A 141,703-nucleotide genomic window follows, 5' to 3' on the forward strand; every position below is an offset into this window, starting at 1 on the left:
AATCGAAAGGTTTGAAGATTAGTGACTGCACCTATATTTAATCCGAGGGTACAAGGAAAGCCTCCTATATTAAGCAACTGACCTGAGAAGCACTTTAAAATTATGTCCCCCACTCTCAACTAAGATATTTGTGCGTACCAGTTTGACTACAGGCTGAAGTTGACGATGTACTCCTGGCGGAGCCATTGGGTTCTTCGCCTGCTCATTGATCGAGGCATGGTGACCTGGAGACAGTGACCAGATTAGCACTAGCTGGTTGAAGGACAATTCACAGGGCATTAATTCGCAACTTCTCATCATTTTTAAGGTGCTACCTATTCACGTGGACCAAGTCTTACCCAGAAACCTACTCCTTGCATAGCGTGGGGTACCAACCCACCGCAGATTCAGGAGATGTGTACTCCAGGACCTGTTGGGCTATGAATTGATTCAAGTATGCGTGGCAATAAATTTTGGGCACAACAATGAACAATTGCTGTCCCTCGGGATAAGATAAAGGGGTTGGATCTTGCCAGACGTGGCTGTGCCAAACCTGATTGTGACCTTGTCTCATCCAGCAAGACGCTACACATGCTGGTGCACAAAAAGTGCTATTTTGAAGACAGCATGTATTTGATGTAGTGTTTCAAAAAGTGGAGGTGCTCCACTTTTTTCAACCACACGCTTGATTGAGTACATACCTGGACCTTGCCTTCCAGGGGAAATGGACGAAAACAACTGAATTTTTCAGAATGCCACTTTCTGTTCAATCTCACATGAATAGTAGCGCCCCACCACTGGCAGATTACAGTATTTGTAGAAATTATAATCACGCACTTTTTGTGGACCACTCTGCATTTGAAAGATGTTTGGTCACATCCCAGGAATTGCCACCTACAAAGTCAACAGACTTACTTGGGCTAATTGATGACAAATACTGGCATGAAGATAGATACGAGTTTCGGGTCCGCTTCAAACACTACCGGTAGTTTCCTTCTGTGATGCCAGTTTGGTAATAGACTCGGATCCGAAATCCATAAGTGAGCACACATGAATGTTTTTGCTTGAACACGTACATGTACTGTCTTTATTTGGACCTACTCTCAACCACTCAGTTGGAGAAATAGCCATATTACATGTTCATGTCTAAAGACAGTTACAAAGTTTGCTAATTGTCCATTTATCTGAGGGGTGTAATGAAAAACGGAGGTCTTCTAGCATCAGGCTGGAAAGCTAAATCTCCATGAGGCCAGAATTAGCCGACTGAGATAGAAGATATGCTACCATCCAAATTCCTATCACTCACTTCACTGATCTACTGAACAAACACAGATTCAATGCAAAAGAAGATACAATAGCAACATAATGTATAATTTTTTAATATTTATTGGACAAAACTGCTTGAAAAGATCAACATTGGCTGTTTCAGTATTCCCAAGCATTGTAAGCACAACTTTATATACATCTGGACCAAAATTTCTGAAGAAAATTCCCAGCCCAGGTTTTATTGAGGACAGACTGATCCTAGGAGAATCAAGACTTGTCCTTATGACAAAACATTGTCCTTTGACTTAATTTTTTTTGGAATTTTCCAGGCAAATGGAAGGTATGCTAATGGCAGTAACTATGTGTTCGGACATATGTTACCATTGGTTGAGAGACAATTTTTTGCCAGCCCAACAAAATACATAATCCTGTACTCTCTTGAACTATTACCCACAGATTTACGAAAATTAATGTTTTGATCTTCAGAACTGATATAAAATTACATGTCTCGTGTTATATCGTGGTAGGTCACACTGTCATCTCAGAGAGTAACTATTTGCCAGCATACTGTAATGTCAATCAACATGGACACATTTATAATGTGACTTGTCAACAATGTCTCTCATACAATCATCTCTAATTCTCTGGCATATTCTATCGTTTGTTTGGCTAGCTCTGCCGCTGGTATAGAATCATCTGTGGTCTGCTCTACTCTGCCAAAGTGGAAGAAATTATCTGGTCCTACTTTCCATTTCAGCTGAAAGACAAAATACATCAAGTTGAGTTTTCTCAAGACCTAGAGACAAACGCAATTAGATCAGAGTTGTTATCCATAATCTCTCAGACCAGTAGATGTTCATGTAGGGAGATCAAACTCATGTCCTACATGATGTACATGTATGTACACAAGTTAAAACAGTGATCTTGCTATGAAAACCTACTCAAAAACCACTACAAATGAGCAAGCAGGCAAGCATGACTCAAACAATTTTTCCATGGCATTTCCTCACTCTGAAAAAATGATTCTCAATCTCATTCTGCCACAGCCCTTTTTGATAATTATTTTTTACATTTGTCCAATTTATAAATTACCTTTGCAGCATATTCCTTCATTGGCTTTTGAGACTCGAAGAAGAGCATTCTGGCTGCCTCCTGGAAAGCTATTTTCTCATAAGCTTTTTCTATGCAAGTTGAAATTTCATCCCTGAAAAAAAATTTCAGTGAGTTGAGAATTGATTTCAGCTTAATAACTGAAGACAAATCTAAATATTTAAGGTTTTTTCATGTAAATTCTATCGGTAAGCCAGAGTTTACATGATAAAGAGTAAAATTTTATTGAAATGGGGATTTCCTGAACTAAGGGCTTGATCCACTCTTGATGACTCAACTGGGTAATATTCAAAATGCTATGATAGTTTATCATTCCTCATGCAAACTAAACTTCATTCACAGAGTTCGCAATACTGGTACCTACCTAATTGTATTCAGGAGAATGTCTATGAAGAAGTTGTAACTCTCAGCAGGCACATTTCCTTTTGCTAAGAACACTTTATTATAGCTGCCTTCCATGAAGTACTGTTCCATGGATACTGGGTGCTTGATATAGATGTTTGTGTGCAGATCTTTCGGAGGCAAAAGTTCCAGTTCCTGTAAAAAGAGAAAAAAATGTTCACAATTTTTTTCGAGGAATTTGAAAATAGATTTGATTTTGCTGCAACAAGATTGCAATTTGCAATAATATTCCAATCTACTGTTATAAGAACTAGTTTTTATTAGAACAAGTTTGTAGAATATTTAGACTATTGGAGACGTTTCGATGGAAAGCGGACTTATTCATTGCAATAAAAATACTAACAGTATGGAATTCAGCAAGTCTGTTTTGAGCCAGCAGGCACAGGAGGTTGAGGCCAAGCAATTGATACTTGTAGGCAGACTCTGGCAGATCATCCCTGTAATTGAAGAAATTGGATTACATCGGCTGGATGGGGAAGCCCGCTTACATTGAATATTCACAAATCATGAAGACAACTGTCTATCTTTTCTGGGCAGTCTGGTGTGAATAATCAGAAGGTCCAGAGGCATTAAGGTTTTGTCCATTTTTAAGAAGCCTAGCCCTAGACATAATATTAGAAGCAGTACATCTAGCATCTTTTTATATTAATAGTGCGATAAGGTGAACAATTTGACCAGATTATGACAAGAGGTGAATTTTACAGCAGCCTTGTAAAGAACTATAAAATGATGTCTTCACTTTACTTACTTGTAATCAAGATAATAGCATTTCAACTGTGCCATGTATCTCTCAAATGCTGGAATATTCTTTTTTGCTACTGCCCATTGAGCTCCGATTTCCAAGATATCCCTGGCAACAAGCAATTCTTGCTTTGTTGCCTTCGTGTCAGTGGGTAAATACGCGAGTGTTGTAAGGGCAACCTGCAAAGAGAAACACACACACATGTTATAAACAGCTCTTTCTGTCTACACTTCTTTGGGAAATGCATGGTCTAAACTGGTGTAATATAAATATACTACCGTTTACGGCATGCCCTTGTGTCCAAACAGGCCATACCCTTGTTTTCAAACAAAGACTTGACTTCAGGTGGAATGATGAGAGTGCAAAAATGAACGTTGAAGTTACAAAATCAACAGACATAAAGTAGTCTAGAAAATGATTCAGTCTGTGGATTTTGATCGGATTTGTTTAAAGAAATGCCTGGTACCTTAAGCTTTCTCAGTAACTCGCCACATTTCTCAAGATTTGTGGGTTTTTTGTTCCATTCTTGAGTTAGAACTTGATAAGTCGTTACAACCGCCTTCAGAGAAGCCATGTTGAATTTATGTGCGATTTGGACCATTCCCAAAAATGCCTCGTATCGAGAGGCAGAGTATATTTAAAACCACTGATTACGTCAGGATGGCCTTCGGGGTCGAAGTAGTCGTCTAAATGTTGCAGGGGAATTCCAGAGCACATGCGCATTATATACCAAGGTTGTACCACGGAATGGGTGGACCAAATAATGATTCTCCAACAAGCAATTTTTCGACGTTTTCCAGTAGGCCTACTGTCTTGTTGTTCTCTGCCTCCTTTTTTCTTTGAATTTAGGCAACGCTACATTCATGGAGAATGACATTCTTGATTCTCTTGAAGACTTAGGGTAAATTTTTAAACCAGACATAAATAAATGGAGGCCACCTCTGAAACCTTATGCAGCAGTCAATCAGAACACTGTACCCCCCCCCCCTCCGTCAGTGGTCAGGGTTCGACGGCAATTCGACGTCGAATTCGTGTGTAACGTAGCAGTGTTCTTCTAGTGAAGTCCTGGAAACAGTGATTGAAGAAACATATTTACGGTGGAATCCTGTCGAATTGATTCACGACTAAGCATTTGAAAGCATGGCTGTAGATGGTAACTTCCCTGCCTGGATGTCCCGCAGTGTGTGACACCCGTTGGGTGTCTTTCAAACTTGCCACTTTTCGTCTTTTCCTGAAGGCGCAATGTCAGGTTTCGCTTCGGGCAGAACACCTTGGGATCTCAAGCAGGCCCTAACCATGGGCATGGCAGAGCAAAGCTGGGGGGGTGCGTAAGAAAGCAGGAACGGACCGAAACGGACCAAACGGGCCGGAACGGAGTTAAAATTTGCCGAAACGGAGCATCTTGTGGTTTTAAATGGCATCTGTAGGCAAGATAGGGCCCCTGAATTATAAATTATGTTCATATAATGAAGATTAGACTTCTTTTCCATGATAGCCCCTAAATATTTAATGAGGACTAAATTTACTTTCACACAGAGCTGAAGTGACGTCATCAGTTCTTGTGCAGTATAAGCGCTGTCTGCTATACTGGAATCGGCCTCGACCAAATCAGGCAATATCATCAATATCACGATGGAAAAGAAGTCTGATCTTCATTATATGAACATAATTTATAATTCAGGGGCCCTATCTTGCCAATAGATGCCATTTAAAACCACTAGAAGCTCTGTTTCGGCAAATTTTAACTCCGTTCCGGCCCGATCCGGCCCGTTTTGGTTCGTTTCGGTCCGTTCCTGCTTTCTTATGAACCGAGCTGGGGGAGGGGGGGGGGGGGGGGGGGGGGGTAAGAGGGTCAGCTAACCATGTAGCACTTGCAGCAGAAGTGAATTTCTGTCGAATTACTTGAAATCCTGGGGTGTAAAAATGTCGAATCCTGACCCTCCCGAATCTTACTGAGCATCGAATTGGTGACGAATGACTGACCTTGGTGGGGGGGGGGGGGGGGGCACAGGGTTCTGATTGACTGCTACATTAGACTAGAGACTAAAGATGAAACACTGTGGCTCATGGGCGGCTGGGGCACAACAACTAGCGTACTTTGAGTCTGGGTGGGACCGAGCCACAAGGGGCACAACAACTAGTGTACTTTGAGTCCGGGTGGGACCGAGCCGGGCAAAATGACACTTTTTGAATTCATGGTGACTCGTCTTCTGGCGCTCTGCACACATGCTTGCCCCTATACTGTACATAGGAGTGCTACACAGTACTGTAAAGTCATATTCTACTACCAGAAGATGTAATGTGAACATGGTGAATTGACATTGATGATGCACTGTCAGTGTCGTATTGTATTGGGGAACGGTCATATGCAAAAATTTCGGTGTCCATTGACGTTGCTCCAAACAAAAAAGTATCACAATTCTTCACTTGTAGGCCCCTGCAAACAACGACTCATGAGCCCCTTGTTATCACATGTATTTATTCATAATTCAGGTATTCGGGTCCATTGCTTGAAGATGGAGCACTTGCTGCTAGTTTGGAACAAGGTCCTGAGTCTGCATCATACACTGGTGTAGTCTCATGGATGGTGTCTGAGCTGGGAGGATTAGTTGGTTTGGAGGAAACTGTTTCTGCTGTGACATGTAAGTTTTCTTTATTATTTTCTAATGTATTTTTCAAAACCAATATTGTGACAACCTTTGCAACAAATTGATATCAAGACCAAGTAGTCTAATTCAAAGGTATGTGAGGTATTACCACTTTAGTGGTAGCCCTATACTCTAAGTTTTCATTATTCCTTACACAGGTCCAGAAGAGGCTCAAAATTTTCTTTTAGAGCTCAGTGGGTTCCTGAGAGAATATGGTAAGTTTCTTGTTTTGATATATGTGGTTCAGTTTTGCTGCTCACTTTGCAACTTGCATTCTAAGATACTGTAGATACATATCTTGTGAATCAAGTACCTGATGTGGTACAGAGATAAAAGGAGATAAGAGAAGAAGAAGAATACAATGACCATAACATAAGCCATAAGAAAATGTAAGAACCTAGAACATAATGACATCAACTCAACATTTACCTATCCAAAAGATTTGTTAGACTATATAAATGTTTGTGAGACACTCTGATCAGTTTGTGTGACATTCATTCTGAACCATGTCTGATCAGACGTAAACAACAATACTGTAATGGGGTCATTGGTTGTATGGATGTGGTGCCCTAGGTGGCACACGAGTAATGTGTGAACATTTCGCTGCTTTTTCAGGATGTCCGTATTCCACTCTTACGGAGGGGCCTATCAATCAGAGGCTGTTAGAGAAGCAACACAGACTTCAATTATTAGGTAAATATTTATTTATCATTGAGCTGGATTGATTTAATTGGTTCTGTCAGTGTTTCATTGTAATATAATCAAAGTGTGTACTCTATGTAATATCCACAGAATCGAATCATGTGATTTGACTTCATCTGATCTCCATAGATGGAAGGTTTGTCTCTGTTTTCTTTTTCTTTTTGATCTTAGAAAACTGAAATCTTAAATCATAAATGTAAAATAAGATTTGAGTTGTTAACTAAATTAAAAACATTTGGTATTAATCAAATGCAATCTCTTTCATTTAAGATTTCTTATGTACGGAATTATCTGCTGTTAGATTAACTGCAACACACAAACCACAATTGCTGTCCAATCAGGAAGCAGAGGTTATGGTGAGTCCAAAAACAATTCATTCATTGACATTTAGATTCTCAATGTTATGATAGAGCAGTTTGATTTTCCTGACACTGTTGATATCATTATAATGTTCACTTTTTGGGAGAGAAATCATCACTCTCAGTGATAGTGTATTTGCTGTTATTAACAATATGATATCACCAACTAATGTTTCTGAAGAATAATCAGGCTGGCGGGGCAGGTCCTACTTGCAACACATATTGACATGTATCGTGTTTGTTTGCCTTTTCAGGCTGAAACCGAAGTTGCTCTCAATCTGAAGATAGCATGTGTTTGCCTTGGTTTTCCAAAACCACCCTCAAACATCACTCCATTTCAACTCTTCTCTAAAATAGAATCCAAGGTAAATTTTGTGAATTAAGGAACAGATGCTAAGATTAATAGTATACAAGTAGTTCCTGGTAAATCAGTCAGGAAACCTTTCCACAACAAGGAATAAAGAATAATAAAGGATGAACCACTTTGACACCTAATAACTGACAGTCACACTAATTTGTGACTGTCACACTACTTTTTCAAGTAGAATATATTAAGTATTTATACATTTGTCAGGATGGGTCATTAGCTGCAAACTCTTTACTCTGTAAGACATATAGACAAAAACCTCAGATGGACTGGAATCAATAGAGTGCCCCGCCCATTTTATGATTGGTGTCAATTTCTACTTTCCAGATTAAGGAATTAATGGCCAAGTGTCCCCCAAGTCATCTTGGTAAACCTCTTTTAAACTGTCGACTGAGTGAGAAGCAGTGGGCCAATATAATGAGGATCAACGAAGCTTTATGTGACGAATATAAATTGCGTCGAGAGATGCTGTTGAAACGTCTTGATGTAACGATACAGTCATTTAAATGGTCGGACACTGCCAAAGTAAGTTGAAGAATCTGACTCCTTTGTAGTTGATCAGATTTTGAGAGTTCTTTTACAATCATGAATAAAGAGCTGTTCCCTATAGGTAGACAATATGCTTATACTGTCTATTATAAAAACAAAATGCAAGCCTGTCAGTGGCTGACAACATGGACAATAAAGGTGCAATACCCCTCCTGTTCAGTTGGTACCCTGCTGCTACTCTCTCAAAGCAATTGTGTACAATTGAAGATAAAATGTGTTTTGAAAAAAGCCCATTTGTAATATACCCTATTGTACTTTAGAAGTTTTGGCTCGACTCTTAAATTCTTACTGTAGTATGAACTGATCAGTTTATTTTGTCTTCAGCAAAAAGAGAATGCCATAGCTGCAGTTTATCAACCGTTACGAAAAATGCTACTCGCCAATCCTGGGGTAAATGTGCCATTGTTATTGGCCGCTCGGGAAGGTAAGACAAAATGTTCTTTTCAGATGGAGATTTGGCTCTTGAATCACCAAATTTGAAAAGCATTGGAGTAAATGATTTGTGTCGAGGCCTAAAGAAGATCCAAGGCTAGTATCACCTGTTCAAATATTTCGAATCTGGCCATCAAGCTGCAGTGACTTCCTGGTGATGTTCTCTCCACATCCTTCACGTCACAATGGACTTGCTAGAATTGTTCGAAAATTGTTGTTTTGTCTACATCTTTACCTCAGACAGTGACGACATAACTATGAAGTATTTCTTCCAAATACCCAGTACCATTCAACTGCTGTACCCAGACACTTCAAAATGTTTTGAAAACCTTTTCAGATCTGTTGAGGATTCAAAAGACAAGCAGTGGAGCTGTCAGAGAGAAGTCGAAATGTGCGATCAACAGAATCCTTATGGGCCGAGTACCCGACCGCGGAGGGCGCCCATGGGAGTCTGAGCCTCCACCACCGGAGATGCCATCCTTTATGAAGAGAGATTCTCAGCCGCAAAGACAAGGAGGTAAGAAAGTAGAAATGTTTGTTCAGGGATTACGGAGGAAGTATGTTTGGATGATGAGGTCCACCATAGATTAACTGTAACTTTGGGGTAATCAATTCACATCAATGGTCTTGCCCTTCGAACGAGCCTCAGTCGAGACCTACATGTAGATCATTGGTACAGAGAGTATCTTAACCGTGACAAACAAAAGATCACACATAGGGAAAATAAGGTAACCGACTGTAGTCTACTTAGGGCACATGTTAAATTACAGTTATATGCAAAAGCTTTTTACTTAATAGTGCTGGACATCTGTCTTTAATTTCTTTAGTACCAAAAAACATTTCTTTAAATCCATCATAGACAGTGCCTAATCTTTTGATCATTCAGTCTTTAAGGATGGATATTTTGTTGTTTATTATAGGTGGCAGAGGAGGTGGACGTGGTGGAGATCGAGGACGTGTCCAAGGTGGATGGTCAGGTGGTGGTGATCGAAGTGGCAGTGCTGGTGGGAACTGGCAACAAGGTGGTCGAGGGTACAACCAAAGGGGAGGAGGATACAACCAACAAAAAGGAGGTGGATATGAACAACAACAAAACCAAGGATATCAACAACAGGGAGGATACCAGCAACAAGGTGGTTATCAGCAAGGAGGCTATCAAAATGGGGGTAATCAAGGAGCCTATGGAGAGGATAGTTATCGAGGTGGGAGTGGTTATAGAGGGGGAGGTCGTGGCAGAGGTGGCCAACGGGGTCGTGGCCGGAGATAACAAACTTGAATCGCAGGAGCTGGATTTTGTTTTTGCATGTGCATTGAACTTGTGTTCATATAGATAATTACGATGTGGAACTGGAAGGTATTCTATATATTGCAACAAAACCAGCGTGTGAGACAAAATAATTTTCCCTCTTCTGAAATGTTCCATCTTTTAGAATGTTATCTTTCCTCTTTCTCAGCGAAAAATATTTCAGGCTTCAGAAGCAGTATTGAATCTCCCAATAAAACAACACTTTATTGTATGTGCTAATTGAGTTTTGCTCCAAGAAATCTCAGTCTTATTTATGTCAAGTACTTTAGAAAGTACTTGAAATGTATAAGAAAAATTTGATTGACTTTTACACACAATTTGCTCAATAATTTGGCTTGGACATTTAAGTTCAAATAATCATTACTTTGAAATAATGCAACATTACTTGACCTCTTTTATAGTTGACCATACACCATGTACACAGCGTACTCCTAAAATATGGTTTGTCTGTCCTGTGGCAAAGGGTATTTTAATTTGGTGTATCTACATCCTAGTACTGTTTATGATTGTATAACCCAAAGGGTTGCAAGGTTGAATAAAGACATTATGCATTTAAAATGACATTTATTGTTCTTTTATAAAATTTCAAAAATTTTCTTTGGTTCACACCACCACATGTGGATTCACATCATGAAATGTCACAACATGTGATCCATGGCTGTAGATTGTGACATCCCCTTAATCCTCAAATTTGTTGATTGTCATTGCTGACAGTTTCATTTTCTGACCACATTGTAACTGACTGTGTAAAGTTGTTCTGACCAGGGAAGTGTATTACAACTGTTCTTAACTTGGCCAGCAGAACGACATCCCTCCTCTTTGGCAGACCTTGTCTTAGGCCATAGGAATGATTAATCCTGTTTACCGTCTACCTCCTACATGCGTTCAGAGAGTACTTCAAATTTGGTTACTCTAAGGGTAAGGACACTGACGCCCTTTTGTTTGACATATCCTATGACCAAAGGTCCTGTTTCCTTCTAAAATCGTTCCCCCTTGACATGGTATATTGGTTGGTTGTGACCTGTGAAACGTTCTGTTTGATCAATGATGGTTTGTTTGAAAAAATTATTTTCATGCGCTTCTAATGGTTTTTTGCTGGGTTGAGGGATGCAACAATTAATTGAATTTTTTTAATTCAATTCTTTAGTTTTTGTCGTCTGCTATTTTTTCTCAGGGTTGCAATACAATATCGACAACGACAACGTTGTCAGATCAAATAATGCATACTGATGGATTCATTATTTGGTTCTTTACATTTACATCACTAAATAACAGCATGCTTTAATAATGGGAAGAAGTTGATATGAAACAATGTATCTCTTTATCAGATCCCAAGCCCCAGGGCAAAACATGTCTGCAGAGTACACCGTATTCGTGGCACGAGGCTAAAGGAGATACATCCGAAGTAAAATTCTAAAAATAGACATATCTAATTTTCATAAATTCATTATATTTGGATTTATGAACTTTGTTTTACATCAATACATTCATTTGAAAGATATATTACAAAATATACTTTGATTAAAATTAATATTTTGTTCCCTAATCGAAGTTTGCTGTAATTCTAAAAATAGAACTGGCTTCAGCGAATGCGATTTAGTCTGTGAATATTCATCGATTTGATCGTATTGCGTGTCGAAAAAAAACAGGTTTTTCCACAACCCCTGGTAAAATATGGATTCGCCTTCGGGTTTTCGTAACCGTAAGTGTACGTTCTTTGTAATCACTTCTTGGATGTCGTGGCGATTGCTTGGATTTGCATTGTTTTTAACTATAATGTTCGTCAGAAAGTTCCCTCTTTGACTCCATTTCCTGTAGTGTATCGTCCTGTACATTTCAGTGTACAAAAAGTCCTGAAGGACAGTAGTCGATATTCATACACATACACATTTTCATTCAATATGTCATATCTCATATCATGATAATGATATACAGTAAGGTAACAGGAGCCACTGTTTACGCCATTTTGACTGTCTTCCACCACTACACACAGTACAGGCTTTTTTCAAAAAGTCAGCGCTGTTTCAGTGTTGTTTCAACTGGTTTGTTTGATCAGTCATTCGATACAAGCACACTAGGGCCTACACTACAGTTACAGTACTACGGATATTGATTGTCTGTGTCATGTATCTGGTTATCAATACATTCAACAGTCAGCTCAGAGTCAAATAACGATGACCAAAGGAAAAGAACACCCATGCCATAGACTGAGTTTTTGAGAATGTTGCTTGCTCTGGTAGACCAACCAGACACTGCCTGGTGCCATCTTGCATGGCCAATACAAAAGGATATATTGGAGAGCAGAAAATGCATATATTTTTCCATAAGCAAATCACTCACCCAAGGTCTGCTGAGAAAGCCAGGCAAGTTTTGAGTGGATGTCATTTTAATTGAATTAGCTTGGGCAATAATATCTTCATGAATTACAGTGCATGTTCTTTTATTTGATTGATTGACAGCATGTTGTTTTAAATTGTGTCATTTATTTGTAAAATCACCGTTCGAACATGTCCAATTTTCATTGAGTAGCTGCTTATTTTAGGCCACTGCTTGTTCCAATGCAATCCCACTGGTCCATAAGTGATAAGTTACAGGTAGGAAATTTCGGATTCAATTTTGCCTATCCAGTTGATCTTGTGGATGTGAGAGGGCGAGAGATACACCAATAGTTACAAATAACCAATAGTTATAAATAACCCAAGCATGTTTAACTTTATTAAGCATGATATCAACTGTTTTGGTTCTAAAGCTTGATCCAAGAAGTAGAAGGAAAGTTTGTTGTGAAGGATGTTCATCCATCAGAGGATACACTGCTATGCTGAACCATTGCCTCACGCATTGTCTGCATAATCCACATACCCTTATGAAAATTGTAAAAATTCCTACAGAAGTACATCACCTGCTAATGCACTACTGCTTAGCTTTTTTTACAAAGTTAGAGAAGTCATATCACTTTTTAAGAAACTCCTATTTCAAAGTTTGTTTGATTTTAATCATCTTCATGATCTAGTGCTATAATTGTAACCATTCTCACTTTGCAGCTTCAAACACTCAGCAGAAGCGACAACGTCCAGCAAAAAGCCGATCGAAAAATCCGCAACTGTTTGATGATACCAGTTCACAACAACCTATGAATCCACAGGGCCCTTATGGACCAACACCAGGAATGACAGGTATGATTTCCTCGAGGCACAAGGCGTGTGGCTTGAGACTACTCAACTGCATTGTACTGAGAATGAGATGTTGAAAGGGTTTCTACAATGTCTATTTTTTGTTGGCTTAAGCTTGAGCTGGGTTTTTGTTGTAGTCATCTTATCAGTCAGATTGTGATAAGGTCTTTCAAATGAGTATAGCCCGCTGAATTGGCTAATAAGAGTTTCAAACTTGCAGATATTGAAAGTAGTATTAGCGAAGTCAATTTTGAAGGTAGGGTCCTGTATTTTGGTTGGCGTGGCTTTTAGTTTTGGTAGTAGTGTGATCTTCTTTTGTCTCAATTGCTGATGTACTACTTGATAAGCCACAGACATCTATTCAGTGGTGATCCGCTAGTAAGGTTTATGATTTGGTCTAAATTGCTTGCTACCAAGAGATTGGGTGTCAATTGGTGGTGGCCCCTTTAAATAATCAAACTTTCTGACTACGTGTTATTTTATCATGGTATGCCCGGATAATTAGTTTTAACAGTACCCAAACCATTGACTGGATACCAAAATTTGGGAATGATTAAAACAATATAGTAAACAAAGCGAATGTTAAAAGCGAACCAAATCGATCAAAGTAGCTTGGATGCTGTTGCATGAAATGATGAACAAGGAAACCATAAGTGATTTTTGCTTGCTTTGTTTCAATCCAGACCTGCCACCAGTAGATGCAAGTTATGCTCAAAGCCCATACTTTACCTCCTCCTCCGGAATGCCAGAGCATGGAATGCCTCATCCAGAAATGATGCCAGGCCCTGGTATGATTGTTCAACAAAATGAATCATAATTCTAACATGTAATAACAATAACATAAACAACTAACCATTATGACCCATTAAAGAAATCTGTTGATTGTTGTCTTTGCTGAAATTGAAAAGAAATTATACCAGCAAACAAGCGTAATTTGTTTTAAAACAGTACAGCAGCAACAAGCATAGTTCAAAGCACTAAACATAATGAATTTGTGCTTGTCCATCGATCGGCCTTTAGACATTGTAAACTTTTGATGTCAACTGGATTCAAAGTTTTGATTGTGCCGGGCAGGAAGCTGTAAACCCCTAAAACTCAAGTCGAACGGGGCCATTGGTATTCTAAACAGTATGTGAACTAACCAGATTGTGTAATAGGAATAAGTGAATGACACTTAGTAAGAAGTGATTTGCTTTACTAAACTATCCTCAAGTCTTGTTTAGCCACATAGAGCATGTACAGGATTGAACATCTGTACCAGATTGTATTGTCGAAAACTTTTTTTAAATGTCTAAAGCTTGCACTGCTTTCAATCAACATTTTAGGGCTACTTTCTTATAGGCATAGGGGTTGGCTTCTGAATTCTCTCTACCCATTGGTCATGTTGATCTTTCCTGTGATCTGCAAATGGTGGTGATCTAACATCATTGTCTGTCAAGTGCTTACTAGTTTTCTTCCCTTACTGGTTTAGTTTTAATGTTTTCTTTTCTTTCAGTTATTTCACTTTTATTTAGTTTTAACTACCTAATTTTTGTCATCAGGCAGTACACCAAACTTGCAAAAACATGTATAAGCTTAACCGAATTTCATAACAATGCCCTGTTCAACTAATCCACCTGGTCAGGTAGCATTACTATTTAACTAAAGTACATCTCTTCCTTATATCGGTATATCTCTTGGTTGATTTCAGGTTATGACCAAGGTCAGGGAATGCCCCCTTATGGCCAGCAGGGACAACAGCCATATATACCAGGGCAACAGATGTTCAATGACCCGATGGCTGGCATGGCCATGCAATATGGGACTAACTTAGCAGGAAAGGGGTCGGAAATTGTTCAAGAAAAGGTACATTGAGCTCGTGTCTGTAAAGCCACTACCCACTCTAGCAACTTAGTGGCAATAATGGGGTCAATGTCAAGAGTGCTCTCAGCATTTCATGGCTCGCACTCGCAGAAATGGCTTAGTTTCAATAGATACTCATTTAAGATTTAGCCTACATACTCTTTGCATGATAAATTTGTAGGACAAATTACCCATTGGACAACAACCCAGGGTAGGTAACCTTTTCACTAGTTCAGGGCACTCGTCATAAAATATACTCACCTGCCTATTTTAAAAAGTGCATTTCATTCTGTTTTCAGTTCGAGAAATACATGAGCAAGTCCAAATTAAAGTATTACTTTGCTGTGGACACAGCATATGTTGGGAAAAAATTGGGTCTTCTTCTATTTCCATATACACATCAGGTAAGTATAAGGAGGACTTCTTTCAAGGATTTAATTGTAAGTGGATATCACTTCATGGCATTTACATAGTCCAATTAACTGTCCCTGTACTTGGACCTTCCTGACAACTTCTTGTACCTAAGATATCCACACTTGACACCGTATGTAAACGAGATAAAGTTACCAATGGTCGAGCAGACCTTTCTTGCCTGCCATCGAATTTAAACTGTTGAAGATATTCTAGTAGCTGTTTTGTTCAACCTCTTATTTTCTTGACTTTTTTCAGGACTGGGCCATCCATTATAACCAAGATGAACCAGTTGCCCCAAGGCTTGAAATAAATGCACCGGACTTGTATATACCTGGTAAATATTTGATCTTAAACTTATGTCGAAGTAAATAGTAAAGAAGAGACAAAATTTTATAAGTTGTTCGTTTTTCAACATTTTGCCCTTAAAACCTGATCCAGAATTATTTGTCACATGATCTTTGTCTATGCTCCAGCAGTGAAATTATCCTGATTTGTCAGTGGCTCATTGGGACCCGTAATTTGAGAAGAGGTAAAATGTAAAAGCAAATCTCAAAATCTGCCTTTAATTTTCAGTGATGGCCTTTGTTACATATGTCCTTGTTGCGGGAGTGGTGCTTGGTACTCAAAATAGGTAAGATACTTCCACTGAGGCCAATGCACCTGTCCTAGGTAGTTATATTTGATTATCAGAATAAGCTGAAGATGTTAGTAAAAGGGTTCAGGGGCAAGATTCCTTAGTGAAAGGATCCTTCTTATAGCTCATGCTGGTTGATACCCATATAGTTGTTCTTGGGCATTGCTGCAGTTGATTGGCACAAAGAGTTACTCATCGAGTTGCTAACTACAATTGCTCCAGTCAAATTCATGTCTTCATTAGACTTCTGAGCCAAAAAACGCAGTCTGTGAAAATCATCGGGGAAAATCTGATGTCGAAAGCTACATTAGTGCCAGAAACTACAAGAAATTGCCTCTAAAAATGAATTACTGATTTAGTTTTTGCTAGTTCATACCATCCTCTTCTCTGTCTTTAGGTTTACCCCAGAACAATTAGGCATCCAAGCAAGCACAGCTCTAGTCTGGACGATCATAGAAATCCTTGCTGTTTTGATGACCCTGTACGTCATGAGTGTGGCTACAGACCTCAAGTATTTAGATCTGTTAGCATATTCAGGATATAAATATGTTGGGTGAGTTGATATACATGATAGTATTTTTTTACACCTGATCAGAGAAACTTTTTCACATGTGTTTTTAAACTGGTCTTTCTCATCTCAAGATGGAAAATAAACTAGATGACCGCCTTCTGGCATGTCTGAAAGGGGAATTCTTACGTCCTAGAAAGAGAAAGTCACCACACCTTTAAAACAGCAATCATTCAACATCGGTCAGTGACATAATTTTCTTATTATTCTTGTCATTGCCTTTCCAGTATGATCTTCACTCTTCTTGCTGGTCTCATTTTCAAAACCGGAGGCTACTACTTGGTATTGCTATGGTGTAGTGCTGCTATTGCATTTTTTCTTGTAAGTACACCGTGATGAGGAGTGTGATACAAAACTTTACAAGACAGGTTTTTTCGGTAGTCCGCCGTATAGGTCTTCATAATTTCGGGTAAAATCTCAATTGAGACAATAATCACAATGAGCTAAGTGGATAAGGTTGTTTTGTTAATCACAAGGATCAAGTAGCCACAGATAATGATGATTTTGAATTAGTTCTATCTGCTCCACACACTCTTTTTAGAAGTAAAATAAGCCTACATTAAAAAGTGCCTTTCTGGAACAAGAGTTCAGATGTGACAGTAAAAAAGGTACTCACCCTTTGTTATTACAAAGTGTTCAGGTGGAATATGACTTCTCCCTTATTTGACAGTTGTCTTCTCTTTCAGATGCGAACTCTTCGGGTCAAGATCCAGCCCCATGGAGATGAGGATGGATACCAGAGAGGAGGGAAACGAAGAATGTACATGATGTTGATGATAGCAGGGACACAACCTTTATTAATGTGGTGGCTTACAAGATACATTATGTTCAAGTGATAGGCCATTATTCTAACTATGATGAGTTATAATAAATAGGGGGCCATGAATTTATAGTCTCACCCTTAGCTTTGAAAACAGTCAAATTAATTCATTTTGAGTAATTTAAAAGTCTCTGTGGTTTTGCAAGGATTTTCTTACTGTGTTACACTTGGGTGCTCAATTAAGTGCATGATAGACGACTGGCCTCAGATAATATTTTTGTTGGGCTAAAATTTTAATTTGGATTGTGTTAGGCTTGGGTCTATTTTTGGGGATACCAAACTAAAGGTAATGGTTGTCTCACCAAACCTTGCAAGGTTGGAGCAAACACTGCAATGGTGAAGCTATTAAAGATGCAGGTCAAAACTGAGGTGCCTCACTGATTTTTTAGGAAAAATGTCACCTCTACCTTAGCATAAGCATTGTTTAGTGAGACAACCGGTATCTCTTGTTTGGTCTAAGTTTCTATTCTACATGTGTAAAACAACTTGGAACTTAATATTGTGATTTTGAAAGTATCACAGTTGGTCTGGCTAGGTAGTACTAGTAGCAGGTCAATGATTTGGTGTTGGAATTTAATCTGATGACAAAGCTGAGACTACAAGCAGCCATAAAGTCAGCGTTTGTATGTTCAAGTCCTACTTTATGGACTGCCCTGTTCTGTTGTAATATTTTGTCTCTTTTTGAAAAGATCGGTGCTGTTCTTTAATTGGTTTCTTAAATATCAGACTATCATATGTAAACCATGTTAATGGGAGATAATCTATAGCCGGGGGCCAGGTGGGCCAGATGCAGTACATTTACTCCATTTGGAAACCTGTTGTCTTTGAAGCAAGTCCAAAACTACTGACTGATCTGTACCCCTACCAACTGCATGACCTTGCCTATATTCTTATCGATACTTATGTGTATCAGTGCATTTACTAGTATGCTATGCTTATGTCTTATGTATATACCCAACTCGGCAGTACTCTTTTTTGACAGCAATGCAGGGCCATAGCTGTGTGGGGCAGGGCTTCCTCTCATAGCAGGCCTTTCAGTATCAGTATCATTTGTAAAATTCACCCAATCAGTGGAGTTTATTTTAGGAATGATGTGTACATGTAGGCCTGCAATGAGAGGCTGCTTTTCTACACGGTTGAAAAGTCCGAGTACTGTGCTGAAATATGAGCTGTCTATTTTCCATATCACATACATTATTGTCTCAAAAGGGGTTGGGTTGTTTTTGATTGAATGAGACCTAAATAATGCTTGATCTACATGTGTTGGTGCTGTGGGTATGTTAACATCCAACAAAAAATGCTCCACATCCTGGTAGGCCCACATTTGAAGATTTCTATGTTTAAAACAATCAAATTTGGTCACTAAGTATTGCTTTCTTATATACAGTAGCTCCTATTGATTGATGAAGAGATAGCTCTAATTGAGTTTCTATCGCATTGCGTATACTACAGCATCATTGTAAACTAACCATGAAATAAAGACTGTATATAAATTGTATAAAGCAGAGTTGTATTCACTTTTTATAATGACACCTTTCCTCCTTGACAATCAGGAACTGCATATCAGCCAAGTAAGATAAGAGTGCCAAGGAGTAGTTCATTATTATCTGGATGCAGCTCATAGTCCATAAGGTGCTGCCATCTGCCATGGAGATGATACAGTTGCAGTCATCCAAGCAGCATCATATTAATTATTATGAAGTATACATCTGCTGCCATCCATCAACCACACAATAATTTGCCTCTTTCCTGATCGGCTCCTCGGGTGGTGGAGGGGCAAAGAAATGGCCGACTTGTGAGGTCCACCTTAGCCCATATCCTCGATCCGCTATGCTGTACATCCCCTTTTGGGGACAAAGTATTGGTCTAACTCTAAGTCCACCTTTGATATTTCCATCCTCGCAGAGAAAGAGGTGCTCAACAGTGCCTTTCCTGATCGAGGACCTTATCATCAACATTTTTGAGGATGTCTGTTTACGAGGTAGTCATTCGCACCATTCATCGGCTCTAAAAGTTCATAAGCAACATAATTTATTGATCATATTGAAAGGGAAGACATGACATTTTGGAAGTGAGACACTGACAGCAGCTCCTCCCCATCAAGCACTGTGATCTTCAGTAGCGCTTCCATTGCAGACACTGGTGTTGTCCCCAGTGCATGTGAGGTTGTCTCTTTGGCCAGGGGGTGACATTGGTGTTGTCCAAATTGCATGAGCATCCTCCGCCCTAAAAGCGGGGCGTGATTTCTATTTCAGGCAAACCTCCGGTAGCAGACGATGGCTTGCGCGTCTGGCGTTGTGGTCGTCGTTGCAACATTTTGTCTTCGCCGGACGTCTTGTCTTTGGACGCGGACCTGTGGACCACGTGCGTTTATTTACATCACGTGACCTACTATGGCAAATTGATATAACATCCTCATGTTTCAGTGTTTTTATTTTGATCAGTGCATTGAGGTCAAAGCGCATGCGCATTAGTCAATGGGAAAATTAATGATGGCGGAGAAAACCATGAAGCTGTCGGGGTCGGGAGTAAAACCCGTCCCGATGAAGCTTTTTGCTACATGGGAAGTTGAGAAATCTTCGCCGAATTGTATTCCAAGGTAAGTACAATTCATATTTCCAAAATTTATAAGTGCTTCTTTCATGTGAACTTTTCTATCGGCGATGAAGAGGGTGTCTGAAATCAGCAATTACCCACTTCATCAAAATGCACTGTGAACATTGCATAGGCGGCCCAACACTGCATGTGTGTCATTGTGTGTCTGACTGTCAGTGACATTGGGTCATTGCATCTCTATCAAAGAAAACACTGTGTTGCACACCTGATTATATATGCATGATTTACATCATTTGCTGGCTCTGTTTATTTAACCGATTGGTCAGTTATGAGTTATCAAATTCAATCATCAATAATGATTCAATTCAAATGTCAATGACAATCAATATCATCATCCATACATCGTCGTCATCGTCATCTTCATTTTCGGCACTGAAGTTCTGAAGCGTCGTATCTTAATACTTTATGCAGTATTGCACATACGAAAAGTAGTCGGCCTGCATTATGCCTGGCTCTGGGATGGCAAAGAATAAAGAGAAGAGCAGGCTGCGCCTAGGAGTAGGAGGCGCAGCTCCAGGCTGAAAGTGCTGGTTGCTGCTGTCCCGACAGACTAATGGCCTGAGGCCGAGTGACCAAGAGTCGAGTCAAAAGTCAAGTGCTAGATGGACTGTTTGAGGACTCTCTTTTTGCATATATTCAACGACAATGATTTATGATGTGTCGGGATGAACATGACCTCTACAATACCTACATACTTCCTTTTACTTAGGACTAGGCCGACACGATCTGTCATTGGCATAACATCGCATATAATGGCTGTCCATCAGTATCTGTTATTACATACTGTTACCAGGGCCTGATAGTAAACCGGAGGAGAGGACAGATAGGTTATGGAACCAGGGCAACTCTTCCGAGTAGCTAATGATATTGGAGGAAAGTCTGGGTTTTTGCTCTATCTTTGATAATATCTAGTTTAGTAGGATGGATATCAGAAATCCGTGGGCCAGTCCATGTTATGAATGTTGTGGCTGTTCTGTACAAATGTTGGTGACAGCGTTCCCCATTGGTTGGATAACCAATATTACTATGTTTCACTACAAATTTTACAATTCTCGGTTGGCCTGACAGATTTTGATCGACCTGCCCTACATAAATCAACAATGTAGAATGCAATGAATACTCTATGAGTCTACATTTATCAAGGCCCTCACTTAACGTATTTCAAAGAACAGCTGGATTTTAACTATTAGAGTCAAATTTGTAGCTTAGTTCCTAAAATGTCATTGTGATTCCTCTGCATTACATGTATAAACCCACTCCAAATGGCAAGCGTATCGAATTGATTAATAACTCTGCTCCTACATACCCAGATTGCCGGTATCATATAAATAATTTTATACTCTCCTAGTAAAAAAACTAAACTAGATTCACTGGAGTTGGATTCTGAGTTGTTTCCTTGGTTGAAAGTCACAACACTCATATGTGCACATAAAGAATTGTATGATTTCATACCCCCTTGCTGCATTGCATGTGCTGTAGAAAGAAATCATTGACTGCCTGAGTCTTGCCAATTAGCAACGGAACTGGCTGAAGCCCCATTTTGTTTTGCCAATGCTACTGACATGACAACTCAACACGTTAGCTGACAGTGCGACACCATTGATGGTGTTTTCAGTTGTGCGACAACCTGTATCCATGGTGTTGTGGAGGATGCTCAAGATGGCCTTATCATCTGAAGACTGTGCTGTTTCCTTGGTTACGTGGTGAAAGAGCCAATGATTCAATATTTTGTCCAAGTCTTCTGTGAAGCGTTTTCACTTGCTGTGTGTTATCTATCATGTCTCTGATATGCATGATGAATCACAAGGTTCCCAATGTTCGACAGAAATGACTGTTTTTCTCTGCTGCATAGTGCTCACACTACTAAAATACGGTTGTTGAAACTTGCCGATTGTATCCAGTTGTTGGAACTTGCCGATTGATTTGGAGTGTAGAATTATTATACATTGTGATTGTATTCATTGGGTGCACCCCTTTGTCTTCCTTGAAGAAGAGGTAAAAGATGCTTGAATGTGTACAACAACCTGATTGAGGTGTTCATATTCACATGACTCTTCAAGTACAATGTCCTGACTCACTGCACAGCTTTTTCGACTGTAGATGTAGATATTATAGAAGAGATGACACTATTTTTAGATTAAGATATTTCTGCTCTGCATGGATCCTTTTTGCATTGACAGTCCTGTTTGCATACACATGTACAATGTGAGTCATCTGTATTTGAACGGAATTGGCACACTTTGACGGATGTCATCATATTCAGGCACGTGTCTGCCAATACGAATTATGAATATCACCTGATTCGTTGTGTTGGACAAAGTTGACATTCATGTAAAATGATAGAATGTGATTTATTTTTTTTATTGTTGATGTGTGGTGTTTACTGGCAGTATCCAGTCTGGTCATCAGTTCGTAACTTTACACCGACAATCGATAAACCTTTGCACAAAAAGGTGGATGTCATTTTTGGCCCAATACAAAATTTACCCTCTGTGTACATGTATTCGAGGGTTGGCTACTGATGAAAACCTGCAGAAAAACATCAGTCAAAATAGGCCTACATTTCCATTGAGAAGGAAAGTATCAGCCAGCCTGGACTGATCAAATAACTCCCCCAATTATTGAACTTAGTCACTCAGTGAAGGGGGCAATTGAATATTGCTTTTAGGTGTGAAGGAGAAAATGTTTGGCTGGTTATCACTTTATCAGAATCATAAGTGCTATAACTAGACTTAATTTCAATCAAAGCTTTCTGTGTCTCATCATGGAAGAGAAGATGGTGAAGGAAAGAATAGGACATGTCGTGTGTAGGGCAGTATTTTTCTTTTGCTGTTATGCCTTTTGATGGTAGTGCATGTTCAGTACTGTTATACCATCATATATCTAGGCAGTTTTCCTATGTTTGCCAACAATCAATCATTGATCTGATGGTTCCATACGGAGGCTGATCAGCATGGTGAGCATTGACAAATCATTGCTTTGTTCATCGATCATAATCCATCAATGATTATGGCACATTAACTCAGTTCAAATTAAAAGCTGATAGTCTCCAGCCCCCAGCCCCTAGCAGGCTCACACTAGGCTGGTTCAAAAGCCAACAAATGTAAAATACAAGTACAATGAAAGCCCCATGTGTTTGTCCAGGATGTTCAGACAACAACAACAATATTTGGCTAAAAATGGCTACTACATTACCAAGAATAAATAAAGACTACTAATATTTGACCTGTTTTATTTAGAATGATAAACAGGCATGACAGGATAAGGCATAAATGTACAGAAGCCTAATCAAAACATTTTCGATAGGTAATTAGGTGTATCATTCGCCTACTTTGTATTATGTAGACTTTCCCTGATCTGTGCCAATTTGGAGATCGGGCAATAGACCCATTTTCATTGGTAGTCCATTCAGACCATACCTGCTACTCTCTGATTCAGTCCTATTGAAACAATTGTTGATACATGTATATGACATGAATCAGACTCGATATACGTTGATTCAGAGATTTTGAGCAATATTTGTAAGCTCTATTTGATTTTTATCTGATTTAAACACTTGAGACTGTTGGACACAGTGAACCACAGCTATCATGAGGTCTTCAGGGACTTGTAAACTTGTGTCTGGGTCAACTTCAGGAAAATCCAGGTAAAGGTTGTTTGTGTTGATGTCAGCAGGTTTTTTCACCCAGGACATGAAGAGGGAGCACAGGGCTTCACATTTGTTCTCCTTCTGCAGTAATTGTGATTAGGTCCCACATTCAGGTCTTGACTCTTACTCCCAATCCAGACTTGGCTCCACTCCTGATCTCACCGGAAATTTAAGAAAGGAACGTGCATGCAAATAATAAGGCGGAATTCTTTTGATCTTTTCAGACTTTGCAGTTTAACATTGACACGACTGGTTGTGCTGCAGAAACTGGAAAGTGAACTCACATCTATAATCATTGCTGTCAAAATGCAGGTAAGTTTGGCCTACAGATTTAAAGTAAGTGTCATGTTAAAGGGACAATATAGGCAGCAGCTATGCAGGCAAGATAAAGTTACACTAAGTTGCCAATAGGGGTCTGTCACATCTCACAGTACTTCGAAATGATTCACGCTTGTGCGAGGAATATATTTAGTGCTGAGTCTGACATGTCCAAGGGGCCTTACTGTGTATACTAGTGACTTGAAGACGGCCAAACTAGCCCCTCTCCTCCTGCCTATAGTCCCCCTTTAAGGGAGGCGAGCTTTGAAATGAAATACGGTTCTGTAATCTGTACCTGAAATAAAGAAAGTGCTAGCTCCTTCATGTGAGAAGGCTTGTTTGAAGAAAATTTTCATGAATATTTTAAAACCTACATTGTAACAGTGTATAAATTTGAATCTAGACAAGATCAAATGCATTGTATTTGTTACTCCAGTAGTAATTAGGCATGTTATTGTGAAAAATGTCTTTCAATATCATAATCATACAACAAAATAGAAGTATTCTGTAATTTTTTTCCTCTATCGATAAAATCAATGGCAAGGTGTGGTGTAAGTGTATTGTATTGTGAATGAACTAGCTTTGGTTTATTGTCATTCTAGATGTTCTGATCCTGAAAATCAATCTACATATCATAACATCATGTGTACATATGTGTATGCATTGTGGACTGGATAGAATGTTGGGGGGGGGGGTCAGTTATACTTTTAGTGTGCACTCTCATCATCCTCTTTAACTGAACCAACTTCTGTCGACAATGTCCCACAAAGAAATGTGAAAAACCAGTTACAAACTCCAAATCTACATGAGATATGCAGGACTTTTTCCAAGGGCTAGTGACTGGACACATTCGTGACAATGACTTATTGTTTCTTTTATTGCATCATTTTTAACTTTACTAATGCATCCTTCTCATGTCTACAATGCCTCATCCAAGTTGCTCACATTACGGATGGTATAGCCATTTCATTTGCGTGATTACCTCGCCTATACCTCATTCGTTGATCATGTTCTTCAGAGTTCCAAGCGGACATTACGATCAAATGAGATCTTGATCCCACCTAATGGAGTATTGGACACCGATCTCGACTTGTCGTTCTCCTTGCAGGTGAGTGGGCTATTAATATCTCACTGGGGACGTGCACAGGGAATTTTAAGCCATCTCAAGACCTATAAAAGACAATAATTATATTGATATAAGTTACCTCTCTCAGGATGAATCACTCAGAGCCAGACAAACCCATGTTACCCAGAATGATTTAGTGAAGCTGTGAATTCTATACTGTACAAGCTTCTGGCTTACAATAGATTGGTCTCCAGGGAAGTTTCATGGCATAGGGTAAACCTCTAACAAAGTAGTTTTCAGCATGATTCATAGCGCACATCAGGCCAGAGTTCTTTTACCAGGATCAATACTGCATTTTGGTATACAGACTATACAGTTCAACTCTTTTTGAGATGTACACATGTACGGTACTTGTTTGTTGGAATCTCATGTTTTTCAAAAGGTTCTCGTATAATCAACCCTAGTGTTATTTTTGTACATGTAGTTCTAGTAAATAACAATACAACCATCGAAAATTTTATCATGTGCAAGTCAAATTCAGCATTGTTTGCAAAACATGGATGCTAGACACACAAACTTAAAAACACTGCTGGATACAATCTTGCTCAATCAGCATCAGCCAGTTTTTTGTGTTGTCATTTCGTAACAGATCCTGCGTACTCATTTTTGCTGAGGTGGTGACATCTGGCTAGCTAATTATAGCTCACCAGGCTACATTGTCATTGCCTATGCCCTCCTTTTAAGGAATTTTTCTATCTTGGTGGCTTGTGTGTCAACTCAAGATGATGGATAAAGACTTTATCAATGAAATTCATTGTGGATTTTAAATGGCCATTTTCTATGTGAAAATCAATGTAACAGGTGCTCCAGATTATGGGGAGTGTTCAATTCGACCAGAGTGCTATGATATTTGCAATTGTTGGTATTTTATGCACTCGTCAATCAATGTGCATGTAAATTCTGAATCAGTTTTCCAAAGACATGAATGGAATGAGTAATTTGAACTCAAAGTAACTAGTGCATTTCATGGTGCTTTTTGCACAGTAAACTCAGTCAATCCATCATCGAATGTAAAGTGTAATCATGTTGATTTTTAGATGTTGTCACATTTTCTGCCAATTATTTCAGTGGTACATTGATTTCTGAAAATTATCATAAATTAAAAAACAGATTTCACTCAGTTTAATAATCCTGGCAGATTTGTGGCATCAATACTTGTATGTAAGCCTACATCCCTATTGATTTAGGCTAGAATAAATAAAAATTCAATATTCACCAAGACTCAAATGTACAAGGCCATAGTAAAATGTGATCAGTTGATCTAAAGTGCAATATAGATTATTCGCCTGACATTCAGATGACTGAAAATTAATACCCTAAATTAGCTATTAACTTTGATTTTCTAAGTGTAAATTGCTTGCCTTTTGGCGAACATGGTAGTTAGCGCTACTCTAAATTGGATTCGAATCATAATGGCAAATTTGAAATGTACTTGTACATCATGTAACTGAGGTAGGCTGCTGGCAGTGTATAAAAGTCAGTGACTGATGGACCAACAGAAGGTGGGACAGGAAGGAATGATAAAAATTTTCATTTCTGTGTCTGATTCTGACTTCATTTGTTTTTGTTTTTGCAGTATCCTCATTTCCTCAAGAGAGATGGCAACAAACTACATATCATGTTACAGAGGAGAAAGAAGTATAAGAATAGGACCATCCTTGGATATAAGACACTCGCAATCGGACAAATCAACATGGCACAGGTAAGAAACTTGGCTTTGCTGACATGTACTGCATTAGATGATACACTGTCTCCAATCAGGCAGTAGAAATGAATCACATTGTGTTGCCTTACATGTAGATTTGAACAGCGCCTTTGTTTAGCATGTTTTAGGCTGGTCACTGACATTACTGCTGACAGCTTCCATGACCTCATGGCCGCCCTAATGGCAATCAAACTGTCGAGCCGATTTTGGTCATTCTGGTAATCAAGTATTCTGCTCTTGGTTGTAGCTGATCAAATGATGAAGCCCGGTAATCAAACATCTGGCCATTCTGGGCTGGCCCTATCTCGGATTGACCTGAATGGAAACCATGATGGAATTATTCATCATTCCCCACAGGCAATGGTCACAGATCTGAAGCCATGCAGCACTAGAAGCTGAGCATGTCGCAGTAGATGTCAGAATTCAAGGATGCTTGACCACAACGTCTTTGACATCCAATCTTTTTGAGAGATCTTTTGCTTGAAACTCTAGGAAGCAGTGTCTTTCCGGGTTTACATTATGAAACCGCTAAAAAAACTGGTCATATTCTGATTATCATCCTGGGATGTTGACTTGACATTTCCCAGGTCGGGATTGTCGGAGTATTGTTTAATAAAAACCTTGTTATTTTTTATCTAGAGTTAAGTTCAAGTTTGATCTGATGGTTTTGTCAGTAATCAGCTTACCTGTGTTGCACTTCTCCTATGGTTTTGACAAGCATAATAGTTGTCATGGAAACCATTTGGAACAAGAGCAGAGTTTGCAGTCAGATTGCTTTCATGTGTTGGTAGACTCTATAGCCTTCAGGTTGCAATTGTCCATTGGTGTCTTTTTACTGGCATGTTTGCTCATTCCATTGACAAGCAAACGTGATGAGAATTCCATGAAATGTTTTCGTCTGGAGAAAAGCAAGGTTGAAATCTTTTCACCTCATGTAGATCAGGGAGATGGAATGGTTGCAGGGAACTCACTGACAACGTAAACATGGTGTTTTGTATTTTGTATCTTTGCTATCCAGCATACATTAGATCTTGAAATTAAAGAAAAAGAAAGAAGGTCCAATGACAATGTCCTATTTTCATTTTCTTTTTTTCACCTGTATAAAATAAAAGATGTTTTAATCAGACAAGAATTTACTCAATATGCTCTCTCTCCTCATCTTGTACATGGTGACTCTGTAACACAGCATCTCTGATGAGGTGTTATTAAAACCAATATTGTTTTGGTAATCATAATCAGTACAATAAGTTCCTTGCCTACAAACATGGACAGCAATTACAGTCCTAACCCAATTTCTATGCCATAGATCATCTTCTCTTGACCTTGTCTTTTGCTTGAGGCCTGCCTGACCATATTGCCATCCTCCATCAAATAACTTACCCATTTGGGAGTGCCAATCGTAGTCTATATTGGCTGTTGGTCGTGCTCTTCATGTTTTATTGTGTTTGCCCTCTATCATGTGTTGAATATTGGACTTGTTTGAGTGTTTGTACATGTAGCTTAGTACCCTGAAGGAATGTGCCAGTTAAAAACATCAATCCATATTTGTGGAGTGCTTGCCAAACTTCCTCGTGTCTGCTACAAATATCCATCAGCCTTGCCTTATTTACTGCTACATGTTGTCCACAACTACATGTACATCCGTATTTTACAATGAGCACACATTTTGGCTGTTTTTCTTGTGATGCAGACATCTTCCCAGGCACTACCCGTGGCAGGCTGCTCTGTAAGTTGGAAGGCCTGCCTTGAACGCATATAATATAAAGATTATGATAAAGAGTCTCGGTCAGTTGGGGAACTGGTTCTCCGGGGTGATGAATAAAGGCATTCCTCAACCACTTCAAGCAAATACTCGCTTTTAAAATGTTTTGGAAAAATACTTTTCATGATGATACCAATTCCTCTTCTCCGATCATTGAGAGTGCATCTGACTTTGCATTATTAACATGGCTTCCAGCTCCCCTGCCACAGTTTTGATTCCCCAGAGTCCACTGCCGTGGCGAGATAAGCTGATTCTCATCCCCAACGCTCTGCCAGATATTACTCTTGAGTGATCAGGCTAGATTGTTGGAGAATAAATTACCATAAAGTTGTCGTGTTATGTGTCTGATTGTGTTCATTGCTGTGCCTCAGTTGCTCTTGTTTTTCTTGTGAATCCTCACTGATGCTATAGATTAATTTTACTACTAATTCTGGTATGCAGCTTGTCTCAGGGCTCCATATATTCAAGAACGATTTTATGATTTTCTTGCATATTGAAAATGTCACAGAGTTCTTCCAAATCTGTAGATGGAAAAGAACCTGCTGTTGAGTCAAAAGAGTCTCACTCTCAGGCGTGGGCAGTTTTTAGGATGGATGAGATCCTTCTCTCTGTAATTGGAACCTTCAGCTCCTCATTGGTTTTTCTCATAAACCGTGCAGTCTCCTCTCTGAGACCTTTCCATTACACTCGGCATTACTATTGTTAGAAAAGGCCGTCCAATTTCTCCATTAGTGAAATTACTGAAATGGCATCTTGAGAAGGAGTCAGACATTGCCTTGAAGACAATTCACGCCCAGTGATGTTCAGCTTAAAAAAATTGTATGTGGTGATATTATGAATGTATCTATTAACACAAAGATATTTCCTTTCTGTCTTTTATAGGTGCTACAGCATTCATTTGACCGGGAGCTGAATTTATACAGTGACATAAAAGAACGAACCAATGTTGTTGCTCAAGTCATGATGCTCTCGCTTACTAGTCAACCGGTCGACCATGAAGAAAACGGAAGAAGAAAACCCAGACATCCAGGAGAAGTTGGTAAGTTTATGTTGCACTTCAGACTTGCTGCAAAAATTCTGGCAAGTCAGACTTGCTGGACGGGCAAAATGAAGGCAAATACAGATGCATGCCACTTTAATACAAATACAGTGTTTACTGTATGTGCATCCAGTCTTTGCAAGTCGGACTTTAATACTTTATGCAAAAGGCTGGCAAGCCAGGGTGTGTATCATAAGCCAGACTTGCTTCATTTTTACGGTAGTAAGCAAATGTTGGCAAGTCAGACTTGCTAAAGTGCAAAATACTTGCAAGTCAGAATCTCTCTGTACCAAATTTAGTGCTGTTTGAAAAACGTGAATTCCATCTATAAAACATGTTTTGGCTATAAACTCCACATCCAGGTTTTTCTGTTGGCCAGGTGGTTAACTCTCAACCAGTTGCAATTACATTCTTACCTTGGAACATATCAACAGTTATCCTCAAGCAAGGAATGTTTCAAGAGGTTAAGGCTGTCAGTCAGTTGGTTGTGTTTGGGTTTACATGGTGATGTTTTTAGTCTCACCTTCAAGTTCACTACTGATTTGCCAGAAGTAGACTTTAAAGTTGAACAGAACTTCATCTGAAGCTATAGCAACATGATGGTATAGTGTTTTGAAGGTGTGGCTGCTTATTTATCTCCTTGTACTAAAGCCTTCATTCCCTTACCATGACAACTGCACGTGACTGAATGTCAACCATTATCAGAACAGAAAAGATGGTGGGTGTTTGAACACGGAGAAACGCCCTTGATGAGTTTACTCTAACTATTAAATGACAAAGATGTCTAGAAAAAGTACACATGTAGATAAGCCCTTGGTGAGGTTGGCTCCAGAATGATTTGTTTCTAAGCAACAGCTGGATGAGCCCTGAGTGAGTCACAGTTAGAAAACTGCATTGACAGCAAATACTGCCCTCACATTGCTCTATTTTGATGCACATAATAAGCTGAGGGTGATAGCAGGGTTTGATACTGCCATTCTATACTCCATCAACAAAATCGACCCATGTCACACTCGCAGCTTAATCCAACCATCTACCAAAATTTGACCTGGCTGCGCCAGACTAGCATACCAAATGTATTTGTGAATTGCTCGAATTCCCAATCGATCAGGCTGCAGATGTCAGCCCTCTCGGGAGGTGGCCAGCCATGATGCAAGCAATTACATGAATAGCATGAATAAGCAATTGGTTATTTTACTCCTCTTGTTGGTTCGGGCCAGTATGGGATGATCAATTCTATTGTATCAAACATTGTCGTGGCGTGCAGCACAAATAATGTTCAATTCACAGATTGGGAAGGAAGTGCATTAACAAAGTGGCTACATGTTATACATGCACATTGTACAACAAAAAGTGGTGAAATTGCTTGATTAAAAATGCATGTTCTTGACAACTTTGAAAACAGCTGGTTTAGTTCTGGTCATCTTACCGTTTGAAGACTGCATTAAGTTTTGGATAATGAGAAAGGGGATTGTTATATGCCAGTCTATTGCAAAAAACCGGCCGTTGCAAATGGCCGTTTCAGTCCTGAGATGCTTTATCAGGGTTACCTAGTTTATACCGATAGGGGTTTGATTGTTGAAAGAGAAAGCAAATCAGAACTGTTGTCAGTGTGTACGTGTATACAAGCCAACCAGCCATACATGTGTGACCTTGGATAACCAATCTTCTCTGTCCTTGTAGTGATTCGATGCGTGATTCGATCCGTGATCAGATTTTGCTTGGATTCCAATATATCGATCCCATCAAACCACTCTGATTGAACAGGATGAAATTCCCCATCAATCAGTTATTTACATTTTGGTTTACCAGCAGAATGGGCTGAGGAATTTATTCTTCTTTGAGAGCTTATCGAGGCAAACTAATCACTTTCTTTGAGTAGAAAACTGTTTAAGTGCCTTTGAATAGAGGTTATCTTTGCCCCAGGTCCCTGAGTATACGTTTTACAGTGGCGCAGTGACATTTCATTCAGAAAGTTGGTCCATACTGATTTTTCATCAAAATAAAACCACTGTTTTGCAAGACTTATGGTTATAATTTTCATCTTGGTCTACAATTTTGATGTATTGACTGATGTTTGTAGGTCTGCTACTGCTCCGCATCATCTCAACAACCACCATGTGCGGTGGTGAAACGTTGGAAGCAGCCAGTGATGCTGCATGTAACTGATGTGGCTTTAAGTGAAGCCATTGGGTCTCAGCCAGAGTATGCAGACATCTAACGAGTTGGTTAGCAGTTTGTAACATTCTAATAATTTGCATACTTAACAGGTATACAAGGTATTTCATGCCGATGGACTTCACTACAGACTGCAGAACAGTAAACACAGAGCTGATACTTTACAAGGAGTTTATAGCCAGTAGAACCTCTCTGTTCAGGATACCCTTTGTACCGCACTGACAAATGCTATCATTATTAGTGATGTGTCCTGCAACAGAGGTCAAATTGTATAAAAACAACCCATTTAGGACCAAAATTTACTGGCTCTTATAGTGAGCATATCCTACTATTTTCAACACGAGTGTCCTCCAAGGGAGGTTCCACTGTACATTGTACAAGTATGGGCAGATGTTCCTACAGTGTTTTGTCTTGTAATATATATTGTACAAAACACATGATGGAATCATTTGTCACTTTCTTATTTTTCAGATCGATCCCCAGACATCGATAATGACAGTGATGATGACGAGCCACATGACTATAATGACAATGAAGACTGGTCAGGGGACGATATGAGTGATCTGGAGCCGATGGACGATGATAGTCGTCCAGTGCGGCCACGCAAAACAAGCCATGGTCCTATAAGACAAGTCACAACCAGGGTAAGAAAGTACACGTTCTTGGTCATGTTGATAAAGTCATCTATATGGCTCACTTTTATATATGCTATCATAGACTGGTCGGGTCAATAAATAATTAAGTCTGCTTGTTCAATCAAGGTGCAAGTACATTATAAGAGCATCTCTTATAAAAGAATTGGCCTGAGATGTTATCATCCATTCAAGGCAGGTGACATGAATACATCAGAATGGGTGTCTGAATTCATTGCGGAAATGCAACGCTGGAACAAGAAGGTTATCTCCAGTTACTCCTTGCCTATATGACCAGTAACTCATATGAAGGATGCCGGAGTCATTAAGAGAATGCAAAATGCAATGCACTTCCTCAATCATGTAAATGTCTCTGTGGATCACCTAATTAATATTGATGGTCGAAGTGGAGCTAACTGTTGGATATGTCTGACTCATGCATTGAATGATGACAAATCCTTTAGGACTTGTTTGTCTGCAGCTGAATTGTATGCATCATCCAGGTTTTAGATCTAGCGTCCTTTTGTGAAAAGGGCGAGGCATGAAACAGTTTTAAAAAAAACATATTGGCAACAATGATGCTCTCCAGAGTATTGGCTCCAGAATGGTATACATGTGAGGCAGGGCAACTGAAATCAGGAGTGCCTTCAGTGTGTCTTGGGACTGCAGTTTGTCTATCAGAGAGACCGATCAGATATCCTACCTTCTCAAATGGTTATAAAATCTTATGTTGCTTCTTTCATGCACCTTTTCATTACTTGTAATCTGTCACATAATACCTCAATCTATGAATGTCGTCATGCAACTCATCATAAATAATTCAGTTAGTGGTGTTCTTCTACCGAGAGTCTTCCAATAATGAGATTCGCTACTGTCTTGTCAAGTGTCAGTAATGATAAGTTACTCATCTTGATTCGTCACTGATGGACCAGGGGGTCTGCAAGTCACAATAGACCTGCAAAGCTCACAACTGTGAGTCAGATATTCTCCTTTTCTAAGTTCTATATTTTCTCGAATATTGTTATGTTCCAGTTGTGTACTAGTATATGTAGCTAAAATGAAAGATATCATGGCTTACTCTGGCTAATGTTTTCATGCCACATTCATAATGATCTTGATTATTTTCATCTCATGCTCAATGCAACCGCATGTTACCCTCTTTTTCCACAACTAAATATAAGCATAAATTCCATTACCAGTTATTTCCTCTGATAATTGAATCAGAACTTTTCTCCACCCACTTTTAATTAGACCATACTCGTAACGTCAACAGTTAGGGAAACATTTAGTTGGCGAATGAGCCATTTAATTAGCTTGTTCCATTATTCATTTATAGAAGATTTGCTAATCTCAGCTCGAGGTTTCAGTGCAATAAATCGTAAGCGGTAATGGCTGATGGATTCATGATTAGAAACGCTCAGGGGGCTGCTTAATACACAATATTGTGGCATTATCCATCATACTTAGGTGAAGTGCTTGGCACTCAGATTAGTCGTTCTCATGCAAAGAAATACTGTGGCATTCTTTTTCTTGGTGAGCTAGAACATGAGGTTGTGACATCCTTGGTGCCCCAGCTGCCAATTTCAGGCTGTGGAATTATTATGCCAAGTCTGGTGCTGTAGCATTCATTTAATACCATTTACCGAAATACATCAATGCCTTACTGGAACCTTGCAGACTATTTCTCAATGATTTATTCTGTGAAACTAATCATTGACTGCCTTGTACCAAAGCTGGACAATTGCCACTGCACTGGAATTTGAAGGAGCTTGGCTTCCTACACGATCTTTATACTTGACGTTTATGCTTGTTCATACTTGCTTTCATGAATTAGAACCAAACATGGTGTATGGGCGGTTATTACCGCAAATAAAGACAAACCAAAGCAAAGACACCTGTGTAGCATATCAAGGACACGTAGATTGATACTCCTGGGCGGTTATTACCGCAAATAAAGACAAACCAAAGCAAAGACACTTGTGTAGCATATCAAGGACACGTAGATTGATACTCCTGGGCGGTTATTACCGCAAATAAAGACAAACCAAAGCAAAGACACTTGTGTAGCATATCAAGGACACGTAGATTGATACTCCTGGGCGGTTATTACCGCAAATAAAGACAAACCAAAGCAAAGACACTTGTGTAGCATATCAAGGACACGTAGATTGATACTCCTGGGCGGTTATTACCGCAAATAAAGACAAACCAAAGCAAAGACACCTGTGTAGCATATCAAGGACACGTAGATTGATACTCCTATGTGTGCCACATCAAAGACATCTGGACCATACACCACATCAAAGATAACGATGCGAAGTCAACAGGCGGCGCCACCGTCTTGGGACAAGTAAAAACGATTTCGACAACTATAGGTTTTTGTTGATATAAGCGACTATTTTTATTTTTATAATCATTTTTTTCTCGCAGTGAAATTTTTATTAATTGATTCAACTTCAATAAGTTAAATGAGAAGAAAAATAAATATCTCGACTTGAAAAAAAAAATTTAATTTCAAATTTTTTTTCTTGACATGAAAAAAAATATCTTGACTAGAAAAAAATCATTTCGACTAGAAAAAAAAATCATTTCGACTTTTTGAAGCAAACGGCTTGCCATAGGAGAGAGGTGGCAAATAACAACAACGTCAACAGGCAGCGTACGGCCGCCAGCAATCTACAGTGGCGCCGCCTGTTGACTTCGCATCGTTATCTTTGACGTGGTGTATGGTCCAGATGTCTTTGATGTGGCACACACAGGAGTATCAATCTACATGTCCTTGATATGCTACACAAGTGTCTTTGCTTTGGTTTGTCTTTATTTGCGGTAATAACCGCCCAGGAGTATCAATCTACGTGTCCTTGATATGCTACACAAGTGTCTTTGCTTTGGTTTGTCTTTATTTGCGGTAATAACCGCCCAGGAGTATCAATCTACGTGTCCTTGATATGGTACATAAGTGTCTTTGCTTTGGTTTGTCTTTATTTGCGGTAATAACCGCCCAGGAGTATCAATCTACGTGTCCTTGATATGCTACACAAGTGTCTTTGCTTTGGTTTGTCTTTATTTGCGGTAATAACCGCCCATAATGGTGTACTTTGTCACTTAATCAATTACGGGGCATATGTATCCAATCCCTCTGATTAATGACTTCTGAATGTGTCCATTTTGTCTAATTGCTAGCAGTTAGGGATAATGTATGATTCAACATCGGTGCCTTTCATGTTGAGCTGTTGATGAGCTTGGGAAAGTCTTAATTTCTTGGGAACTGAACCTTGGATTTACATTTAGGGTATCCATGACATTGCAACAACACAGCAGTTGCTGATATTAACATGTCTGTTTACCATGATATCCAATGCTGACAATCCATGGTAAACATCAAGGGCGTGCCAGCTTCTGTGAACACGGCTGATTGCATCCTATTAGACTGACCTGATTTATAGGACGTGCATAGTTTGACCAATTGTATACCGTCATATCAAACAGCACTGTCTATTGATGAATCACAAGTTTATGAAAACAGTTAACACTTAGCAGTGATTTGCCCTCAACGTAGAAGCCTTTTATGAGATTACTGGTTTGTGACTCTTCAACAAAGTTTTAATAAAATCCTGTTATTTCCCAAAGAGGTAATCTGCATATGTTGCCATTGCATTGTTGAATTGCGAGTTCCTTGTTCATCTGATATGATACAGGTGCTCCTGAAAGGCGAAATTGCCAATTATAGAAACTATATCATTATGTATAGATGGTGCTTTTTCCCCATTTGTTGCCTTGGTAAAATACAATATCATACGTACTATGGCCTTCACAATTGTTTTACACTTTTCCTTGATTTTCTCTTTTTAGCAAAGAAATATAAAGCAAAAGTTTATCGCCTTATTGCGGCGGTTCAAAGTTTCTGAAGAGGTAAGAGAGAGGACTACAGTCCGGTTTTGAATTAAGTAGTTGTGATCTCATCATGCATGTTGCTATAGATTACCAAACGTCAAAGTCATGAAAGTAGTGACACTACATCATGTGATTTCATGTGATGGGATTATCTTCCCAGAACATGGCAGTAGGGAAATACTTGAATAAGATATAAAGTTTTACCCTGCTAACATTTCTCATGTTGGTTTTGCAGGTGCTTGATTCGGAACAGGATCCTGACCAAGATCTTGGCGACGCAGATCAAAATCAACAAGAAATAGAAGACCTTCTATTTGCCGAGTTGGAAGACATGAGTGACAGTGGACCAGAAATGGACACCATGAGTGTCCTTTCAACACCAAAACCTAGCCTCAGGTATCTTTATTTTTTTTGTGTTCACTCTTGTGAGCATTGAGAATCTGCTCTGTGCCACTATGATTGGGTGCCAGTTGGCATTATTGGCTAAAAGTGACTCCTGAGATTTCTGTAACTAGCTACTTCATCAATGTTCATCACTAGGATGGGGTTATTTTGCTTGCCTAGGCATAAATGCAAGGTATAAAGAGTCTCAATTTTATGATACTTTGTCTATAGAACTGATCTGAAACAGTGACTTATCCAAGGTTGCAAGAAATCAGTCTGTGACTGGCATCAGAACCACATTGTTCATGTGAGGATCATGAGTCTCTTTCATTCGCTTATATTTCAATATCATCATTTTTTTTCAGGCCATTTTTCACTGGTCGATGTAATTCACAGGATATTCTTGAAGTGCCAAAGGTAACGTTTCACATGGATTCGAAGAAGAACATTTTCCAGAGAGTTGGTTCAGTTAAAGAATTTCTGTTTGCTTTTCTTAAGGCATCCCCAAATGCATTGTCGTTCGGTAGTTGAGACCTGCTTTAGTGTTCTAATCATGTTTGTTGTGTTACTGATTAAGATTGTTATGGTGTATATGCACTAGTGGTATCTGTGTGTACCCCGCTATTCCACATCATCTAACTGCTGCATGACTGGTAGATGTCACTGCAATCACCAAATACAGATTTTTTTGAAATTCTGTGTGCTTTCCCCCGAAGTCATACTTTTTAACTCTTATCTTTTCCAATAAGTTTTAAAGTCCTGAATTCAAAAAGGCCATTTGACTTCTTATAAATGACAACTTAATTCAGCCATTTAATTTTATCTTTCGTTCGTTCTGTAGGATTCCAGTCGGTATAGCGACGATAGCTCAAAGCGTAATGATTCTGACAGTCATCCTGAAAACCTAACTGATCACGAACATTCAGACCCCAGCAGTCCGCCAAAAGATGATAAGCGGGAAGGTGCCAAAACTAAGTTGTTCTCACGCGATCGTAGCGTCTCGTTGAAAGGCGAGAAAAGAGCCAAAAGGGAAACAAAGGAACGGCGTAACAGCTACGGAAATATAGAGGGAGTGGTAGGTGTCACTTGGTCACAGATTAATCCATCGACACACGATTAATAATGGAGTGAAATCAGTGCATATTTTAGAAGTCCGTTTTCTGCCTGTTTTTGTGTTTGATATAGGGTAGATGCTTTGAATGGTGGCTCTTTTGGTTGGGGTATATCAATAATGATAGGGTTGATTTAATAAGTAGATTGGTTGCTTTAAAACTGTATGGCCACAATGGGAAAAATTTCAGTCGGGGTATTGTTTCCAGTGTGCTTGTCAGCTGGAAAGAATTCCTTGTTTGATGAAGTAGTTTCATTTACATTCCATTGCTTTGGGACTTCTGACTTGGTGAATCGGTGTTTTGTCTACCTTCTCTTACATCATTTTGAAATTGAGACCTCCATATTGCTTTTCAGCTTTTGTAGTCTTTTGTTTCAATGGAGAATTTCCTAGTTTGAAAAAAATGTCTAGTTTACCCTAACACTGCCTTATTTTCCCCAGTGACTTTATTTTTAATATATGTTTATATTCTAACCTGCTGTTGGTGTGCTGCTGTCAAAAAAACAACACCCCAAGAGAAGTGTTATGGAAACCACTAAACGCCAATCCCCAATATCTGGTTCTGAGACACCAAGTAATACCACGATGTAGGTGTATTGTTGAGAAAATTCTATCCGATCTCATCAATTTCGTACAACCAGTAATGACTGTGATAGTTTGCATCTTTTTTGTTACATTACTTCACCTGATACCAGTTCACCAAGTTCAGATACCACATTTTGGAATCACCAACAAACACCTTTCCAACAGTGATTTTAAACATTCTGTAAAATCGACAACAGAAAAAAAATGAATGAAAATCGTTCTGTTCAATTTCGTCCACCTTTGATGTGAAATGTTGAGTTCTATCTACAAGTTTTACAGTGTCATGAAAAAAAACTGCATGATATTGCCCTGAAAATTATTTGCTGATTGCTTTTAGCATGGTTGGTCTGTTTTGTCTCCTTGAGTTTGATTTGCATGATGATAATAACTTATTTTGAGTTGAGGATTGGCCTTGTACTAAGATTTTGGGCTGTTTTTTATTCATGTTCATATTTCTTTCATATAGTTTGTTCATTTAAGTTGGTTTTTTAGGTCATGGGGAGACAAAAATGTTTTAACTGACATTATGCTGCCGAAACCATACATGGTTCAATTGGTGTCTTTTGTGCCATCTGCTGTGCTTAGGTTTTTAAGCTACCAGGAAGAAATCTTGTCCAATGGCATGACCTTTAGGTTTTTGAAAGCCATCTATTTATTCACTAGAAATGTCTTCTTCGCCAAAATCTTTTGGTTGACATTTCTCAGGAAAGGTCATCTTTTTTGAGGGGTTTTACTTGTTTATCCTGTCTGGTTGTTTTCGTTTAGATCATGTTTGGTTTGCGTAATAACCTTAATACATAGGAGGTGGTATTACAGTAGCCTTGGGTTGCTATAGAAACTATTATAAACTGTGACTTTTGTACTGGCGATCTTTGCTGGCCTGTCCTGTGCCCACAAGCCTTTAGTTCTAAAGCCAGCATATGTGAGATTCTCAGAAACCTCATAAAAAGTTTTCATATCCGTTATATGGGATAGTATAGATGGATTGTAAAATGCCACTAACTACTGAGATTCCTTGAATTGAAGTGATGTCGCCTCCAAATATCTCAGTAAGGAATGGACATAATGTTTACTGTTCTCCATGATGTTCTTGCCAACCATGCTAATTGTGATTTGTTTTAATAGTTGTCTTGTCTCATGCATGATAAAGTTTTGTACAGACTCACAATGTATGGCTGTATGCTCTCCATTCTTTCTGCTTTAAACAAAGTACATTGAAAAATGCTTGTAATATTGATGTTACCATGTAGTTTAAGTTGGGGTTTGATGTTAAAGAGTCGTTTGTCAGACACTACAAAAAACAGAAAACTAAAGAAAAATGATTTTGGAGATTGTAAGTGATATACATGTATCCTTGTACTAATGAATATTATGTTCCTCTCAGCAACTGACGTTCTTTCTCATTCTTTTATAAGCTTGTCAACTTGATTGTAAGTGTTCAAAACATTGATGCACTAGATAGTGAACCAATATCGCACATCCAACATGTCCAAACCGAACCCCGAAAATAATGATTTTCTCTTCCCGTGAAAATAATCCTTATTTGGGGTGGGGGCACGTGTTTGACAGTCCTTTTGCACTGTAAATATGCCTTTTTAATCTATTGATAAATTGTGTGAATGTGCAGTTGCCTTTTTGTGACGTTGTTGTCCAAATGTGCAGTGTTCGTGAAGTTTCTATTTGGCATTTTACTGAAATTTGGTGTTGTTATTATCATCATGTTATCGTAAATCTTCATACGATTCGCTGAAGTATTTACCTCATTAGAATACGATTGAAAAATCTTGGTTAAAAACCGCCTTAGCTCACCGCGGTCATTTAGTTCTTAAATGTTATTTCAGTGTCAGTTTTTTTCCAACTCTCTTTTGATACTGGTAGATGAATTCCCCTCACCTTTGACCTTGGAGCAAATACAGCCATATGTTGTCCTAGATCACCTACATTTGAATCTTTTACCTCAAGTTGATTTCTGTTGTCGCTGATTAAATGGTGTCTTTGTCTGGAACTCACTTGGCTCCCTATCAAATCAAACAAGTTGATGTTTTCATACAGAATGTATGACAAACTTTGTATTAAACTGATAAGAGCTGAGAAGCATATGGAATATGAGACATGTCAACATTTTCACTCTGAGACTTGCCAAACTAAATCAGTTCACTCCTGAGCTTAAATCCTATTCAGGGTTTAGTTTCTGGACATTCCGATCAATAGTTGTCACAGTATAACTTGCACCTGACTCAGTGCAGCCTTCAGATGTTACAGAAGTTCTCTCCAAGGTGCAGATGTTGACATGTACATGAAACAGCCACCCTCGGTATGCACTCAGTGATGGTCACTTTATCTCATGTATATGTTGTGTTATTAGAAACCCTACAGCCCAATATACCAAGCTCGCAAACTAAGTTATTGCCTGGTTCTGCATGAACATGAAAACGGTCCAGAATTGGAGGTAATATTGAAAAGCCTTCTACTGTTTTATTCAAGCTTGGATGCGGACTTATCCTTCCTTTCAATCTGTTTATGCCAGTCCCTGCTTTCTGCTATGTGAGGACCAAAAAAGGGATATTTGTAAAAAAGAAAAAAATAAGAGTTCCTGACTATGTATATTCTACAGTGTAGAAGGCCGGTTTGAAATAGCTTACATTTACCCTCATTGTCACAAAAAGCTGCAACTGTAGGCGAAACCAAATGCAATAGTGTTTAACTACACTTTGCATGTATGCAAGCCATAGTACATGTAGGTAAGTGCAAAATGAGGAGAGTTCCTTTTCAAAATTTTGATGAGTATGCTACCTGACAGATGACTGCAGGGACTGGGCCGTTGATGTTAAGTACATTTACATTTGATTTCAACTGTTCTGCTCAACATTTCCATCGCTTATTTCATGCCCCATTGTTTTGTCACACGCAAACCTTTCATGGCGAAAAAGTCCTTCGTGACAACAGTTGAAAAACTGCACCAAGACAAATGACTGAATGTATGCTGTTAGTTTTCTAAATAGATCGAATTCATCGTCTTCCACTCAAGGACCACAAAGGGTAATCTTGGTGCTCAAGAAAATCCAAACATTTAAAACGTCATGAAAGGTTTGCAGTGGATTTTGTACTGATACACCTCCTGCATGTGATTTGCTTGCCGTTTCCTTTTGCAAACAGTGAGGTTATCACCTTGCTTTTCAGACTCCATATATTGTTATTAAGTCATCATCAAAAACAATTGCCTTAAGTCAACAGATAAAGTTTGTAGTGTACAGTGAAACATTATGTTTTATAACAAAGATTTGCAACTGACATCTTTTGAGAAACAGACTACAGAAACAGACAACCTTACATACGAAACTCCAATTTAAGTGAAAAAACGCGCTGGAACATTGCTCTGTAACACTTGAAGTTGTGTTGAAGTGGTCTTGATGACCTGCTACAGCTAGCTAATCCTCTCTCTCCGCCACCAGTAGTGCTAGGAACGACTGCCCATCTCGTGATCCCAGTATGGTTTGAAATAGGAGGTGTACAATGTACAAACCTGTCCAATGTGATCTTAAAAAGTTAAATGAGGCAAGCGCTGTTATTGTATAATTTGTTGCTTACACAGATTCGAGACTTGGAGATAGGAAAGAACACAGACATGACACATTGGCCTGTCATTTCTATTTTTGATGAGGTATTTATTTTGTAGCTGAACACAGACTCTCACCTCTGAAAATAAGCTTCTTAACATCTACTTGTAATATACATAACAAGCTCACACAGTTAAATCATATCACTGTCTTAAATGGCTAACTACATGTAGTACAGGCTAATTCTATTCTAACTCTCTCATTGATAGTCTGTCGGAGGGGCTCTCTGGCTGATGATCACAGCAAAACTGCGGCTGATATTTTATGAGACAAAATTATTGGTTTACCTTGGGTTCGAACTCAATTGTATGCAATTCACATAAAATATGAGTGATTTGTGGAATTATAGTAGCACAGAGCCCCTTTGTACATCTTGTATACTTTTCCTTGCACAAAAGGAAATTGTCTTCTGTTTTGCTGAGAAATACTACACACTGCACGCTGCCATGGTGAGCACTTGGATTGAACTGTAGGCGGAATTTCTGTATGGTGGTGCTGAGAAAAAAAAACTAAAAATAGACTATGCTGTTGAGCTCTGTACTACAGGCACCTATCAAGTCCAAATATGTGATTTACCAGGCTTGTGGACATTAAGAATTTTCTCATAGTTCAGATATGAGATTAATTTGCTGACACATTTGTAATCCTATCAGTTGAGAAAACTGCCCTCCGGCAGAAGTCCTCAAATTTCTTAAATTCAATTCATAGTTCATTTGAGATGTATAAAATGCTGTACAAAAGAGCTACTTGGAGCACTTCATGTAGAATATTCTAACTAAATGCACTTGTAAATAACACGCAGAAGAACTTCATTTGAGTTCTGAATGTTTCTTCCTTATCCTATATGACTGACCTTTTACATCACCATTTACTTAGGACTGAATGAATCAATATAAAACGGTGTCAAGTTTGCCCATATATGTTGATGATGATGATTATGATCATATTGATGTTGCTAATTAGCAAATTATTGACTGTTATAATGCTTCAATGCCTTGGTGCATTGTTCCATCTATTCCAATCATAGCGAGGGTAGGTTTCCCTGCATGGTTTAGAAACCTATATTCCTTCCCAAACTTCTACTTCATTCTAGACTTCGACATTCGAGACTAATAAACAATATCTCACCCTCAAAATTTTTCAAGAAACTGAAGAAGCAAGAGACTTATCTTTAATTTCATTAACCTTTTTACTTAACCCTGCATGATACAGGGTGACCCAAAATTATTGCAACCAAAATTTGGGCAATAAAGTCGTAAGTGATGATGCAACTACTTTCATTTTCCAGATGGTCCTGAAGAAAAGGGTCGCCAAACAACCCTAAAAAATGTGGGTGCTGTAAAACCTTTTGAACAGAAAAACTGAAATTTCATCAGAACTGTTTTGTTATCTCTTCCACTAGCAGAATCTGAGAGATGAATGTTATAGGATTATTAATTCTAACGGTTGTTAAACATATTTTGGGTTGCAATCGTTTTGAGTCACCCTATACCAGCTTCTGGCAATGGTTTACTAGACTACTAACTAGTGTTAACTTCGTCAGCTCATGGTCTCTTTCTAGATAATGCAATTGACTAGGAACATTATGTCTTGTCTTATCTTAGTGGTGACAGGATCATGGGCAACATAAATGGAGATATATAGGAGATGTCTTTCTGTATGTTACCTGAATTGATACTGTAACTACATGTACATGTAAGCGGAAAAAGGATCCGTTTCATTTTGGAAAGGGACCATGTGCTTCTTTATACCTATATTAATACTTAAATTACATGTAGGTGGATAGTTGTAGTTCTGGTGCTGGGTCATTAATTAATAACTTAATATCAGGATGGCAAATGCATTTTCCTTTTCTTATTATTTTGTGATCACTGTATGAACATGTTAATGTCATTGATTTGTGTCAGTTCGAAAATTTTGTGCACTTTTAAATTTTTCACTGATCACATGCACACTACAACGATCACATCACAACTCATCATATTTTTCTTGACGTTTTTCTTGCCCAGATCTATGTACAGTCATTATAATAATATTATACCATTGAATCACTTATTTAGTGGGGATATTTAAGTTTAAAGCATGAAGTGTAGTCGTATTCCCTAATTCCCCTACCATCCTGTTGTAAGGGTTAGTTTAGTTGATTCACCTGATTTTCCTTGGTTTCAAAAATCTATTTCTTTTGTGAGGAGGTAGTGTTGTATGTAATGTTAATTTTCTGATGAATTAATCAAAGATGTTGTGCTTGACTGTAAAATTAGGCAGAATATGACGTTGCATGTATGGTTATAACATACAAGTTGCCAGTGGAACATGTTACATCTGCTGGTGATGTTTCATATTCTGCTCAATTTTATTTCAAATTAAAATTTTCATCTTTTCGTGCATGTCCTAATCATTGATAGTACATGTATTTGACAATTGGAGGGTTCTTGTCAAATCCATGCCTCAACTATAAATTCATCTTCCTTGCTTTTGCAGCCTCGCAAAGCCCTGCTGGAACAGTTGGCTGCAGTATTAGGCACTGATGAATATCTCCCGGAGTGCTTTATTTTAGTGAACACATCTGATGGACCTGGCCAGGTAGGGGCAACGCCATCGACATGGTTTTTGTGTTTTTCCATATTTTTGGATAAACCAGCTGAATCTAAAAGGACAAAATATTTGGCACATGAAGACCATTGAACCAATGCCCTGTGGGAGTATTCGATGGACTACCTAAACCCAAGAAATTGCTTAAATCACCCCATCTTTTCTTTCAGGCCCTTGCCCTCAAACTACAAGAAGCTCACTACAAAGTCATCTGCACGTGCTCAAAGGCTGATGTAAAGGCCTCCGTCTCTCACTTTGTCTCAAAATTACAGAAGTAGTGAGTATCTAGCGAGCGATCTCCGGTAATGCCCTTCTCGGGCTACACTGCTGGAGCTGGTCATAACAGTAGATGACCTGCCAGTTTATGCCTTATCAGATCTATGGCTATGCTTGCTTGGTGATGATGATGATTTGAAGTTGCTATTCCACAGGCTGTTTCAGTCTCAAGAGATTACACCTCAGTACCAGTACTAGTCATGAAGTTGATACATTTTGATATGCAACAACTCTTTCTTATACCATCAAGCAGTTGTCTTCAACAAACTTCAAATTTGAAGACCGTTCTCTTTCACTTCAGTTGCAACAGCAATAACAAGGCGCCGATTCCTGTTAAGATTGGCATTGCTGGGGGTGATGGCTATGTCAACTCAGTATTACGACCTTATGTGGAACAATTTTCTGCTAAATCTCCTGACTGGCAGAGTTACATCAAATTTTATCTAATACCACTTGGTAAGTAATGCTGATTCCTGTTTCTAGGTTACTTTCTGGCCTTGCTTTCTGGGTTGAACATGTCAAATTGAAGTGTCAGTGCCACTTTTCTGATCTAGTTTAGGGTGTTGTGTTATCACCTACTGGCCAATTGATTTTGGGAATTAGTCCTCAAACTTTTCTTGGACATCTTGGCAGCAGCTGATCTTTTCTCAATGACATTCTTCTGCACTAACTGACTTATATTTTGCAAATATAGAATCTGGTAGACAAAGCTGTGGAAATTGATCAGACAAAAATGTTGTATTCTAGAAAGACTGTGGTCAAGGCTCGGGACAGTCAGTGATCTCGATTAAAGCTCTTGACAATGGAAGGATATCAAAGATCAAAGAGCCAGGCAGCCTCGGGTCAATGATGATGATTTATCTTTGATTTCAGGTGCTAGTTTAATTGGCAAGTACATTGCCAGCATAGACTGTTCATATTGTTCCATATTTGGGGATACTTGGTGGAGAGATACGTTTGACAAGATTGACAATCAGAAATCAGGTAAGCAGGATCAACATTGTGCTGATAATCGCTAGATGATAATTGTTGGTATGGGTATATTTTGCTGATATTGGTACTGGTAGCACCCTGTCTGTGATTTAACTCGTAAAGTTACAAAAATACAATTGTTGAAGAGTGCTTCCGTTTGGTATTCTATCAACAGGAACTAGTATAATTTTATGCATTGGGTGTTGTATTTGTTTCAGATATGTTTGAAGTTGTCAACAGAATCAAGAGATATCTATCGAGTGCTAATAACTTACTACAACTGCCAATAGCCGAAGCCATGGTCACTTACAAGGAAAAAAGGTAGGCTATTTGATTTGCCATATTGTGACCAGGGTCTGGGGTAGACGGTTTGAGACATGTGGATAACTCATTTAGATACAATCACTCATGGCTGGCCATGAATGAGCTTCTTGGTATTGCCTGTCCTACATGAACGTGTAGCTTGCCTCTCTGGTTAAGTCGAGCCTGTGCCTGTAATTGACCACCTATCTCGTGCTCTGTTTCAGTACGGATGAAGAGTCTTCCCAGATTTTCATACCTTTCTTAAATGTAAGTGTTAGTCAGGTTTATGAAGAGACAATTATGGCACATACATGTACCACCAGAATTCACCTCTTGCAACTGATACAGTCCGTCTCAAGATCTAATTAGATGTATACAAGTCTCCCTTGAACCAGGTTCTAAAATTCCAATTACAATCGATCAAAAAACAGCAGTTCGTTTCTTGATAATTTTCTCCCCCGTCTCGCACATCTTTTATCAGTATAAAACTACTTTGGACAATAAATTAGAAGCATTTCCTCTCATGTCCATTTCTGTTCAGTTGTTGCCTTGTTCCTGAGTTCTCATTTTGAATTGCAGGAAGTAAGAATAGGTCCGGCTGATCTCACTCAATCGATGTCAGGTGAGCCTAAAATCAAAATAACTAATTGTTTATATCATTGTGGATTTCTTTTCTCTATGTTTGGGGTCACTTGGCTCAAGATGACACTGATAGTAACGTCATTTGATCTTGCACTGCAATGGCCCAAAATTAGCATAAATGCATTGATTACATTTAAATTTTTCTTAGATAACGTTTTAATAATTATGCAGATAATTTCATTAAGAGTACGAAGTGTAGTTTCTAAAGCTACATGTAGGGTGGCCCCTGTTAGTCAGATTACTTTATTTAGCCTGGTTAGAATTATTTGGAGCTCTTCAATTCTTTGCAGTTGACCTTGATGAACTCTTGCCCTCAGCCACCTTGTCTGGATCGCCTCCATCACAACAAAGCTATATGGAGAAAGTCAGAGATCAGCATACACCGCCAAACTCACCGAGCATCAACAATGTGGTGGCCTCCTGCAGGTAAAGGAAACTTCCACTTGAAGAATTTCATACCAACCTGACATACAGCCACAGGTTTTGTTGCCTGTTTGATGTGGCGGTGTCAAGCTCTTAATCCAAACATTGCCTGGAACATGTAGGTCTCTACATTGATAACTATCTTTCGACTTTGACTAGATTTGAAGCCAAAATTCCTGGTTCCTGGTTCCTTTACCAAGGTATTTTAAATGTTAACCATAGTAGCTTGTGATAGAGTCCACACTCCCCCTCCACAGCGAAAGAAGGATCCAGTAGACCACTAACCTCTATGGGTTCCCAGCCAAAGTGGCACGCAACATCCACTTGATACAAGAGAGGTTGCAGATGATGAAAAGCGGTAGTCGAAAGTCAAAAAGAATTTCACCATAACCAACATCTAATTACAGCCAATCAGGAGGGTCACAACCGTCACCATCAGGAGCTTTCAGCAGTCCTGGGGGTGAATACATGGACCTGCAGCTGGACTACTGGACCATGCTACCGAGATCAGAAACTAGTGAGATTAAAGAGAAACTCAGCAAGAAGGAGAGTACAAAAACAACTGTGAAACAAGAAGGTGCCAAAGTATCAAAGCCAGACAGTGCAAGAGTTACTGTCAAACAGGACAGCTCTAAGAACATTCTGAAATCAGAGAGCACAAAAGCTTCCCTCAAGACAGGCTTCAAGTGTGTACAAGTGTTCCGGTTGCCTCAGATTGGCGAGGGACTATCGGTGTGTATGAGTATGATCGTGGTCGCCAAAGAGAAAAAGGGAAAGAGTAAGTTTGACACTGCTGGCAGTGGCAAGAGTCTTTTGTCTTGTTAATCAAAATCCTTTGAAAGTGGTACTAAACTGTGTTGTTTATAAAATGCTACATGTATGTAGTGTGTTCAGCATTAAACAGTCCTACTAAGAAGGGTGTATGTGTGAGTTCATTGTCTGAACATAATGGGTTTGATACTAGAAATTGAAATACCAGTTGTGATCTTAGGCATGTCAATTTCCTATTTTTGCCTCATCCTTATAAATGAGATGTACATGTAAAAGTAACATTATCTGTTTAGTAACTAGCCAAGGGTCTAATAATGCATTTCTTACTTTCAGTAATGAGAATTGGAAAGAAATCAAAAGAGACTGAATCCAAGAGTCAGATGATAGAATCCATAAATAGATTGATATGTACGTCGAAGAGTCAGACAACCCCTCTCAAAGGTAGGAAAACGCTTCTTGGATCATCTTTTCTTTTGCTCTTAGAAGTTCAGAGTATTAAGAGTCGTTGAACTGGTTAATACCAAAACATTGCTTTTGATTTTTGGCAAGTCACTTAACTTTGAATGCCACGCAAGTAAAATGAGTTATCAAAATGAAAAGCATGAGTTATTTGTTATGGACTCTTCCCAAAGTGGTGCCCTACTTTATAAGTGGCATGCAGTGCTGACAAGAGGGAATGCTTATGTTACCATAAGCCACTTCAAATGGTTTAAGTGCATGGACGAAATTGTCACATGCCCTTTGGCCCAGTGAGCTTTACAGATGTCAGCTCATGTACAACATTTTATGATTAACTTTCCATTCATTGCTTTCCAGTGACCATCGATGGAATTGACTGGGCTGGAGTGAAATTCTTTCAGCTGTCGTCAACGTGGCAAACTCACATTAAACACTTCCCTGTTGCGGTGTTCACGTATACTGAGCCGTAACGCATTGAAGTGTGCATGAACTGTGCTATAGTACGGCAGTGGAATACTGTTCATGTATGCTGAGCCGAAATGACAGTTGTTCGTGTGTACTGAACTGTAGTACAGCAGTGGAGTGATCATTCTGAGCTTTATTGGTTGACAGTTACAGGGTTCTTTTATGCTAAGCCCTACAGACAGAAATGGAGCACAGTTGCAGTGTTAAGGATTACAGTAAGCAGCTTTCAAGTGTGTATTCTGAACCCTGGTATAAATGGAGTGCAGTATTCACGAAAACTAGAGTTGTGCGGCTTGCAATGTTTGCATTTGCTGTGCCATACTGGTTTTCTGTGTTCACAAATTCTGACTAATAATAAAGAGCAGAAAGTTAATACTACTGTGAGCCATGATTACCTGCAGATTTCTTGCATGCTCAACAGTCATGTGCCCTCAAGTGTGCCGATCAGCATGGAGTAAAGTGTCTGTAAATGCTTAACCTTAATGGCGTGCTCTCTTCACATATGCTGAAGCTTAGTTTAGTGCAATGTCTACGTACGTTTCATGAGTCGGGGAGTGCTGTTTCAATCAGTACAGAGTAATTCTACCAAGGTCTTCAGCTCTTTATTTATTGTGGGGAATCGCACTTGTAAAGTCGCGCCCCTGCTTCTGGGAGTCACTCTGATGCTGTAATGTAATTGTTATTATCTATGTTGCCAGCTGCTACAATATCAATGCATTGATCTGTGTGTGAGAATCCAGGAACAATATCAGGTTCATATGAAGAAGATTCACACTGCTGGGTACATTTTCATCATACATTGAACATGACTGAAAAGTGACAATTTGCGGATTCGTTAAAATGCATCTTATCCATTTCACAACTTCAATCAAAAGGGCCACTGTACACTTATTTGCAACTTGGCCTCACTTCATTCATCAGAGATCTAGATAAAAAAATGTGCATCATTCAGCTGCACATTGATTAGCAACTAACAGGCATAAATTGCTAAATGCTGCTTTTGACGTTAGCACACTGAAGATTTGGGGTTGTGCAGCTAAAGGCACACCGAAGATCAATTTGAGGTTGTGCAGCAGATGGGTTAAGTTCAGATACATTGATATTTTTGCAGCAAATTGGGAGGGGGGGGTAACATTCATCGGCTATCGTGTGCTGTGGACTCTAACCTAGTTTCATGTCATTAGTTTTGAAGTCGAGGTAATGTGGTCATTAGTTCGTTGAATTCATGTGTTTTTATCAAGACGATTTTCATCACTTATTTTTGGGGCATGGGCTGATGAAAGAAAATGTGAAGAGATACCATTTATTGTTATATTTATAATTTGTATACTTTTGTAGCCATGTGGCAAGGTTTGTGCCTTAACATTGCCAAGACCGCTTTTCCTCTCTTTGCATTCTCATTACCTTGTTCATCAACCAAATGGTGCTTTTTGAAAGGCCACAGCATACGACAGTTTAACTTGAAATAAAACTGCCAAAGAACCACAAAGTGAAAAGTTTAGAAGTATGCTGTGCATGGTTAATCTATGGACAACATCTTGACATGTAAACTGGTTCAAAGCAAACTGACGATTTCTACCAGGAGAAACCCACTACAAAGGATAACAGTTTTCAGATGTCATCTTGTTCCAAAGTTATCAGACCAGTTGATCCAATTGGTAGCGAGATACCAAGTTGCTTTAAAGACTGCCGCCTCTGCCACCTGATCAAGATTTTGACACATTCTTTATGTTCTTAGTAAAAGTAAGATGGTTCTGAAGAAAGTAAATTGTGCAATATTTTGTGCGCGCTAGGAATTTCAAGTGGACCAACTGATAGGGTTGGTGAAGTGACGTGTGCTGGTCACATTAGTGCTTTCTTGTGATTGTATAATTTATAGTTGAATTTGTATATTTGCAAGTAGGCTTATGTCAATTAATTTATGGATAAATCAGTTAAATCCTGAGATACTTGATTTTCTGATGACACGGTCTTGATATTATGAGAAATGAGTTGCATATTTTTTATTGTCGAGGGGAATAATAATTGTTGAGGGTATTTATCTACACATCATTCTTCAGTTTACCAATGCATCAGTATCGAATACGATTACAATCTGAATGAAAGTGGCTGATTGCCAAATTGCTGTTTTAAGTAGATTTGTGAACCCACATTGAGCTGTTTTTACTGCTCTGAACTGAACTATTAAGACCTCTGTATTTTTGTCTTCTACATTGGTGGAACACCGTGTATGCGTTGCAAATTTGGTATCTCAGGATTGCACATTTTTTCTCGATTTATCCAATAGTTGTGTTGCTGTTTCATCAACACGTGTTTGTTATGTTTTTATTAACCCAAGGGTATACTATTAGTATGTAGTTAAATCTGTTATGAACAGTCCTGGCCTAGGGAAATGGAATTTGCTAGTTACTGAGCTGTTAATGTACAACCGAGTTGTGTAATCGAGATGTTTCTTGTGGACTATACCATGTACCGTATGAAATTCTTGCGTTGATTCAGTTGATTGCATGTTAATTTTACGTTTAGTGATGTATTTACATGTTATCCATCATTTGCTGTAGTTCTTAAAATCTTAAAATCATAAAAGTTTTTGTTTATAAATTGGGTAGAGTCCAGATCCTAGAATCAATTGGATGCAAAAATACTTATTAACTGACAAGGCTCAATAAAAACAAATTCCAAATTCTGATTGTTAATTCAAAAATTTGGTTTGAACCCTGAGCAAATGCCCACTGGTGAGAATGGCAAAACATTTTCATTTGCTAAAAAGATATATTGGTTCCACTATTGACAGAGCAGATTCAGAATTTGTGCTTTTTGTCATACCTATATTCATAAACTAGATGAATTTTCAATAGACTCACTCCCTCTACTCTTATCGTTTATCACCCCGCACCAATAGTTTGTTGATTCAGGCCAAAAGTTTCAGTGTTAACGGTGCTAATATTTGATATTTTTTTGTACAACTTTTTTGAGTTTTTCAGTGAAAAGCTCAGCAAAATAACTTCTCTTTTTAATTCAGTTTGTTTTGTTTGACAATTTGCTTCTCAAAGTCAGTGTCAGTAAAAAAAGCTAGTTATGGTGCATCAAAAATTGTGTTCTAAGATTTTTTTGCTATTTCTTCTGTTGTATATTTTGTCAATTCTGTGGCACCATGTAAGAACCAGATAACCCACTTGAGTCAAATGCACCATTTTCATGATTGTAGATCAATAGGCATCATTAATGATAGGTGTCTCGAGCAGTACAAAGCCTGTGGAAAGAAAAATTGTACTATGATCCCTAAGGTCTACAATGGGTTATCTGGTTCTTTCAGGGTGCCACGGAATTGCTATAAACTGAGGTGCTGACAATGCAAGTAAACAATTCAATGAAGGGCATTTTCAGTTTATGCTCTAAAAGGTAAACTTTCTGACCACACTCTTCTGCCTGGATATAACTGATGGCAAGATCCTATTTTCTGCCAATATGCTTGTCATATAAGGGCCATGAAGTATTTAGAGTATTCCTATCCACCATGATACAGCCTACTCATCACTAGAATACCAATATCTGATAGGTACAAACCCTAGATTCTCCTGCCCATTAGGAAATTACTGTTAGAACATCTATCCTGTTTCCATAATTTTGAACAAATATTTTGTATATTTTTTACATATTATGATATTTTGCTGAGTACCTAGGTCTGATATTCCCGTTGTAAGGTGTGACATGTTCTGCATGATATCAAACATAAGATATCCTGTCGTGTTGTAACGTTAGATATGCTGTTAGTGAATAAGTTATACTGTGCAGTTTTATTAGTAGTATTTACCTAAGCTAAGATAAACTTGAAAAAACCTTAGTCTCTAGAAACCAACCAGAAGTGTAATGGATGTGTATCCAGAAGACAGTTACAAGGAGGCTCAAATGCAGGTTTCCTTAGCCAAAACATTGGTCAGCTTGTTTTGATTCTAATTCAAGCATTGATTCCGTCTTTATTATATCGTTTAATGACTCTTGCTCTGTGCATCATTGCAGTGGTCAAATAAATAACTGAGAAAAGAAAATCGTTAAATGACATGTAATACTAGTTTTGTCACAAATTAGTCATTTGTTTCAGTATTATAATTTTAGAAGGTCTTTATTTCTATATATGTTTGAAAAAGATGTGAGGATTAACAATGCACGCAACTACAAATACCAATACAACATCTGTTCTTGCAGATTAGGATCCCCAGTTCTGCTTTGAATAAACTATTGGTGGACGATGTAGCTGTCCGAACTGAAATGTTTTCAATAATTCGGTGTGGAGCCTCGAGAAATAAGGACATTTTTGATTCCAAACTATGATACATTGATCAGTACTTTGTTGCACCCAAAAGTGCAAATGCAGTAAATTTACCTCACGATAGTGCAATATTGATTCAGTTCCTTCGAATAGTATGCTAAAAACACCTGTTCAGTATTCTTAATTGGTACTTGTAGAGAGAAATGCTATCTATTTGCTGGTATTTGCGAAGATGAGAAGTTTCAATCGATCTTTCGGCAACTTAGATATTTTAAGAAAAGTAGGAGGCAATGGTGCATTGAGCTTTCTTCAAAATTTAAACTTTTTCCAATTCTATTACAAATCTATCCTAATCAAAGGTATAGACTTTTTCCACATTCGGAAGCTTGTAGTAATATAATGATGTAATCCTGTTAGCATTTAAACTGTACAATGTAGGTTTATAATGTGAGGCTGTCGTGGTATAGCTGCATCTATTTTACACTATACATAATCGAATTAATCCTAAAGTCAAAATGTCATTGTATGTATTACTGGATGAGTTATTAGTACACAAAATGGAATGAAACTTCTAGAATAAAACTGCCAGAATTGTTTTATATTTTGGTCTTAGAGTTTTCACTTATGCCAGCATCAATGTCAGAATTGGGCCTGACCTGTGATGATTGTCTTCACCACATCATGGTATGCCAGTTCAAGACTTTGATCAACTGGTCATATACTTAAGGATAGTCACAACCAGTTAAAGACGGTGATCAACCAGTCCTACTGACTGCAGTTCAGTACAAACTGGTTGTACACCAATCTTCATCAGAACTACTTGTTCCTGATGAACAGATAGATCATGAAGGACAATCTCCATCAAACTAACACGGCACAGCCACGCTGGTCCGATATACCCAAGAACGCACTCTACATGATTTGCAATGCAGTGGTCTCGCAGGTGCTGCATGGGACTATTTATTCTTCTACACCAGCCACAAGTCATGAAAGAAATGGGGCGATTCCTCCTGAAAGGCCCCTTGCCTCAGGAGGCAGCACTCGGAGTGGGACCAACCAACCTGGGCAGTAAACCTTGTCCGTAGACTGCAATATTGCAATGCTGCAACACCCAGCTGCAAATTGTAAAAGACAGGGGACTGTTCTTTCTGCAATATCAAGCTGCAAGTCGTGAAGACAGGGATGAAGCATTTCTCCTTTCTGCAATATCAAGCTGCAAGTCGTGAAGACAGGGATGAAGCATTTCTCCTGCTACACCTGCCACGAGGGACCGACTTGTTAAAGACAATGGTCAATTCCTCCTGCTACACCTTCCTCCTGTTATACATGGCGTAGATTGTGAAAGACGGGGGACCATCCTCCAGCTACATGAACCACAATATGTGAAAGCATTATCCCTCCTGCTACAGAGTCATGTAACATGTTGTGCTACATCATCCACAAGTTCCAGAAACTAATTCCACATACTACACTCAGCCACTGGTTGTGAAAGACAACGAATTGTTTCTCCCGCTGCACCCTGCCTTCCGCAGGGTTTGAAAGACAGACTTTCCCTCCTGCTACGCCCCCACGGGTAGCGAAAGACAGGTGGCCTATTTCTGAAAGACACTAGACTACTCCTCCTGCTACACCAGCCGCAAGTTGAGGAAGACCGGGGACTTACACTTTCTACCACATTATATAGGCCACAGGCTGTGAAAGACAAGGAGTTGTTCCCAAATCAGCCAAAGGTTAGACAAGGGACTATTTTTCCTGCTGCTGCATGAACCACAATTTTTGAAAGCCACGAGACTATTCCTCCAGCTACACACGCAGCAAGTTATTCTTCTGCTACACATGACGCAGGTCGTGAAAGACAGAGGATTAATACTCCCTTCCTAACCAGCCACCGGTTGTGAGAGACGAGGAGTTGTTCCTCCTTCTACATAAGCCAAAGGTCATACAAGGCACTATTCTCCTGCTGCATGAACCACAAGTTGTGAAAGCCAGGAGACTATTCCTCCTGTTACACCAGCAGCAGGTTTGGAAAGAAGGGTCCATTCCTTATGCTACATGTATCACTGGTTGTGAAAGACAGGGGACTATTCTTTATACTGCTATATGAGCCACAGGTACTAGCGATCATTCCTCCAGTTTACATAACCCACCCGTTGCTGTTTCTGCCGCTACGCCCAGCCGGCTTCTCCTCCTGCTACACCATCAGTATGTACATGTTGTGGACGACAAGGGACTTTGCCGCCTTCTTTACCCACAGAAAGTTGTGAAAGAAAATGGGCTGTTCTTCCCACTACACCAACCGCAAGTTTTGGAAAGACAGGAGCTATTCCTCCGGCTTCGCCAGCCAAAAGTTGTGAAAGACCGGGGACTTATACTTCCAGCTACGCCATCGACAGATTGTGAAAGACAAGGAGTTGTTCATCTTTCTAGACAAGCCACAGGTTAGGCAAGGGACTATCCTCCTGCAGCATGAACCAAAAGCTGTGAAAGCCAGGTGACTACTCCTCCTGCTAAACCAGTAGCAGGTTATTCCTGATGATGCACAAGCAACAGATTGTGACAGACAGGGGACTATTCGTACTACTATATTATGTACAAATTCCAGGGACCATTCCTCCTGCTACACCAGCCACCGGTTGTGAAAGACAAGGAATTTGCAGATTGGTGTTGCATTGAAATGTAGCAGTCTGTGGAAGAGATTTACTGTCAGTTGGTCCAGCTTTGAGCGCCGGTTTGCTGAGGCAATCGGTGTTTCAGGAGAAAGCGTCCTATGCCTTTCACAACTTGTTGCTGGTTTAGCAAAAGGAATAGTCCGATGCAGCACCTGCGAGTTGTTTCTACCGCTAAACCGGCTAGCCGCAGGGTTTGAAAGACTATTCCCCCTTCACCAGCTATAGGTTGTGAGAGACAGGGTACCAAGTTGTGAAAGACGGGGGCCATTCCGCACGACAAGAGACTATGCCGCTTGCTATTACACCAGCAGCATTATGTTGTGGAATCAAGGGACTATGCCTCCTTCTGCATCAGGCTTTTGTAGTGGTGAAAGACTGGAGACGAATTGTGAAAGACAGAGGATTACTCCTCCTGCTACACCAGCAGTATGTAAAGTTGTGGACGACAAGGGACTTTGCCACATGTTACACCCGCAGAATGTTGTGAAAGACAATGGACTGTTCTTTCCACTGCACCAATCGCAGGTTTTGGAAAGACAGGAGCTATTCCTCCTGCAACACATGCCACAGACTGTGAAAGGCAGGCACCTCCAGCTTCACCAGCTACAAGTGGTGAAAGACTGAAGACCGATTGTGGAAGACAGAGGACTGCTCCTCCTGCTACACCAGCAGCGTGTACATGTTGTGAACGACAAGGGACTTTGCCGCCTGCTACACCCGCAGATTGTTGTGAAAGACAATGGGCTGTTCTTTCCACTACACCAACCGCAAATTTTGGAAAGACAGGAGCTATTCCTCCTGCAACACATGCCACAGACTGTGAAAGGCAGGCACCTCCAGCTTCACCAGCTACAAGTGGTGAAAGACTGAAGACCGATTGTGGAAGTCAGAGGACTACTCCTCCTGCTACACCAGCAGCGTGTACATGTTGTGAACGACAAGGGACTTTGCCGCCTGCTGCACCAGCAGATTGTTGTGAAAGACAATGGGCTGTTCTTTCCACTACACCAACCGCAGGTTTTGGAAAGACAGGAGTTATTCCTCCTGCAACACATGCCACAGACTGTGAAAGGCAGGGGACTATTCTTCCTACTTCATGAGCCACAAGCTCTAAAACCAGGGACCAGTAATACTCCTGCGTGGATTATTCCTCCTGCTACACCAAGCTGAAGGTTGTGAAAGACACGGGACTACTCCGCCTGCTACACCAGTCACCGATTGCGAAAGACAAGGAATTGTTTCTGCCGCTACACCCGGTCGGTCGCAAGTTGTGAACGGCAGGAGTCCGATTTTTGAAAGACAAAGGTCTATTCCTCCGGCATTGCCAGCTACAAGTTGTGAACGACCGGGGACATATACTTCCAGCTACGCCATCGACAGATTGTGAAAGACAAGGAGTTGTTCCTCTTTCTGGACTAGCCACTTGTTACGCAGGGGACTATCTTCCTGCAGCATGAACCAAAAGCTGTGAAAGCCAGGTGACTTCTCCTCCTGCTTAACCAGTAGCAGGTTATTCCTCCTGATGCACGTGTCATAGATTGAGACAGACAGGGGACTATTCGTACTATTTATGTACAAATTCCAGGGACTATTCCTCCTGCTACACCAGCCACCGGTTGTGAAAGACAAGGAATTTGCAGATTGGTGTTGCATTGCAATATCGCAGTCTGTGGACGAGATTTACTGTCAGTTAGTCCAGCTTTGAGCGCCGGTTTGCTGAGGCAATCGGTGTTTCAGGAGAAAGCGTCCTATGCCTTTCACAACTTGTTGCTGGTACAGCAAAAGGAATAGTCCGATGCAGCACCTGCGAGTTGTTTCTACCGCTATAACCGGCTAGCTGCAGGGTTTGAAAGACTATTCCCCCTTCACCAGCTATAGGTTGTGAGAGACAGGGTACCAAGTTGTGAAAGACGGAGGGCCGTTCCTGCTTCACCAGCAGCGTGTACATGTTGTGAACGACAAGGGACTATGCCGCCTGTGCCGCAGCATATGTTGTGGAATCAAGGGACTGGAGACCGATTGTGGAAGTCAGAGGACTACTCCTCCTGCTACACCAGCAGCGCGTACATGTTGTGAACGACAAGGGACTTTGCCGCCTGCTACACCCGCAGAATGTTGTGAAAGACAATAGGCTGTTCTTTCCACTACACCAACCGCAGGTTTTGGAAAGACAAGAGTTATTCCTCCTGCAACACATGCCACAGACTGTGAAAGGCAGGGGACTATTCTTCCTACTTCATGAGCCACAAGCTCTAAAACCAGGGACTATTAATACTCCTGCGTGGATTATTCCTCCTGCTACACCAAGCTGAAGGTTGTGAAAGACACGGGACTACTCCGCCTGCTACACCAGTCACCGATTGCGAAAGACAAGGAATTGTTTCTGCCGCTACACCCGGTCGGTCGCAAGTTGTGAAAGGCAGGAGTCCGATTTTTGAAAGACAATGGTCTATACCTCCGGCATCGCCAGCTACAAGTTGTGAACGACCGGGGACATATACTTCCAGCTACGCCTTCGACAGATTGTGAAAGACAAGGTGTTGTTCCTCTTTCTAGACAAGCCACATGTTACGCAAGGGACTATCCTCCTGCAGCATGAACCAAAAGCTGTGAAAGCCAGGTGACTACTCCTCCTGCTAAACCAGTAGCAGGTTATTCCTAATGAGGCACAAGAAATAGATTGTGACAGACAGGGGACTATTCGTACTATTCCTCCTGCTACACCAGCCACCGGTTGTGAAAGTCAGGAGACTATACTATATTTTTGGGAAACCCCAATTGTATTAATCAGACGAGTCTCTTGCCCGTTCATTTGGGAGGGATGCCAAGCTTTATTTTACAGGACAAGATGCAAAATGAACTGAAAGATTTGAGGAAAATGCAATGACAATTTCATTCAAATACAAATGTACAATGTATTTCTATTATGTTATGAGTTAGTTAAAGGAAGCATAACAGTCCGACCAATACCAACGTGTACTGTGGTTGCAGCTCTTGACCGAATTTACAGAAAGGCCCACAGCGTTATGCGTTGTCTTTCATCTTTGGTAAAGATGTCCTGTGGACGATATGCTACCCCACATCACCTCTCCGACTTATCCTTCTCAGAGCATAGGGCTCAGACACACTGTTTAAAGGTTCATCCACATTTTTCACGTGAATTATCTTATCTCCCAGTTTCAGTGTTTCTTGCATCTTGCCTTTTACAACCTGTCTGTGAACGAACGGGTAGGTGGTTTTCAGTGAAGCACATGGGATTTCAACTACGTCCTCTAAAGATTCCTCGATTTTGTGACTATAGAACCACGTCGTGCATATTGTGGGCGTGTCCGCATAATTCAGTTGAAGCACCGATAAGGTATCACGAGGTGCGGGCAGGAACCAGCTCTCATAGGGCCGTTTATGAAGTGGAAAGACAGAACTCCGTGGGTATTTTACGTCTTCAAACTCCGACGCAACATCCCATATATGAGTCTCGTTCCCCGTATAAAACTGTATATCTAAATATGGCCATTTCCAGGGATATTGACTTAAACTTTTCGACTGGTCTGACCAGAATTTAAATCTTATTTGGTATGAATCGAAAACATGGTATCTTGGTTTGAGTCTTGATAACACATCTAGAAGACGTGCTTGACAAGATATATTCATGATGACGTCTACGTCATCATCCCATGGAATCATAGAATGATGACGCCATGAACCTAACAGCGTCCCACTATAGATGAAATATTCCATTCCTAATCGCCTTGTAACGATATGAAACTTTTTCAATAGATCCATAACTATTGCCTTCTCTTTCTTGGTCATACCGAATCTTTTTAGGTCCGCTATTGATTCTGACTGTTTCATCGAATGCAACGTCCGTTTTCTGTCATCTGAGGAGAGCCACGGTCGTGTCTTACTGAAGGAAATGATGGCGAAGAGGCCAAGGGCGCAACCGAGCGCGCAGATGAGGACAGTGGCGAGGAGCAACCTAGTGTAGCCAGGGGCGTATCTCATTAGCAAGCGCATCTTTCGTGAGAACCAACCTGAAATGAGGAGAATAACGAAATAAACATAACATGTGACTCCAGGACAATGGAACAGCCATGGTCTGATCCTTGTGAGGCACGTTGGCGGTCATCTGGCCTTGAGGTGCACAAGCAGATCTATACTCAACAGGTCAAAGGCTCCTCTGCAATTATCAAAGAAGCGAAACGGACATACTATACTTCACACTTGTCGAGTGCTAATAACTCTCAGCGCGAACTTTTTACAAAGTTTTGAAAACTGACTGCTGATCAATCGGCTGCTACCTTGCACTTTGATGGCGTGTCTGACACTGAACCAGCTAATAGATTCACTGATTACTTCGATCAAAAGATTGTGAAAATTCGAAATGATTTGGACGCTGACGTGCCAACCACGGGTCAGAAACGTTGTAAAACCCCCGTCAACCCACTTGCCTCCTAGTTCGAACCAACTACAGTTAGTGAACTTAACACCATAATCAGGAACACCCCTGTCAAGACTTCATCCCTTGATCCGATCCCAGCATCGTTACTCAAGGATAATCAATTGGTAGAATTGATCAATGAATCCATGAGAACTGGTGTATTTCCTGATGAGATGAAACTGGCCATCGTTACTCCAATTTTAAAGAAACAGGGTGCGGACATTTCTGATCTCAAGAACTATCGGCCTGTGTCCAACCTAATGTACTTTTCCAAGCTTCCAGAGCGTGTCGTCGCTGCTCGTCTCCATAAACATCATGCTGAGCATAACCTTTACACTACAAACCAGTCAGCGTACCGTCCAGGTCATAGCGTCGAAACAGATTTGACTTCAATTGCCGACAGTGTACTTCGTAGTCTGGATGGGAGGAAGGGTGTGGCCATGGTTCTGTTAGATTTGTCGGCCGCGTTCGACACCATTGACCATACCATCCTTCTGAGTAGATTGCGAGAAGTCTTTGGCATTGGTGGCATGGCCCTGGCCTGGTTTGACTCTTACCTCACGGGCCGGAGTTTCCGGGTCAAGGTCGGGGACGATTTGTCTGAATCGCACAATTTGCTTTATGGGGTTCCGCAGGGCAGTGTGCTTGGGCCGCTTCTTTTCTCTTGTTACACTCAGCCACTAGTAGCGATCCTAAACGCCCATGACCTTACCTCCCACTTGTTCGCAGATGACACTCAAAACTGGCGTGCGTTCCAGCTCACTCCTACGTCATCATTACCAAGTGTCATGATCAGGGTGGAGGCATGTCTTGGCGAGGTCCGCAAGTGGATGAGTGAAAACAAACTTAAATTAAACGACCTGAAGACTGAGTTTCTTCTACTCATGTCCCCTTCTCAGGATCAAATGCGACCAAGTGATATTGTACTGCACATGGGCAATGCTGAAATTCTGCTAGAACTCAATTTAAACGTTTAACCTTTGCTTACAGAGCTGTGTACGGCGGTGGCCCTGCCTATCTTCGGCTGCCGCTTCTTTCGACCCAGAGAACAACCAGGGCAGAAGCGGCACCGAGACTTTATACTCAATGCAAGTCCAAGAAGAAGACAGCCGGAGATAGGGCGTACAGTGTCAGCGCCCCACAGCTCTGGAACAAATTGCCAGAAAAAATTAGATTGTCCAAAACAATGGCAACTTTAAAAAAACATTTATTATAACATTTTTAACCTATATTTCCACTAGATAGTGTTTTATTCAATGTGTTTTATGGCTAAATTGTTTTATGTCTATGTATCTATTGTAAAGCGCCGCTGACAATTTGATTTAAAGCGGCGCTATATGAATTATTTTATCATTATTATTATCCTGGTGGATAGTACCCCCATAGCATTCTTCGTACTTTGTAAAAGCCTTGAAAAGAGAAGAAATATGTTGGGATGTTGGTGGTAAATTCAATGTGGAAAGGCCGCAACAGAAATGTTTGGAGGTCAGTATGAGGACAGATAAAGACGTCTTCTGCTGCGGTAAACAAGATTGGTCCTTTCTCAAAGCACTTCCTCAGCCCAGTTTCCAGGGGCGACACTGATGACACGGATCAAGTCCAGAATGGCATTGGTCCATCAATGAACAACATGAATATTAAAGGCATGCTCCCAGAGCGGGTCTTTGCATTGTTTCGAAAAATACAATCAAACTCCGTTTGAGTGTTCTTTAGAAAACAATCCAAAGGCCTGGCTAAGGTCATATCCTGCACATGAATATAAACTATACGACGTACTCTATACATCTATTTCTACGCTGTATGTGTCATAAAACAAGTTTGTCCTGTTCTACACACCCATATTGAAGACCTATCTGTTTTTACGTGCAGGGAGGAAGAAGACGACGATCACAATCGAGAACATCTAAATCCATGATGCGACTCCCCTTGATGAATCAGCTGTCAGGTTGACGCCAAGAACCAACATGAAGCACAATGCCATGTCACCTCTGTACATGTACATGTGCAAATACTGTAGTATATTTTTCTTAGACCTCAGACGACATATTATATACATGTAATGCAGCTATTGCTATTGAACGACAAAACACGTTCATTTTTCTGTTTGATTAGATTCTGAGAGAACATATCACGCAGACATTACCTATTCTGTGGGCTCCCATAGAGAAAGTTCTCATTTAAATAATCTATACAGGTATCATAGTTCTCATTTAAATAATCTATACAAGTATCATGTACATATATATAAACATATTGTAAGTACATGAAGTACATGAAGTTGTTTTTCGTGAGAATGACACATGATACATGCTTCACATACTAGGCGTTTTCGGGCCGAGAAGGGTTACATACAGATATCAAATTCAATTTTAATGGCTTTCGTCAGAACAGTACCACTTTAAACAATAAGACGCAGTAAGAGTTCGATAAGCAGCTTTATAACCCCACCATGCCATCTAAGAACAGTAATTATCTTACCCATGTTGATGCGAAGCTTTCACGTCTGCTAAAAACGGCTCACACTACTAATGAGTGCCATCTCTGATAATATGTGGGGTACCACTGCAATTTTCATTTTATTGAGAATCTATATATCAAAACTCCATTAGATTAGCAAACAGCCTCGGGTATTATTACTGTAACAACAGCCTCGTGCTTAATAATATCATATCCAACCTTCTATGGCGAATGTCCTAGACATATACTGAGAGAAATGTTTCTTTTTAACCCGATAAAGACCAGAGGCAATGAAAAACACACTTAACCATCAACCATGTTAACAGTACACTACGTTCGAAGAAGATGATGGTAAAAGAAGATGATGGTAATTGGAGGAGAGGATGATAGTATAAAGAAAAAGACGGCGATAAGAGGAAGAATTACGGTGGTATTAAGATGATGGTAAGAAGAATGATGGTGGTAAGAAGAGGATGATGGTGGTAAGAAGATGGTGATGGTGGTAAGTAGAGGATGATGGTAAGAAGAGGTGATGGTGATGAAAAGAACAGGGTGGTTATTGTGGAAGATACATAGTGAAAATAAGATGATGGTAATTAGAAGAGGATGGTGATGAAGCAGATGATGGTGATAAGAAGATACGTAGTGAGTTGAAAAAGATGGTAAAAATAGATAAGAAGAGGATGGTGGTGAAAGTTAGAAGATGGTACATAGGAACAAGCAGGGAGGGTAGAAGAATAAGAAGGGTGGTCAAAAGAAGATAGTTGCGTTTAATCAGTTTTTTAATGTTTGTAGGAGCAGGGTTAAAGATATAAGGCATATATAAGAAAGAAAAGATTCTATTGCATGCCTGCACCAGGAGTCAAGTATTTATATGCTAACCTAAATAGTCTTTAATAGCCAGCCTTGTTTATCCTGAACAGCCTGGCCTATATCATTGACACACTCATCGTTATTTTTTCCATGTAACCATGAAACAACAGTTGATTAGTGTTTACGGCACATGAAAGAATATTTTTTTGACATGAGAGTGACTGTTATACCACTGCCCTGCTACTGATTTACGTACAGTTTCTTGGCAACCATCGTCAATATTGACAATTGTATCGACATTGATGGCTTCTTTTATCGCATGAGTAAAGAGGGGAAGAATGTATTGATAACTGGAAGGGACATAACATAGCTACACAAGGTTTATTAGTTACAGGCATGCCAAAGATGATTAATTGATGTCGAAAATAAACTACCACCTTTCCACGGATCTTGCTCGGGGCCCGTCGGGATTATCTTGCGATATTTCAGTGTACTCTTTCAGATTACCGTCCATAACCATTCTGCTGTTTGTCTCTCGAATAAAATATTAATACTTAAAAAGACGTAAATATTTTCACTTACTCGTCTTCTCAGCTACTGAGCCAAAGTCACGAATGTTACATGGTAATGGTCATGACCTTCGACATTAACGCTTGCACTTCGCCAGCCCACGTTCAAAATATCCAATGTTCATTCAGTGAAAGCCACGCAATCAATTGCAATCAAATGCCATCTGCCCAGGGTCCCGCTCCTCCAGTTTGGCGACACACACGCAGCATTAAGGGACATTGGAATGGTAATATAAGACAAGTAGAAGCGTGTAGATTGAAGCTGGAACTCGGTGCGCCTCGATGCAACCACCATCGGATACGCTAGTATCCATGGCGACCGGCACGAGCCGACTACAGATTTGAATGGGATGACTGACTGTAGTTTGATAAATCGATGGCGACGTTAGGGGAACACGTCGGATTAAGAAGACAAAATTACACAGGTTTCATTTCTTTGTCATGGTAATGGCCTTCGGCCTTTTCTTTATGCACCCATCCAAACTCCTTGCGCATGACCGGAACTATTTATCGACGTCGTTCCGTACGCTGCTTTGGAGAATGGCACCCTGTCTGTTAATTACTGTTAATAACTGTTAATAACTGTCTGTTAATTATTAGGACATGAGTATCTTGGAATACGAGGAGGAAGTGAAGAAAAACCTGAATTTCAGGATGTGACATGTGGAAGCAAACCTGAACAAATCTTCGTCAAAATGGATGGATGGCCGTAGGCCTATAAGGGAACACGACCATCCCCTGAATAGAGATCGAAACTTATGCACTGAAGATGATAATGATACATCAACACAACTCCATAGACTCATTTCAGCAATGAATTATAAACTCTAGATATAGTGGTATCGGCCTCGTCCTTCCATAATGCCATATCGAAATCTACTGCGAAAGATCAGACAGCATCTAAGTCGGCTTCCGCGAAAGTTCGCGGACTACATGATAATGGTAATAGAAGACTGTCATCCAGCCGATTAATATTTGAAGGGTTTGATCATAACATATATTGATTGGAACGATAGCCGAAATTCATTCATTCTGTAAAGGCCAATACCAAGGGAACGTCGGACTTTCACAGACGACGCGTGCACGTCGGTGTAAATGTTTGAAATGTCGGAGGAAAAGAAGGATCCCTGTTATTCTATGAGGTAGTGGTCATCACCATATATTTTGATCATGAACGGTTTTTTCCAGGGCGACACTTTGGACAGCATGCACCCGATGAAGAGAGTAGAAAATGTCATACTGGAAAAAGTGTCCGGCCCTATTGTATTCCTTTGACGGATTATGGTTCCATGGTTTTGTAGAGGCCATCAAAGCGTTAATACCGGGATATTACATCCTTAGACCTTACAAATTTCTGCACCAGGCTGAGCGTAAATGGATTCTTTTCCGCGTCTGTTTTGTCTACAAAATCTTGCAGAGTATATAATTATATACTTGCCTTTGGGAGACTCCCGGGGCAGTCCAGTCGTCGTCCAAATTCCTGTAAGTGGTCATGTGATATATGACATTTCTCTTTCGCAATTGACGGGATCTATTAAGCCCCCTCTCAGTTCTAAACCATTTTCCCCAATAATGAGATGTTAGAGAAAGAATATATGTCAAGACAGCCCAAGTGTCATTAACATTCTTGACGAGTTTTGTTGCACAGGTATACTACGATTAGGCCTGTGATGTAGTTCTCCAGTTTTGGCTGCACTGAAGTACATGTAGTAGTACATATACATGTACTTTCATCGTCAATTGGTCTAATTTTGAATATGCTATTCCGTTGGTTCAAATAGTATAAAAAAATTAACTAAAATTTGAAATTTCTGCGATACGATGCCGTTGTGAACACAAATACAAATACTATTATTATCAAGTTGAAGCGAATTTGCATGTATAACAAGTGCACAATGGCATTGTGTATTTCTATTTTCCTGAGCAACAACGAACGGCGTGCCCCTCAGCTGCAGCTGCAGGTTATCAAACAGTAGGCCTAAAGCTGATTGCCTGATGAAGTAGCACGGAGGCTGAAAGAACTTCCACATTCATAACCACTCAAACTAGATAATTATCCGGGTCAATACTATACGATGAGGAGACCGCTGACTTTATTTGATCACATGAAGGTTGATTTTCGATTTAAATTATAGGCCTATATTGTACATCACAAAAGCCTTATAGAAAACAGTGGGAATCATTAAGCCCGCGGAATGAGCTTTGGGATTCAGAACACAGGGCATTCTGCATTAGCATGTCTACCATTTTTTCTACTCCTGGCAGAACAATCTACTTTTCCCGACAGAACATGAGGCGGCATTCCCGACAGAGATTTCAACCATTTTACCCTCCCAGACAGAAGATTCTACCAATCTGCAAGTCCGGCCAGTTTCAGGGCCTTTCACTCGGTAATACCTCCCTTCTTGAATGCAGTGTGCGAGGGGAGGAGAATGCAATTGACTCTGGTACTGGAAGATGTGATTATGGTCGATGATACCAGCAGTTATGCGAACTATCCCTTGATAGTGTAGTATAGTCTGATAGTCTGCATGGTCTGGGTAAAATTCGAAGCTGTCCCCACTAGTTGATGGACCCGTTCGTTACAACGTGGTAAGTTTCTGCTTTGATGAGAAAACAAGGAGCCCTTCGTCTATTAGAATAAGAAGAAAGAAAACGACGTTTATATACATGTACTAACCTTTTTACTCTGGAAAGTGATAGCCGTCTAAACTCCAAAGATCTGTTGCCAGCAGGTATCCTACTGGTATCTCACAGCACGGTTCACCACATGGGTGCATCACATCAACCAGATTTTGAAGCACACCACCTATATATACTCGGAGCTCGAGCGTGCATTGTCTGTTTCAACTGCTCTCGCGGCGGCAAATAACTGGTTCAGTTGGATGGGAAGTTCGTTGGCTTTCGTACTCATGCTCTCGTTATTGATCCGAATGTCAAGAGTTCCCCTCATCATGCATGGAACGGCATGGAAGCAATGCATTATAGGGGTCTATAGGCAGGAGTAGCTGAGTAGAGGGGCTAATTTGGTCATTTTCAGGTGAATATTTACACAGTAATGGAAACAGGACAGATGACAATGTATTGTAGACCTATTAAAATGTGACACAATTCTAATCGTGTCGTCGACTATTGAGTGATGATTTACAGGCATTCTAGTGATTACGGTAATGATGTACATGTACTTGTTCCGGCGTGGGCCCGGCGTTCCCCATTGGTGTCGGACTAGAGTTGCTTTTTAAGTACATGTATGGTTGGAATATGGTTAAAATACTGTCCTCATAACAGAGTCAGATTGAAATGTTCTGTCAGACTGTCAGGCTATGGTTGAGATATCGTCCTGATATCAGAGTTGGGTTGAGATCAGATGTCCTGTCAGGCATGGTTGAGATATTTTCCTAAAGTTATGTCCTATCAGACTGGGGATTGAGATATTTTCCTTTTATCTGAGCAGGGTTAGGATGTTGTTCTTATATTGGAATTTGGTGCAGATATTGTCCTCTCATCAAACCAGGGTTGAGTAAGTGTCCTGTCATTGGACCAGAGTTGAGGTATTGTTCAAATAAGAGTATGGTTTGGATTATCCTATCATTGGCGGGACTGGGTGGAGATTGTAGTTTCGTTGGGATTATTGATTGGGGTGAAGTATCATCCAGTCACTAAAGTGAGGTTGTGATATTGTCCTTATATTATTGTACTGCAGTGGGCATATGGTGGAGATCTTGTCCCAATATTGGGATGGGGTTGAGATATTACAGGGTTGGCTCTGTGATTTTTTTCCTCCTAGCCACTTTTTAGTCAAGTGGCTGTCACTTTTAGCCATATTGAGTCAGCTCTAGCCATTGCCGACCGTTTGTCCATCTTTGGGCCAACCCAGCCCACAGCAACATGTACGAGAATGGAATCCCGCCAGGACTGAAACTAGCAAATCCACGAACGATTCGAGGAACCCGTGACCGGAGACTCCATGGCAACGAAGCGAGCGGGCAACGAGCCGATAATGTATGCGAAAAAGGCGACCAGCAGCGCCACCAAAGTCACTGTAGCGGCAACGGGTAGAACTACAATGCAGACGACAGCAACCACGTGTGATAGCACAGCCGCCCGCAAATATGATAAAGTTTGACTGAATAACAGACTGAATAACGATCGTTCCTTAGTGCATTTGGTGTGGAAGTGGATCTTTTTGATAGACTGATAAATTGGTTGAAAATTCATGCAAAACTGAGTTCAGAAGTACACACATGTATGTCCTAATATAGTATGTCCTATAATAAAAGAACAGTGTGAGATAGAGAAAATACATTGAAGATACAGATAAAAAACAACTTTTAATGACAAGCCTAATATCATACTGGTTACAGCCAAAACAAATTGGTAATTGACAAAAATAGCACATTCAAACTGCACAAACAGATCATCAGCTAGTGCTGAAACAGATTACAGAGTAATTTTTCCAAATTCAGAGGTCTGAACCATCAAATTTGCCACACAATTCAAACAAAAAAACGGCACAGCATTCATTATACAAAAACGTCAAAATTCATTGAGCATTTCACTTTCTACCATGCTTATCCATTTTCCTGAAGCAACTTTATGATGTCATTGACTGTTTCTGAGTAGTTTATCATCCCTTAAAGTGAAAAGGGTCCAACCAGTAATAGAAACAAGAATTTCCTAGAAATATGTTCACTATCCTTTTGAAACAACTCAGTTAAGTTCTATTGTGTCTTTGTAGCACCATCATAGCATATTCACAGGAGTCATCAGCTACCACTGGATTCTCTGGAAAGAAAACAATGAGACAGGGGCAGGGATATAGAAATTCATGGAAGTGACAGAGGAAATTGCCCTTGTGGCCCTTTTGTGCCTTTTTGCCCTTGAAATGTCTTTTTTCACGAAGGCAGCTATTATTTAAATTTCCATTTGAAGTGTGTCAGTTTTCTCAAAACTGGCAAAAGTGCCCTTTTTCCCAAAAATTGCTGTGAAGTGACAGAGGAAATTGCCCTTGTGGCCCTTTTGTGCCTTTTTGCCCTTGAAATGTCTTTTTTCATGAAGGCAGCTATTATTTTAATTTCCATTTGAAGTGTGTCAGTTTTCTCAAAACTGGCAAAAGTGCCCTTTTTCCAAAAAAATTGCTGTGCCCCTTTGAAATAAATTGTGAGCCCTGTATGAGAGCATGAATGAAGCAAGTACAAGTCATAACAGCTTGGCAAAAGATCCAGATCAGCTTAAACATTTTAACACTGCCTTAATTATTCATATTGTACAGGGAATTGATTTGGCTTGAACCATTTGACACAGAGCAACCAACAGCAGCAAATTGAGCAGACCACCTAACTGCGCAACACAAAACTTCTTCCAACACTCAATCATTTCAGGAGAAAATATCAAAATCAGTCTTGCATTGAAAGACATCACAATCCATCTTACAATGAAAGACATAGTCACAACCAGTCCCAGCTGATGAAAATACATGTCATCAGGGTCAACAAAGACAAATTTCAAACTGGGTCAAATTTCATGAATATTTTGATTAATTTAAATACGTTTTCAAGGATGTATCTTTATCCCTTTGGGTTTTTAGTATCTTTGTGAGCTCTATTTGGTCCTGTAGTGCTTTCAGGTTCTGCAGTTTCTTCATTTCTTGGCGTTCCATGTCTTTTACAACACCCTCACGCAATCTCTGAAATAATGAAAGGCAGATAATACTACATAACACTTGCTACTATTTTGCTATGTCTACTAGAAACCAGAAAACATCTCAAAATTCACATATCCTGATAAGCACGTCCAATGAAGTGACAAAAGGTATATAAAGGTAAAGGATATCTCCTTAGTCCAAACGTTTTCCAAGGAAAATGATGAATATTTCGATACTTATATATAGTACAATTCTTCTGGCCTACCCTGTAGTTACCGAACAACCACTTCATGCTATCTTTGTCTGGTTGTGGAGGAGCTGAAGTTCAAACGTACCTCTCGATCTTTCTTCTGTTTCATGTGAACATACGAGATGATTCCAACAGCAAATGTTACAGAACCTGCCAAAGTTAGTTTTGAAGTCAGTGACATTGTCAGAGCATGGACAGGTTCTTATTTATGTTCCAGGAGGGAACTTTCAGAGTGCAAATTCAGAAAATCGAGGCAATCACCCACCATGGTAATTGGCTGAAGTGCGAATTGCGGTTGTTTCGCCCGGAGTCGTTTCGCTCCAAATCGAAGTCGTTTCGCTCCCTTGGACTTTTTGTTGGGGATTGAGAAAGTACCCCGGGAAAGTACACGTGGCAAAGTAGATGTGCTTTCAGGAGATGTCAAATCTACAAAGAAGGAATCGTTTGGTCATCTGCTGCGTGATCTTTGGCAGGTCACTTGTCTTTCATTCCTTATCATTCGACGGTCATCAATAGACTAGGCCTATATAGCCTTCTTGAGATGACCTGGAGATGACCCAGGGTTTCCGCCAGGATTAAATTTGAGGGGAGCAAAAAAAACAAATTTTCCAAAAAAGATTTTTTTTCTAAAAGTTTTTTTTTCTTAAAAAGGGTATATGACCCCTCCTGAGACGTTTTTTGGCCCTAAAACCGCTACAATTGGCTCCCAAATGCTCTTATTTTACATATCAACTCATGAAAATTACTCATTTGACAGTAAAACAAATAACAATTTATTATTAATTTATTATAAAACAAACTTTAGTGCTCAAAATGAAGGGGGGGGGGGGGTATCTCCCTCTTGAAATACATACTGGCGGAAACCCTGTGACCCATCAATTAGATAGACAAGTGACATAGTGCCCAAAGTCACGACACTTATTAAATGACCAATCAATGAACTAAGAGAATAGGAAAATGCCGTGTGACCTGCCCAACATCACAAATTCTCAAGAATTTGTCATTATTGAATGCCACTTGGCCACAAAATAGACAAGAGCCTATACCCAGATCACTCGTGATAACTGCAAGAAAAGACAAGTGACCTGCCGAAGATCACCAATGGCCAAACATTTCCTTCTTCTTGTAGATTTGATAACCCTGGAAAGCACATCTACTTTGACACTTATACTGTCCCGCAAATGCAGTGAATATTTATTGTACATGTGGAGTTTATCTATAAATTTCAGCAAATCTTTAATTCATTGTACCGGGGTACTTTCACAATCCCCAACAAAAAGTCCCAGGGAGCGAAACGACTTCGATTTGGAGCGAAACGACTGGAGGCGAAATGGTCACAGAGCGAAACGACCGGATACGGAGTGCGCATGCGTAATTGATACTGTCAGCGCTCCAAGAACGACCAATTTGATTGGATTGTTCTCTTATAGGGGTTTATGAGTTTTTGTGTACTGTAGACAGAAATACACCTTGTCCACTTTGATTTTGAAAAGACTTGGTTTGAAAGAGCCAAAATATTCTCTTTCTGCAGGATTTGAGCATAAGATATTGTTTATAATTTTTATTTGACCAAATAACGAATTGGCCCTCTTAAAATCTCTTAGCCAATCAGATCGCTGTTTTCATCTGGCTTCGGGAAGCCAGTTACCATGATGAAGTGTAATCATTCCTGGCAGGTGCACGAATTTCATCTGTAGTGCGTGAAAACCCTGCTGTATTTCACTCCGTGTAGGTGTATTTACTTGTAGATGTTGATATATCATTTCTCTATAAAACCGGCCACACTTGGGATCCACTTGCTTGCTAGTTTACCCTTAAAAGTTATTTTATTTAGGTTTTTATTGTAGAGGTCCCCTTCTCCTGTTTTGCCGGATTGCCCTCTGCATACACAGGCAAAGCCATAGGCATAGGCCCTAATTGTAAGCAGTGCAAGCGCATTGCCATTGCCATTGCCATTGGCTGAGACACAGTGAGTGCAATGAGTGATTGATTCACTGACGCAGATTGTGTGCAAGGTAGGCCTACCTAGGCCTAGCCTACATCATGATCATCCTCACAAGTTGCATCCACGTCCACGACCACGGCAAAATTATGTATCAAAGTCTGAAAGTGACTATTCTTACGTGACCGTAACAATAAAAATGTCAGCGATTTTAGGGATTAAACTGAAGATTAGGGGACAAGGATTAGTGTTGGGGAAGGGTTAAGGAGGGGTTAGTGTTAGGAGTAAGGGACAGGGTCTAGCCTAGGTTAGGTTTGGAGTAGGATTAAGGCTAAAAAGTGAAAATGACCGCCGTAAGAATAGCCAGTTGTTCGCATGTAAAATGCATTAGAGACTGCTGTAATAATAGCCACAGTCATTATGTATAGCCTACCTAAGTTGTTTGCTTTATAGTTAGGCTACACCTGTTGCAGTGCTGGTGCAATAGAGTAGAATCTAAATACAATAGGCCTATAAAAGGCTATATCAATTCATGAATTACCGGCACAACCACCGGGTCTGGTACAAGTCATATCTTCTGAATACGACACTTACAGAGATGGGCCGGAAGTTGCGACGGTACGCTTTAGGCAATGAGAGTCTGCTAAAATATGGAATTGGGAATGATTGCATCCTCGCTTTACCAGGTGGCAGATGCCACATTTTAGCAGTCTCCCATTGTCTGAAGCGTACCGTTGCAGCTTCCGGGCCAACTCTGTAAGTGTCGTATTGATGAGTGAATGGGGGTAAATACAAATAGTCATGTATCCGGAAACGTCCTGACATGCCTGATAATGGGTGATATGAATAAAGACTAGCAAATGCTTTTATCTAAAACTCCATGTACATTTACACTAGGCCTTTCTGTACAAAATTGAAGTAAAAGCATTTGCTAGTCTTTATTCATATCACCCATTGCCTGATGCCGATGAAGCTTTCATATATATGGCTTTAGGCTACACGTAGTCGTAATATGGCATTGAGATTGAACCAGGGGGCCAACAATAGATGGTTACTGTCAACACTGACTTTGGTATCAATGATGATCCTATTCAGGCTCGACCTCCTGCCATGCCTGCTGTCAACATTTCTATCATGAAAATGTTTTTTCCCATTTACAGTCTTGCTGATCTCAAGGTATACGCAATCGAGATGACCGCTGGATCGGTTGCCGTGCCAACCATTGTGCCACTTCGTCCTCCCATCTCTGGTAAACCAAAATCCTCCATTGACACCAACACATTAATTGAACTCAGTTCTGGTAAGTAAATCAGATTTCACTCAGTACCTACTACGTTATGTGAGCCTGAGGATAATATATTGAAAAAAATCACAGCAGAAGAGAAGAAAAAGCGAACTCTAAAATAAAATCATACAGGAAAAGACATTTATGTGCATTTACCATTGCATTTTTAACTAATTTTTAACATTTGTTGTGATTAATTGCATGCTCCAGTGCCATATTGTAAACATTATGGTTTAACTTATTAATTTTAATCTAACATGTTTTTGTATATTGCATATTTCTCTATTTATAGATACAAAAAATGTGGATGTCTACTTCACAACCAATGGATCCAAACCAGATCCATTTCAGCCTCACAGCCTGAATGGCAAATTCACCATTAAGTACAAAAAACCTTTTAGATTGCCCGAGGGGAAAAGGACTGTGAAAGCTATCGGTGTGACGAAGTGAGTATCATTTTCACAATAATGTAAGGTGTTGGGTTACTGCAAACATAAATGGGACAATTGTTTTGAGGCATATCTTGTGGTTTGTATTATTCATTAGCTGCCATGGTATTGGTCGTTCTTTCAAACTCTGCTTTCCAGTTTTTCTTTATCATCACTGTTTCCAAATTGTATGAGTGACCTAGTTTCAAAGCGCAAGATGTGGTTGCACTGAACCATACTGCTGGTTTATTTCGAAAGCATCAGCTCAACCACACACTTCAATCATTGACAACTTGTTTTTTTAGTCAGTTCCTTGAATTTATAAATGTTGTCGTGATGAAGTCGAGGGTTTCAGCGCTACTAAAAACAAAGTCATGTCTATTGTTTTGCAGGGATGGTGTTCGTGAGAGCCATGTCATGACGAAAACATTTGATGTAACCTACATTGAACCTGACCCAGAAGCTGAACCAGATGATGGGATGAACTTTGTCCATGAAATGAATGGTGGGCCACAGGTAAGTGCTTCCATACTCATCTAGCTTTACTAAATTGTTAGAATTAATTTTTCTGAGTTAACCCGATGTGCAAAAGTCTGAATCTTGTGAGATTAAGAAATCCAATTATTAGGCAGTCAAATGGACTTAATTTGCTTACTTCACGATATCCCACTAAGATTGGTGTTTGATCTGATCTTTTCAGTTTTGGTAGTTGGTCACTAAAACCAAGGGATTATGGCTTACTACAGTCACCTGGGAATTATAATCCTACACTTATGGAAGGACCAATATTAGATAAATACATTTTTTTTTGTGTACTTTCAGTTCAATGCCAGGAAACATGCCAAGACTCTGATGACCAAGCTCCTGGAGAGCAACCAGGCATGGACAGGTAAGGACCTGCTACTTAATAGACAAGTTTGAGAGTTTGAGAGCTGGCAGTGTTGGAAAGATACTTTTTAGAATAGAAGGGAGTGTCTTCATTATTCCTTACACTCGCTTTGAGTCATCCATTTCGACCTATCAATGCTCTGCTACACCACTTGTAGTACATTGTACATAGTACATAGTACATAGTACATTGTACTGCAATCTGATGAAAATTGAAATGTTCATGCGATATTTTTCTCCTTTAAGACAAAAAATCCAACTCAAGGAACCAGTTTTTGGATAACCGTGCAAAATCTCCATCTCAAAATGCAACATACGGTGACACGAATGTGTATGATAGTCTGGTTGAGCCAGGGGCTGAAGAGATTGACCCATACATGAAGAAGAAGCGAGTACCTGATACGGCCACACAGGCTCTCAGGTTACAGAGGGAGACAGATTTCCTGAAGTAAGTTTTAATCTAACTTGTAAAACTAATTGCTGCCCATGAGGCTTTTTGATTTATTTCTTCATAATAGTCATGATAGTGTTCTGACAAAATTAGTGTTATAAAGCCCCTGTGCTGTGGATAAGATTTTGGTGTTTTCCTTCTGGGGTACGTGTGTTTCTATTGATAAAGCTTTATAGAAATTAAACATAAAAAGATGCCTTACAGAGCTCTATAATATTAAAGTTAAAGGAGTTTTGTCTGTTCCAATGTATTTTACCATCCAACACTTTTGGTTCCTTTCAGGTGTATATATTGTTATGCGCCACGTCCTACAGACCCCTATGCTAGATTCTGTAATACATGTGGCAATGCTGTTCCACCCCTACCTCAGACAAGGATGCCTCCACCGGAACCTGGCACGGTACAGTATAACAAATTGTTACAAATCTATTGATCATTTGAAGGGTTGTTGGCTCTCTCTAATAAAGAACCATTACAAAAAATTATCAGGAAACTTTGATATTGGATATTGTAAATTTTGTGAAATGTTTTTGAAACTTATGATCAAAGACAGAGGTCAAATCAGTGGGCTAAGATGCAATCATTGATATAAATTGTGATAGTGATGATTACTATTCATCTTTCACTGTATGTTGTACATGTTTTAGTTCAGAAGTTCGATGATCATTCTTGATAAACTTTGCTTCTCCATGACGAATGTCTTTACATATTTCAGGTGGGCATGTGTGTACATTGTAAAGCTGTCATTCCGTCCAACGTTTCCAATTGCCTTGTTTGTGAGGCTCCTATGGCACCTCAGAACCAGCCCATGGCTACATATAAGTGCAAGGACAAGATTCTTTGCAACATGTGTGGAACCAGGAATCCTTCCCAGTTGACATCATGTATAACTTGTGAGGCTAAATTACCGGTCAATGCCAAGGTACGATGTGGGTCATTTGCAACTTGACTTTATTTTTAAGTGTCCAAAACCTGTCTATCTTGAAAATAATTTTTTAAATGTGCAGTTTACCTCCTTAAAGGCTAATATAAAATGATATGATATCAGAGAGAGCAGATCGAGCTCTTCTATGAATGGCCATTTAATTCGAGACAAATTTTGTAGGCCCCCAACTCACACTTGGCAGCACCTGACTTCAAGAAAGGTGTTTCAGTATTATTCATACTTCAATATATGATAATAAACAGTATTATACTATTTCTGTATTTTTCAGCCTGTACCTGGACTGGCAGCCCCTCCGAAGCCTAACCAGACCGACCGCCTTGTCAGCTGTACAAAATGTGGCCGAGTTAACAACCCAGATGCCAGGTTCTGTGATTGGTGTGGAGCCAAGGTACGTTTTGACATTATGCATCAAGACTGGCTGAGACGGTGCAGTATACTCATGCACCAGGGTATTGAAACACCATCCTCTTCAATTTTCCCTTGTATTAAAAGGGTACTTATTTTTTACTTCTTATACAAAGCATTGTTAATGCAATGGATTCCAACAGTTTTAATGTTGGGGAAAAAAGCAGGTGCTGATTGTCTTTGATTGGTTTTTTGCCAATAACATCTTCAATAATTTTTGATGAAATCAGTGGCATATCCCTTGGCGTAGAGGTGGAGAGGTGTGTCAGATGACTTTTCGTTTACACTAAATCTCACTTGATGAGTCATTTTCTATAATTTCAGCCCACACCGATGTTGAAAAACTTGAAATGCAGCAGTTGTAAGGGAGCAAATCAGCCTTATGCCAAGTTTTGTAGTTCCTGCAGTAAACAGCTTGATCCCCCCAGGCGTACTGATTACAGAAATACTGATGTGTCCATCAACTTCATTGATGGGGTAAGTGTTACTGATTAAGTGGTGAGGATGCATGTCTGTCTTTTGTCTCATTATGACATTGGGCCATCACAAGTCTGATCATTGTTGCCAAACCAGTCCAACCGAGTTCCTTGAGATCTATAGTAATAATCAGGTTACTTTAATTTGTGTCTGTTGTTTTTAAATTCTGTATCAAGAATATGCCGGTTCTTGTTCAGAAATATACTTTTTCTGTAATTCAACTCTTGTAGGGTACTGGCAAAGCCACTCACTCGATGCAGCCACAGTGGTCTCCAGTGGCATTCCCCCTTCCAAATGAGATTAAGAAGCCCTCCGCAGATATCGCAACCCAAACAGTTGGTCTGTTCTACCCATCTGAGAAAGACCTGCTCAAGAAACAGAAAGACGAAGATGATAAGACGACATATGAGAAGAGCCTTAAGGATAGGCGGCCATTGATGACTGCTGTTAGTCCTGGCAGAGGTTAGTAATATCAACATTTTATGTCAGGTGAACTTTTAGTGGATCATTACATCGATTGCTGAAATTTTTCTGGTGCTGATGGTGGATAAAATATCTTTGCATGATTGACTGCCCTCTCGCAATTTTCTTTGGCAACATTGCCAGACAGGGTGTTGAGATTGTTGACCAGACTTTTTTTGTTTCATTCAGTTTTTCGTGATGCAAAGCTCATGCAGGACTCATGTGTTTCTTTTTGTAGGTTTCTGGCGGAAGCAGATGGACCATGTTTGTGCACACTTGAGAGCACACGCCCAGAATGATGCAGAGTTCCGTGCCCTCATTGGTGAACCTCGTCTTGGCAAGGTAGGTTCTGAACTAGTTGACACCAGGTTGTCTTTCCACCTTACACTGAATGTCCATATTTTGAGTGGTCACGCCAAGGACCTAGAGTGTACGTTTAGGAAGATTGTCCCGTTAGCACACACGGTATCTCTATCTACTACAACTTGCCTGAGTTCAGACCATGTACTGGTAGGCCCCAATTGTGCCACTGTATTATGACTTGCACCTCAGGACACTCATTCCCTCTTAAAAACCCCTTTGCTAGTGACATAATATACCATGGTTCTATTCTTGAGAAGGGCTTCGAAAGTAACCCAGAGATATACTTTTATACCTTTAGGTAAACTAGAACATTTCCATATTAATTTTCAGTTGATAAGTTCTAAGGTTGAAGAGGATGGCTATGAGCTCTGTCTGACCATCAACTTTGCCTTGAGAGGTAACAAGGATCCATTCACTGGGAAATCACTTGGTCTTGGGAAAGGAGACTTCCTGAGTACACTTACTGAAGGCAGAAGAGGAAGCATGGACAGCTACAGGAGTGAAAACTCCATATGTGAGTGGATGTGATGGCATCATTGACTGGTGAACCATGGTGTACTACATGTTCAGTGGCACCTCCCTCAGCAGACAGCTCTGTAAATGCTAGTGTTAGCAGGTCACCCTCTATATAAGGGATACTGCTTTTGGTCCCAGGTTAGAAGTCATTTCCATTATAATGCAACCTCTGTAGTCAAGACAACATTTTTCAATCCCAAGGATATCCTTGACAGAGAGTTTGACTGTACTTTTATGCGCTAAACCAAAAACTTATTACTTCAAATTTATAATGTTGACAGATCAATTCGATTTTATCGTTTACCGTGATGTCCAATTTTTTTGTCATTTCAGATAGCAACGGGGCCAGTACTGGTAAGAGAAAAACAAAGAAGAAATCACCTAAGAAACCTGTGAAAGTTGACAAACTTAGTGTAAGTGGTGAAAATGTGTTGTGTACTGCAATGTGATGCAGCTTATCTGGTCGATCAGGATTTTTATGTAAAACCAAATGTACATCTTGCTTTCTTTGGTAATACGCCATTCATTCATTTGGCATGGAGACTGACAACCATATAAACTCAGCTAGTCCCGAGTTTTCCCCCTTGTTTCAATATAAATGTACTTTCAGTTTCATCACTCCTGTGTTCGAAACATTGTCACTGATGTTTTTGCATTTGATTTCAGCAAGAAGACCGCGACCTTCTGAAAGAACTTGGCAAGAATGGAGAAGGACGTGTAACAGAAATTGAAGAACTCATTGAATCGGTAAGTCATTTATAAGATCTTAACAGGTTCTAACAAAAATGCAGTGATTTGAGTGCTTGTAAACAAACTGACATCTACATGTATCATTGATTTTCCAGGGTGCCAATACCAACTCTACCAATAAAGATGGCCTGCCTGTTTTACATGTTGCTACTATCAATAGACATGTTGATGCCATTCCAGTCCTTGTGCAGGAAGGGGCTGATGTCAACAAGAAAGGCCCGATGTAAGTTGAGGAAATGAAATATGCTTGACCCAGTCAACGAGTGGTTGGGCAGTTAATGCCAAGAATGTCGTCTTTGCTCTACTATTTGAGATCTATTGCAGAAACTGCTTTCATTTATGCTTGAACTGGCAAATTTACTGGTTCTCACCTCACATGCAATTAGTCTATCATATGCAGTTGTCCTTAGTACTTTCATCCAGGCCTACCTGGAGTATTACATAACTTTGAACTAAAGACTTGAGCCGCAGTAATAGTTTGAAGGCATATGCCACCCATGGTTAGCCTACATGTGGTCCTTCCTGATTTATTATGCCTCTTTCATATTCTAAAATGTTTATCATTTGTATTTCAGTAAGGGCAACAGTGCTCTGCATGAAGCAGTCAACCTTGGTTCTAGTTGGAGTGAGGTTATCGATGCATTACTCGGGTAAGAAGGCCTACTGCTAACATCAATTAGGTTGTTGTTGATGCTGACAAATGATTCGCTTCTAAAACAGTACTGCCAGGAAGTCCGTCCTGGCAGTCCATATATCCAATGATAGTTATGGTCTGTAAGGTGTAGAATTTATTTCTTCTGTCCTTTCAGTCGGTTGATAATAAGGGTTTTTCAAAAGATATAAAAGTTGAAATGCATTTTATTCTCAGTATTTACCAATCAGTTATGTGACCCCAGATGTTTTCACTGCCTCTAGTGCCTAACCAGCATCCTTGTATTCATTTCAGTTGTGGTGCTAAAGCTACACAAAAGAACGACAAAGGAGAAACTCCTTATGAATTGGCTGTCAAACTCAACCATGATACACTGGTGAAGAAATTAGCCTCAAATAAAGGACAGAGCCAGTTGGATAAGATGCTGAGATCCAAGACTTCATCTTCTGTGGACATGATGTGATAGAATAGAAGCTAAACTCTGTATCTTAATATTGGTAAAGGTTTTCGTGTCGTGGGGAAAAGAGACAGATTTAGATCATGCCATTAAAAATATAATCGGCAATAAATGCATAGAGCTCCTGAATCAGCTTTAGGTGGGAACCTACCCTTTACCCCAAAAATTGTATTTTTGACCCAAATAAAAAATCCTTTGATATGGTGAGTACCTGGGTTAACTCTTTCACATTTGAACTTGAAGCCTGTTTTTCTGATTCATGGTGACAATTTACACGTTCTGAACTCTCTTGGAAAAGCATTTGTCTGAATACCCTTTGGACATCATACAGTTAATTTCAAAGCAAAAATCATGTAGCTAGGTTTGTAAATTATTGAATTTTAGTTCTGTTCTATGTAATCTTTTGTATATTGTTTCTAACAAAGGTTGTATGATCTCTTTTTTAAAATACTTGTGCATTGTATGTAGTTGTAATGAACTTACATGTAAGTTTTGTATAAAAGGTATTATGTAGATTCAACAGCTATGTCTTATGTGGCCAAACTTAAAGGGCTTATAGAGCATTGCGTATAAAGTGCTTCATGGAGTCTATTCATGTAGTGAAATCTGAATTTTCCTAAGACCAAGTATAAGATATGGATTTCATATGACTTTAAGGTGATATAACTTTAAAGCATTGTAAGTCTACACCATAATTTTGATTCACTGTACCAGCTGCCAAAATATTAGCTTACTTGATGTTGGTAAAATGATATGTAGAGTAGGAATAGGATAAGATTGATGCACAGCTCCTCTGTCTGAATTTAGAGCTCAACTTTTAGTGCCTTCTGTGTGTAGCCAAGATTTATCTCCTAGAAATTCTGAAAAATAGATTTGATAGTATTTCCCTATTGCACACGGATGCATCTTAAGTCCAGTTCTGTCTCAAAAATGTGTCTTAACGGTAGCTGTGGTGTGATAAGTCTTTCTCATCAATACCTCCCCTGTCAGCTGATATTAAAATTTGCCATTTTCTACATGTATAAGGCCTAGACACAACTGTCACTGACAATGAACAACATGAGTCAAAATGTATTGAAACTCATTTCTTACTTTACTTTTATACTTAACTGCAACATTAAGTGCGAGAAGTGCAAGATTCAAATCCATTATTTGACTGATAATCTTTTTGCTGTCCTCAGTATTGTATTTTTACTTGACTAGATCATCAAATTCTACTGAAAATATGTATATTTTTAGCTGAACACTAATAAATTACTTACAAGACAATTCTTGTGTTTCTTTGATATGTCATTGTTGGATATTGGCTCACCTGCGACCTAATACCATGACACATGCATCATCAGCATCCATCATCAGTTACTATGAAACTGGAAGATATCTATGAACCTATCATACTGGTGTATACATTTTAATTCACACATGAAATTTCAATCTTGTTTACTGCTAACTGGAACGTTTCACCATTGTCTACAAGTGCAATGGTTTTCTCTGGAATGATATTGTTCACATCCGATCTTGCAACCTCAAATAGACTGATGACATTGTCCTCATGGCCTGATCTAACATGTGTGCGACAAGTTGACAGGCAAGCCACCTTATCAATTGAGAGGAGGGGATTAAAGTCTCCCATAGATTGCTTCCCTCTCTGCAACCACTTGCCCTATGAATGCGAAGTGCTGATGGTTTGACCTCGCAAGATGCGACTGATTTCGCAATCGTTGTTTCTCCACCTTTGTTGTTTTCCTGGATAAGAACTAATGGGTCCCAATATTAGGTACAGAAGCACTTCACCCCTAGTACATTGGTACACAACATTGAGCCCTGCTCTTCAATAGCCTTGGGCAGACCTCGGTGGATCAAAAATCGTTCACAGTTTGCTTTGGTCATCCCATCAAGCTCTAGGTCCAGCTTCATGGCCGAGGACATATCATGCTTGGCCATCACCAAGCATGATAACTTAAGAAGCATGATATCTTAAGAATTGAAATTGAGAGAGTGACTGGGCATGACCATTAACTGATGCTGTGTATGAGTTCGTTGTAGTGTTCATGTCTGGGAGCAGATGTACATGTGACATCTCATCGGGTTTTGACCACATTGTGTCTGGTTCTAACATGATTGACACATCTGGGATGTGTGACATTTTTGTAAAGATATTGCAAGTTTGGAATCATTGGTCTCCAGTGCCTAAAGGCAAGTAGAGCATTGAACTGGTGTCTAGGAAGTACATGTGTACACTAACAAATTAACGACAAAATGAATGTTCATAGAAAATTTGAATTTATTATACAATCATGTTATAGAGCAATAATCACAGTCTTGGATAAATTTCACTCATGAAAATATAATCTAGGCATTTTATCAGCGCTACTAGTATAAATCTTAATACATCACTTGCCCTAATTTAAAACATTCACTCTAAAACATTTTGAACATCTTGTATAAATCAAAGAAACATATTTACAATGCAACTTTTGAAAACCTTCTAAAACAATGCTTTTTTTGTTTTTTTTTCTAAAAATATCTGTGCCTGATCATAAATCACTGAATTAGGGAACATGAAGATCAGCATTCTAAACAACTGAACAAATCAAGCACAAAATGATAAACTTTTTAATAAAGTTGTTAAAACTTAGTTATTCAAAAGAACTACAATGCAGTATAAGACTGTCATCTCAATACCGTAGGATCCCATGTAATTGACATAACCACCGGTATTAAAAACACAGCTGTGGAGTACATATGTACACTTCGTAAAGCTTTAATGAAAGGCAGCATAACTAGGAGAACATTCTGTACATGGCCCTTGAAAAAAAGTCGCAGTTCACCTTTGTATAGAGATTTCGTTAAATGTAAGAACATGGGTTACCAAAATGTGAAGTGGTATTGGTACTGTGAGTTTCCATAAATGTTTGACTGGTCCATCTTCAAGTAAAACTGCAGAACAGCACAAAATGTTTGTTTCTACTGTCTTCTGTTGCTCACTTCAAGCCTTGCTTGCTGAAGCCAATGCCGTATTCTTGCAGAAATTTCCTGTAAAAAGAAATTGATAATGATGACTATCATGATCACTGCACTGACAAGGTGAAAATTATTGTCCTCTTTGAGTTATGACTGGGTGGGGTGCCATGTCCTACATGACTGTTCAGACCATAAAATTCTAACCAAGAAGCTGACTACTGATGTTGGTCTGTTAAACACCCCGCAAATTTGTTCAGGAAACTGTATAGGTACCTTCACCGAGTCTCTTGTAGTATAGTTAGTTAGTTATGCCTATTCGGAGTCATATTGGGGCATAAGGCATCCACTTGAGCTCACCATCTCCCCCTATCCTGGGCCAATGTGGTGTAGTACAGGTCTCAAACCAGAAATTCTGATGACCAACCAATTATACCTGGCCAGCACGAATTATCAGGGGCAATATATTCTAGCGGCAAATTTTCTGGAGATGAATTATCCCAGCTGTAACCAGTCATGATCAACTTACTGTGCGGGCATCTTTGAGTGACTGTGGGTCACTGGCCTTTCCAGAACTCATGTTCGCACAGTGAGCTGTTCCATTGATAAATATAGCAATTTCTGAAGCACTTGCATCACCCAGGACACTGAGTGCATGCCATGGATCGATTGAACCTGAAGACAGAAAAGTTGTCATACTTAGAATCTGCAGCAGTCACAACAGGATGCTATGCCACCTAGTTCTACATAAAAGAAAAGATAAGTTCTTACATAGCGCTTTAAACTGTACAACCGTCTAAAAGTGCTTTATATTCGTTCCCCAGCATAGTCCAGAAACATTTCTGCAGAAACAAATGAGGGCACATAACAGCATTCCGGCCATTTCATAGCTATCAAAAGAAACCCATGGTCTGGTAACATAGGGCCATGCAACAAGGCATCAACTTCATTTATAGGTTGTTGAACATTTCAAGCCTGAGCAAGGATATCCGGCTCAATCATATTTTATTTGCAGCTTGCAACAGCTATCAAATAGTGTTCCAACAAAGAATGGACAAGCATTACTAAAAATCACAACTCTACATGGAAACCTAAATTACTTCTTATGGCTTGAGTTGTGGACAATGATTAGTTTCTTTGGAGTCAACTGACAATATAACTTACCATTCACAAACATGATTCGTGTCCCCCTGGGTTGATCAGCACCATAATATGCATTAGAGAATTCTATTCTTTTATCGACTTGTGATGGCATGATACCAAACACACTGGAACAGATGTCAAGATTTGGGCCAAGTTCCATGGCTTTTGAAAATATGCAGGTTGTGTTGGTGTCACAAGTTTGATCTGGAACACAGAGTGTATGAAGTTATCTCTGGCTATCAAACAAATGGAAGAGGTCTGACCACTGTGATAATTATGATCAACTGTTTATTTCATGCCCCAAGGAATAGGAATCCCAGTGGACATGTCACTTTAATACTCTATTCAAAGCAGATATAAAAGTGAGATTCTTTCCTTTTCATGTTGGACTTCCATTTTGAATAGCATGAACTCAATATAGTACATTGTATTTGGTTGGAGCCAGCTAGCCCATCGCCTTGTTCTCAAGTTTAACAGAGACCACTTAATATGACAGCATAACAATTTAAACACTGAACATTGAGACTTGCAAAAAGGAAGCTAACGCTTACAGTAACCGAACTGGGTACATGTTTGGTAGATCCACTGCCTGATTCCAGCACCACCAGTTTTTCTATCTACTGTTGTGTTCTTCATTTGTTTCAAGAAGTTCGTCCAGGAATTGTCTGCACATTTTTCTCCAGTTTGGGTGAGAAGGTCCTGAGCGATGATTTAACGAAAGAATTAAGTCATTTGGCAAGGAAGTATTGGAATAAGATGAAGACCAATAATGAAGAGCAAGATTGATACACAATTGAGTAGAACAGAGCAGCAGTATCAATGAAGTATACAGCAGTGCGTTATACATACACTCTTGATGAAGATAACTAAACTAATAGCCATAACTTCAGTCTGGTCGTTATTAGACAAAGATTCTACATGAACAACAAAGCATCATTCATGAAAATCATTCAAATGAAAACCAACACAAACCTTGTTCAACTTCATCAAGCTGGCGTAAGGATTCAAGTCGGTATCCATTTCCCTGCATATACCAGTAATATCTATGCTCGGCATCTCCTTGTTGTACTGCACCACGCCCATGAAATTCCCGGCCAAGTTGCTTGCAAATTGGAAGACATCATGAGAGCCATTGAACTTCTCACATGAAAGGAAATCCCGTTCCAAGTCTGGAAATTGTTGACCTTTGATCAGTTCATCCACTTTAGCAAAAGCAGCTTTTATGTTAGCAGCACACTGAAAGAAATATAATAATTAAGCCATATCATACACTGGTTTACCTTTATTATTATTCTGGGAATAGCAGGGAAGATTTACTCTTAACTCATATTTGAACTCATAAGATATTAGATAAGTTGTGTAGATTGTGGTCGACTTCACAATATTTATTTTGTGTCTTCAACCTTCTTCCTGCCAACTGACAGCCATACAAAGTAAAAACTGAACAGATTAAGATGCTTTTTGAAATGTGATGTGTACCTTTTTTGAGCCGTTGACAACAGGGTCAGCCAGACTGGCAGCGACAACATTATTATAGCCTTCAAAGTTTGTTATTGCACGTACAGGAGCAGATGATGCTACAGCACCATAAACAAGATGAGGATACTGAAATAAAAGAGTACCAGTACAGACTCAACTGCTTGCAGTCGACATTTTTATGTGAAAGATTTTAAAAAGTGAGAAAGAAGTGAGAAACATCAGAAGACAAGTGCAGTAATGATGGCCGCATCAATTTACCATGACTACCTTTCTGCATGAACAGATGAGATAAGCAATGCAGATTTGCTGAGACTGATTCCTAAACCTTGTACGATATCACTTTTTAAAGCAAAACCTGAATACAGGGTGAAAGTAGATTTGATACATGTATTTACTGAAGTGTTAGATTGTATGACAAAGCAGTTCTTTGAGTTGGCCTACTGCTATCTGGGGATCAACTTATACAAAGTAACTCACCTTGAGTCTGAACCAGGCAGAGAGAGCACCAGGATAACTTCCACCAAAACAAATCCACGTATTCTGACTTGTTAGGTTGTACTTCCTTGATGCAAATGTGTGGAATGTGGCTAAATCAGCCAAACTGAAAAGAAATCACTTCAAATAAAAAAGGCTATTTAAATCAATAAACGGCATGCGCAATAAAGAGTGCACTAGAACGGAATGCAACCATAGGCACACGGCTGGAATTTGCACTGTAGTTAAGGCAGCAATGTTGGTAGCACACTCGCTAAAATGACCATTAGAGATCTACATTAGTGTAGCACTTCATGTGGTGGTGCATGGTGGCCAGCTAGGGTATTATCCTCCTGGCGACATAAACCCCACACCCAAGTTGTCTCTTAATTGCCACGGCTATAATTCTGCTCCTCCACTTCAACACGTGAGAATCATGCAAGGAGAATGCAAGAACTTACGCCTGCTGACTTGATAAGTATTGCATGTTCTTGAGCTCCAGACCATTGTCATTTATACTAGCACCATAATATCTGTGTTCCACTGCCATTACCAGAGCACCATATTTCTTAGCAAGATCCACATGTTCGCCTGAAAGTTGGCAAAAAATATTAAAATAACCTGCCAAGACAACAACACACTTCTCAACACTGTATATGCATGCTCTAAAGAGATAGAAATAAGAAATGCCTTGTATTCTTTGGTTGGCACTCTCCTGAAGCAAGAAGAAATGTTGTCCTCAATTAGTGAGGAAGTCATCTGTTTTAAGGTCAATCAAGGTGAATGGTGATAGATCATCTGATGTTTTAACTTGTTAAAAAAAAATCGACATCAGTTGGTATTCTAGGTTACTTTTTCATTCACTCTCAATATCTTTTAGAGATCCACTTTAATACAGTCAGGGTAAAATCACTTTGTCTTCTAACAAAATTCCCTGAGCCGGGGTTTGAAGGGGATAATGCTGGGTTTTACAATATAAGGATGATCAAGAAGCAATACTAACCAGCCTGGACAACATACGATTGAAGAGCTCCCTCGCCACCTATATATAAAAACACTGGTCCATCAGGTCTCTTCCAAAAAGCATCATTCACCCAATACCTCTGGTTGTATCTCAACTGGAAAATAAGACTAATTCTTCAAAACCAAAATCCAGTAGAAAAAGTGTTAACTGTAAAATCACATAAAATATTGGATTTAACAAATGTTTATAACATATACCAGTCTTATGCTGTCCAAGGTGGATGATATGATTCAAAAGTGAACTGAAATCAATCTAGCAGGAACAATTTTAAAGTTTCACAATTTGGTGTGACTGTTGTGAGGCTTATTTGGCCTGACTCACACTGGTTGTTTCCATCTGCAGGCAGCCTTCTTCACTTGAAAAATGATATGAAAACTTTTGGCTGAATGCATTTTCAACAATACATTAATATTCAATTCAATGGATTTTAATTTTGTTTAACTAAAGGATTTGAATTTTAAATTTATCAACTTTAAAAGCTTAGGTGAACCTTTTATAACTTTTGGTCCATGCTGAGAACTCAGACACAAAAACCAAAATCCTTACCAGTATTTCTGGATCAAAGTGGTCAAGGGGCTGAGTAAAATATTGATCCACAATAGGTGTTCGGGCAATGAATTCTGGAAATCGCATCTGTTCATGATACAGCTGTCTGAAAATTTCTTGTTTCCGATGTTCCTCAACTTTCTGTCGGATCTTCATAAAACTAGGACCTGCAATTGAAACGGTTTTTATGAGACATTCAGAGGACTTTTATAATACCTATGTTCATACCCATGGTCTGGTTTGCTAAAAGAGCCGGCAAATGACATAAGTCATGCATAATCACTTATCAGGTGCACAACGCTCAGAGTCCGATTGGTCAGTAAGGGTATGGTGCAAACAGTACCACGTACTACTACTACTACCACTACCAGTACCATTGTCATATCTCATTTTTTTGTCTTGGACCAAAGTGTTTTGCCTCCCCCACTGGCCCAAAAGTTGAATACAGCCTTAATCAAATAATAATTAATAATAAAGTGAAAGTGCAAGTGCGAACTGTTGACAAAGCAGTAAAGTGCAATACCCAAGATCACATGACAATTGACATGGAAAACCTACTCCCAAAGAAACAGTCTCCAGATTGAAATGAAATTAGCAATAAAATGGTCAAAATCGGAGTATATTTCATTTTGGTCATCTTTGAAGATATATCCACAGCCAACGCCGCCGGTTGTACTGTTGTAGGCCTAATTGACCTGGCAGCTGATCAATCATGTGACAATGATGAATGAGAGGGTTATGACTTTTCAACACCCACTTTCACAGTTTTCCCGATAGGGGTGCCACTGTCGAAGCGTGGAAAACATGGGAGTCCACCAGTCGCTGTAGTATGTTCCGAGCATTATCCGTGAGTTTTATGAAAAAAGTTTTCTAATAAAAAAGATGTATTTTTGCATAAAGAATACAATACAATACATGCAAGATATAAATAAGTAAACATTAAAAAAGTACTGCTCTCTTGGAGAGCGAACATAATGAAATCCTTACAACAGGGGATAAAAGTTAGTGAACAGTTCCCATTGAATGATTTATCAACAGTATGAATCTATATCCCTCAGATGACCACATTAACTTGAGTTCCCATTGAATGGTTTATCACCAGTATGAATCCACATCCCTCAGATGACCACATTAATTTGAGTTCCCACTGCATATGGTGTATCCATCACCTACGTCCCTCAGATGCCCACATTAACTTGAGTTCCCATTGGATGGTTGGGTGGTACATTTCACGTTCAAAAGTACATGCCCAGCAAGTAAGCAACATTGAAGGAGTAAGTAGGCCTATGTATCGAGTGAAATGGCCTGGTGTTGTCAGGATGGTAAGCAACTTGAAATGCACATTGCAGCTACCTGCAATTATAATAACTGCTCCCAAGACCGTGAATGCCTTGGTCAATACACTACACACGTGCGCACTCCCGCGTTATGGACTAATAGCAAGATAAAGCTTAGACAGTGGCGCCCCTATTGGGAAACAAGGCAAGTGGGTGTTCAAAAGTCATGTGCGTTGTAAGGAAAGAAATCAGCGCCTCTAGTGTCAAGAGTTGCAGCCATACACCAATGGCATGAATGGTGGCGTCACCTGTTATTACTAGAAGAACTCCGACATCCCTCAATCATGTCAATGTGTACATCGAAGATGTAACAAATCGCTGAAAATTCAGCATGATAAAAAATCCTTTTGTCAAATAAAGCATAATTTCTGCTGATAAAAGCAATAAATTGAAATAAATATGGCTGCAGAAAGTAGAAGATGTACTGCTTCGCAGTTCTTTCAGGACGAAGAAGCAGCAACTTTAGAGGGAATGAGCATATATGACCGGGTACTTGTCCCAACGAATCTGAAAATGAAATGTATTGATTCTCACAGCACACAGCACGCAGCACACAACCGACTATGCACATACTTGCACATTTAGCTGCGTTCATTTTTCTAATGTTGTTCCGCTACCGTTCTTCTTGCGTAGCGGATTCATCATTAATTCTTTGTATTGGTGGTATCTGGACCTACAGGTCCTAAAGATGATGATGCACAATGTCGTCTTTATAGCCGCCTAGACAGTATGCGAAAATAAATTTCGGCCATTTTTGTAGGCACATTTTCACACGCAGCGCGAGTTAACCATGACATAAAAGACATGTTTTAAATCAAATCGTCACCAAAAGTTTTCAATCGCTTGAATAAGGTTGTGCAATTTTACTTTCATACCATGGTTATGGTAAACAAACGTTGCCTGTGAAAAGGGTCGTTTCAAAATGGCCAAAACGTTGTTTTCCCAGGGTGTCTATTGCAGGTGAAATTTATTTGCAGACATTGGACGCAGTACATGAGAATGTTAGCAGCAGTCGCCACTGACTGGCCACAAACGAACATATCAGTTGAACTTTATTTTCCAGGTGGTTGATCTCCTCAATCAAGCCTCACTGATGCAAAAGGATGCACAGAAGTTGAACAACTTGAAACAGGTAAGGATGTTGTCACTGCCAAGTTATTGACATTGTAATCTGCCATCCTCATCTTCAGCAGTGATTCAAAAATATAAGAAAGAAAATCAACATTAAAATGCTTGGTGTGGACTGTGAAGGTAAATTTTTAGGCTTCAAGTTTCATAAAAGGATGATGATGAAGCTTTTAAAAACACATTCTAGTTCCTTGTCTGAAACAGGTCAAGGACACTTTATAAATGTAAAATAATTAGTGTTTAGATCAGATCAGGTAAATATTTAGAATTAGATTTGAATAAAACTGTTATTAAAAATACAAAGATATTGTTTGATACGGTAATGCAAATGCAGAGTGCTATTGATTTTCCAGGATTTAGTGCTTGCAACAATATGATGTGTTGGTATACTATGCTTTTTCAGGTGCAAGAGTTGATAATCAGAAAAGATCCAAACTTATTAGACAACTTCTTAGATGTGAGTATTTGTTAGTGCCTTGCATTTCTCTTTGAAATGATGGGAGGCTGCAATATCTTCCAATGACATAAATGAAGTAACTATTGAGTCTGTAAAGTAGATTTGGCATGATTAGTAGTATATGAACTGCAGCTGAAGTCGAAATTAAAAAAACTTTTCCCATGTCATTGCAATCAAGGATGATTTTCCCCAAGTACCTTTTGGGAGCACTAGAGTAATTCAGTAATTGTTTTCATGATGCTGAACTAAGTTGAATGTGAAACCCTGAGCAGGTGCCATTTTGACCTGATCCCACATTGGACTGCATAGACTTTCAGTCTATTGAAGAATTCAATGGAAAAGAAATTGATTTCTCAACAAAATGGTGCATTATCTTCGGACACTTTTAAAATCAACTTCACTCTTCAGGAAAAAAACACAAGTTTTTCCACTTGATGTGATTTGTTGACTTTGCAGGAGATGCTAGCATTCCAGACTGACAAATCTGTAGATGTTAAGAAGTTTATTGTATGCTTTATGGAGGAAGCATGGTAAGTTCAATGGTGCCAGGAACTTGCTAGAGTTCACAAGCATAAGTTTTGGACATGTTGCTAGCTGAGAAGCAAAGTAATTAGTGGTAAAAGAATGGGACAAACAAAATCTTTCAATATATTAATTTCAACATGACCCAGCTATCTGAGACTTGAATTGATTTTGCTATTTGTATCGTTCGAAATGCTATGGTTAAGTTACCAGGGGTAGGTTGACTTTCCCGGGTTGTTTAGAGGCTACAGAGGCTGTGTTATGGGGTGTGACAGACACTGGATCCATGGTGACAATCTCAAGCATGCACTAATGCATGCCATTTATAGACTAAAGTCCACGGACTAGAATAATGGGATATTGTGATTTTTCTTTTCAGCAAAGTTGATAATGAAGTACTTTATAAAGTGATCGGTAATCTAAACATGTTGTTAGAGGATGAGAATGTGAACGTCCAGAAAAGGGTGATCTTGTCAATGACGCAGCTCTATAAGATCGCTCTTCAGGTATGTTCATCATGAGTTCCACCCTAAGTTTACCTGAAACACCTAGCCATTTGCATTTGCATATGGTTCATGCCAATGATCAGAGAGATACTATGTGTAATGGAAAACAGATTAGGCAAGCAAGTGATCTAGTGTCCTGATGATGAGATGACGACTGGTCTTTATAACATGTAGGGATGAATATTTGTTCAGCTTTCTGTTTTAAGGGCACATATATTATCCCTCCTTTAAAAATATTCCACAGAAGTGCATTTTCCTTCAATAAAAGGTCAAGCTGAGCACAATGACCATTGCTTTACAGAAAGACTTATCAAATTATTCTTATCATTGCTGTATTGCAATAAAGAAAGAGGTTCTGTTGTGTTCAATTAGAATTGCCATTTGTCCCTAATTGGTGTTTTGAGGACAAAGTCACAACCAGAATAAGGATAAGTTTCCTTTAAGGGTTCAGGTTTTTCCACTTTAAATCTATGTATAACTTCATTAAATCAAATTTAAAGATCATTGGAGAAGGTTAATATTTCTCTTTTCCAAAACATGAATATCATTCAAGTTTTTATTTATTGATTTAGTGGGTGGTAAGATCTAAAGCAGTCTCTGACCTGATGATTCAGACATGGCACTACATCTGTAAGATGAAGGACAAGATAATTTCAATGTTGGAATCTGAAAATGATGGGTAAGAATTTGTTACCACAACCAAACGGCTGTAGTGCAAGCCAAGAAGTGAACTTTGCGAAGGATTACTGCATAATGACTGAGACAAGCATTCTCTAGGCAAACATTGAGAAAAAAGTTAAGATGTCAGACTCTGCAGCCTGCTCCGTATCTGTCGTCGTTTTAAGATGCGAGTTCTCTCATTAGTTGACCTATTTACCACTCACACCAATTGTTGTTTTCCCTCTTTATTCACATACATGTACTCATTTCTGTTTGAAAGATATTGTTCAATGCTTATTTTGTTTAATTGTCATTTTCAGAATTCGAACGCATGCTGTTAAATTTGTAGAAACAGTGATAATCACCTTATCAGAAAAAACAGAGGTAAGTTTTTATCAAGCGCCTTATTACTGGATTCACTTGGCTTAGGTATAATCCATATTTTTGTTTGCTGGCTCGAGAATCTTGTCTCTCGTGCTGAGTTTAATTGGTTAAGCGCTGGCAACAAAATCCTGGTCATTCTTTGATGGCAGACAGCTTGCAACTGGAGACTAAATTCACCATTTAACCTTTCCCAACTTCCGTCACAGGATTCTGATGTGCCCCAAAAATATGAAAACAACATAAGTTTAGATCAAATACCACCTGATCATCGGACTATTGACATCAAGAAAATGGAGAGGGAGGGTGTCAAAGCATTTGAGACCTTGTTAGACTTTGAAGCCTCGGCCCATATATCAAGGTACGTTTCCAGTCTTAGTTTGATAAAGATGTTGGGTATACATTTTGATATTAATATTATTGACTTTCTGACTTGTTTTATGAAAGTATTTCTTTTTAAAAAGCTAAAATTGCCTAAATACATGTAGCTGTTTTTTGGTTGGCTGGCACCTTTTTATTACACTTTAAAATACAGGTGACATGACATGTTAGCATTACCAAGCCTTATGATGTTCCCTGCGCTGTGTATTATGACATATTCCTCCTCTCTTCCAGTGTAAATCTCATCACCACCATGAGTTCCTTGACAATGATAGGCAAGCAGAGACCCCAATTTATTGCAAAGGTCATACAAGGATTTGAATCTTTACATGGTAAGCACTGCTATTCGGAACACATTTTTCAATGAACAACTTGCAGATATGGTTTGAACTACATGTTTTTATATGAGCAAAAATCTATTTGTTAGTAAAGTTCGTCTTAAAAGTTTCTTGAAAGTCAATGGGGTTGCACAAGCTTGTCCCAGCTGTCCTAGATGTACTGGTTGTAACCAATTTTTCATTGCCACATGTACTGAAAATGCTTGATAATAGGAGTTGGCATTAATAAATTGTGTGATCTTCTGTGTTGTGTCAGGATCTGCCGAAATCTATATTCATAATCATTGACGCATTGAAGACAACAGATCTAGGGAACTATTTTGGTAAAAATGTATATCTTCTTCACAGTGAACCTGCCTCCAACTCTGGCCAAGTCTCAGGTGAGCAGTGTCAGGAAGAACCTCAAGATGCAGCTCCTCCAGTTATTGAAACACCCAGGTTCATATGACTTCAGGACACATATTACAACATTACTTACGGATCTTGGGGCAACCAATGCTGAGGTAAGTAGCATGCTATTCTTTTCACCCTAGCTGGTCATAGTAAATCTTGTTTACTCTGTCATCTTAAATGAAAAGACAAGCCAGATTTGGCTCATCAGGCAATTTTTATTTTCAAACTCCGGTCTCTGTATTCCAAGCACCTAGCAAGTTACCCTTCCTTTTAAATCTAGCTGGTGGCTAACCAACTGACGCTTTGGAAAGAGCTATTTGGGGGCCCCAATCTTTTGATTTTGTGGCATTTATGTGGCAGACGCCACTAGATCATCGCTCGTACTTTTGATCGCCCATTTTTTAATTGATTAGTATCATGGCCCAGTGATTCATTCACACAGACTGTCATGTGGTATACCTGTTGTTAAGACATGGAATAATTCTTCTGCCGAGTGATATGGACCTTGGTAAGGGACATTTGACCAAGTCACATTTTGATACTTTATCGCATTGGGCCGATAAATATTTAATATTTCCTGAGCAAGCAGTAGAGCTAGGTAATTGATAGATGCCGGTAGTTTTTACAGACTTTCTAGAAGGTAGTGGCCCATCAACATAATGCTCTGTCAAATTGGCTTCAGATGAGGAGCCATTGGTGACCGTTGCAACTTATTTGTTGAATTCTGATGCAATCAATATACTTAATTGTATGTACATGTAGGTCATGAAAGCTCTGCCAAAGGTTGACGAACGGAAAAGAAAAATGGATGATCAGGAACCGTCTTCGTCAAATGCCAACAAAAAACAGAAAGTGGACGTGCCACCTTCTGCTATGGATGATGAAGATATCGTTCCCATATCGCAGAGTAAATCTAAGCAACCTGAATCAAAGATAGAGATCAAACAAGTCAAGCTCTCTCCTATTGATGTGACAACAGAGGACATCATGCCAAAGCTGACACCTGAAAATGTGGCTGATCTTGTTCTAGTTAGCATGGTAAGTCAGTGGATTTATTTGCATAATACACTTATCAAAAATAAGAGAAATACTTTCATAGGTCTCTGCCAGTGATTTAGTCAACTTGTTCAAAGGGTGCAGGGTTAAAGCAGGCCTTCTTCTTCAGTCCTCAAGAAAATGTCTACAGCAGTGTTATCTATGATTGGAGAGAATTGTCATGTTTCTTGCAGGTAATGTTGCCAGAAACGATGCCTCCAACTTTCCAGGCTACATACACACCTATTGCAGCTGCCGGTACCGATGGTCAGATCAGTCACATGGCCAGGCTTTTGGCCAATCAGTTCCATGCTGTTGGATTGGGGAAGGGCACGGAGCTGGCCAGTAAAGAAGAGGTAGGTGTTGTATTGTCGCGCACTGTACCTTTCTTGGTTGTAATAAAGGGACTGTCACATATGTAAATAAAGAAACAACATGGACTCCTCACTCACAAGGACAGATATTTGTCTAAAATAGGTTTGCCAAGAATTCCCACAAAATCTTTACATATCGTTTAGATTTAAATCCAGATTTTGTTCAAGGTCACTTGGCAACCTTTACCTTTTTGTCGTTGACATGTCCTGAATTCTTTTAAAACTTGTGAAGACTTTATAAGATGGCAGCACTTCTCTGTAGGAAGGAAATCATTATCTGACCTGAACCAGAGCCAAAGTGGGTCACGATCAGTGTACTTTGGGATTTCAGGAATTGGTTGCTTCGAGGAAATGTTTCCACAGTATTGAACATTTCAAAACAATATTACTTAATAAATATTTATTTTAGTTCTTCAACAATAATACTTTTTTTACAAATTACATGTGTTATGAAAATTTACAGCTGCAGTGTGCTTCAGTGTTAATGTACTGTCTTTATAACCTGAGACTGTTTTACATTGTGGTGACAGGATGAACAGATCATTAAAAAATGGTCAAAACATATCTCATAGCCTGTGAGTTTTGCTAGTCCATTGTGAGTCTTGACCAAAAGAATGTCTTGACCGTCTTCGCAGTTTTGAATATTTCAGCCGTGGTACTATGTTAAATTCTCTGCCTCGTAATCTTTTGAGATAAGAGCGGTAGCAAAATATTACCATGATACATATTGTTAAACTAAGTGAAATGACAATAAGTGTTGTTTTTGTGACTGGTACCTGTTGTGAAATGCACGTCCCAATGTAATTGTCATCTGTGGTGAGTCTTGTCAGTCTTATTATTTCGGTGTGATCGACGTAATGGGACATGATGACCCAGCTTAGGTAGTCACAGTCATTGATGAAGCGAGATTCTAAACCGATCTGTTCATTGTGTATGTACGATATATTCAAGGCATTGCGGCACATGCCAGATATGTATACATCTTCTAAATACAGAAATGGCACATGGGGGGTAATCTGTACAATATCCTGAAGAGCACTTTGTGACATTATGTACCCCTGACCTGAGCAGTACATTGGATAAAATTGCTCATTGTATTCTGATTCTTTTGTATACCATTTTGATGTCTTGTTGCGTATTGGACGACTTGTGAAACAATTCCCTGTAACAAAACGTTTTTTTGGATCTAACCTATTTAAAAACTGCATTAACCAGCCTATTCTGATAAACGTATCATCATCAGCTTTCATGATATACTGGGCTTTCCCGCAGTTCTCGGCAGCCCACTTTAAACCCATGACACTTTTATATGTTAAGTTTCTGTAGGAGTCATAAAATGAACCCTGAATTATGTCGTGGTGCAGTGAATTTTCTAGAATCAGATTCTTAGTCTTCTCAGAATCAGTTAATCCAAATAAAAACACTGTTTTGATTGTCGTTCCATTAATTTTTTGTCCTCCCCAAGTATTCCGGATAGCATCTCGCTGTGCTTTATTCTCCGGCCGAGACCCCACAAGAATTAACAATGTCGGGTGACCGTCTTCAAGACCACAAGCTCCTGGGTTGTTGATAAGCAATTGTGGATTGAATTGAAAGCAGTTTTTACAACGGAGTGGTTTGACATGTTTTACTCCTTTTTTATAGAGTATATCATCTCTAGCCTCCTCAATGCTGCTTCCTACATGTATTTCTGTCTTCGCATAGATATAAAAGCCACAAATAATTGCCCATGCCATTGCTACACAAGCTGCTCCTATAACAATTTTCCATTTTCTTGATCCACATTTTGAACGTGGCTTTTGACACTGCATGACAACAGTGCAGTACTTTGGTTCTTCATCATCCCCACAACAGTTGATTGTTGAGTCAGGATGGTTTTTCATGGTATACTTGCTGCAGTCTCCCATTTTGTCTCAATTTGACCTGAAATATAAGAAACAGGTTTTGTTATTAAAGTAGATCATGCTTCTGAATCTGAAGGAGCTTGCTTTCTAGTCTTGGATGAATAGTATTAAGTGTGTCTTTCAGCTTGTTATTGGAATTGATATCAGACCAACTAGCTGAACTGGCCCACCAAGCTCACTGGCCTGATATAGATGTGCATGTATGTAAACAGGATATTTTGGCCAATCATATCAGAGGACTCTGTCCACAGGTTACCGGTCTTCCACTGTGTTGAGGCATACAGATCCTCCAATCGTGCCAGGACACTTCATGCCTGGAATAGAACCCCGCCCAGGAGCAGTTAGATTCCCATTCCTGAAGCTTTTCGGAAGAGGCCTCTTTTATATCAGGTTTGTGATGGAAATGACTGAAAAAAAGTAGAAAAATCAACCTACCTCAGTAATATAATTGTCCAATTTTGTATCATGTGCTTTCTTATTGGACTCCGCTGCTTCTCTACTCAAATTAACCCAAAGAGGGATTTCCTAGCCTTCTTGTTAACTAGTTTTTATGCGTCACTCATGTGGTTCAAAGTTGAAGTGTTTGAGTCACAGACACAGAAGTACAATGTGTTTCATCGACACTTATCATCAAGGGACCATCTTAGGATAGGTTGATGCCATGAAACACTGAGTGTGTTCAGCTGCTCCCCCAACCTGCTCCTTATCCTAAAATAGACAACAAGGATGCCATATTTGCATCAAGAATTTGGCTGCTGATGCGAAGTCACCTTTTTTTTCTAGACAATGGTTGTTTTCTTATGTAGCATCAAGCAATTTTGAGATTGTCCCCAAGTTGGTCATTGAGTTTGGTCCTTCAAAGATAACCATATCAGGTCATTTTGCTTTTACTCTATTTTCCCAGATCTCCAGTTGATGAATCAGGCACAGAGTCCAAACATGGCCATTGAGGTCACATTATTTGAGATGTACATCTGCCTAGCCGCAAGTGACGTGCTTTCCATGTTTAATCAGTCATGTGTTCCCTGATGGTTAATAAGACTATCTTATCATCTCCTGATATAAAAATGATACACTCAATTTGGTTGATTATTTTATGTCTGTCCAAACACATTATTGGGTCATGAAGGCAGTGAAATAGAACGACGGTGAAATCACATTTCTGACCTATCACAAGCAAGTCTAGTGTCGACTGTGACCATACTTGTTGGAACCAACCACTATAGTGCAACTCGTGCCAAGAAAATATGTTATTAACAATACACCGAAGTTATGCGATATCCGGTTCTGCCATGGTAGCAAAAATGGAAAAACTAATGGCTGATCCCTCATAGCACGAGTAGTTAAGTTAACCATAGCATTCATCCTGGGCTATCAGTCTGCTGGGAGATGTCCTTAAACCAAATTTTTGGTCTCCAGTATCGATCTTGTCAGAGTGTTATCTTCCCTCCTTTGCAATATTCTTGTATCTGTCATCTCGGATGGCAGCACGTCCATCATGGTTGAAATGATTCAAAATTTCAATTTCCTCTAGGTAATAATCTGTTCGTTCAGGCTTGTTATCAGTATATCCTTTCCATGTTACTCTGGCATTGTCACATGAATTGAAACTGAAATGGATTACTTTTGCGAGATATGATGATCTTAATAAAAAGTGATCATTTATTTGTTGGGAAATAATCAACATGATGCATTTTCACATAACAAAAAACAATGTTTATTTAACATTTTAATCGAGAAAAAGATAAACACATTCCTTATACATGTACATGTAGTAGATGAAAAAATGCTACTTTACAATGACGTTTTCTGTCGGAGTAGGTCTTTGAGTAGGTATTTCCAGTGTTTTGACTTGACTACTCAAATGTCTAATGTCACGGAATTAGCCCTCCCACCAGGCACCCACCTCTGTGTTTGACAAGTCTAAGCTAGAAAAAACACTGATCTGCATGTGCTGAAGGAAAATCACGAATACACTTGCATTGTGAAAGTAAATGAACAAGTCGTTCTACTGTGTGATGGTGTTTACATCATGCAATGCAAAAGCATGGAACCACTTCCAAAGCCTTTATACCATGCTTTCCTCCTTTGGTTGTTGTTTTTACCTCACTACCTGAGGATTTATTGCTTTACAGCATCTTGCAGCATGCCTGCCGCTTTCGTTGTGTGTGTGTAAAAATAGAAAAGAGTGTCAGTGACGCTGTATACCTTTAATAGAAAGTGGCTTGATTTCTCTAGGTTATACCAATACCATTCCTACCCTTTGTACATATGTGTCTAACAAATATGTACTTCCCAGCATGGCGCTACATTTTATCATAATCTCATAATTCAATTCATAATTCAATTTTAGGGTTTTAAAGAAGTATTAATTATAGTCCATATATAGGGGGTACCTTCAGGAACAGACAATTTCTGTTTTGGGTCTTTTTAAACATGTTAAAAATCTCTCGGACCAGGCATTTTTCTCTTGAAAGCAACATTGGTTATCCATGTTTTTTTGGTGGTAGAACCAAGCACCAGGGTCCTATTATTGTGTCCAAGACAAGTGTTAGCTTATTTTGTGAAGGGCAAAGGTGACCAAGTTCTGTTAAGTCTGATGCAATAATGAACTTTTGTTGTTTTGTTTCCTTTTGTTTGCATAGACGTATCCTAAAGAAAATATAAACATTGATATGAGTAAGATAAAGAAACAACGCAAACCCAGTCGATATAAACAGGAAACTGGATATTTTGCACCAGACTGGTTTTCATTTTCGGTTATATTCCATAATGCCTCCATGGAATGATGTTTGCACTGATGTATAACTTTAACATCTGTCCGTATGTCACATTCATCCACGTCATGAATACTGCTCTCTATAAACCCACTTATATGGGTATGAGGCAACTGAAGAAGGTTAGCACACATCCCGGTGATGAAAATATCCTCAATCCAGAATGACGGAACATTGTGAGCTACTTTAATGATACTAGTGGCAGTTTTCAGTGAGATCACATACCCTAACCCAATACAGTACGTTGGGTAAAATGCGTATGGGTATTCTGCCTCACTTGTTGCCCATTTCCCTGTACTGATTCGTCTACCCCTGAAGCAGTATCCCCCAACAAAATCCTCATTCTCTGGGATGGTTTCCAAGAATCCCACTAACTTGTGCACGTTCACGAAACAGTCCGAATCAGTTTTTAGAACGAATTTAGCACCACGACAGAACTCCTGTACCCAACGCAATCCCATCAATGATTTTCTTGTCAGATTACGATAGTCATCTATGAAGTCTGCTTGGACTAGATCGTTGTGGCGTTTATGCTCATCTTTCAATTTTCCATCTATATTTTTGCCATTATTGTTCAAACCAAGCAAGAATACAGTCTGTATCGACTTATTCTTGATATGTTTTACTCTTGCCCATGTTTTGCGGATGTTCTCTCGCCCTTTGAAATCGGATGGTTTGCTGAAAACAATTATGATTAAAAATGTGTCCTCCTGAATGACACAGGCGTCTGTGGTCCGCATCACATGTTTAAAAGTAAGTGGAAAGCAGTTGTCACATTTCAAAGGAGTGACTTGATATATTCCATTTAAATAGAGAATATCGTCAAAAGCACCAAATGCAAATAGTGTTATTCCAAGCACCAGTCCTCCAACTAGACACAGACGCAGGCACCGTGGTGAGGGTCGGTGACACATTCCTTCTAATATTGTTGTGTTCAGTATATTGATATTCCTTATCCCATCCTACAAATATTTCATTACAGAGTAAGTTATAACGTCGTTGCTGAAAATCTCTTCTAAGTTGCTGGTGGTGTGTTTCCTGTAATTTTGATTAGGAATAGGAGTTCACTTTTGTCATCCTCAATCTTCTTAGATGACATCTATTGGGCTGGCATACAATCTGGAAGAAAGGAAAAAAACACAGCATCATCATCAAAAATATCAATCACATTTAAAGAAAAGAGTTGCACTTCCTGATTTCGCTTTCCTTTTTTCTGAAGAAGAAAAGAAACAACAAAACACTTGTTCCAAACTTAACTGTTGAAAGGCAAGCGTACATGTACACATTCATACCCTAGACGATGCAAAGCAAAAATATCGAATGAATAATGACATGCAATATGATACATTGATTTTGTCCTTTCAGCTTCACTAAGTGACAAGCGGCATTTGCTGACCATCATTTGTAAGTTCCAATTGATCAAGTTGAGGCTGCAGGCAATGAGGGCTACCAAATGAGGGCTACCTCCTGCATGCATGTAGCGTCTACTTGAATCTATGTATTGGCCAGAAAATCTGATGCCTGAAAATTGAAATTAAAGCTGCATTGTTATACTGATGGTATAATTACACATCCAAATCATGAATAGTTTTTAGGGCAAAATGCATTATTCTAATTGATACCCGCATTCATTCATCTATTAGTCTGAAATTATGCATTGTTGTGCGGTGTATAACTCTGCCAATGAGACCATCATGGTGACCAATATTGCTGATAGAAATCTATGAATTATAATCACCCATCGCAAGAGCAGAGAAAAGCCATGTTGGAAACTTAAAGGGGATTTCGCATGACCAATGTTTCAGCTAACTTTTTACAATTTCTCAGGTGGTGAAATTGAATCTTCTCATTTCTTTCTGTTTATAAGTCCGGCGCAGATAAGTTAGCAAGATACTGCCAGATAAACATGCAGACAATAGCATTGTTGGTAGTTGGCTTTAACATGCAGTAGTTGTCTTTGTTTACTCACAACTTCCAGTAATAACGTGGTGCAGAACCCTTATCATGAATGTTGAGTGGCTTCAATATTCATAATTTTGTCTGTTCAGCCTACATGTTCTGTCCGCTCTGTGCAGGTTTGTATTAGATAATGGTTGCTTCTGCGTGCACTACAGTGTGTAGGATCAGGAAGCTAATTACAATTCCTTGATTCAGTATTGTTGCTTGATAACAAAACAGCCGATACATTACCGTGTCAGTGTTATTTCAGATTTTCCAATAACATCCGATTTCATGCTACCGGTTCACCTGACAAGTGGGACTCCCAATGGCAAGATATCCTGTGTTAAGCTCAGTCCTGACATCTCTTAGTTGGATGGATATTCTGCCTTTGAGTCTTTTGACAGATGAAATTAGCTGCCGTGTTTTAAGCACAGAATTATGTAAATGATGAATGGTTGCAGCTACATGTACAGTAGAACCTCTCTATTGAGGACATCTTCAGGACTGACAAGTGCTGTCCTTAGTAGGGAGGTGTCCTGATTAGAGAGGTCAAATTGAATGGAAACAACCAATTTGGTACCAAAACTAGTGCCCTTAATAGAGAGGTTGTCCTTAATAGAGAGGTGTCCGCTAAGGGAGGTTCCACTGCACATGTACTTTTACTGTCATGTACCAGTAAGAGATTTCCCAGCTGGTTGATGAACATAGATGCACCCATTAGAGAGGGTGTCTTGATTACAGTGTGTTTGCTTAGTGAGGTTTCACTGTAATAGGAGATGGAACAGGCTTTGTCTCATGTTGGAGTGGAGATCTATAATCATCGTTGCAGTTTAACAGCAACACAACCTACAGTGCAGTGCTTTTCTGGCTCCAAACAGCTCAACCTGTAGTGTAACTGTTTCGTTGTGCTATGTATTACTATCAGAATGACTCATTGTAATTTGTACAGTTTAACTAAAACAAAACAACGCATTATTTCTCGAGAATATCTTAGAACATGCAAAATGAAAGAACGACATAAAATCATTCCCGAGTATGACGACGTATACGTACCATTTTCCTCTGCTAATATGCCACGATGTAGAGTGGCGCTTGAGACATGTATGAATTCGTCAAATATGAATATAATTGGATTGTATCCTCACCATCTGGCCTGCCTGCATCTGGGATTACACTGAACTCTCCATCACTACGCATATAAATCTCATTGAACCACTCAATGATGAATTCTGAAAAAAGTCCTTGAGAGCACGGTCACATGTGCATCTTCTTACCATGTACATTGCCTATTGATCACTGCTTCCATAACGATGAGAAGGCTGTATCTTTGAGTCAGCCTTGCCAGCAGTGCACCAATCTCTCTCTGAAAAGTTGCTGTGCTCTTGTACTATAGCATGCAGTCTGCTGAGTGATTGGTTTTTGAATATAATCTGTGTTGTTCAGCTGTGTCTGGTTGCTCTGGTGCTCCGTCTGGACTATGGGCCTACGCCGTTTGTTAAATATTTTGAATTTGTAATTGAATTTTTAAATGTCTAATTGCAGAAATACGTACTGAATACAAATTTCAACATTGCCATTGTGTAGACTGATATACAAATACCATGAATACCAAGTTTAAACAAATTCGAATTTGCTGATGGATGCATAATATCACCAGGATATTGAGTGTGGGCACTAAGGAAGGAACTTGTCACCCTCTCTCATTATTGAGGGTCCTTATCTCCTCATCAACTGAATTTGTTGTCCATAAGGATTGTGCAATTAGACTGGCAGGGCATCTATAATAGCTTACAATATTCATAATCCATACCTTGAGGACTTTTGAGAGAAAGTTTGAGAGAAAAATCCTCAATATGAGTTTTGTTAATGCATAAGCACTCATCTTCAACAGAATGTTAAAAAAATGCAGACAGTGATAGGGACTTATGGCGTTATGAACAAAAAATTACTTATGTAATCTGGAAGAAATCCACACACCTTGGATCAGTGATGAGAAGAAAACGCTTCCTTTCAGTTTCTGCAAAGAATCGGAATGCTGTAATGAGAATAACCAAGTTATGTTTTATTGTATTCCTTGTACTGGTATGGTTGTCTGGTTACCTTGGTAACTTGCTAAACGTCTTATTGCACCACTATTAATGACCTTTGGGAAGAAGTGTGATGATGGTATGTTGGACAAGGCATGTTCATCATCAGCTGAAAGTACAATGACGATAATGTGTATGAAAAAAGTATCAAAACGGGAATACTTGCCACAACTGTGAGGATAATATGAATCGTGGGGCAACCACTTGACTGACGTCATTATAATGTCAAGAAAATCAATGAGAATAAGATGTCTGACCCCAAAACCTTGGAGGCTAATCTGACCTCATACGGACAGAGGCACTCATCCTTTTATGGACATGGCCTTGATGATATATTTGATGTAACACTTTAACATTTCAACTGTATTTATGCATTAACCACTAAATTTTGGCAGCAAACATGATATTTGGTCGACTGCTATTGAAAAGGAGAAAGATCACCAACCAGCTTCATGTACATGAGATTGCGTATTTGATGGATATATTTTTAAATGATGAGAGAGAAGTCCAGCTTTCAGTTTTTCTGAAAGATTGTGTGAATTGCTGGGAATATATGGATCAAAAATTGTCCACCGTCGAGTGAAAGTTACAGACCTCACAATAAGAATGTTTGAAATCCCACCCTGACAAAGCCGCTAAGAATTCTTGTGGCTGCCTGTCTGCTGCTACATGACAAGACATTTTATTGTCATGCAGACAGAGGAAGCATCTCCCATGAGATATTGCATGATAGAAATGAGAGTTATGAGGGGTAGAGGCATTGCGAATCATATGAATCATAGCTTGGATATGAACCATTCTCTCTCTGGGGCACTGGGTTCCAAGTGGAGAATGTGCATATACTAATACGTGTCTAATGGTAGCTAAGAGTTCCTGTGTCGTAGGTGCTGTAGTGTACATCACGAAGTGCATCCAAACACTTGCTGGATTGGTAGTGCCTTCTTTACAGAGGCTCTGAAACTATCAGTAGTGCCGACTTTATCTCGGGACACACTTCCTTTATAACAGAACACTTTGTCAAGGAATCTCTTAAATAATATGCAGGCTTTATCAATCTCACCTTAGAGTCACCAATTCTCATAAATCATGGTCTGAAAAGGATTTTTATGCGAATAATCATTTGTTCAACCTGACTGCAAATACTTGTTGTATTCCACTCCGATGCACAGAATGATGCGTTGTTTAGATGTGGTGCCCATCCATCACGGAATATGAAGCCAATTAGCAGTGCCAATTCAGCAGCAATTGATCAACTACTTTAATGTGCTGCCATTAACAATGTGGAAAGATATGATACAGGCAGTGTCCATTTGGCACAAGTACTTGAGCAGTGTTTTTGGCTCACCGTAGGGGAGTCTATGTAATACCGCAGTGTCCGTCGTCCGTCGTCCGTCGTCCGTCGTCCGTCGTCGTATCCTATTTCAAAAACAGTGGCACGTTTCTTAACCGCTAGGGCTATGAACTTGAAACTTTGTACACAGCACCCCCTAGGTCAGGTGACCTCTGACACTGAATTTCGGTCCGATCTGATTCTCAACTTGGCCACCAGGGGGCCAAATGTCGATATCTAAAAAGTGTGATATCTCGCTTATTAGTGACTTGTTTTCGATGAAACTTGTGTTGTAGGTACTCATAGCAAATATACATCTTATATCGTACGGGTTTTTAATTTGACCTACTTTTTAAGTTCACAGAGGTCATATGGCATAAATTGGCCGTTAGAGTGTAAACTATGGCACGTTTCTTAACCACTAAAGCTATGAACTTGAAACTTAGTACATATAACCCGCTATATCACATAGCCTCTGGTGCTGAATTTCAGTTTGATCTGATTCTCAACTTTGCCACCAGGGGGCCAAAAGTGGAAATCTAAAAAGTGTTATATCTCGCTTATAAGTGAATTATTTTCGATAAAATTTTCATGGTAGGTACTCTTAGGAAGAATACATCACATATCTTACGGGTTTTTAATTTGACCTACTTTTCAAGGTCACAGAGGTCATATGGCGTAAATTGGTCGTTAGAGTGTAAACTATGGCACGTTTCTTAACCACTAAAGCTATGAACTTGAAACTTGGTACATATAACCCCCTATATCACATAGCCTCTGGTGCTGAATTTCAGTTTGATCTGATTCTCAACTTTGCCACCAGGGGGCCAAAAGTGGATATCTAAAAAGTGTGATATCTCGCTTATAAGTGACTTGTTTTCGATAAAATTTTTATGGTAGGTACTCTTAGGAAGAATACATCACATGTCTTACGGGTTTTCAATTTGACCTACTTTTCAAGGTCACAGAGGTCATATGGCGTAAATTGGCCGTTAGAGTGTAAACTATGGCACATTTCTTAACCAGTAAAGTTATGAACTTGAAACTTGGTGCATATAACCCCCTACATCAGATAACCTTTGATGCCGAATTTTGGCCTGATCTGATTCTTTATTCGGCCACCAGGGGGCCATAATGGAAAAAGGAAGAAGTGCAATATCTTGCTTATTTGAGTGAATTGTTTTCGATAAAATTTTTATGGCAGGGACTTCTAGCAAGGATACACCACATGTCCTAGGATTTTTGGATTTGACCTCCTTTTCTAGGTCACAGAGGTCAAATGGCGTAAATTGGCCATTAGAGTGTAACTATGGCACGTTTCTTAACTGCTGAAGCTATGAACTTGAAAGTTGGTACATGTAACCCCCTACATCAGATAATCTCTGACACCGAATTTTGGCCTGATCTGATTCTTGATTTGGCCACCAGGGGGTCAAAACTGAAAAGGTAGGACGTGCAATATCTCGCTTATTAATGACTTTTTTTCAATGAATTTTTTATTGCAGGGACTCTTAGCAATCACACGATATTGATCTTGTTGATGTCATAGACAATTATTGGTTGGATCATAAACTTATATATACTGCCCTGTCTTATTACTTGACATCAATACACATCTAAAAAAAGTCTTCATGCCTGATTGTGTTCACCATATTCACCTCTAAACTAAGCATGATCCTGCCTACTAAAAGATGTATACGGTGAGCACAATGGCCCCTGGCCGTTTCATTGATGAATAGAGTCTTCACCATGGACCACACGCTCAGAAATATGCAGTCCATGTGATTGTTGAGGTCGGAGTGTGTGTTGTCAAGGTAACCAGACTGGGCTGTTATCTTTTCTGCCATGTTGATATTATTCTGCTTCTTTATTTACTCCGCATACTAAAATCGTTTGGCTCATGGACTGCAGATTTTTATAACAATTTAATCTAAAACCACTTAGAATTTCGCTGTTGTAGGAAGGTGACAAATTAGAGAAGCCACAGACACACAGTGTTCTGCATGTTGAGCTGTTTCTCATTTTAGTGATGCGACTACTGTAAACCCTTTTATCCTATCCTTTCATTTTTTCATCCTTTCAAGGTATTTGAATTTCAGTTGTGCTGACATCAGATGCGTATCTGGCAAATATCCATTGAGCATGCATTAAACATCATGTTCTTAATATTTCTGTCTATTTCTCCTCCTGCAGGCTGTCCAGGATGCTTACGATGAGGAGGAGGAGGATGTTGCCAGACAATCTTCTATACAGACACTCGTTGGTGAGTTGAATACTACTCTGTTGCCTCTTCCTTGAAGTAAACTGTTAAGCAGAGTTACCTCTGCCCTGTGCCTTTCCCAGGACAACCATTGGTTGTCTGGAGTCTTTCTCCACTGCCTGTGATTTTACACTGCTCAACAATTTTTCCATGACTGCGGCAGAGACTTCTTATCATTCTCTACAGATCTTCCCCAAGTGTTGTAGGATCTTTACTACAATAGAGTATGGGTCTAAAACTATTTATTATTTTGGGTATTAAAGTTGTCAACTGCATAGGGGATTTCCATGACTTACGGTTCTGCCATCTGTACCAACCATTCTGATCTATATATTGACATCATCTTTCTGCAGGGGGTTCTATCCACCGTGTTGACAAGCCAGAGGCCCGATTACCCGTATCCTCATCTCAGAGCACTTCATCCAGGAAAGGCATCAAGCAGTTCAAACTCTCCTTAGTAACAAGACCCATGGATCCAGCAATGAGGGAAGAGTTTGCCCTCGATGCTTATCAGCGGATCCTTGCTGCTGAAAGTGAGTTTGCATGTGCAGGTTGTAATGCCAGTTTGGTCTCCTGGGCTATCATGAATGCCTTGACAAGCTGGGCTGGTGTGCTGGTTGCTCCTGGACAAACAAACATTTGTGGATCTCTGTTGAATTCTAATGAAATTATTTGCTAGCATAAAATAGAAGTACAGCATTTTGTGCAGCTCTGTAACTAATTTTATTTTGTGTAAAAAACTAATGCAGATTCAGAACAATCACCTTTTAAAACTTGGAGCTTGAATTTGATGCCCTTGAAAGAGGGTAGGGCTCTTTGATTAACCTTTGCAGCCCAACATTTCATTTGTATATTCAGTTCAAGATGTGTAGAGTCTAGATATTGGCTTCTTGTTTTTTTAAGAGAACTGTGGTGTTGGGAATGCCAGTATGGTTAGATCGAAAGTTCTTAGTAGTCTCGCTGCCATGATGGGACTAAGGTTCAAGGAAGGTAAGACCCTAATTTCACCATGCAAGCTGTTTTTTGGGAGTATGGCTCCAGTGCAAGAAATGCGAGAATACAGCAATTGATGAATGATACATAGAAGTGAGGTAATACACAAAAGTGAAAAGTACTGATGCCTTGCTGATTGGCCAGACAATTAAACGTTGGTGGTAAAACTGGTTGATACTGAGTATAGATCAAACATATGTTGAGTTGATCTTTTTTGCTTTTTTGACAGCCTTGCTGGACTACATATTTGCTGATTTACGGAATCGTACAGATCTTGCATTTGATTGGCTGTATCAAGAATACTCCAACAGACAAGGTTACATTATTCAGTCAGTCGATCCGAATTGGCAAAAGATCACGAGTTACGATGAATGTCTGACTCGTCTGCTGAGTGGACTCCTTGAAAGGCCTGATCAGAGAGAGGGGTAAGGGACCGATAAGCATTTGTACCTACATTCTGCATAAAGAACATGAAGAATGGTGCTATATTCATGCTAGGGCTGACGAAAAATGGATCTCTGGAGATTCTCCTGTTGAATGGCTCTGGCATTTCCAATAACATTATCATTAAAGGCGTAGATGTCATTCTTTGTAATGCGTAACATCTCCTTGCCTCAAAGCAGGTATTGAAGTTTAAGAGGAGTTTTAAAACTGATTAAATCATGCAACCAACATTCAGAGAGAATTTGGCGTAATATATTATTTGCAGGAATGAAACTACAGAAAAACAACAGTCATTCTAATGTCTGCTTTGTACTTTCGAAGGTTATTCAGTAGACTGCTTCTTGAAGCACCGAGGTTAACAGCAAATGCCATTGGAGTGTTAAAGCAGTACTGCCAAGATGAGGTGAGTGACATGTCATTTACCAACTGGTTCTTTTGTAAACTGTCTCTTTCCCTGACCTGAGATTTAGAACCAAATGCTGAAACAGAGTTCCGTCCTCAGTCCAAATGTCAATATAAAGGAGTTTACTTCACAGAATCCGTTAGGCCTTTGGTATAATTTGTATTCCGTATAACAGCAATGTTTATAGGAATGCACTTGACTGTACATAGATCAGAGCCAGAGGTAAAAAATGTATTAAACATTTTTGCTTTATGTGTATATATATATTTTATTTATGTGTATGTTATTGCATTTTGGACAATGTCCTAAAATAGATTCCACAATGCTGTTTTCCAGACTCGTATATACCTGGGAATGTCCACACTTAAGGAATTGATATTGAAAAGACCAACTCACAAGGTGGAGCTCCTTAACCTGTTACTCGAATTCGCAGCAAATGAAAACCCTGAGGTGCGAAACAATGCGATGAGAATGATTAAAGTTCTGCATGAGAGGCAGGAGATGGAATCATTTATTGAGGTATGTTTTAGAGTTATTCATTCCTAACGGTGTCCTGTGCTGCTTGTGTGCCTCCACAATATGGGAAGATTTGAATCAGAAGTAATTACTGAAAGAGAAACTAATTTATGCATGGTCAATAAATCGACTTTCTATTTGAGTATATTTCTTGATAAGATGGCAATTTTGTACAATGCCCCTGATTGTGAACATAAATTTGATGTAAGTATTCTTTACTTTTCAGAGACATGCTCAAATGCTTCTGAAAGATTTACTCATGCCTGCTCCTACTGCCGAAATTTTCCACAAGCGTTCATCAGGGATGGAGACACAAGATGCCTGGACAGAAGAGTCAATCAAAATATGCCTTTATCTTTACCTTGGCTTGATGCCTATCAATCATAAATTAATACACGAGTGAGTAAAAAGAGAAAGGTTGATTTTAAGTCATTTCATGGTTTCTCTTTTAAAGATAATGAGCCCTGCTAAATTGGTGAATGAGAAGTGGACTTCCGTCAACAGTCATGTTAACACCATCGTAGTCCATCGAATCGTTGATTAAAATGCTGTCTTTTGTTTGAGTGTAATATACTAAAACCTTTTAAAAAAAAACTACATGTAATGAAGTGCACACTTGACTTCCAGATTAGCTGCAATCTATACGTCAACGTCTGCTGATGTGAAGCGCATCATCCTGCGTGTGCTTGAAGCTCCCGTCAAGGGGATGGGGATGGACTCACCCGAACTCCTCCTCCTTGTGGAGAACTGTCCTAAAGGTGCTGAGACATTAGTCACAAGGATTATTCATATTCTCACGGACAAAGGTAGGAGTGAGTTTTCAGGAATCCATCCATTCCTCTATTTTTGCCAAGTTCTGCGTGAACAGAGAATGTACTCCTAAATAGGTAATGAGAATGGTTAAGGTATAGAACATTTGGTCATTCCAAGGCAATCACACATTCAGAGGTGATGGAAGCATAGGAGCACACAGTGAACGTCCTAATAGGAAGTACTAAGTTACAGTAAAAGGTTTATAATCAATTGGTGTTCTCGTTTTAGCTGTGCCATCGCCTGAACTTGTCGACCGAGTCCGTGATCTGTATCACAAAAGGGTAGCAGATGTCCGATTCCTCATACCAGTGCTCAATGGTCTCTCTAAGGTAACGCATATTTCATTAAAAAACCTTTGTGTTATTGGAGATATCCAACATGTTAAAGTTTTATTGTGAAATTTACATTAAGTTTACAGGAAATGGTCAAATTGGTCTAGGAAATACTTCTGAGACCTTTTACCATTTGCGTTGAGTACTGTTTTTATTGCTGTAGCTATGCGCACTGCAGTTAAAATCTTACCCATTCACTACTTTTGCAGAAAGAAGTTATTGCAGCTTTACCAAGATTAATCAAGCTCAATCCTAATGTTGTGAAAGAAGTGTTCAATCGGTTATTAGGCGGGCATGGTAAGTTGTGTATGTTCTGTTCACCTAATTCAAGATATTTGTATGAAGAGTTAAGGAAGGAATCCAACAGTGAAACAGTTCATACAAGAATTTAAGGCATTCCATTTGGGTCGGGTCATTGTACAGGTTTAATACTGGTATATTTGATGCAATTACACTACTAAACCTTCTGAAGCACCCCTTGATATTTCGACCACAGTCAATCAGTAATTTGCCCATTGCCCAATACTTCTGGTAGACTTGATTGTCATTGATCCTCAGTTCTCAATTCCCTGAATGAATTGAGAATTAAGCATCCACCAACACGTGTTACTTGTGTATAAGTTGTTCTCATGGTGACCTGTTGTTTTTCAGGGGATTCCAGTGTTGGATATGCCAGCCCTCTCAACCCAGCGGAGTTGCTGGTTGCCCTTCACAATATTGATCCTCTCAAATGTGACATGAAAACTATCATCAAAGGTAGGCTTTGATTGCTCTATATCTGAGCTCTTCAAAAGTGTGTAAAGTTAACTCGTTACCAAAGTATTGTGTTTGTTTTTTTATTTTTGTATTCATAGACAACAGTGTTTACCAATACATTACTGATGCATTGTGGTACAGGTTCTATTGAGAGTATGTCACTGCCTCAGATACAGCTCATTGACTTCCTTGATTTCAAGACTGCCAAGTTTTGTCTGATGCAAATTTGGCAAGAGATTTTATTTTGTATTTCATTAATATTTTCCTTTTTGCAGCAACTAACTTGTGCTTTGCTGAGAAGACAGTCTACACGCAGGAGGTTCTAGCTGTGGTCATGCAGCAGTTGATGGAGCAGAATCCACTGCCAGTTTTACTCATGAGAACTGTCATTCAAGCCTTGGCCATGTACCCAAGACTTGTTGGATTCACAATGAATATTTTACAAAGACTAATAATAAAAGAGGTGAGAATGACCTTTTATACTGTTCTTCTTCTAATCATGTTGAACTGAATCAATTTCCGTGTGGGACAAAGTTAGTCATTTCAATATATGAATAACAAGTTTTTTATGCTTTATATTTATCAAGCCTAGCATGTTATGTGCTGTACTAGAGAGTTTGTGTGAGGTGATACAGAACCCCAAATATGATTTTAATTTCTATGTCAATCTTTCAGGTTTGGACTCAAAAGAAGGTGTGGGAAGGTTTTATCAAGTGTTGTCAGCGAACACGGCCACAATCCTTTGTGGTTCTTCTTCAGTTGCCTGCAGCCCAACTGAGCAACGTGTTTGAGACGTGCCCCGAGATGAAGGAGCCCCTCCATCAGCATGTACTCTCATTGGCACCTAATCAACGTGCTCATCTGCCTAGGCCTGTCCTGGCTGTTTTAGAAAATCGAAACATGGAGGAAATGGAGATCAGACAAGAGGTAGGGTAATGCTGGTTTTAATCGCTCTTATAGAGCTTGACCTGGTTGCTCTAACATGTTGATATGTCACTATCTTGGCATCCTTTTAATAACATGGCATGATCTCTGTTCGATATGCCCAATGTAATGTACAATGACTACGTGTAACTTCTTGTGAACAACCAGGCTCTGTGGTATTAAAATCTGCTGTCAAATAAGGGATACTGAGTGAAAGTATTGTTAATGGACTGGTGTGGAAACCTTTGTCGGTTACTTTTCGATTCTCTATTTATAGGCTGAAATCGAGAATATACAACCAAGAGATCTCAATTCTGAGGCAACACGTTTTGTGGTACACCAGCCGAAACTTTCCATTCCTTCAACTCCTCCAATATCGACCATCACTCATCCATCGATGCCCAAAATGGAAGTCCAAGATCACTTAAGAGCACCTACTGGTCAAAGTCCAGTTGCACGCCAACAGGTTTCAACAATATCAACCATTGGTCAACCGAGTCCTGATTTGCAAAATGTCACAACAATTCAGACTGTTCAAACAATCCAACCCGTTCCTCAGGCTGTTCATCAGCCAACTGTTCAAATGGAAGAACCTATAGAAATCGATGAGAAGGTGCCTGAACCAGTACCAGTGCCAGTGGAGCCAGAGAAAGTGTCAGCGCAACATAATCTAGCTGTGAGAACCATCCAGCAAGTCCCTGGACCCAAGAGGTCTGTACCCATGGCTAAACCAATCCAGTCGCTATCTGGACGGGCGTCGCAGTCCAGCTCCCCAATGAGATCGGGTTCTGAGTCTGAATCGCCAGCCCCCCTGATTATCCCCGATTCGCCGAAACCAGATGAATCAGCTGTGAAAGAAACAGCGATGGAGGTAGCGGAGCCTGAAAAAGGTTCAGTCGATGAAAAGGAAGTAGAAATTATTGAGGAGATGGAAACCACAGAAAAGGTATGCATTTGTGTCTTATTCTTGTTTTCGATAAATTTTGTGAGCAATTGAGTTACTGTCATCTAGTTTTTGCCAAGACTGCATTTGTCTCCGAGGAACTACCTGTTAGAATGAAAACCCTGGAGGTAAAAGACACAAAGTATAGAGGTTGGTAGAAATTTGGTTGGCATCACTACAATTCGAGAAGGTTGGACAAGTTTTTTCTGTCAAGCACCCAATTAGTGCCGTCTGTCAGCAGATAAGAAGTTTTAAAGCTAATTTCATATTTCATTTTATTCCTTTCTTTCAGGAAGTTGAACCCGAACCAAAGAAACGTGGCCGAAAGAAGGCCTCGGCAACGCCAACGTCCGCTAGGAGTACAAGAAGTACCAGAAGTTCCAAGAAATAAGGAAGATGCAATTGGCTATCAATTAGCATTCGCTCGCACAAGATATATTCCAGTCATCTATTTATGGCTGTACTACATATAAACCAGGCCTATGTCGCTATAAGGCCCAGCAAACAAACAAATGTTGTTGGTGTGACCAGCAACAAAAATTGTTAGTTTGCGGTGGCTATCACAGGTGCCTGCGAAAAGAAGCCTCGATCGCACTGGCCTGCGAGTAGTATCAATGCCAGCTTTTATTTGTTGGACCTGCAGACAAGAGATCCTCTTGTCCCATGTAGCGGCGATTGTAAATGCGGCGACAAGAAATACTTGTTTGCTGTCTTTTCTTCCTTTCTTGATCCCCAGAGCTATTAAAGAACTTCCTTATAAAGTGGTGAATGCAACTGCATGTTCATTTTCACATCTACATGTCTGTACATGTAGACCCTTGTGAAGGGCATTGGTTCGAACAGATGATCAAGTTAGAGTGCTTGGTGAAACAATCGCAGTGGAAATTCTTAAGTCCTTATCAAATTATGGTGTGATTTGTTAGTGTTTTCTTCTGTACATTTTGTTTTGTGTCAGTTTTTCTTCTGGTCTTTTGTGCTAGTTGACATAAGGCTGAGTTTACAGAGATATCATGTTATAGGTCAAGTCTCGTATTTCATTTATGAACAGCAATTTTCAAAAGGACACATGAAATCAACGTAGACACAACTTTGAAAATAACTTTCTTAGTTCAGACAGAACCCCTGACTTTCATGTAAACCCAGGCTTGAATAATGAAAAATAAGAGAACATGTAAACCTATGTTTTACGTTCTACGAGCACTATCTGTCTTCACACTGACGTTAGGGTGTTATATGTAAAAGGTGATTGGATAAATAAATTGTGCAATGCATGAATTTTTCCAGCTGCTTCGTCTGAAGTGAGATTTCAGACATCTTTACTAAATCAAGACCAAATCTTGGGTAATGACTTTGTCACAACCTAACTTAAGTTGGTGATATATTGTCTCTTCTTCTATTTGAGGAACCAATGATTTGGTGAGCTTTTATTGTGTATGGTCCCAATGTTGCTGGATGTATGTGTATGTGGTAAAGGTTTGGGAGCTTTTTCTTTATTATGTATGTCACGACCTGTGTGGAAGCTAATACAAAAACAAAAGGTCTCGGAGTTTCTAAATGTGACCATTTTCGTTCAGTGCGAGTTTAAAGAAAGAAATCAATCATGAAGAACGAATGTTATGTGCTCATAGCAAATTTTCCAAGACAAGTGAAGGGTTGTCACAGCTGTACACATCAAAAACTGTTATGTTCAGTTTATATCTAGGACACAACACCTGCAGTGTTGCTATTGATGCTGCAGCATATTTTGTAAATCTTCATGGTTGTAATGAACTCTACATGGAATAAATGGAATATTGTTTATACTGTGCTTTTTTTTGCTTTTGAGCCAAACAAGGTTACATATAATGCCACATTTTCGTCCGGTCAACAAAATGTTGGTTCGAAAACCAGAAGACAAAGTTGAGATTATGATTTAGCCATTTGTGTACAAAAATGTACAACTTATTGAAGCCAGAAGACAGAGCACAGATTGTGGCCTCAAATCTGAAGGACATGTGAAAATCTCGCTCGGAAGTCATGGAGGTGCAATCATCGGGTTGTTCCAAGAGGTGAATTAGGACAACTCCACACCTAAGAAGAGCTTGGATAGGACTCGGTAATACATCGTAACAGGCTACTCGAGGGAGTCAAAAAGCAAGCAAGAACTATGAATAGTTTGAAATATTTTATTCATACATAAATACAATAAATGTAGGCACTAGTTGTATGTTTGCGGTAAAAAAGGTGTCTACAATTTTTACAATTCATTTTTAAGTATCTTGTCTGGAGCTGAACAGACATTTGGTTTTGGAAGAAAATGATGTGGAGAAAAGTGAAAAGTGAATGCTTTGAGTTGGCACACTGGTCCTACATACACTGTCAAGACATAGCCCAAAGACCATTTGCAGGAGTGTTATGGTCAAACCTGCCATTGTTTGTTTACCTCATATACCTAGACAAGTCTATTTCTAATATCCTGTTGGTCGCATTGTGTACAGAGGACCAGTGTGTTCAGTTTCTCTTCTCATGTCACATTGATGCAACAAAAAAGGCCCAGCCTGCTGAAAAAACTATTTGCTGTTATGTATATTACTGGTACTAAAGAAAATGAATACTTTGAATGTCCTCACTCTCATCATCTAAGCTGGGCTCTCACAAGAAGTGTTCACCAAAATTAATTTTAAATTAAAATTCATCAATTCACATTACTTCAATTTCATGAAATTGATAGTGGTCATTTCAATTGCTGTACTTCATCTTAAAATGTGTCATACATACTCTCAGTCCAATTTGAAAGAGTAAATTTCCATGACTTTCATTGACTGTGTGTGCCAAGAGATCAGTGAAATAATAGCTCACATTGTTACAGAGTAGTCTATTGAAATAAAGAATTGTCTCTTAACATCTTGTTTTAGGACTTGCAGATGTGTTTCTTCCAATGGTTATTGATCGTACTGTTTCTTGTTCTTGAGAAGAAATGCTGCCAAAAATTCAATCGGATTTGGGGGTCTGAAAAGAAAGTGAAGATACGTTTTATCACCTGTGTTCTTGTGCAGCCATCTACGTACATGTATACAGGAAGTAAAACCTTTTTAACTACTTGTACAAATCAAAGCCCCCGAATCAAAGTCAGAATTCTGCTTCCTACTTGAATGCAACTGGCCTTGGCATTTGCACAAGAACAAAACATAAGTTCATGAATACAGAAGCAGGAATAATCTTTTAAGATAGGTACTCTCTGTGCACTAAATTATCATGCTAAGTAAATGTACACCAATTGAAGTCCTAGTAGGCGAACTTATTCGAAATCTAGGTGTGCCTTCTCCAACCATTGCCCAGACTTTAAATGACAGCAATGGGCAACCTTTATAAATACTGGATTTTTCCAATTGACAAAAAGCTCTTTACCTTTCCTTTGCCAGCACCGACATGCCTTGCAATAAGACAGGCACAACTGTTTGGTCTAAATAAGCCCTGGTGGGCAATGACTGCAGATCAACTTTTGGCCGACGACCCTGGGAATCGAGGCCAAGGGCATCTTTCTCAGCTGCAATTATTTTCTGGAAACAGACATGATGATAAGATTAACACTAACAGTCTTTCATCAAAATCTGTAACATAAACGTCTTAAAACCTACATTAAAAGTACTTTTACTGCCGACTCGTGTCTTACGCCTAAGCCCATTCGCAGGCATGACCATAACTAGCCCAACCAGAAGTTAAGAAATTAAAAAAAGCAGTCACACGCAAAGTTCAACAAACTTGTCAAAGGAGCAAAAGCTGTTGCACTGACTGTGACATTCTGACAAGGTAGCAGACTCGACACGTTAACACTATGCACTACAGTACAGTTACAATCTGTCTATATCATCACCTGTATATTTTCTGTCACACCTTGCTCCACATGTGGATTTTCCAGGCCTGGGGTCACAGCTGGAACCTGGTCATTATCAGGAGCAGGAGTAGGATTAGCTTGAGATTGGTCTGGAAAAAGAGAAGTCACAAGAAAATTATAGGCCTAGGTACAAATATAAATACTGAAATAGGACAGAAATTTGACAAGTTCATGCTGATGCCTGAAGCCTGCAGCCTGTCTTAGTTTTTGCTCCCCAACACGTTGGCCAAGAATTATTTTCCCTTGCACAATAAGGACAATAGAATTCTATATCCATTGTGTGGGGGAAAATAATTTTGGGCCACCCTGTAGTCCTGTAGGAGTCTGGCCTTAATGTTGTTAGGCCTGGATCGAGTAAATGTTGACTATGGATTTGAACTATGTCGATACTTCAACAACATTTTAGAGTAAAATTATGGACAACTCGGATGTATTTGAAACACAAACTTATGTATCATCGAGCTCGAAATCAGTTAAAAATGGATAAAAATAGAAGCTTTTTTGCGCTTTTTTGCATACCGTCCGCCATGATTATTTTGTTGTCAGGCAAGTTGTATTTTTAGTGGTACTCGGTCCTTTCGCTCCCTGACCTTTTCGCCCCCAGTTGTTTCGCTCCCTGGGACTTTTTGTTAGGATTGAGAAAGTACTCGGGTACAATATTAATGAATTAAGATTTATTGAAATTCATAGTTGTCACGAGTGAGGTCAGGGTATAGGCTCTTATCTATCTTGTGGCCCAGTGGCATTCAATTTTGACAAATTTCTAATGGGCTTTTAAGAATTTGTGATCTGGGCAGGTCACTGATTGTCTGGGTCATTGATTGGTCATCGAGTGTGTGACTTTGTGCACTAAGTCTGCACTTGTCCATCGATATATATTGCCTCCGTTACCACCGCCCATAATAGACGCGCGAATAAATGAGATAGAAAAGTGCCTTGTTAAGATTACTTGATGACCAATCAACTGGTATCTGCCCATTTCGCCAGCCTCTTCGATATTCACTCACAGGCAGGATAGGCTACACGGCCCCATGTCGGACTCGTAAAGATACGGATTTATATACCGTGGCCCTATGCTGTAGGCCTACTTCTGCTGGGGAGGAACATGTTCTTCAGAAATGACTATTGATAATGAGACAGTACCGGTGTAACAGTAACAAATGCCCCCCTGGAAAAAGTGTCCGGCCCTATTGTATTCTGCAATATGGTTCTATAGAGACCCTGGCCGTCAATAGCTCAGAGATTGAAGCGCATAATAGAATCCTTTGTTTCCCGGGCATTCTATCCTAGGACATTTTAAACTTCTACACCGGCCTGGCCCCTTCTCACTGTAAGTGAACAGCGTTGAGGATCGACGCCTATTTTAATACTCAAGGCAAATCAGGTCTTTTGTCTTCCTGGATGAGATAATACTGGTATTCCACTTGCGGGCAACTAGTCAGCTTTATAATGTTACCTCGATGTTGATGGTCGGCCTTTTACTCAGAGCGCAGGTATGAGAAGTATTCTGCATTGACAGACGGTTACAAAGTACGACCTTAAAAAGCAGAGAATAACAAGTACAGAGCACTGTCACAATCAACAGGGCTGTCAGCTTTGACAAGTACTTAAGGTACCGGTACAGCATTTATTCATTTTCCTCATACTTTTTCGGACTGCTGGCCAGTCTCTGGTTGGCCAAGGGCAAGATTGGGACATTTCATTAGCTTCGGCATTCTGACGAGTGCTGCAGTGGAACGTGGTCGCAAACACCGATGTTATTCAGAGCGTAGATTGTGACCACCACCAATGAATTCAAGTATATTATAAGTAGTGGACATTTTCATGACCAACATCACAATATAGCGTATCGTGACTACACTCCCTTAACTTATCCATGGGGTAACCCATTAGATGACAGATCAGTGCTAGCTCGGGGGTGATGGTTTATTGGGAGGGGGGGACCCATCTTGGAGACAGATCAGTGCTTGCTCTGGGCGATGGTGACCTGATGGAACAATTCATCTTGAAGACAAACTTCAGTGCTAGCTTTGGGCGATGGTGTATCAGGGGAATACCCTATCTTGAAGACAGATCAGTGCCAGCTCTGGGCGGTGGCGTATTGGGGGAACCATCCATTGGAGACTGATAAGTTCGAGTGCTCTGTTGGGCGCCAGTCTAATTGGAAGACAATATCCATCTTTTAGACAGGTCAGATCGAGAGCTATTGACATGGTGGTACCCGATATTTCAACCACACAGCAACAATATGGGTACTATTTCAATTGCATATGTCGTTACCTATCCTCAAAGACATGGTTTATTATCAATAACACTACCGCAGCTTAAACTGTGTACCGTGAAAAAAATGATCATGATACATGGGCCATTACCACAAACACAAATGTCCTACGGATTCAAATAAAGTCGGCAAGTAGGATCAGACATCTGGAACCAGTCAACACTCAATAGAACATGGTTGGTCGAATTCTCCGTCTCATCCTAGAATTGCGCTATTGTGAAATTTAGATCAGACACAACAACTCGACCCTGGTACAGAGAAGACAGTTATAATGTATGTCCTCGATCTTCAGATTGAGTCTTGTGTGTTTGAAAGATTCTTGTATTTATTGGCAACTCTGTCTTCCACCTTCCCTACATTATGGTGTTATAGCCTGACTATCATTGTGACAATTTGGTTACAACCTAGCCTACCTTAGGGTGAGACACCTCGACGTGACCACAGAGAAGACAGTTCACAGCCTTCCTGCCACAGAGACAATGTTGACACCTGGCCTGTCTGAAAGTAGACATCCCGACCAGGCCAAACAAACGACAGTTCACAACCTAGCTGTCACAGATACATGTAACCTGCCCAAGCTAAGGTAAGCAATTTGACCCAGATAATGAGGTAAGAAGAGAAGCGAGAAGCGAACAGCGAACATTAACCCCTGATTGGATTTCATCAGCATGGCTGTAGATGTAACCATCAATAATTAGACAAGACTGATTTAACATGTCTTCACTCCATCCTTAAAGGATGGATGCTCTCTTCCACGTTTTTATTCCTTCTGTATCGACACGAGCTTGCAATTAATATCTCGATCATTTATCAGCGATTTACAAAAAATGTTTGAATTCATATCGAGCCATTATCTGATATATTTCTTGTATGTCTGAACTCCACCAGTGGCAAGGATGTCCTCGCTAGAAGACAATATCACATCATTTGCTATGGCTGCCTGGCCACCACTTGAGACAATACTGAGAATTTCCTCTTGGGAAGACAATGTCACATCATTTTCTATGGGTATATCTGACCTCCACTGGAGACAATTCTAGAGTGTCCTCTTTGGAAGACACTGTTAAATCATTTTCTGTGGCTTTAGGACTTCCACTTGTGACAATACTATGAATGTGCTCTTTTGAAGACAATGTCACATCATTTTCTATGGCTATATATATCTAGCCTCCACTAGAGACAATACTAAGGGTGTCCTCTATAGGGCTATATCTGAACTCCGGCATCAAGTGTGTTAAAAGACCGGTGGTGTTTAACCTTTAATAAAACTTCGGTAACGTTAGAAATTTAATGTAGTTCAATCATCGTGCCCATTTAACTAATGTATATTACATTTCAACTTTGCCCGCTCCATGGGTATATGCTAGTACTAAGAATGTCCTGTACTGGGAAGACACCTCACATCTTTTTTTGGCCTCCACACAGGATAGCAGCTCACCGGGTCTCTGATATCTCAATCCACATTTTCGCCCCACCCAGAACCAGTTTAATCCTGAAATGAGACCGTACCATAAACTTTTGTTGAGGGGTGACAGTTGTTACATTTCCACGGTGAAATCGGTTCTTGACAGATATCCGTTGGCATGAATAACAGAAGGCTTGGTAATTTAAAAAGAAGGAAATTTATGAGACTTTTCATTACCCTGCAGTTGAGAAAAACATAAAATTCGAGTTTTGTAGGACCAACCATTTTGAGAGGACCCCCCGCAACCCGCATGACCATGGGCGGCGCGAATTCGTCTGCTCGCTTCAAGGAGGCTGGAAGACAGAGATCGATGACTCGCCTGTGTTTTTTTATCAATTTCTCATTTTTTACCGAATTAACCAAGGTAAAGTTATAAAGAAATATAGAAAACATCATCAAGATCATTATGATAAAGTTTTTGAGCCAACCAAAGTTGGTTTCCGATGTTTGACATGTACGAAGTGATTGTGAAAAAACTTGAAAAATTGCCGTTATTCATCTGTCAATGTTTCGTGATAATTTGAAGTGTTGAAGTGAAATATCATCTTATAACTATTTCAATACCTATATTTTCGGATAAAATCAGCATCAGTAAGAATCTATTTGGCCTTCTGAATAAGAAGGTGCGTTTTAATTGTTGACTTTCCAATCAGAAATTGCTTCAAAATTTAGTTGAAATGTGCGACTGCTGAGCGTCGCCGGTCAATGATAATGAGATACATTGTTTCATAATGCATTCAACCGTGCATTCTTGCATTGGTGCAGTTCATGTGTTGGTCATTTTTTGATGCATTGTTTGAGAGTTTTGCACGTTTGAGAGGAGTTTATAGGCATCTGGAGAAAGGTCCAGGTTCTCTAGGGTGTGGCCGGGATACATTTTGTGTTACCCTTCCCGTGATCTGAAGAAAAGACATGTGCCAACCTGACAAATTCAGGTTTGTTTTAACAGCTGGTTTTTGTTAAGCTCCACGATCTCTCCCTATCACTTCTTGATGAAAATTGTCTTCACCTTAAAAGGGGGACTATAGGTAGATGCAGATGGGGGCTAATTTGGCCATCTTCAGGTGACTAATACACACAGTATGGGCCCTGGGTCATGTCAGATTCAGCACTAAATGTGTTCCTCGTACAAGCCTGAATCATCTTTTCGACTTGCTGTAAGATGTGAGATAACCCTATTGGTGGCTTTTTGTAACTTTATCTTGCCTGCCTAGCTGCTGCCTATATTGTTTCTTTAAGTTATTGTCCGAGGCTTGTCTTTACTTAGTCACCTCTAGAAGTTGTGATGTCTTTCAAACTTTACTCCAAAAAATACTCGCAAAGTGATTTAGGATGGTGAATTGAACAGTGTCACAACCTCTCAAGTTTTCACTACCATACAATTAATTGGTTTCCTTTGTTTTTTTCAGAGAGTAAAGCCAAGAAGGTTAACGTCCAGATCGATTGGCCAGGAGAAAACAAGCCTAAGGCAGCTGAATGATACAAAGTGGTCAGTATAAAGGTACAGATGGAATTCTCAACAAAGATATGAAAAAAGGTAAGTAGTTTTTATTAGTTCCTTTGAGAGAAATTTTAACAGTGTTGCAGATGCTCATGATAATCTGGCCAGGTAAATCTTGAAAGTATTATGAACTATTGATCAAAGAAATTTCCTCTGAATTCCCATCATATTACCATTTGCTGTTTGCAGACCTTTGAATGGGAGAAAAGTTACAATATCATTTTCCTTTTCAATTTTTTTGATGAAATTCGCTTTTGAAGGTCTCAGAGTGACACTTTGCTTTTTCAAAGTTCAGATAAATTTCAATCTCACTGCCACCCCTCTTAAAATTTTCTACTAATATTTTCCATGAAAAAGCAGCCTTTTCTCTCCTCTTTGATGTAGAAAATTCCATAGAGAGCACTGTCATAAAAATATATATTTTTGCTGTAACCCCCTGAGATAGTTTTCTGTTGATGTATGATTTGAAATACATTTTTGGTTCAGATCATCCAGTGTGATAGCTGACAAATATTTTGGGGTAACATCAAATGAGTCAGTTGTCCTTTAATTTCAGACAGGTTGACATTGAACATGAGGATTAAATGGATGATTTCATCCAACAGTGACTAATAGGAATTTAGGTGCTTTTCTCAAAGTTTCGATGATATTATATGTTATTTTTAAATATTCACCTGCTGCAAAAAGGTTTTTGGTCCACCCACAGTATGTTTGGGAAATTTTTGTTGTGTGTGCTTTCCAAACAAATTGACCAATTCCCCTTTCCTATTCTGAAGATGATTCAGTTATCATGATCTGTACTGACTAAATATTCAAATCTGCAGTCCCGGTGACCCTATCCTGATCACACCTCTCAATGCCGAACATCATCTTTAGTGGGGGAGTTCTATTCTTTCATTTTTATGCCACTTATGAATGATTTTTTGAGAAAGCAGAATAAAACTGACGTGAACATGACCGTCAAATCATATTATTAAATCCCCACTTTCCGAAAAAAGTGGGGAGATATTGTATTACCGTTCGCCATCAGTCCGTCTGAAAGTGATATCTCCTTGACCGTTCAACGTACCAACTTAAAAATTCGGTACATCGGTGCTCCGTGACTGGTTTGCACAACACCCTTAAAATTTTGATCCAAGTCCGTCTCTTGCCATTATTTGATATGGGAAGGTATATTTCTTGTTTGTCTGAACTCCACCAGAGACAAGGATGTCCTCGCTAGAAGACAATGTCACATCATTTGATATGGCTTCCTGGCCACCACTTGAGACAATACTAAGAATGTCCTCTTGGGAAGTCAATGTCACTTCATTTTCTATGGGTATATCGGACCTCCACTGGAGACAATTCTAGAGTGTCCTCTTTGGAAGACACTGTTAAATCATTTTCTGTGGCTTTAGGACTTCCACTTGTGACAATACTAAGAATGTCCTCTTTTGAAGACAATGTCGTATCATTTTCTATGGCTTTCTCTATCTATCCTCCACTAGAGTCAATACTAAGGGTGTCCTCTTGGGCTTTATCTGAACTCCGGCGGCAAGTGTGTAAAAAGACCGGTGGCATACTGAGAATGTCCTGTACTGGGAAGACGCTTCATATCTTCTTCTAACATATCTGGCCTCCACACAGGATAATATCTCAGCGGGCCATCTCTGATATCTCAATCGACCTCTACGCTCCACCCAGAACCAGTTTAATCTTGAAATGAGACCGTAACATAAACTTTTGTTGAGGGGTGAGAGTTCTTACAATTTACATTACTTTATCTTACCTGCCTAGCTGCTGCTTATATTGTTCCTTTAAGTAATTGTCCGAGGCTTGTCTTTACTGAGTCTCCTCTAGAAGTTGTGATGTCTTTCTGACTTTACTCCAAAAAATACTCACAAAGTGATTTAGGATGGTGAATTATACAGTGTCACAACCTCTCAAGTTTTCTCTATTGGTTTCCTTTGATTTTTCAGAGAGTAAAGCCAAAGAACGTTAATGTCGAGATTGATTGGCCAGAGGAAAACAAGCCTAAGGCAGCTGAATGATACAAAGTGGTCAGTATAAAGATACAGATTGAATTCTCAACAAAGACATAAAAAAAAATTAATTTTTATTAGTTATTTTAAAGATATTGATATTTAAAGACATGAAAAAGATTAATAGTTTTTATTAGTTATTTTGAGAGAAATTTTAACAGTGTTGCAGGTGCTCATGATAATCCGGTTGGGTAAATCTTGAAAGTATTATGAACTATTGATCAGAGAAATGTTCTCTGAATTCCCATCACGTTAGCATTTGCTGTTTACAGACCTGTAAAAGGGAGAAAAGTTACAATATCATTTTCCTTTTCAATTTTTTTGATGAAATTCGTTTTTGAAGGGTTCAGAGTGACACTTTGCTTTTTAGCTCACCTCTTAGCAGAGGTGAGCTTATCCCATACCGTGGCGTCCGTCGTCCGTCGTCGTCGTCGTCGTCGTCGTCGTCGTCGTCGTCATCGTCGTCGTCCGTCGTCGTCCGTCGTCCGTTAGCAGGGCACGTTTCGTAACTGTTAGAGCTATTGAGTTGAAACTTGGTACACATGTACCCTTATGTAATGACACCTTGGAGACCAAGTTTCGGTCCGATTCGTTTCATGGTTTGGCCACCAGGGGGCCAAACGTTAAAAGTGAAAACATGCAATATCTCCCTTAATAATAGTCGGGAAATTTTGAAAAAAATATGGTAGGTACTTCTAGCAAAGGTGCATCATATATCCTCCGGGTTTTTGATTTGACCTCCTTTTCAAGGTCACAGAGGTCAAATGGTGTAAATTGGCCGTTAGGATGTAACGATGGCACGTTTCTAAACTGCAATGACTATTGATACCAAATTTGGTACACATTTACCCCTTAGTCAGGTGATCTCAGGGACCGAAGTTTGGTCCAATATGATTCACCACTTGACCACCAGGGGGCAAAATCCAAAAACCTTAAAAATGTGATTATTCCTTAACTTCTTGCCCGATTGCCACCAAATTGATATCATGGGTACATCTAACCACCATACAGTATATGTCACACAGGTTTTTAATTTGACCTTCTTGTCAAGGTCACAGAGGTCAAATGGCGTAAATTCGCCGTCAGGCCGTAACTATGGCACGTTTCTTAACTGCAATGACTATTGATCACAAATTAAGTACACATGTACCCCTTGGTCAGGTGATCTTAGGTACCGAAGTTTGGTGCGATCTGATTTGCCGTTTGGCCTCCAGGGAGGGGGCCAAATCCTAAATTCTTCAAAATGCCATTAATATTCCTAGTAATGACTTGCCCGATTGGCACCAATTTTATATCATAGGTACATCTAATTCTAACAACCATTCAATGAGTCACCCGGGTCTTCTTTGATTTGACCTACTTTTCAAGGTCACAGAGGTCGAATGTACTGTAAATTGGCCATTTTGGGGAAATTGTAATTGCTTGGACCTACATCAAACCTAACACTACATGACACAATACCATGCTCTTTATCCATCTTTCCACCACATGAGGTGAGCACAATGGCCCTGGCCATTTCATTAGCTCACCACAGGGGAGCTTGTACGATACCATGGCGCCCGTCGTCTGTTGGCGTCCGTCGTCAGGTGGCCATCTTGAAAATTAAACAAAGTTGGATTGCCACCAAAATATCATGTGATTGTATATCTATGTACTCTCTACAACATCCCTGATTTTCAGTCAAATCCATCAACCAATATTGGCGCCAGGCGGCCATCATGAAAATTATACAAGTCTAATTACTCCTTAATGGTCGGATTGCAACCAAATTTCATGTGAATATGTACTCTTATCAATATCCCTAATTTTCAGTCAAATCCCATGACAAATATGGCTGCCAGGCCAGCATCTTGAAAATCCAACAAAGTTCTGTTACCCCTAAACTGTTGAACAGATGTCAACCAATTTCCATGTGACATGTACACTCTTCAATATCCCTGAAATTCAGTCAAGTTTATAAACAAAATGCTGTACTTAGATGGTAACGGTAATTTTCTTTTGTGCCATTGAGCCGAGAAGAATAATATTCAATCGAATCAAAACTGCTGGTGAAACTAGCCAGAAACTGTTCTCCCCATATCCACTGCAAATGACATGCATTACATTACTCGAGGTGAGCACATGGTCCCTGGACCATTTCATTCAAAGTTCAGATAAATTGCAATCTCACTGCCACCCCTCTTCAATTTTCCATCATATCAGCCTTTTCACTCCTCTATAGAAAATTCCATAGAGAGCAATGTCACCAAAATATATATTTTTGTTGTAGCACCCTGAGATAATTGTCTATTGATGCATGACTTGAAATAAATTTTTGGTTGTGATCATCCAGTGTGATAACTGACAAATATTTTGGGGTAACAGCAAAGACAGTCATTTGCCCTTGAATTTCAAACAAGTTGACATTGAACACGACGGTCATGCTGAGGATTTAGTAGGTTATTTTATCCAACAGTGTCTAATAAGAATTAAGGTGATTTTCTCAAAATTTCAATGATATGACAGTGGAACCCCTGTCGACGACCACCCCGGTAACGGGACCATCCCGCTATAACGACCAAGAATCACCGGTCCGGAATGGTTCCCTCTCTAATTACCATTACAAGGCCCCCCCGGTAACAAGACCACCATGGTACCCAGACCACGACCACTGGATTGGGCGGTCACCCCTCGAACCCGACCAAGTCACCCCTCAAACCCGACCAAAGGCCCGAAATGCCGTAATCTGTCGCGACCGCGTCTCCAGTTAACCCAAGCTGCCTAGCTGCTGCTTATATTGTTCCTTTAAGTAATTGTCTGAGGCTTGTTTTATGGTGCAAACCTTTGATGATTTGGCAGATAAGTCCTTAAAATCATTCTATCTTTTAAACACAATCATTCTCCAATTTTACTTTTACCTTCTGACACAACTTTTAATACAGCTTGGTTAGGATCTACATTTAAACAATGGTTTTATAATTAGTATTAATTAGCATGTTATAGATGTAGGATTAGCCACTCCAAAACATGTTTCTGTTTACAATTGTTTTGCATTGTTTTTATTTCTGTCTCTAAGTAATTATGCCCCCGCCATAGCGGGGGCATTATGTACTTGGGTGGTTTCGGCCGCCACCGCCGCCGTCGCCGCACTGAATTCTGGACTATATAACTCAAGAACCCCTTGTTCGGCTGACTTGAAATTTTTAGGGGGTGTAGGCCTAGTGTGTCAAAGGGTCCCTATCGATTTTGGGCGTGTTTGAAAAACCAATATGGCCGCCAGCCGCCATCTCAGTTAATGAGCGGGTCAGATTGATCTGTAATTTCTGCAGTGAATTGGGGTGGATGGGGCAAGGGTCCCTATTGATTTTGGTCGCGCTCCGAAATTCAATATGGCCACCAATAGGCCATCTTGGATTTCCCATTCCGGATTATAACAGGTATCCCAATTGATCTCTAAATTCTATGGTTTAATAGGATGGATTGGGGGAGGTTCCCTATCGATTTTGGTCATGCTCCATGATTCAATATGGCCTGCAAGAGGCCATCTTTCCTTTACACCCCATAACTTCAAAACCAGTTTAGTGACAGGCCTGTTGACTGTGGTCTGGTGCCCACCGAGTGGGGGCATACATTGCGATTTGCCTCGATTGCGTTATATCTAGTTTATGTTGTTAGTTAACAGTTTTCTTGGCAAATCTTTGTTTTATGTGTGGGCAGTTGGGTCCTTGACTCCAGCTTGTGAACACTGCCAGAACACATACACAATCTATAGTATTAGAAAGGATATCCATCTTATACTTCTATTATTCAACTTATATTTCTACTGCTAGTCCCCCCCCCCATAGTATTTGTCTTGACTGAGTCACCTCTAGAAGTTGTGATGTCTTTAAGACTTTACTCCAAAAAATACTCAAAAAGTGATTTAGGATGGTGAATTGAACAGTGTCACAACCTCTCAAGTTTTCTTTATGGGTACCATAAAATTAATTAGTTTCCTTTGTCTTTTTCAGAGTGTATAGCCAAAATAGGTTAATGTTCAGATCGATTGGCCAGGAGAAAACAAGCCTGAGGCAGCTGAATGATACAAAGTGGTCAGTATAAAGATACAGATGGAATTTTCAACAAAGGCATGAAAAAAGATAAGTAGTTTTAGTTACTTTGAGAGAAGTTTTAACAATGTTGCAGATGCTAATGATAATCCGGCCGGGTAAATCTTGAAAGAATTATGAACTATTGATCAAAGAAAATTCCTCTGAATTACCATCATGTTACCATTTGCCGAAAAAGGGTGAGTACAAGAACACAAGTTTGGTACTCTGTCACCGATGTGCACAACACCCTTAAAATTTTGATCCAACTCCGTCTCTTGCCACCAGGGAGCAATATGTGAAAAGAAACAAAGTGCGATCTCACTTATTAGTGATTCGTTTTCGATAAAAATGTTATGATAGGTACTCCGAGCAAGGATACAACACATATCATACAGCATACAGGTTTTTTTTATTTGACCTACTTTTCAAGGTCACAGAAGTCAAATGGCATAAATTTGCAGGCAGCCATAGGAGCCATAAATAAATTGTGACCGGCATCTTGTCAAAATAGAGGTCGCATAAAGCCGTTTTGTTCAGATCGCTCCGTGCGAGAGGCATTTCAATTACAATCGCATTTGAAATTTTCTGGTTGCATATGCATATGCGACCAGTTATTCGTGAACTTTGATCCCTGTCACTTATTAGTGACTTGTTTTTGATAATATTTTTACGGTAGGTCCTCCAAGCAAGGATACATCCCATATCATACGGGTTTTTGATTTCACCTACTTGTCAAGGTCACAGAGGTAAAATAGCGTTAATTGGCCATTAGGGTGTATGTTACTATGGCCGGTTTCTTAACCGCTAAAGCGAAGTGCACATGACCCCCCCCCGCGTTAGTTAACCCCTGCCACTCACTTCAGGTCTGATCTGATTTTTGACTTGGCCACCAGGGGGACAAAACTAAAAAGGTAAAAAGTGCAATCTCTTGCTAATTAGTGACTTGTTTTTGATCATATTTTTATGTTAGGTACTCCAAGCAAGGATACATCACATGTCGCACAGGTTTTTGATTTGACCTACTTTTAAAGTCACAGAGGTCAAAAATCATAAATTTGCCATCGGAGTGTAACTATGGCCAGTTTCCTAACCGCTAAAGCTAAGTACACATGACCCCCAACGTTTAGTTACCCCTGCCACAAACTTCCGGCCCGATCTGATTTACGACTTTGCCACCAGGGGGACAATACTAAAAAGGTCGAAATTGCAGTATCTCGCTTGAGTGACTTGTTTTTGATACTAAAATTTTTTGTTAGGTGCTCCAAGCAAGGATACATCACATGTCGCACGGGTTTTTGATTTGACCCACTTTCAAATCGCAGAGGTAAAAGTCATAAATTGGCCGTCAAGAGTGTAACTATCATTGGCATTGCCATTAGACTAATATTGTTGGTCCCGTCTTGCAGGGTATATCACAGATTACTTTAAAAGAATGTCTCAATCCGTGTGGCAATCTGTACCACATTGTCACACAAGCCACTGCAGCTGGTTCATGATCTTATCAAAAGTCATAAATTGGCCGTCAAGAGTGTAAATATCATTGGCATTGCCATTAGACTAATATTGTTGGTCCCGTCTGGCAGGGTATGTAATAGATTACTTTAAAAGGGTATCTTATTAATCCGTGTGGTAATTTGTACCACATTTTCACACAAGCCACTCCAGCTGGTTCATGATCTAAACAACCGTGCTTCTAGTCTTCTACGTTAAAAAAAACGCTGTGTCGAAAATGTATATTGGCATCATGCCAAGACTGGAGGCTAATATGAAAATAACTCATTCATGAAAAATCACACTTTTGAAAGCAGCGTTCTGATTGGCTCACCGCAACTCGAGGCGCACGATATTCTGAATTATGGCATGCTTTTTGGCTCACCGTTAGGGGAGTCTATACAATAGCCCTCTGTCCGTCGTCCGTCGTATCCTGTTGCACGTTTCTTAACCGCTAGTGCTATGAACTTAAAACTTTGTACACATGACCCCCTAGGTCAGAGGTACTCTGACACTAAATTTCGGTCCGGTCTGGTTCGTGACTTGGCCACCAGGGGGCCAAAACTGAAAACATAAAAAGTGTGATATGTCTCTTATTATTGATCCGTTTTCAATGAAAACTAGGTACTCCTAGCAAGGATACATCACATATCGTACGGGTTTTTGATTTGACGTACTTTTCAAGGTCACAGAGGTCAAATGGCGTAAATTGGCCGTTAGGATGTAACTATAGCACATTTCTAAACTACAATGACTATTGATCCCAAATTTGATACACATGTACCCCTTAGTCAGGTGATCTCAGGGACCGAAGTTCGGTCCAATATGATTTACCACTTGACCACTGGGGGCAAAATCCAAAAACCTTTAAAAATGTGATTATTCCTTAACTTTTTGCCTGATTGCGACCAATTTGATATCATGGGTACATCTAACCACCATACAGTATATGTCACACAGATTTTTTATTTGACCTACTTTTCAAGGTCACAGAGGTCAAAGGGCGTAAATTGGCCGTCAGGCCGTAACTATGGCACGTTTCTTAACCGCAAAGACGATTGATCACAAATTAAGTACACATGTACCCCTTAGTCAGGTGATCTCAGGTACCAAAGTTTGGTCCGATCTGATTTGCCGTTTGGCCTCCAGGGAGGGGGCCAAATCCAAAATTCTTCAAAATGCTATTATTCCTTAATTACTTGCCCGATTGGCACCAATTTTATATCATAGGTACATCTAATTCTAACAACCATTCTATGTGTCACCCGGGTCTTTTTTGATTTGACCTACTTTTCAAGGTCACAGAGGTCAAATGTACTGTAAATTGGCCACTTTGGGGAAATTGTAATTGCTTGGACCTACATCAAACCTTACACTACATGACATAATACCATGCTCTTCATCCATCTTTCCTCCACATGAGGTGAGCATAATGGCCCTGGCCATTTCATCTTCTGAGGTATGAGGGGAAGTAACGGACCAATTAACTATGATGGTTCAGAATGCTCGTCCCCATTGTTTATAATGCATTGCTTTGTTATCTGCCAGCCAAAACAGTCGCATTTCATGGAGTGAGATTGACCTAAGTGGCAGGCTGCCAGAGGAGCTGTGAATAAATTTTGACCGATATCGTGTGAAAATAGAGGTCGCGTAAAGCTGTTTTGTTCAGATCGCACCGTGTGAGAGGCGTTTCAGTTACGGTCGCATTTGAAATTTTCTGGTCGCATATGCAACCAGTTGGTCGTTTAATTTTGATCCCTGTCGTTTGTTAGTGACTTGTTTTTGATAATATTTTTAAGGTAGGTACTCCAAGCAAAGATACATCCCATATCATAGAGTTAAGGTCTGTGACCTTGACATGTATGATTTGACATACATGTCAAGGTCACAGAGGTCAAGTAGCGTTAATTGGCCATTAGAGTGTATGTTACTTTGGCCGGTTTCTTAACCGCTAAAGTGAAGTACACATGACCCCCAACGTTAGTAAACCCCTGCCACCTACTTCCGGTCTGACCTGATTTTCGACTTGGCCACCAGAGGGACAAACTAAAAAGGTAAAAAGTGCAATATCTCGCTTATTAGCGACTTGTTTTTGATAATATTTTAATTTTAGGTACTCCAAGCAAGGGTACATCACATGTCGCACAGGTTTTTGATTTGACCTCCTTTTCAAGTCACAGAGGTCAAAAGTCATAAATTAGCCATCAGAGTGTAACTATGGCAGGTTTCTTAACGGCTAAAGCTATGATCGTGAATCTTAGTACACATGACCCCAACGTTAGATAACCTCTGCCACCCACTTTCGGTCCGATCTGATTTTCGACTTGGCCGCCAGGGCAACAAAACTAAAAAGGTAAAAAGTGCAATATCTCGCTTATTAGTGGCTTATTTTTGATAATGTTTTTAAGTTAGGTACTCCAAGCAAGGATACATTACATGGCGCACAGGTTATTGATTTGACCTACTTTTCAAGTCACAGAGGTCAAAAATCATAAATTGGCCATCAGAGTGTAACTATGACAGGTTTCTTAACGGCTAAAGCTATGATCTTGAAACTTAGTACACATGATCCCAACGTCAGATAACCTCTGCCACCCACTTTTGGTCCGATCTGATTTTCGACCTGGCCGCCAGGGGGACAAAACTGAAAAGATAAAAAGTGCAATATCTCACTCAAAGTTCACTTTTTTGCCCGTTTTGCAATTTCCAGTCGCAATTATATTCCGCCATTTTCCACGTTTTCCCGTCATTTTACTTGGTCGGCAAAAATCTTGATGAAATATAAGTTTATTTGAGCAAATAAATTCTTGAAAATAGTGTAATTGTCTCGCTGATTACTGACTTGTTTTTGATAGTATTTTTAAGGTAGGTACTCCAAGCATGGATACATCACATGTTGCACGGATTTGACCTACATTCCAAGTCACAGGGGTCAAAAGTCTTATATTGGCCATTAGAGTTTAACTATGGCACGTTTCTTAACCACTCACCTTCACCATCACACACACCATTTCAACACTCCCATCATGAAATTATCCACCTCAACGTTCCTGCATATCAAAAGCTTCTAAGTACCAATTACACAACTCAGAGAATTCTAATCCGAAGGCCAGCTGAAAAAGTAGGGATGTGATAGTTCATCTGTTTATATGATGGTGAAATGATTGCTTTCTGGCATGAAAAGCGGGAACACCCCAAAGTGGGGCAATGTTTTAAAAATAATCAAGAAAGGCAAGACAAGACCACCCCAAAGCTGGAGAAGACGTTTCTTGTTCAGTTGTGGCAAGACAAGATCAGGCCAAAGTGAGAACAAGTATCACTAGAGTAGTAGTTACAACACTACACAATACCACACCAGTGCTGGGACAGATGTTTCAAGAGCAAGAGAGCTGACACACCACCACTCCAATGCCAGGGCAGATGATTTAAAGAGAAAGACGGAAGACAACTCCAAAATAGAGATGTTTTAAGAGAAAGACGGATGACCAAGTCAGGGCAGATATTCTGAGACCAAGAGAGATAACACAAGACCAAATCAAAGTGGGGACAAATGTTTCAAGGGCAAGAGAGATAATGAAAGTCCAAACCAAAGCTAGGGCAGATAATTTTGGAGCAAAAGAGATGACACATGACCAAACCAAAACATTTTCACCGCAAAACAGTACTTTTAGTATGTGATGTCTACCTGAGCTTTATCTTCCTTCTGGAAGCTTCATTTTTGGGACTATAATTTTGACCGGGAATGATACCACATGTCGGAAGCACACATGATACAAGGATGTTTTCCCTTGTTGTGTTGGCCCCCATCCTGGCTAAGGTCAGGAAGGTTGAGCCGGATGTAGATAGATTTGGTTACATCTCCACTGAACCACCATATATCACTGTTGAAGACCTGAACCGACCCTGTGTTCATCTTTTGCTCAGGACAATCGCTATGAATATCCTTTTATTCATTGGATGTGACTGTACCTGGTCAGTTCTCTGATTATAATGAATAAAGAAATATATTGAAAACCAGTCGTCTGCCTTTGTCTTTTGAGTTTCCTCATGTTAATTGATAAAGAAATCTATTGAAAACCTGTTGTCTGCCTTTGTTTTTTGAGTTTTCTAATGTTAAATAATAAAGAAATCTATTGAAACTTTTTGTCTGCATTTGTCTTTTCACTTCAGTGATGGTAATGAATAAAGAAATCTATTGAAAGATCTTTATCTGCCTTTGTCTTTTCAGTTCTCTGATGGTAATGAATTAATAAAGAAATATATTGAAAACTCCTTGTCTGCCTTTGTCTTTTCACTTCAGTGATGGTAATAAATAAATAAATATATTGAAAACTCGTTGTCGACCTTAGTCTTTTCAGTTCTCTGATTGTAATGAATATATAAAGAACTTTTTTGAAAACTCTTTGTCTGACTTTGTCTTTTCACTTCAGTGATGGTAATTAATAAAGAAATCTATTGAAAACTCGTTGTCGACCTTAGTCTTTTAAGTTCTCTTATTGTAATGAATAAATAAATATATTGAAAACTCATGTCGGCCTTAGTCTTTTCAGTTCTCTGATTGTAGTGAATAAATATAAACTTTTTTGAAAACTTTGTCTGCCTTTGTCTTTTCAGTTCTCTGATTGTAATAAATAAATAAATATATTGAAAACTCGTTGTCGGCCTTAGTCTTTTCAGTTCTCTGATTGTAATGAATAAAAAATAAATATATTGAAAACTCGTTGTCGGCCTTAGTCTTTTCAGTTCTCTGATTGTAATGAATCAATAAGTAACTTTTTTGAAAACTTTTGTCTGACTTTGTCTTTTCACTTCAGTGATGGTAATTAATAAAGAAATATATTGAAAACTCGTTGTCCGCCTTAGCCTTTCATCTCTGATTGTAATAAATAAATGAATAACTTTTTTGAAAACTCTTTGTCTGACTTTGTCTTTTCACTTCAGTGATGGTAATTAATAAAGAAATCTATTGAAAAATCTTTGTCTGCCTTTGTCTTTTCAGTTCTCTGATGGTAATGAATGAATAAAGAAATATATTGAAAACTCCTTGTCTGCCTTTGTCTTTTCACTTCAGTGATGGTAATAAATAAATAAATATATTGAAAACTCGTTGTCAACCTTAGTCTTTTCAGTTCTCTGATTGTAATGAATAAATAAAGAACTTTTTTGAAAACTCTTTGTCTGACTTTGTCTTTCACTTCAGTGATGGTAATTAATAAAGAAATCTATTGAAAACTCGTTGTCGACCTTAGTCTTTTAAGTTCTCTTATTGTAATGAATAAATAAATATATTGAAAACTCATGTCGGCCTTAGTCGTTTCAGTTCTCTGATTGTAGTGAATAAATATAAACTTTTTTGAAAACTTTGTCTGCCTTTGTCTTTTCAGTTCTCTGATTGTAATAAATAAATAAATATATTGAAAACTCGTTGTCGGCCTTAGTCTTTTCAGTTCTCTGATTGTAATGAATAAAAAATAAATATATTGAAAACTCGTTGTCGGCCTTAGTCTTTTCAGTTCTCTGATTGTAATGAATCAATAAATAACTTTTTTGAAAACTTTTGTCTGACTTTGTCTTTTCACTTCAGTGATGGTAATTAATAAAGAAATATATTGAAAACTCGTTGTCGGCCTTAGTCTTTTCAGTTCTCTGATTGTAATAAATAAATGAATAACTTTTTTGAAAACTCTTTGTCTGACTTTGTCTTTTCACTTCAGTGATGGTAATTAATAAAGAAATCTATTGAAAAATCTTTGTCTGCCTTTGTCTTTTCAGTTCTCTGATGGTAATGAATGAATAAAGAAATATATTGAAAACTCCTTGTCTGCCTTTGTCTTTTCACTTCAGTGATGGTAATAAATAAATAAATATATTGAAAACTCGTTGTCAACCTTAGTCTTTTCAATTCTCTGATTGTTATGAATAAATAAAGAACTTTTTTGAAAACTCTTTGTCTGACTTTGTCTTTCACTTCAGTGATGGTAATTAATAAAGAAATATATTGAAAACTCGTTGTCGGCCTTTGTGTTTTCAGTTCTCTCATTGTAATGAATAAATAAATATATTGAAAACTCGTGTCAGCCTTTGTCTTTTCAGTTCTCTGATTGAAATGAATAAATAAATATATTAAAAAATCGTTGTCGGCCTTAGTCTTTTCAGTTCTCTGATTGTAGTGAATAAATAAATAACTTTTTTGAAAACTTTGTCTGACTTTGTCTTTTCACTTCAGTGATGGTAATTAATAAAGAAATATATTGAAAACTCTTTGTCGGCCTTAGTCTTTTCAGTTCTCTGATTGTAATAAATAAATAGATATATTGAAAACTCGTTCTTGGCATTAGTCTTTTTAGTTCTCTGATTGTAATAAATAAATAAATATATTGAAAACTCGTTGTCAACCTTAGTCTTTTCAGTTCTCTGATTGTAATAAATAAATGAATCCCTTTTTTGAAAACTCTTTGTCTGACTTTGTCTTTTCACTTCAGTGATGGTAATTAATAAAGAAATATATTGAAAACTCTTTGTCTGCCTTTGTCTTTTCAGTTCTCTGATGGTAATGAATTAATAAAGAAATATATTGAAAACTCCTTGTCTGCCTTTGTCTTTTCACTTCAGTGATGGTAATAAATAAATAAATATATTGAAAACTCGTTGTCAACCTTAGTCTTTTCAGTTCTCTGATTGTAATGAATAAGTAAAGAACTTTTTTGAAAACTCTTTGTCTGACTTTGTCTTTCACTTCAGTGATGGTAATTAATAAATAAATCTATTGAAAACTCGTTGTCGGCCTTTGTGTTTTCAGTTCTCTCATTGTAATGAATAAATAAATATATTGAAAACTCGTGTCGGCCTTTGTCTTTTCAGTTCTCTGATTGAAATGAATAAATGAATGTATTAAAAAATCGTTGTCGGCCTTAGTCTTTTCATTTCTCTGATTGTAGTGAATAAATAAATAACTTTTTTGAAAACTTTGTCTGACTTTGTCTTTTCACTTCAGTGATGGTAATTAATAAAGAAATATATTGAAAACTCGTTGTCGGCCTTAGTCTTTTCAGTTCTCTGATTGTAATAAATAAATAGATATATTGAAAACTCGTTGTCGGCATTAGTCTTTTCAGTTCTCTGATTGTAATAAATAAATAAATATATTGAAAACTCGTTGTCAACCTTAGTCTTTTCAGTTCTCTGATTGTAATAAATAAATGAATCACTTTTTTGAAAACTCTTTGTCTGACTTTGTCTTTTCACTTCAGTGATGGTAATTAATAAAGAAATATATTGAAAACTCTTTGTCTGCCTTTGTCTTTTCAGTTCTCTGATGGTAATGAATGAATAAAGAAATATATTGAAAACTCCTTGTCTGCCTTTGTCTTTTCACTTCAGTGATGGTAATAAATAAATAAATATATTGAAAACTCGTTGTCAACCTTAGTCTTTTCAGTTCTCTGTCTGTAATGAATAAATAAAGAACTTTTTTGAAAACTCTTTCTCTGACTTTGTCTTTCACTTCAGTGATGGTAATTAAAAAATAAATCTATTGAAAACTCGTTGTCGGCCTTTGTGTTTTCAGTTCTCTCATTGTAATGAATAAATAAATATATTGAAAACTCGTGTCGGCCTTTGTCTTTTCAGTTCTCTGATTGAAATGAATAAATGAATGTATTAAAAAATCGTTGTCGGCCTTAGTCTTTTCATTTCTCTGATTGTAGTGAATAAATAAATAACTTTTTTGAAAACTTTGTCTGACTTTGTCTTTTCACTTCAGTGATGGTAATTAATAAAGAAATATATTGAAAACTCGTTGTCGGCCTTAGTCTTTTCAGTTCTCTGATTGTAATAAATAAATAGATATATTGAAAACTCGTTGTCGGCATTAGTCTTTTCAGTTCTCTGATTGTGATAAATAAATAAATATATTGAAAACTCGTTGTCGGCCTTTGTCTTTTCAGTTCTCTGATTGTAATGAATAAATAAATGACTTTTTTAAAAACTCTTTGTCTGCCTTTGTCTTTTCAGTTCTCTGATTGTAATAAATAAATAAATATATTGAAAACTCGTTGTCGGCCTTAGTGTTTTTAGTTCTCTGATTGTAATGAATAAATAAGTATATTGAAAACTCGTTGTCGGCCTTTGTCTTTTCAGTTCTCTGATTGTAATGAATAGATAAATGACTTTTTTAAAAACTCTTTGTCTGCTTTTGTCTTTTCAGTTCTCTGATTGTAATAAATAAATAAATATATTGAAAACTCGTTGATGGCCTTAGTGTTTTTAGTTCTATGATTGTAATGAATAAATAAGTATATTGAAAACTCGTTGTCGGCCTTAGTCTTTTCAGTTCTCTGATTGTAATGAATAAATAAATAACTTTTTGAAAACTCTTTGTCTGACTTTATTTTTTCACTTCAGTGATGGTAATTAATAAAGAAATATATTGAAAACTCTTTGTCTGCCTTTGTCTTTTCAGGTCTCTAATTGTAATAAATAAATAAATATATTGAAAACTCTTTGTCTGCCTTTGTGTTTTCAGTTCTCTGATTGTAATGAATAAATAAATACATGTATATTGAAAACTCGTTGTCGGCCTTAGTCTTTTTAGTTCTCTGATTGTAATGAATAAATAAATATATTGAAAACTTGTTGTCGGCCTTATTTTATGTCGTTCATACTCTACCCAGGTCAGACTTTTGCATGTGTACTCCATTCGGACACACCCGAGGAAGAAATAATCTATTTATAATAGAAATCTCTTAGCTAGTTGGCTTAGCTACACCTAGGCGGTGCCCCTATACAGCCTCTGCCTCGTGTGAGCCGCCATAATCAGTACTTTTTCCTCGGCACTTTGTTGCACACTGTTCCGAGTTTTTCTACGTTGTTTTCACCAAATTTTGGTCGATCCTACGTTCGAGAAGGACACCCTGGGACACCTTCGGGAAGCTTATTATCTCTAGGAGACGGGTGAGATCGTTCTTTTACCATCCTTCCTCGATTTCTGCTTTTGGAGCGTGCTTTTTCTGCCGTCTCCCAAGAAATTTTTTCTCCGTTTTCCCGGGCTGTTGGTCACGTGACCGTTCGTTTTTATACTTTTGTGGTTTTTCTGTTAGAAATTTCGGCGTAATGACATCGTTATTGCCGTCCTTTCTTTCTTCTTTGGGTGTTCCACCCTTTGTTTTGGACCTCCTGCCCTTCAGGGCGGGTTTCCGAGGTCCGTTTACCGGTGTATCGGGGATCCATAGTCCCCGGCCCGGTTCTTCCCCGTGTCGGGGTGCGGGTAGTTCCGCCCCCATTGGACCGGACCCTTTCGCCCCCGGGATGCCTTCCTCTTCTCCCGGCACCGCCGGCAAGAAGATGAAGAAGGTGAGGAGAGGAGCACGGCCCTCAAAGGGAGGGGGGTCTTTGACTCCCTCTCCCTCACCCTCCTCACGGACCCCCGCTAAGCGGCGAGGTCCACGTGGCTCTGGGGGGGTTTCGACCCCTCCCGACCCCTCCCCCCAGGCCGGGCACCCCTCTTTTGAGGGTGTGCCCCCTGGGGAGGCCTTGGGTTTGAGTGTTGGTGACCCTGATTCAGGGACACTCCCCAGGGTTAGCCCTGCCCCCTTTCCAGGGGGCAGGGCTCCGGGTGGGACTCTGGACATTTTACGTCCCGATCCCCCCGCCGACGCCCCCTCCTGTCATGGGTTGGTGAGCAGCGTCGCCCCCGGTGAGCCGCCTGTTATTTCAGGTGTGCTTCCCCGTCCCCCTCCGGGGTTTGCGACGGGGTTGCGGCCGCTGCCCTTGCCGGCGGCAGCTGGCTCTGCCAGCGCCACGGTTGAGTCCACGGCCACTCCGGGGATCCGCCACCCCTTCCCGTCCGTCCGACCCTCACTCTGTGAGTCGGTCGTCTCTTCGGACGCCCCCTGGCGGGGCAAGACCGGTTTTCACCTTCCCGTCTTTGCCGTCGTTCACCGCACCCGGAGGTGTCCTGCCCGGTGTGGGCAGGGGGTCGGTGATCGACCACTATTCACGGGCGAGGGGCCTTGGTGCCCCCCCCCCGTTATGGGTGCCGTCAGACCGACCGACTATTTCCCCGGTCCGACCCCACCCTGCTCTGTCGGGTATGTCGGGGTTGACGGGTGTGGCTGCCGGTCAGGCATGCCCCCCTCCCCCCTCCCGTGTCTGCCCCACGGGAGTCCGATTTGAGCTCTGAGCCTCTGCCTCTTGCTTCCTCTCTCACGGAGGATCAACGGCAGTTGCTTAGGAGCCTGACGGACCGCATGGAGGCTTCCAACCTCCATGACAGGTCCTCGGCTCGCCCGGCCGAGAGGCCGGTGGCTTTTGATTTGAGTCATCAGCCAATGGACTGTGAGTTTAGCGACTCGCAGTCTTTTTTTCGGCCTCTCAGGCTGACCCCCCCTCTGGGGGTGAGGACTCCGCCATTGTCGCGGGTATGCGCGACTTGCGCGCTCTTGTTCGGCAATTTGTGCCGCAAGACACATGTCCTCTCCCGACGGTCAACCCCGCCCTCGGTAAGGTGCCGTTCGACTTGTTCGGCGACGCCGTCGAGCAGGAGTCGGATGCGGTCCCTGACCGGGCTTTCCAGGAATTGCCCGCGTCTCCGGCCCTGATTAGAGCCTCCACATGGTTGGATACGGCTCTCAGGGATACAGCACCTTCTTGCGGGGGTCACCAACGCGCCCAGGTCTCGACGCTCCAGTCTACGGGACTGGGTGCCTGGACTCAGGCTGGGAAGCGATTCACGACCGCTTCCCCTCCAAGCCTGTCCTATAGATCCGATTATTATCGGGTCTCACCGTCGGGAACCGACCCGGTTTCACTGTCGCCCCTCAAGGACGACATCCAACTTTCGGGTTTGGTACCCCCTAAAGTCCTCTCTTCTTCGGCCTTAAAGGATGCGAAGAATGACGAGGCCCTGGCTAAGGAGACCCAGGCGGTGTTATCCTACGCCGACCTGACTCTGTGTGCCCTTACCAGGTCTCTAGCCGTGGATGCCTCGGAGGAACAGCGTATTCTCGCGATGTCCCTCCAGCAGTCCCTGCAGCATGCCAGTGATCTGACTGCTAAGCAGGTGGCTAACGGCGTGCTAAAACACCGCGACCTGCTCATCGGGGGGTTGAGCATGGTCAGGTCACAGTTTCTGCGGGGGGCATTAAGGACCGCTCCATTGAGTGGCCCTTTCTTGTTTCATGACTCCCTGCCTGACACCATGGGTGCTCAGGCACAGTCTGATCGCCTGATGGAGTCAGTCTCGACTCCCCAGGCCGCCCCCCGTCCGCGTTCCTATTCACAGGCCGCGTGCAGGGGACAACAGGTGGGGTCTCGACGCCCCCAAGGTTCGTCGGCTCCTCGTGGGCCCTCGTCCTCGCGTGGCTCCTCCTCCTTTCATCCCCAAGGGCAGGCAGAAGCTGCGGCTCCCTCTCGCTGCTCCAATAAGCGCCACCGCTCCTCAGGCAGGGGCGGGTGTGGCGGGCAGCCCAAGCGTC

General features: G+C 39.7%; 12 protein-coding genes across 26 annotated transcripts; 5 read left to right on the plus strand and 7 right to left on the minus strand.

Moving 5' to 3' along the window:
• Positions 1–1,344: 1,344 nt before the first annotated feature.
• On the minus strand, positions 1,345–4,074 carry LOC135485095 (26S proteasome non-ATPase regulatory subunit 8-like). The gene is made up of 6 exons (XM_064766831.1): positions 3,966–4,074; positions 3,506–3,678; positions 3,101–3,194; positions 2,720–2,892; positions 2,338–2,449; positions 1,345–2,002 (listed from the first exon to the last, which is right to left on the minus strand). The coding sequence occupies exons 1-6, from the start codon at positions 4,071–4,073 to the stop codon at positions 1,868–1,870; spliced, it is 795 nt and encodes a 264-aa protein (XP_064622901.1). The 5' UTR covers position 4,074; the 3' UTR covers positions 1,345–1,867.
• Positions 4,075–4,258: 184 nt separating this feature from the next.
• On the plus strand, positions 4,259–10,413 carry LOC135485096 (protein FAM98A-like). The gene is made up of 10 exons (XM_064766833.1): positions 4,259–4,400; positions 5,993–6,141; positions 6,306–6,362; positions 6,763–6,840; positions 7,120–7,205; positions 7,463–7,573; positions 7,903–8,100; positions 8,449–8,548; positions 8,894–9,073; positions 9,477–10,413. The coding sequence occupies exons 1-10, from the start codon at positions 4,363–4,365 to the stop codon at positions 9,821–9,823; spliced, it is 1,344 nt and encodes a 447-aa protein (XP_064622903.1). The 5' UTR covers positions 4,259–4,362; the 3' UTR covers positions 9,824–10,413.
• Positions 10,414–11,467: 1,054 nt separating this feature from the next.
• LOC135484233 (protein YIF1B-like) lies at positions 11,468–18,812 on the plus strand. 5 transcript variants are annotated; one of them, XM_064765511.1, is made up of 11 exons: positions 11,468–11,570; positions 12,904–13,035; positions 13,253–13,288; positions 13,716–13,820; positions 14,723–14,877; positions 15,174–15,278; positions 15,544–15,622; positions 15,862–15,919; positions 16,320–16,475; positions 16,718–16,811; positions 17,177–18,812. In XM_064765511.1, the coding sequence occupies exons 1-11, from the start codon at positions 11,537–11,539 to the stop codon at positions 17,324–17,326; spliced, it is 1,104 nt and encodes a 367-aa protein (XP_064621581.1). In that variant the 5' UTR covers positions 11,468–11,536; the 3' UTR covers positions 17,327–18,812. The 5 variants fall into 5 exon arrangements, with proteins under 5 accessions (XP_064621581.1, XP_064621582.1, XP_064621585.1 ...); XM_064765512.1 differs by having other exon boundaries at positions 11,468–11,564; XM_064765515.1 differs by lacking the exon at positions 13,716–13,820.
• A 989-nt stretch (positions 18,813–19,801) lies between these two features.
• On the plus strand, positions 19,802–53,698 carry LOC135484234 (phosphofurin acidic cluster sorting protein 2-like). 6 transcript variants are annotated; one of them, XM_064765517.1, is made up of 23 exons: positions 19,802–19,909; positions 23,800–23,887; positions 24,912–25,001; positions 26,596–26,721; positions 29,369–29,525; positions 32,175–32,347; positions 36,188–36,247; positions 36,465–36,625; positions 36,979–37,030; positions 37,455–37,688; positions 39,725–39,739; positions 40,675–40,758; positions 44,408–44,509; positions 44,689–44,795; positions 45,096–45,250; positions 45,668–45,778; positions 45,985–46,087; positions 46,294–46,336; positions 46,649–46,691; positions 47,002–47,137; positions 47,542–47,912; positions 48,239–48,346; positions 48,722–53,698. In XM_064765517.1, the coding sequence occupies exons 1-23, from the start codon at positions 19,803–19,805 to the stop codon at positions 48,832–48,834; spliced, it is 2,739 nt and encodes a 912-aa protein (XP_064621587.1). In that variant the 5' UTR covers position 19,802; the 3' UTR covers positions 48,835–53,698. The 6 variants fall into 6 exon arrangements, with proteins under 6 accessions (XP_064621587.1, XP_064621590.1, XP_064621588.1 ...); XM_064765520.1 differs by lacking the exon at positions 40,675–40,758; XM_064765518.1 differs by lacking the exon at positions 39,725–39,739.
• A 4,949-nt stretch (positions 53,699–58,647) lies between these two features.
• Positions 58,648–67,060, minus strand: LOC135485097 (uncharacterized). 3 transcript variants are annotated; one of them, XM_064766835.1, is made up of 2 exons: positions 66,726–67,060; positions 58,648–59,799 (listed from the first exon to the last, which is right to left on the minus strand). In XM_064766835.1, exon 2 carries the CDS (start codon positions 59,780–59,782, stop codon positions 58,841–58,843), a length of 942 nt encoding a protein of 313 aa, XP_064622905.1. In that variant the 5' UTR covers positions 59,783–59,799; positions 66,726–67,060; the 3' UTR covers positions 58,648–58,840. The 3 variants fall into 3 exon arrangements, with proteins under 3 accessions (XP_064622905.1, XP_064622906.1, XP_064622904.1); XM_064766836.1 differs by lacking the exon at positions 66,726–67,060 and adding an exon at positions 64,059–64,260; XM_064766834.1 differs by lacking the exon at positions 66,726–67,060 and adding an exon at positions 62,685–62,813.
• Positions 67,061–68,357: 1,297 nt separating this feature from the next.
• LOC135485099 (protein PET117 homolog, mitochondrial-like) lies at positions 68,358–70,231 on the minus strand. Its single transcript, XM_064766838.1, has 3 exons — positions 70,025–70,231; positions 69,595–69,731; positions 68,358–68,830 (listed from the first exon to the last, which is right to left on the minus strand). The coding sequence occupies exons 1-3, from the start codon at positions 70,118–70,120 to the stop codon at positions 68,812–68,814; spliced, it is 252 nt and encodes an 83-aa protein (XP_064622908.1). The 5' UTR covers positions 70,121–70,231; the 3' UTR covers positions 68,358–68,811.
• A 1,360-nt stretch (positions 70,232–71,591) lies between these two features.
• Positions 71,592–81,224, plus strand: LOC135484235 (double zinc ribbon and ankyrin repeat-containing protein 1-like). Its single transcript, XM_064765524.1, has 18 exons — positions 71,592–71,667; positions 73,042–73,181; positions 73,459–73,612; positions 73,987–74,110; positions 74,417–74,483; positions 74,729–74,930; positions 75,216–75,333; positions 75,649–75,855; positions 76,148–76,267; positions 76,609–76,761; positions 76,992–77,223; positions 77,462–77,565; positions 77,917–78,100; positions 78,436–78,515; positions 78,769–78,849; positions 78,948–79,075; positions 79,428–79,502; positions 79,799–81,224. The coding sequence occupies exons 2-18, from the start codon at positions 73,073–73,075 to the stop codon at positions 79,965–79,967; spliced, it is 2,307 nt and encodes a 768-aa protein (XP_064621594.1). The 5' UTR covers positions 71,592–71,667; positions 73,042–73,072; the 3' UTR covers positions 79,968–81,224.
• A 1,003-nt stretch (positions 81,225–82,227) lies between these two features.
• Positions 82,228–88,298, minus strand: LOC135484236 (thymus-specific serine protease-like). Its single transcript, XM_064765525.1, has 11 exons — positions 88,147–88,298; positions 87,589–87,755; positions 87,022–87,136; positions 86,480–86,609; positions 86,022–86,145; positions 85,545–85,670; positions 85,038–85,301; positions 84,617–84,764; positions 84,087–84,269; positions 83,452–83,597; positions 82,228–82,997 (listed from the first exon to the last, which is right to left on the minus strand). Exons 1-11 carry the CDS (start codon positions 88,223–88,225, stop codon positions 82,929–82,931), a joined length of 1,551 nt encoding a protein of 516 aa, XP_064621595.1. The 5' UTR covers positions 88,226–88,298; the 3' UTR covers positions 82,228–82,928.
• A 933-nt stretch (positions 88,299–89,231) lies between these two features.
• LOC135484237 (symplekin-like) lies at positions 89,232–115,323 on the plus strand. Its single transcript, XM_064765526.1, has 27 exons — positions 89,232–89,414; positions 89,989–90,057; positions 90,457–90,510; positions 90,967–91,040; positions 91,412–91,538; positions 92,111–92,217; positions 92,519–92,582; positions 92,789–92,940; positions 93,195–93,292; positions 93,647–93,801; positions 94,454–94,729; positions 94,921–95,082; positions 107,333–107,402; positions 107,753–107,932; positions 108,303–108,389; positions 108,622–108,817; positions 109,158–109,239; positions 109,576–109,758; positions 109,982–110,154; positions 110,383–110,561; positions 110,797–110,897; positions 111,110–111,197; positions 111,552–111,656; positions 111,932–112,119; positions 112,332–112,583; positions 112,858–113,526; positions 113,816–115,323. The coding sequence occupies exons 1-27, from the start codon at positions 89,325–89,327 to the stop codon at positions 113,912–113,914; spliced, it is 4,080 nt and encodes a 1,359-aa protein (XP_064621596.1). The 5' UTR covers positions 89,232–89,324; the 3' UTR covers positions 113,915–115,323.
• LOC135484238 (beta-1,3-galactosyltransferase 1-like) lies at positions 95,515–97,562 on the minus strand. The gene is made up of 2 exons (XM_064765527.1): positions 97,440–97,562; positions 95,515–97,023 (listed from the first exon to the last, which is right to left on the minus strand). Exon 2 carries the CDS (start codon positions 97,005–97,007, stop codon positions 95,667–95,669), a length of 1,341 nt encoding a protein of 446 aa, XP_064621597.1. The 5' UTR covers positions 97,008–97,023; positions 97,440–97,562; the 3' UTR covers positions 95,515–95,666.
• LOC135484239 (beta-1,3-galactosyltransferase 5-like) lies at positions 98,698–104,016 on the minus strand. Of its 4 annotated transcripts, none has more exons than XM_064765529.1 (2): positions 103,976–104,016; positions 98,698–100,900 (listed from the first exon to the last, which is right to left on the minus strand). In XM_064765529.1, the coding sequence occupies exon 2, from the start codon at positions 100,693–100,695 to the stop codon at positions 99,595–99,597; it is 1,101 nt and encodes a 366-aa protein (XP_064621599.1). In that variant the 5' UTR covers positions 100,696–100,900; positions 103,976–104,016; the 3' UTR covers positions 98,698–99,594. The 4 variants fall into 4 exon arrangements, with proteins under 4 accessions (XP_064621599.1, XP_064621601.1, XP_064621600.1 ...); XM_064765531.1 differs by lacking the exon at positions 103,976–104,016 and adding an exon at positions 103,700–103,719; XM_064765530.1 differs by lacking the exon at positions 103,976–104,016 and adding an exon at positions 102,997–103,169.
• A 351-nt stretch (positions 115,324–115,674) lies between the features above and the next one.
• On the minus strand, positions 115,675–117,942 carry LOC135484240 (protein dpy-30 homolog). Its single transcript, XM_064765533.1, has 4 exons — positions 117,917–117,942; positions 117,377–117,486; positions 116,911–117,062; positions 115,675–116,511 (listed from the first exon to the last, which is right to left on the minus strand). The coding sequence occupies exons 1-4, from the start codon at positions 117,924–117,926 to the stop codon at positions 116,445–116,447; spliced, it is 339 nt and encodes a 112-aa protein (XP_064621603.1). The 5' UTR covers positions 117,927–117,942; the 3' UTR covers positions 115,675–116,444.
• Between the last annotated feature and the right edge of the window lie 23,761 nt (positions 117,943–141,703).

This window comes from Lineus longissimus, chromosome 3 (genome assembly GCF_910592395.1).
Source record: "Lineus longissimus chromosome 3, tnLinLong1.2, whole genome shotgun sequence".
Lineage (NCBI taxonomy): Eukaryota > Metazoa > Nemertea > Pilidiophora > Heteronemertea > Lineidae > Lineus > Lineus longissimus.

What these genes read in the sequence shown, in the direction of transcription:
- LOC135484240 (XM_064765533.1), bottom strand. An exon ending in GTGTGACAGAAAATATACAG is followed by an intron (nt 117,063 to 117,376) that starts GTGATGATATAG and finishes GTCTGTTTCCAG; the next exon opens with AAAATAATTGCAGCTGAGAA. An exon ending in TCGGTGCTGGCAAAGGAAAG is followed by an intron (nt 116,512 to 116,910) that starts GTAAAGAGCTTT and finishes CTTTCTTTTCAG; the next exon opens with ACCCCCAAATCCGATTGAAT.
- LOC135485099 (XM_064766838.1), bottom strand. Translation starts at nt 70,120, where the DNA reads ATGTCACTGACTTCAAAACTAACTTTGGCAGGTTCTGTAACATTTGCT. An exon ending in AACAGAAGAAAGATCGAGAG is followed by an intron (nt 69,732 to 70,024) that starts GTACGTTTGAAC and finishes TCATTATTTCAG; the next exon opens with AGATTGCGTGAGGGTGTTGT.
- LOC135484235 (XM_064765524.1), top strand. Translation starts at nt 73,073, where the DNA reads ATGACCGCTGGATCGGTTGCCGTGCCAACCATTGTGCCACTTCGTCCT. An exon ending in AGGGAGACAGATTTCCTGAA is followed by an intron (nt 74,931 to 75,215) that starts GTAAGTTTTAAT and finishes GGTTCCTTTCAG; the next exon opens with GTGTATATATTGTTATGCGC. An exon ending in GTCAACAAGAAAGGCCCGAT is followed by an intron (nt 79,076 to 79,427) that starts GTAAGTTGAGGA and finishes TTTGTATTTCAG; the next exon opens with TAAGGGCAACAGTGCTCTGC.
- LOC135484237 (XM_064765526.1), top strand. Translation starts at nt 89,325, where the DNA reads ATGGCTGCAGAAAGTAGAAGATGTACTGCTTCGCAGTTCTTTCAGGAC. An exon ending in TTGGAATCTGAAAATGATGG is followed by an intron (nt 92,218 to 92,518) that starts GTAAGAATTTGT and finishes TGTCATTTTCAG; the next exon opens with AATTCGAACGCATGCTGTTA. An exon ending in AGGATTTGAATCTTTACATG is followed by an intron (nt 93,293 to 93,646) that starts GTAAGCACTGCT and finishes TCTTCTTCACAG; the next exon opens with TGAACCTGCCTCCAACTCTG.
- LOC135484236 (XM_064765525.1), bottom strand. Translation starts at nt 88,225, where the DNA reads ATGACCAAAATGAAATATACTCCGATTTTGACCATTTTATTGCTAATT. An exon ending in TACTTATCAAGTCAGCAGGC is followed by an intron (nt 86,146 to 86,479) that starts GTAAGTTCTTGC and finishes ATTTCTTTTCAG; the next exon opens with TTTGGCTGATTTAGCCACAT. An exon ending in CACTCAAAGATGCCCGCACA is followed by an intron (nt 82,998 to 83,451) that starts GTAAGTTGATCA and finishes TTCTTTTTACAG; the next exon opens with GAAATTTCTGCAAGAATACG.
- LOC135485096 (XM_064766833.1), top strand. Translation starts at nt 4,363, where the DNA reads ATGGAGAATGACATTCTTGATTCTCTTGAAGACTTAGG. An exon ending in GATTCTCTTGAAGACTTAGG is followed by an intron (nt 4,401 to 5,992) that starts GTAAATTTTTAA and finishes TTCATAATTCAG; the next exon opens with GTATTCGGGTCCATTGCTTG. An exon ending in TCTCTAAAATAGAATCCAAG is followed by an intron (nt 7,574 to 7,902) that starts GTAAATTTTGTG and finishes TCTACTTTCCAG; the next exon opens with ATTAAGGAATTAATGGCCAA.
- LOC135485095 (XM_064766831.1), bottom strand. Translation starts at nt 4,073, where the DNA reads ATGGCTTCTCTGAAGGCGGTTGTAACGACTTATCAAGTTCTAACTCAA. An exon ending in AGTTACTGAGAAAGCTTAAG is followed by an intron (nt 3,679 to 3,965) that starts GTACCAGGCATT and finishes TTCTCTTTGCAG; the next exon opens with GTTGCCCTTACAACACTCGC. An exon ending in ATTCTCCTGAATACAATTAG is followed by an intron (nt 2,450 to 2,719) that starts GTAGGTACCAGT and finishes ATTTTTTTTCAG; the next exon opens with GGATGAAATTTCAACTTGCA.
- LOC135484233 (XM_064765511.1), top strand. Translation starts at nt 11,537, where the DNA reads ATGGATTCGCCTTCGGGTTTTCGTAACCGTAAGT. An exon ending in TAGCGAAGTCAATTTTGAAG is followed by an intron (nt 13,289 to 13,715) that starts GTAGGGTCCTGT and finishes GTTTCAATCCAG; the next exon opens with ACCTGCCACCAGTAGATGCA. An exon ending in TCAGGATATAAATATGTTGG is followed by an intron (nt 16,476 to 16,717) that starts GTGAGTTGATAT and finishes TTGCCTTTCCAG; the next exon opens with TATGATCTTCACTCTTCTTG.
- LOC135484234 (XM_064765517.1), top strand. Translation starts at nt 19,803, where the DNA reads ATGGCGGAGAAAACCATGAAGCTGTCGGGGTCGGGAGTAAAACCCGTC. An exon ending in GTCACTTACAAGGAAAAAAG is followed by an intron (nt 46,088 to 46,293) that starts GTAGGCTATTTG and finishes GCTCTGTTTCAG; the next exon opens with TACGGATGAAGAGTCTTCCC. An exon ending in TCTCACTCAATCGATGTCAG is followed by an intron (nt 46,692 to 47,001) that starts GTGAGCCTAAAA and finishes AATTCTTTGCAG; the next exon opens with TTGACCTTGATGAACTCTTG.
- LOC135484238 (XM_064765527.1), bottom strand. Translation starts at nt 97,007, where the DNA reads ATGGGAGACTGCAGCAAGTATACCATGAAAAACCATCCTGACTCAACA.
- LOC135484239 (XM_064765529.1), bottom strand. Translation starts at nt 100,695, where the DNA reads ATGTGTCACCGACCCTCACCACGGTGCCTGCGTCTGTGTCTAGTTGGA.